General features: G+C 53.9%; 7 protein-coding genes and 3 long non-coding RNA genes across 22 annotated transcripts in view; 5 read left to right on the top strand and 5 right to left on the bottom strand.

The window, feature by feature from the left end:
* The window catches only part of MAP3K10 (mitogen-activated protein kinase kinase kinase 10), a 16,832-nt gene extending 6,993 nt beyond the window's left edge, over window positions 1-9,839 (top strand). Inside the window, exons 3-10 of the mRNA XM_058709751.1 lie at window positions 1,260-1,408; window positions 1,861-2,036; window positions 3,086-3,332; window positions 4,905-5,021; window positions 6,859-7,030; window positions 7,133-7,245; window positions 7,606-8,259; window positions 9,238-9,839. Coding sequence (XP_058565734.1) covers window positions 1,260-1,408; window positions 1,861-2,036; window positions 3,086-3,332; window positions 4,905-5,021; window positions 6,859-7,030; window positions 7,133-7,245; window positions 7,606-8,259; window positions 9,238-9,560 — 1,951 coding nt within the window. The 3' untranslated portion in view covers window positions 9,561-9,839. The remainder of the gene's footprint in view (window positions 1-1,259; window positions 1,409-1,860; window positions 2,037-3,085; window positions 3,333-4,904; window positions 5,022-6,858; window positions 7,031-7,132; window positions 7,246-7,605; window positions 8,260-9,237) is intronic.
* A 180-nt stretch (window positions 9,840-10,019) lies between these two features.
* On the bottom strand, window positions 10,020-12,332 carry TTC9B (tetratricopeptide repeat domain 9B). Its single transcript, XM_058709770.1, has 3 exons — window positions 11,866-12,332; window positions 11,135-11,317; window positions 10,020-10,243 (listed from the first exon to the last, which is right to left on the bottom strand). The coding sequence occupies exons 1-3, from the start codon at window positions 12,278-12,280 to the stop codon at window positions 10,116-10,118; spliced, it is 726 nt and encodes a 241-aa protein (XP_058565753.1). The 5' UTR covers window positions 12,281-12,332; the 3' UTR covers window positions 10,020-10,115.
* A 2,344-nt stretch (window positions 12,333-14,676) lies between these two features.
* Window positions 14,677-18,606, bottom strand: CCNP (cyclin P). The gene is made up of 7 exons (XM_058708945.1): window positions 18,550-18,606; window positions 18,228-18,425; window positions 16,920-17,009; window positions 16,687-16,842; window positions 15,998-16,156; window positions 15,770-15,921; window positions 14,677-14,881 (listed from the first exon to the last, which is right to left on the bottom strand). The coding sequence occupies exons 1-7, from the start codon at window positions 18,604-18,606 to the stop codon at window positions 14,716-14,718; spliced, it is 978 nt and encodes a 325-aa protein (XP_058564928.1). The 3' UTR covers window positions 14,677-14,715.
* Window positions 18,607-22,383: 3,777 nt separating this feature from the next.
* Window positions 22,384-74,077, bottom strand: AKT2 (AKT serine/threonine kinase 2). Of its 4 annotated transcripts, none has more exons than XM_058709765.1 (14): window positions 73,920-74,077; window positions 53,461-53,590; window positions 44,853-44,981; window positions 43,123-43,238; window positions 33,075-33,224; window positions 32,530-32,661; window positions 31,007-31,072; window positions 29,933-30,001; window positions 28,990-29,112; window positions 27,405-27,533; window positions 26,964-27,178; window positions 26,391-26,478; window positions 26,186-26,288; window positions 22,384-25,158 (listed from the first exon to the last, which is right to left on the bottom strand). In XM_058709765.1, the coding sequence occupies exons 2-14, from the start codon at window positions 53,504-53,506 to the stop codon at window positions 25,079-25,081; spliced, it is 1,446 nt and encodes a 481-aa protein (XP_058565748.1). In that variant the 5' UTR covers window positions 53,507-53,590; window positions 73,920-74,077; the 3' UTR covers window positions 22,384-25,078. The 4 variants fall into 4 exon arrangements, with proteins under 4 accessions (XP_058565748.1, XP_058565749.1, XP_058565750.1 ...); XM_058709766.1 differs by lacking the exon at window positions 73,920-74,077 and adding an exon at window positions 56,794-56,922; XM_058709767.1 differs by lacking the exon at window positions 73,920-74,077 and adding an exon at window positions 54,304-54,437.
* LOC131500482 (uncharacterized) lies at window positions 60,344-73,162 on the top strand. The gene is made up of 3 exons (XR_009256310.1): window positions 60,344-60,465; window positions 62,131-62,213; window positions 71,878-73,162. It is a non-coding gene; the product is annotated as an uncharacterized LOC131500482 (long non-coding RNA).
* LOC131500480 (uncharacterized) lies at window positions 73,394-74,733 on the top strand. Its single transcript, XR_009256308.1, has 3 exons — window positions 73,394-73,588; window positions 74,162-74,267; window positions 74,602-74,733. It is a non-coding gene; the product is annotated as an uncharacterized LOC131500480 (long non-coding RNA).
* C17H19orf47 (chromosome 17 C19orf47 homolog) lies at window positions 74,425-110,371 on the bottom strand. 6 transcript variants are annotated; one of them, XM_058709763.1, is made up of 10 exons: window positions 110,260-110,371; window positions 108,802-108,908; window positions 106,170-106,221; window positions 102,064-102,151; window positions 101,791-101,905; window positions 99,866-99,947; window positions 95,506-95,643; window positions 92,661-92,813; window positions 91,235-91,305; window positions 88,321-89,589 (listed from the first exon to the last, which is right to left on the bottom strand). In XM_058709763.1, exons 3-10 carry the CDS (start codon window positions 106,186-106,188, stop codon window positions 89,095-89,097), a joined length of 1,161 nt encoding a protein of 386 aa, XP_058565746.1. In that variant the 5' UTR covers window positions 106,189-106,221; window positions 108,802-108,908; window positions 110,260-110,371; the 3' UTR covers window positions 88,321-89,094. The 6 variants fall into 6 exon arrangements, with proteins under 6 accessions (XP_058565745.1, XP_058565746.1, XP_058565747.1 ...); XM_058709762.1 differs by lacking the exons at window positions 108,802-108,908; window positions 110,260-110,371 and adding an exon at window positions 74,425-74,638 and having other exon boundaries at window positions 89,241-89,589; window positions 106,170-106,341; XM_058709764.1 differs by lacking the exon at window positions 108,802-108,908 and having other exon boundaries at window positions 110,260-110,299.
* LOC131500479 (uncharacterized) lies at window positions 96,990-99,984 on the top strand. The gene is made up of 2 exons (XR_009256307.1): window positions 96,990-97,251; window positions 99,640-99,984. It is a non-coding gene; the product is annotated as an uncharacterized LOC131500479 (long non-coding RNA).
* A 175-nt stretch (window positions 110,372-110,546) lies between the features above and the next one.
* Window positions 110,547-129,645, top strand: PLD3 (phospholipase D family member 3). 5 transcript variants are annotated; one of them, XM_058709754.1, is made up of 12 exons: window positions 110,547-110,655; window positions 121,729-121,821; window positions 121,922-121,996; window positions 122,085-122,227; window positions 122,733-122,916; window positions 124,272-124,392; window positions 124,470-124,597; window positions 125,708-125,908; window positions 127,644-127,783; window positions 128,268-128,433; window positions 128,963-129,062; window positions 129,147-129,645. In XM_058709754.1, the coding sequence occupies exons 2-12, from the start codon at window positions 121,795-121,797 to the stop codon at window positions 129,332-129,334; spliced, it is 1,473 nt and encodes a 490-aa protein (XP_058565737.1). In that variant the 5' UTR covers window positions 110,547-110,655; window positions 121,729-121,794; the 3' UTR covers window positions 129,335-129,645. The 5 variants fall into 5 exon arrangements, with proteins under 5 accessions (XP_058565737.1, XP_058565739.1, XP_058565735.1 ...); XM_058709756.1 differs by having other exon boundaries at window positions 110,565-110,655; window positions 121,623-121,821; XM_058709752.1 differs by lacking the exon at window positions 110,547-110,655 and adding an exon at window positions 112,162-112,183.
* Window positions 129,646-130,391: 746 nt separating this feature from the next.
* HIPK4 (homeodomain interacting protein kinase 4) lies at window positions 130,392-136,930 on the bottom strand. The gene is made up of 4 exons (XM_058709757.1): window positions 136,224-136,930; window positions 133,203-133,559; window positions 131,606-132,460; window positions 130,392-130,873 (listed from the first exon to the last, which is right to left on the bottom strand). The coding sequence occupies exons 1-4, from the start codon at window positions 136,686-136,688 to the stop codon at window positions 130,694-130,696; spliced, it is 1,857 nt and encodes a 618-aa protein (XP_058565740.1). The 5' UTR covers window positions 136,689-136,930; the 3' UTR covers window positions 130,392-130,693.
* Between the last annotated feature and the right edge of the window lie 710 nt (window positions 136,931-137,640).

The raw sequence follows: 137,640 nt of genomic DNA, 5'->3' as shown, positions 1-137,640 counted from the left end.
CTTAAGGACTCTAAACTTCTAAACTTCGGGACTCCGAAGACTCTCTTTAACTTCCTGGAAGTTAGTTGCATATTACACGTCCTCCTGCACCCCACTGGCCAGAACCATCGCCATATGGGCATGCTTAGCTGCAAAGGAGGATGGGAAATGATTTCAGGCAGCAGATGCCCAGCTCACATTCACCAGTGCTGGCACTGAGAATGACAGGGAGGCCGTCAGCCGTAGGAGAGCAGAGGTGGTGTCCATCTTGGTCCAGTGCCCAGAATAGTGTCTGGCACACAGCAGACATTTGTATGTCAAATGCATGCGTGGATGTGGGGGAGCTCGGGGACTCACTGCATGCTGGACACCGCACAAAATGGTGTTCAGTTTACTGGAGAAGGTGGACCGGCAGGTGACCGTAGCACAGTGGTGCGTGCTCCAGTGTTGTGTATCCATCACGGACACCGTCATGGGCATCAAGCAGGCCTGAGCCCAAGTGTGGACTGAGACCACTCCGCTTACTAGCTGTGTGACATTTAGGCAGACAGTTTAACCTCTCTGTGCCTGCACCTGTCCCCCGGCTAAAACGGGGGTCATACCAATACCTTCTGCCTTACAGGGCTGTTGTGAGGATTACTGAGAGCGCCTAGCACAGTGCTGGCCTGGAGTAAGTGCTTTATAAATGTTAAATAGTGTTAACTTGTTTTTAGAGGTAAGTGCTGAGGGTTCTGTGGGAACATAGAGGAGGGGGGTCTCTCATCTAGCTTTGGAGGCTGTGGAATCAAGGAAGCCTCCCTGGAAGAGGGGACACCTGAGTTTTGACTGAAAGAACAGTTACACACAGGGAAGGATGTTCTTGATGAAGGAGACAGCATGTGCAAAGCCAGAGGTTAGGAAGAACAGGGCTTAGGGCTTGTTCAACTTGTTCAGCGAAGCTGGGGTTGGTATGGGGGCAAGAGGGCTTAGAGGCAAAGCTGCAGGGGACGTCAAAGGTCAGGGCTAAGAAAAGTGGCTTTGTCCAGGGGGTACAGGTGAGACACTGAAAGTTTTCAGACAGGGGTGAGGGAAGAGAGAGCAAAGGCAAGACATCAGACAGCCAACCCCACCACATCTATTTGAGATCAAGCCAGCGGAGGTCAATCATGTTCTCGTGGCCTCATCAACCAGCGCCGGATGTGGGGGTGAGGGAGGCCCACCACGGGACCGGAGGCAGGGATGGGGTGTAGGTGAGCATGGGGGTGGGCTGCGGCATCACCCTCCCTCTTCCCCACCTGCAGCTTCGGGGTGCTGCTCTGGGAGCTGCTGACGGGTGAGGTCCCCTACCGTGAAATCGACGCCTTGGCCGTGGCATATGGCGTGGCTATGAACAAGCTGACGCTGCCCATCCCCTCCACGTGCCCCGAGCCCTTTGCCCGCCTACTGGAGGGTGAGCCAGGGCCCTGTGGAGATAGGCTCAGCTTGGGTGGCAGGGGCCCTCGGGCCAGACCTCACCCCTTCACATCCATCCATACCGGTGGGCCCAGGAGTGAGGGAGAAGGGGCTGCAACCATTGGACCACAAACTGTCTCCCCTACAGTTGGCTCTGTGTCCCCCAAACTGTTGTTCCAGCCAGGCCCACAGCCCTTGAGGGCACCTGTTAGCATTCGCTGGCCCTGGGATTCTTCCCTGATCCTTGATTCTGCCACAAGTGAGGGAGCAGAAGCCAGGTTTCACTGTAATGTTGCCGGGAATTTGGCTTTGAATTCCTTCCCTCAGTTCCATGGAAGTTGTTTGTCCACAGTCCCCTGAAGTCCTGTCTTCCACAAAGCAGGGTGATGACCTAGAGCATGGCCACTGACCTCTCCACCCCCACTACTGTCCCCCCCACCCCCACCCCAGAATGCTGGGACCCAGACCCCCATGGGCGGCCAGATTTCGGCAGTATCTTGAAGCAGCTTGAAGTCATCGAGCAGTCAGCCCTATTCCAGATGCCACTGGAGTCCTTCCACTCGCTGCAGGAAGACTGGAAGCTGGAAATTCAGCACATGTTTGATGACCTCCGGACCAAAGAGAAGGTGAAGGCAGGGGGCACAGTGGGAGGGATGGAGCAAGACCCCTGCATTTCTGATGCCTTTGGTGGGGCAGAGTCCCTTCCCCTGAGCCCCAGTCTTTGGGTCCATGCAGGGCTAAAGGGGCCTTTTTTGCATATTAAGAAAGGGGCCTGTTGGCAGATTAATAAGAAAAAGGCGCCCTGCACTGATGCTCTTACAAGTGATACTGCCTGATGTCTGGGATTGGTTTAAATTTTTTTTTTAATTTTTTAAGTTTATTTATTTGAGGCAAAGAGAGCACGCAGGGGAGGGGCAGAGAGAGAGGGAGAGAGAGCATATCCCAAGCAGGTTCCACACTGTCAGGCTCTGCACTGTCTGCACGGAGCCTGACACAGGGCCTGAACCCACGAACTGTGAGATCATGGCCTAAGCCAAAATCAAGGGTCAGATGCTTAACTGACTGAGCCACCCAGGCACCCCTAAATTTTTTTTAATGTTTTATTTATTTTTGACAGAGTACAAGCAAGGGAGGGACAGAGAGAGAGGGAGACACAGAATCTGAAGCAAGCTCTGTCTGCACAGAGCCAGATGCCGGGCTCTAACTTGTGAACTGTGAGATCATGACCTGAGCCAAATTCAGACACTTAACTGACTGAGCCACCCAGGCACCCCTGAGATTGGTTTTAAAACACAACAGCAAAAATGGGAGGGAGGGAGAGAGGGAGGAGACAAGGAAGAAGATACATGAAAAAAGGTTTGCTAAGTAAAAAGAGTTGTTTAGGTGGAATGATGAGAATTGGGGGCACTATTCTGTCTCTGCTTTGTGGATGTTTGAAGTTTTCCAAATTGAAGAGTGAAAAACTTAAAGGTGAAAACTAAAACCACCCCTTTCTTTGGGCTAATACAGCCTGGAGCACCGGCGCCCAGCTTGGCTGGTGAAGAGTGAGTTGGGTTGTGCCCCCAATTTGCCCCTTAGCAGGACGTCCTTGTGCTGTGCCCCAAGCAGACCCAGTAGCCCCCAGGTCCATCCCCAAGGGGCTGACAGGTGAGCCCTCGCCCCATCTTCTTTCCAGGAACTCCGGAGCCGTGAGGAGGAGCTGCTGCGGGCGGCCCAGGAGCAGCGCTTCCAGGAGGAGCAGCTGCGGCGGCGGGAGCAGGAGCTGGCCGAGCGCGAGATGGACATCGTGGAGCGTGAGCTGCACCTGCTCATGTGCCAGCTGAGCCAGGAGAAGCCCAGGGTCCGCAAACGCAAGGGCAACTTCAAGCGCAGCCGCCTGCTCAAGCTGCGGGAAGGCGGCAGCCACATCAGCCTGCCCTCCGGTACCGCCCACACGCCTTACGCGGCCCCCAGGGGCTGCTGGGAGCATTCCTAACACGGGGTTTATCTCCTCCTCCTATTTTTTTGAAAACTTTTCTATTGCTGAATGTATCACACATGTGGAAAGGGGCCAGAAACCCGTCTAGCTTACTGAGTTAGTATAATCACCCCACCCAAGCAGAGAGAACCCACAGCCACCCCACATGCCCCGCCATGCGCTCCCTCCCAGCACAAACCCCCGGCTGCCCGCCAAGAATAACCTTTCTTTTCACTTTTAGGGCATTCACGTCCTTACTTTTTAAAAATTGTTATTTTGTCTTCTGTTTTTTTAAATCTTTTAATCAGCTTTTTTCCCCTTGCATCGTTTATTCTGCAGCACTTCCCACAGTCTGGAGGCTGCTGCTTGCGTCTCCCCAGTATGACTTACCTTGTCCTTTGTCCCCTAAATTTCCTATTAACTGGTATTAAGTTAAACTATGTGAAACTGCTGATGTCCGGCCCTTTTTGACCAAAACCAAAACAAGTTTCATGTGGATCAACCCAATAGGTTTGTCTCAAGGCATAATCAGTTTCAAGTTCGGGTTGGGTCTCTTCCCCCACCCCCAAAGATTGCTTCTTAGGTAACATGACCCCGCTCACCCATCATAAGACACATGATGTCTGCTCAACCCTCTCTTTGTAATGTTATAAGCCATCATGCAGTGACCAGCACAGCACTGGCCAACAGATATCTAATGCAAGCCACATGGCTAATTTTAAATCTAGTAGCCACCTTAAAAAAAAAAAAATGGAAAAGGGAAAAAATGGAAAAGAAACAGGTGAAATTGACTTTAACAATATATTTTATTTAGCCTGATATATCCAAAATGCTACAGTGTCACATGTATCAATACAAGAAAAATTGTTAGAGATTTTAACCTCTTTTTTTCACACCCAATCTTTGAAATCCAGCGTATATGTTATGATTACAGTGTACCTTGGTCCAGACGCTTAATTTTCCTCAAAAATACTTGACCTGTATTTGGGTTTCGTGAAATTTATAGTTGAAAAACAGTTGATTCACATCCCCAAGATTTGCATCAAACATGCTTAAATGTTTTCAATAACCGAACTGAGGATCCATCTTTAAGTTTAAATTTAGATTAATTGCGACTACACAGATAGGTTCAAACTCTCCAGCGGCTCAGATGCAGTGGCCACTTGTGGCTAATAGCTGCCACGCTGGACACTTAGGCCTAGATCCGTAGTCAATCCTTAGTTAATTAAGGACGCCATTAGGATCCTTCCTCCCCAATTCAAGCGTGCGCCCGAGGTCTCTGGAGGGCTCATCACGGTTACATGGCTGTGCTTCACCCCAGAGCTGCCGATTCAGAGGGCCTGAGAGTGAGTGCTGCCCCTGAGGTTTGCAGTTGACGTGGATGCCGCCGCTCTGGAGACCATAGTTTGCGAACCCCCGTTTAAGGAATGAAAACAGTGGCGTTCCATTCTGGCATTCCTTCTATCCCACAAAGGGATAGAACTTCTCTGGTTACCCACGGAGCATCTTGCTCAGGAAAGTCTCTTTCTTTCCACAGGCTTCGAGCATAAGATCACAGTCCAAGCCTCTCCAACCCTGGACAAGCGGAAAGGATCTGATGGGGCCAGCCCCCCTGCAAGCCCCAGCATCATCCCCCGGCTGAGGGCCATTCGCCGTGAGTATCTCCCAAGGCCCTGACCAGTCAGTAGTCCACAACGTTCTGTGAACATTTACTGGGCACCGAGCTGGAGGAACAACAGGGACAAGACAGGCGGGGTCCCCTCCCTCATTCTCATCAGGGGTCAACAGACACTAGAGTGGTACATATACTATAGTGATAAGCTCTACAAAGGAAAGCAGGGAAGGGAAATAAAAGAGGAGAGGTGCTGTTTTACATCAGGAAGGCCTGTGTAAGGAGCTGGGGTTTGAGCAGGGACCCGGGTGGTAAGAAGGAGCGAGGAGGGTCAAGATCCGAAAGAAGCGTGTCCCTGCAGGAGGGAACAGCAAGGGCCAAGGCCAGGGGTGGGAATAAGCAAGGCATGTGTATGGTCCTGGGAGGCCAGCTCGATTGGACTGGAGTGAATGGCAGGGAGAGGAGTGGGTTTGTGGTCAAGGTTGCAGGGGGCCAGATCTTGCTGGGCCTAGAGAACCGGGCTCGCTAAGGAACCTGAACTGGATTTTATTCTAAATGTGGTAGGGGCCGTGAGCCGGGCAGTAATGTGATAAAATGCACCTTGTCCCTCCGGCTGCTGTGAAGGGTGTGGATTGTGGGAGGCTGGAGCGATAGGGGAAGACAGGAGACAAGGGGAGCGGACCGGACTGGGGCTGTGGCCGGGAGACAGGGCTACGTGGCAGAGGCACAGCCAGCCCGGTTTGCTGATGGGCAGGATACAAGGCTGATCCCCTCAAATCTGTTCTGCCCCATCGGTCACCCCTGGCTTTGCCCCACATATCACCCCCTTCCCACCTCTGTTGGGACCCCTGTTTGTACCAGGCCCCAGAGGTCATTCTCATGGGGACACCAACAAAGACAATGACCATATGCTGACAGTACTAATGTCAGGGTACTTTCAAAGTGTGGAAATGAGAGCAGTAGACTCTCCAGGGAACAAACTCCTCCAGAGCTGGAGGCTTGAAGGGAAAACTGGCAACAAGGCTGGGAAAAGGACTGAAAGGAACAGAGTTCCAGGTGAAGGGAACAGCCTGTGCAAAGGCATGGAGGTGTGGAAACACCCACCTGGGAAATGATAGACATGGGGTCCCAACCAAGGCGCTCATTGCCCTCTGCCTGCATACCCAGACTCCATTTCCTCTCTCTCCTCCTTTTCTCCCTCCCTCCACACCAGCCCCACAGGCCTCCTGGCTGCTCTAAACACTCTAGGCGTGGCCAGCCACAGGGCCTTGGCATAAGCTATTCCCTCTGCCTGAAATGTTCTTCTCCCTTGTATCCACTTGACTCACCCCCTCACCTCCTTCGCATCTTTGCTCAGATTCTTCCTTGTCAAACATGACTTTTCCTACCTCTCAGACTCCTTTCCTGCTCCGTCTCCCTTACAGCACTTACCGCCTATCAACTCCCTACACAAATTACTCACTAGTATGATTCTTGTTGGTCATCTGTCTTCACCCCTAAAATGTAAACTCCCAAGAGCAGGGGGTTTTGTCAGCTTTGCCCACTACTGTCTTCTCAGCACCTCCCGTGGGGTTTGGCGTATGGCAGGTGCTCAGCAGACATGTGGGAATGAATAGATGGCTGATGGGCTTGGCTGTGAGGAGTGACAGGAGACAAGGCTGAGGGAAGGCAGGGAAGTACATGCAGAGCCTCTACTGCCAGGCTGAGGAGCTAGGACCTTGTCCTGACAGCAGTAGGGAGCTATGGAAGGATTTAGAAAAGGGAAGGGTTGAAGATCCCTTGGACTTCTGGCGGACAGTGGATGTGAGAGTGAGTGGGAGGAGCCCAGTGGGGACAGACTGTCCAACACCCAGTAACCAAGTGGCTTTTCTTGGCCCAGTGACTCCCGTGGATGGCGGTGGCAGCAGCGGTGGTGGCAGCGGTGGTGGCAGTGGGACATGGGGCCGCAGCGGGCCCCCAAAGAAGGAAGAGCTGGTTGGAGGCAAGAAGAAGGGCCGGACCTGGGGCCCCAGCTCCACCCTGCAGAAGGAGCGGGCTGGAGGGGAGGAGAGGTATAGGCACTGGGAGCCCACCCCTGGCCCTGCACGTTGCCCCCAGGCCCAGGCAGCCAGAAGGCCTGCATCAACCGCCCCTATCTCTGGCGCCCCCTGCAGGCTGAAGGCCCTGGGGGAAGGAAGCAAACAGTGGTCATCCAGTGCCCCCAACCTGGGCAAATCCCCCAAACACACACCGATCGCCCCAGGCTTCGCCAGCCTCAATGAGATGGGTAAGAGGGTGAGGGTGCCTTTAAAATGGAGAGGGAGGGGCATCCGGAGGGAAACAGAACTCAAGACAAAGAGGTGACCATCCCCCCCCCCCTCCCCCGCACTGGGAGGAGGAATCCGATTTCACTGGACCAGTGGGTAGGAAACATTCCCAAAATGGGGGAAGGGCAGCCCCAGGGTGCAGCCTCATTCCTAGAGGCTTTGGGAGGAGAATGATTTGAGAACCACGTTTAATGGGACTTGGTGGCCTCACGCCAGAAGGGTCTTTCTGGGTAGCCCCTTGCCCACCAAGTCTCCGGGGGTGGCGGGGGCTGCGGCCAGGCCAGCCCTGGAGGCGATTGACGGCCCTCTCCCACTTGCAGAGGAGTTCGCGGAGGCGGACGGAGGCAGCAGCGTGCCTCCCTCCCCCTACACCACCCCGTCCTACCTCACGGTGCCGCTGCCGGCCGAGCCCTCCCCGGGGGCGCCCGCGCCCCTCTCCCGGCCCGGGCACGGCGGCCGGCGGCGCTGCGAGCTGGCTCTGCTGGGCTGCGCCACGCTGCTGGGCGCCGTGGGCCTGGGCGCCGACGTGGCCGAGGCGCGCGCGGCCGACGGCGAGGAGCAGAGGCGCTGGCTCGACGGCCTCTTCTTCCCGCGCGCCGGCCGCTTCCCGCGGGGCCTCAGCCCGCCCGGGCGCTCGCCCGGTCGCCGCGACGACGCGGCCCCCGGCCCGGGCCTGGCGCCCTCGGCCACCCTGGTGTCGCTGTCGTCCGTGTCCGACTGCAACTCCACGCGTTCGCTGCTGCGCTCCGACAGCGACGAGGCCGCGCCGGCCGCGCCCTCCCCGCCGCCCTCCCCGCCCAGCACCAACCCCCTGGTGGACCTGGAGCTGGAGAGCTTCAAGAAAGACCCCCGCCAGTCTCTCACGCCCACCCACGTCACGGCCGCGCGCGCAGTGAGCCGCGGGCACCGGCGGACGCCGTCTGATGGGGCGCTGGGGCAGCGGGGGGCGCCTGAGCCCGCGGCTCCCCGCCCTGGTGAGTGAGGCGCCCACACCCAGGGCGCAGAAAACCGACCCTTCTCCCCTAACCCCACCAAAGTCCCAGGTCCCAGCCCAGCAGCGACGCCCTAGATGTCAGGGTGGCCTCTTGCTTAGCATGGGGGGAAGGGTCTGTGTCCCCATGGTCCTCACTGCTAAAGGCACCGTGGGCCCCTAGGTGATTGAGACCCAGGAATGCAGGAGAGGTGGCAAACTAATGCCTCCAGGGGCCAGGTGGGTGGCATTAATGGCAACAGTAACAACTATGGGTAACACTCATGTGCTAGACACTGTTCTCTCTACATTTTTTTTGTTTATTTTGAGAGAGAGAGAGAGAGAGCCTGAGCCGGGGAGGGGCAGAGACAGGGGAGAGAAAATCCCAAGCAGCCTCCATGCTGTCAGCACAAAGCCCAGTCTGGGGCTCCAGCTCACAAACTGAGATCATGACCTGAGCCGAGATTAAGAGCTAGGTGCTCAATGGACTGAGCCACCCAGGCGTCCCTCTATAATTCGTTAACAAAGACAAAGGTGATTAGGACGGGAGTTAACTACTACTACCGGGCACTGTGCTACGTGCTTTGTTGTTTTATTTAACCCTCACCTATGCAGTGAGCTGCTGTCATCACCATTCAGAAAATAGCGTCATGCCTCAGGTCTCCGTGTGCGCACACACCCAGTGCCACATGCATAAGAGGCTTCAGACGGATGAGGGCTTTCTGTATCTAGAGGGATGATGAAGAAACAGGCTCCGATAGGTTAAGGAATATGCCCAGAGTTGCACCCACTTGAGTGAGCAGTTCGGAGTCGTAGGGGCCTAGGTGAAGGTCCCACCCCTCCTGGAAAGTGGGCCCAAGAAGAGCAGCAGATACCTCAAAAGATGTCAGAGAAGAGACCCCAATTCTCATGTGACGATCCTGGCTTTTAAATGCCATCCTCTGGCCCACCCCGTTGACCTCATCTGATCCTCTCTTACCAGGCCCTCGAGATCCCCTGGACTTCCCCCGCCTGCCCGACCCCCAGACCTTGTTCCCGACCCACCGCCGGCCCCCCGAGTTCCCTGGCCGCCCTACCACCCTGACCTTCGCCCCAAGACCCCGGCCGGCTGCCAGCCGGCCCCGCCTGGACCCCTGGAAACTGGTCTCCTTTGGCTGGACACTCAGCATCTCGCCTCCCAGCAGGCCGGACACCCCAGAGAGCCCTGGACCCCCCGGCATGCAGCCCACGCTGCTTGACATGGACATGGAGGGGCAGAGCCAGGACAGCACAGTGCCGCTGTGCGGGGCCCACGGCTCCCGCTGAGGCCTGCCCCCCACCGCCCGCCTGGGCAGCCATGAATGTAGCGCCCCAGGCCCCGCCCCAGCCTGCTGCGCCACAAGGCAGGGGAGGCCCTGGGCAGGATACTCTATTTATTGGGGAAGGGGGGAGGGGGTCACTTAATTTATTCCTTTGTACCCCAGAGGGTGGGGCCCTGTGCCCACCCTGCAGTGAGGGGGGAGGGTGGGCAGGGATACTCAGGGACAGGGCACATCATAGGGATTCGGCACAAAATGCAGCATTAAAGGTAACCCCTGCCCCCTACCGCTCTTGGCTGTGTCTTTCCCCAGCCCAGGCCCTGGTCCTGGGGCACCCCACTAGGATCCCCCCCATCCCACACTTCCTCCCTGAGCCTCTGGGTTTCTGGGGTCCAGGGGGTGAAGCCCAGGTGCACATTCCCTCTCCGCCTCCCCGTCCCCACAAGACACCACACAGAGGCTACAGTCACCAGTGACAAGTGCTTTACCAGCAAACACGTGAGTCAGGGGAAGTTACATGGTGAGGTGGGAGTGGGGGTAGCGACAGTCCCCCAGGTTGGCCTTAGCCTATGACATCCCGATTCCCTGGCCCCGCCCCGGCCCCAGCCCCGGCCCCACTGTCTTCCCGCTGGAGGCTGCGACGGTTCATCTTCAGCTGGGTCAGCTGGATGTAGCGCAGGACATTGGTGTCTGCAGGGGAGGCGGCACGGCATTATCTGGGTGTCCTGGGCCAGCTCGCACCTCATGGTCCCCAGCCTTCAGTGTCCCCCACCCCCAAGCACAGCTACTGTTGCCAAAGCCTTTACCCCAAAACCCCAGCCACAACAGGCAGAACGGGGGCATTTCTTTTGCTTTTGCTGTGCCCTCTGCCAGGAATGCCTCTGCTCACAGACTTCTGTCGTACTCCCTCCCCGCCCCCGCCAGCCTCCCGTAACATCTGCAAGAAGCCTGTTCTCTCTAAACCTCTCACCAGGAAAACCAGTCTTGCCTCTGCCCCCACAGCCCTGTGTCCTGTACCTGTTGTGTGCCCTTTTCATTGGCTCTCAATAGGAGACTATTGTCTCTGCACCGCCCCCCCCCCCCCCACACAGTCACGTGCACCCTGTGATGTCCCAGAGGGCAAGCAACAAGCCTCCAACTGGGCCAAACCTGCCCCTCCCACCCCCGCCCCTGCAAACGTCTTGTCATTGCCCACCCTGGGGTCTGCCTCCCTGCGAGTGCTCAACAAGTAGCGGGTGGGTGAAGCGCCCGGGTGAAGAGGTGAGTGAGTTGGGTTCGTGAGCGAATGAATGAGTGGGGGGGGGGGGGGGGTGAGTGGATAGGGAGTGGCTGAGTAGGTGAGTGGGAGGCTGAGGATGAGTCAGTGACTGAACGGATGGGAGGTGGTTGGGTGGATGTCAGAGGAACATGGGTGAGTGAATGGGGGGTGAGCGCCTGCGTGGGTGGGTAAGGAGTAGGTGGATGGAGAGGTGAATGCTGGGGAGGAGGCACAGCACTGCCTTGAAGCAGCTCGGCTCTGATCCTCCCTTGTTCCCTTGTTTCCTCTGCTCCAGCCCCTTTCCCTGCTTTGTCCACCCTCACCTGTGGGCTCCCGGCTGCGGGCCTCCTGCAGGTAGCGCAGCGCGCGTGCATAGTCGCCCAGGTGGTAGAAGGCAATGCCAGCGCGGTAGGTGGCCTTGAAGTTGCCCTGCTGCTTCTCCAGGACCTTGAGACAGTACTCGCGCACCCGCTCGTAGTTCACCAGCTCCGACTGCAGCAGGCAGGCTGCGGGGACACCGGAACCGGTGCTCACAGAGCCTGACGGCGCCCCCAGAGCTCATCTGACTGCTAGGAGCCTGGCCTTCAGGCTGCAGGAAGCCCCAGCCCTTTCCCTTGGCTGAGCCGGGCCTGAGGGACTGCTCGGGCCACCGGGGCCGCCAATCTTCTGACCAATTGGGGTAGAATCGTTCTGCGCCGCCGCTAGAGGGCGCGAAAACAGACAAGCGCTCCCGGGCAATTAGCTGGGAAGTTTCTGCAGGGGAGAGTACTAAACACAATCTCAGGTGAGGGGTGGGGCCTTGAATCGGTAATCCAGGGTAAGATTTTCTCATCTGTGGTTCGCAGGCGACAGCCCAGAGCCCATTTCTTGCCTCCCAGCCCTTCCATCCCTGTGTTCCCCTACGTCCCCGACCCCTCTCCTTGATAAATTCTGGGGTCTCCCTTCACAGACCCCAGGTCTGTTTCATGCAAGCCTCCAGTCCCCCGCTCAAGGCTTCATGATTGCCCGTCACTCCCTACTCCTCTCCCGTATGCGTCCCCCGACGGCCCCGTACCCGTGAGAGAGTCATAACATTCCACCTCCGTGTTCTCCACCAGGCGCCGCTGCTCCTCGCTGAGGCGGGCTGGCCCCGGGCTGCTGGCGGGCCCGGGGGCGGGGGCGGGCAGACCTCCAGGGCGGGCTCCCTGCGCCGCCTTCAGCTGCAGCAGTGCCCGGTGATACTTGCCGATGGCTTCCCGGAACTTCTTCTCTCGGTAGCAGCGCTGGCCCTCCGCCTTGAACGCCACGGCGGCCCGCAGGCTGCTGTCGAGCGCCGCGCCCAGGCCTCCCGACGGCTCTGGGGCAGGGCTGGGCCGAGCCGAGCCATGGCGGGAGCCCGGGCCCGGCGGGGAGAGGGCGGGAGGCGGGCGCGGCGGAGGCTCCGGGGCAGCGCTGAGCATCAGCACCGGGGACAGCGCGCCGCGCTGCATTGTGGGAAACTCCTGCGGCCGCCGCTGCAGCTACCGCATCGCCCCCCGCGGGGCCGGTCCCCACCCTTTCTCCGCCCCCGCACCTCCGGCAGTCGACTCCGCCTGCCCCCTATGGGTCTAGAGAACCCCCTCAGGACTTTCCCATTCTATCCTCCAAATCAGCCCCAGCCCTAGTTCTTCAGCCGGCCTCTCCCTTGTTCCCACTCCCCTTACCTCCCACCCTCCTGCCTGCCCTCCTCCCCCATGCCCAAAGCTCCCAAAGCTTTCTAGAAGGAAAAGACAAGTCCTGGGGAAAGAGCAGGAAGATATCAACCTCGTTGGAAAGCTGGTTTTCAGACCCCTAGTCATTTCCTAGTCATTTGGATAAGAACACAGGTTATGGACTCAGGCTGCCCAGAGTCAATGCCCTGCTTATTTCCTCACTAGTTGTAGCACTTGGACACATCACCCAAATTACCTGGGACTCTATATCCTCGTCAGTAACATAAGACAATGATAGCAGCTTGGAAACCCATTTGTTCATCTATGCAACAAATACTCACTGATATATTTTCTGTGACCAGTTCTGGTCTGGGTGATGCCGGGAAAGAGCAGCTACTGAGAGAGCCTTGGACCCTACTCTCTCTGAGCCCCTAGTCCATGGGGAGACAGACTAGTGACCCGACAGTGACAGCCTAGAGTGGGCTCACCTGGGAAGCTCAGACAAAGTGGCCAGGGTGGGATAGGGAGACACAGGCAGGGGGTCGAGCCCTGGATGGGGGAGACACAACAGGTTGTCAGGGTCCAGAGGAGGTGCCTGCCCTAGACTGAGGCGGTGAGTGAAGGCTTCCTGGAGGAGGGGATCACTCTATGAACCAAAGAGATCTGCTTCTTGTCCTGAGTTCACTGTCTGGGGAGGAGACACAGTGGGAAAGCAGACAAGGGACAGCCCGGAGTGAGCGGCACAATAATACACAGAGAAGGAAGCATGTGAGAGGCTTTTGAGAGAAAAACAGGGTGAACAGGTGAGTGGGGTGGTTGATCTTCCACTGTCCTTAGCTGCTCACTTGGTGGTGGGACCTTGGCCAAGCTCCTTGATCCTCCTCCACCCTGCCTTCCTCCTGTGTGACCTGGGGATACTACGTGAGTGTATTTCAGAGTAGTTGTACGGACTGAATTATGTTATGTAGGTAAAGCACTTGGCGCAGGGCCTGGCACAGGAATGGGCAATTAACAACCCCTGTTTCTTATCACCCATGAGACTGTGAGGTGTATGATCTTAACAGCCTGGCCCCAGGGGCACCTGGCTGGCTCAGTCAAGAGCCTGGCCCCGAGTCAGCACCCAGGTAGAGTTGTTGAATGAATGAGTGAATGAATAATTTCGGGTACTGTATATATTCCCACCTTCCCCCACACCTGCAAGACCCTGGTTTGGGCCTCAGCTCCAAGCACCAAGCTTATATTTCCCACTCTCCCCTCACCCTGCCACAGCACATCCTCTTTCTGGAGGCCACATGGCAGGTCCCACCCTATAGGTCCAAACCTGAACTCAGCACTTAAATATTTTCTGAGCACCTGCTAAATAGCTAGGTGCCAGGGGCTCGGCGGAAACAAGGGACAAGCATACCTATCTCCTCACAGTTCTGCTAGGATGTAGTGCTAACAATTTCCATAACACCTACCGTCAGGCACTGTCCTAAAGTTCTATGTACTTATTAACTCACATTCTCATCACACCTCTATGAGGCCAGTGCTATAAATATACCCATTGACACTGTGGCATTTCAGGGGTTAAGTAAATCAGATCCTATTTATAGAACACTTGCTATCAAAGACCCATACTACCCCAGACTGATGACTCTCACAGGCCAGCATATTATATCTGATGTGTTGGGCTTGTCCAACCATTAAAAAATAGTGAATTTGTTGCTAACTTATAAACGTAGAGATACTTATGGAACCGTAGATGTTCAGCTACACTTGAACAAAATCTGAAAATCTGGCAACATCGAGGTAGCATTCCTTATGGCTGGGACAGGTGTTCTCAGCTTCCCACAGTCCCCATCCCTCCCAGTTTCTTCTCAGCTTGAGACCAAGAGCCATTCAGACTGCAGCGTCTCTGTCCATTTATCTCCAGTAGGCGGTTACGCTTGGGATGCTAGTTTTAGGTCGCGGAGCCGCGCTTGCGGAAGGCCGCCAGTGCCCCCTGGCGGAGAGGTCCAGAATTCGCCTCGTATCTCCCAGCCGCCATTAAGAGACTTGGTAAAGAACATCCAATCAGAAAGATGAGAGGCCCGGAAAGTGACCAATCAAAAGCGAGAGAGGGGTCGGAATTCGACCAACGAGGACAGAGAGCGCTCAGAATAAAAAAAAAAAAAAAAAAAAAAAAAAACCTCTTTTATTGAACTGGGAGAAGGATAAACAAGGAGAGTCTTTTTTTGATGGGGTGTCCAGACTCAGGGAGGCCCGGGCTGGGGGCGGCGGAGCAAGCGGGCGGCGGCGAGGCTGGTGCCCTGGAGCTGGGGCCGCGCGTACTTGAGGAAGGTGGCTGCGCGGCCGGGCGCGGGGCCTCGGAGCGCGGCGCGGGCCATGCACGGCTCGAGCGGGCGCAGCTCCGCGGGGCTGCGGCGGGGAGACGGAGAAACTGAGGCGGGGCAGGGGCAGCGGTGAAGACGACCTGTCCTCGGACCAATCAGGGGGTCTCGGGAGATTGGCCTGGAGGGCGGCGAGGACGAGCAGACCCCCGATTCTCCCCCGCAGGACGAGGCCAGTGGAGAGCAGGAGGGGGGCTGAAGGTGGACAGACATCCAGCTCTACCCCGGAGGGACGGGCTGGGCGAAAAGAGGCGGGGGGGGGGGGGGGGGTAGAGGGACGGGCTGGGCGAAAAGAGGACTCACCCTGGCATCCAGTTAAATGGTTAATAGGTGGGGGGGGCACCCCTCTGGACACCCCATTTGCTGCCAGAGGGGCAGCTGGGGGACTCGAGGTTGGCCAACCTCTCATTCTCAACCTTGGGACGCAGTTAGGATCTTCCGAGGCCAGGAAGATGCTCTATCTTCCACCCTGGGGCAAGGTTAAGAGTCCCCAAATCTAGACAAACACCTCATTCTCGGACACCCCCAGACTAGACAGGCACACCATTTTCTCACATCCAGAAAAATCAAGTCTGGGTGCACCCCCTCCCCTGGCTCCAAGGTCTCTCATTCTCTGAGACGGTAAAGACTGTGACCGGGAAGGGGCGCCTGGGTGCCTCGGTCGGCTGAGCGTCCGACTTCAGCTCAGGTCATGATCAGGTCAGTTTGTGAGTTTGAGCCCCGCGTCAGGGTCTGTGCTGGCAGCTTGGAGCCTGGAGCCCGGAGCCTGCTTCGGATTCTGTGCCTCCCTCTCTCTCTGACCCAACCCACTCGCATTCTGTCTCTGTCACGCTCAAAAATAAACATTTAAAAAAAAAATTTTTTTTTAAGTAAAAAAATAAAGACTGACCAGGAATGTAGGTCCCTGGAGCCATACCTGTAAAGCGCCGGCTCCAGGCCTGAGCCCGCCCCGTCGAGCAAGCGGTGCGCCAGGCTCAGCGCCGCAGCTGCGCGCCGACCCGGCTCCCATCCCGCTGCCTCGGCCTCCAGCAGAGACAGCTCCAGAAAATAGGTGGCAAAGAGCGTCACCTGCCAAAGCCCCGGGGAGATGAGGCCACGCCCCTACCCCCATACAAGCCACGCCCCTGCCCCCCTTGCCCCGCACCTGGGGGCTGCTCCCGGCCAGCGCGGCGAGGAGCCCGAGGCAGAGTAGCGGGCCCGGGTGGTGCAGCCGGAAATCCAAGCGGCTCAGGATGCGGCGCTCTGCGCGCAGGAGCTCGGCCCGCGAGAAGGAGCCAGCGCCCAGGAGGCAGAGGGAGGCACACTGCGGGGTGGGGGGGTGGGTGGGGAGAAGACGTGGGGGAGTCTTGGACCCCTGCCCTGCAGCGCTTCAGTCTCCGTTCTGGACCTCGATTTCCTAGTCTGTAAAGTGGGGCCATTGATTTGTGGTCTGGAAGCCATGGAGAGCACAGGCTTCAGAATCAGACCTGGGTTCGAGTCTTACTGTGTGACAAGGACATCACTGAAGCTCTGAGACTCCGTTTCCTCGTCTATAAAACGGAAATAGTCCTCTCTACTTCACCAGGCAGCTCTAATAAGGCACCGGCTCGAACTACTCAAGGGCCACAACGACTGTTGTTCAAGACTGACTCCAAGTCCCACCTGTTTTGGGCAAAAAGTCTTTCCCTGGGCCTCAGTCTCCTCCGGTAAAGGGACACCGTGGTAGCCCTGATCTCATACAGATATGCTGGGATCCCAAGAGTGAGTAAAGCGCTAGCTCGGCACACGCTAGGTGTTTCATCTGCGACGAGGCGAGAGAGGCTTCCACCCTCCCAAGCCCCACTCCGGAAGTACCTCGGGAAGCACGCGTTCCTCCATTTTGCAGGCCACGAACAGGCAGGCCACGCCCAGCAGCTGCAGGCGCTGGAGGCGCACTCTGCCGGCGCGCAGGTAGGAATCGAGCAGGTGCACCGCCAGGTAGAGCGTGTCCCCCGCCAGGCCCAGGTACTCCTGGGGAGGGGCGTGAGTGACCACCGGGGATCTAGGCTGCGACGCCGGCCCAGCCCTGCCCCCTCCCGGATACGTACGTGCACCTGGATCAGCCAGTCCACCACCAGCGCGCGCATCTCCGGGGTCACAGCGCGGGGCAGGGCCCTCCGGGGCAGCGCGTGGCACACCTGGGGTTGGGCAGGGACAGCCTCACTCTCCACACCTGTGCTTCGGCTTCTCGCCTGAGCTCCAGCCCTAAGTGCAGCAGCCTCCTCGCACCGACTGGAGGAAGCGTGAGTGCCCCGCCGCCCACCCCCGGAACCGGCCTCCAGTCTTCTCCAAATGTGCCTCTATTCCTTGTCCGCATTAGAGCCTTGGACTTTGTTCCGGACGCCTCCCTATCCACCTCTCCAGTCTGTAGCCCTCATGGCCACGGGTCCTCCTAAGCATCAACCCCTGGGTTTCCAGACCACTAGTGGTCACCAGCCCTCCACTCATTCTCAGATCCTCCCCCCAAGGGTCTTTCTAAAATACAAAACTGGCCAAGGAACTCCCCAGCTTAAAACCCTTTCATGGCTGCCAGGACCCTCAGGAGAAAACCCTAACTGCTTTCTGACTCTCAGGCACTGCCCCCCCCCCCCGCCTCTGGCCCCCCTCCCCCCAGTGCCAACACCACCACCTCTTCCCTTGTCTCCCCTCACAACCCACACTCCAGCTACCTCAGCCTTCTCTCGCCCTAGACTATGCCAAGCTCATTCCCACCCCAGGGCATTTGCACGATCCTTCCCCAGCTCCCTGCATTGTCGATTCCTCAGCCCTTCAAACCTCAGCTCAGCTTTCCTACACAGAATTCTCCCTACACCCATTGCACTCCCTCTCGGTATTTTCAGTCTGGAGATAACCTGGTGTTTTCTTGTGTGTTTTGTCTGTTTGCCTCCCTAGGCTGCTGGCACCACAAGGGCAGGGATTTCTCTCTGGATCACAGCTGTATCTCAGTTCCTAAAAGAGTCCCTGGCTGGGGAGAGAGAACTCACAAGATGCTTCTTGAATAAATTCATCCCTGCGGTGTTTCTCCCGACAGTGCCTATCTTGCACAGGTATCTGCGGACTTACAGAGCCTGCACTTTGGACTCGGGGGCCTTTCTGCAATGACTGCCTACATCGGCTTGGCTGTCCACAATGACAGCAGACTATGTTGTTCATGACAGCATCCCCAGGGCCGGGAATATGCTCAAAAACGTTTGGTAAGAAACCGCTAAGTGTTTGTAAGCGAATACATGTCAGAGACAAGCGGGAGGGGCTGTGCACTAGCAAAGGAGGGGCTGCAGGCAGCCGGGCGTTCCGGAAGGCTCGTGGGGTGGGCCAGCCTGAGCCTCGTCAAACCCGCACCCCTCTGCTGCGCTCACCATGACTTCGGCGAAGATGTCCCCAGCGTACTCGCGCTCTCCCGCCAGTCCCAGCGCGCTCAGCGCCTCCGCCAGCCCGGGCGGCACGCAGGGCCCCGGGGGCCGCGCCTGGCGTCCTGGAGACACGCTCGCGCCCTCGCGGATGCTGTCAGGGACCGGGACGCTCGGAGGCTCGGGGTCGAGCGAGGCAGCGGGACTCTGCAGGAGAGAGGAGGGGTCTGGAGTCAGCGCCCCGGAGACAGGCGGGGGGGGGGGGGACCCTAACTGCTGCCTCTCACCAGCATCCTCCAGGCTGGCGTCGAGATCTGAGCCCAGCGCCCACCTCTTCCCGCTGGAGCTGAGGACCTGTGGCGGGCGCTTTAAACGTGCCTGCACGCATGCGTGCCGAGCACCCGGGCAGGTGCGGAGGCAAAACCGAACGCCCCTCCAAACCTAAGGTCAGGCAGCTGGAGTCAAATCCTCTTCCTGCTACTAACTATGTGATCGGGAACAGCCCCTCCGAGCCTCCCTTTCCTCAGCTGCAAAGTAGGGATTGTTTCCAAACGTGTAAGTGGTCAGTCTGGGCTGGCGCAGCCACCTCCTCGCTGCTCCCCGGTCCCCATCCCCTGTAGTCTGTCACCCCCATTCAGCCAGAAGGGATCCGGTGCACGCCCAAGTCAGATCCCACCCTGCCCCTGTTCACAACTCCACCGAGTCTCCCATCTCAATGGGAAAGTCCATGAGGTCCTATATTATCCTCCCCACCAGCCCCACGCACCTTGGGGCTCGTCTCCCAACCTCCCCACCCCCCTCATGTCTCCTGCCACACCGGCCTCCTGGCTCCTCACCCACAAGAGGCACGCTCCTACCCCAGCACCTTCGCACTCGCTGTTCCCCTTGCCTGAAATGCGCTTCCCTCACATCTCTCATTTAAGGTGTTTACTCAGATGTTACCTCCTCTGTGAAAAACGCCATCCTGAGAATTTCCTGTCTCCGTTCTTCACACTTGTTCTCTCATGAGCACTTACCGCCTCATCTTCGTTACTCTCTCCTGACTAGGATGTGAGCCCCATGAGTGCAAGGCTTGCCTTCTGTTTTGTTTTGTTTTGATTGCTGTATTCCCAGTGCCTAGAACAGGGTTTGGCGCGTGGCAGGTCCTCAAGAAATAGTTGTTGGATAAGTGAACAGGCTGGATATAATTTACAAACAGTGGCTTGCAAGGACCTGATGAGGTGATGTTGGAGTGAAACCCGAAAGACGAGCCGGGAATGCAAAGGTGGGGTGCGTGGAGGACCGGAATATTCCAAGTGGTGGAAACAGCATGAGCAAAGGCACTGAGGCAGGAAAGGGATTGCTATTTTCAGGCACTGGAAGGGCAGAAAGCCTGGAAACATGAGCAGAGAGAGAGGATTGTGAGATGCTGAACTAACAGCTCCCTGTCAGACAATAAAACCCAAACTCCATACCTTGGCCACAAGACCCCTTCGGCCCACTGTTACCTCTCTAACCTCGTTTCCTTCCCCATCCCCCTCTATTCCCTTTGACGCACCCCCACCGCCCCCGGCCTCTTCGTGTTCCCCAAACACACCAGGCACCCGCCGGCCCCAGGGCCTTTGTGCGTGTCGTTCCCTTTGCCTGAACACTTGGACAAAATCTAGATATTTACATTTTCAGAGCATCTCTACACAAGACACTAACTACAAAGGGCATGTAGTAACTTTACAGCAGAGAGATGTGACAGACCCCACCTTCAGTCATGGGACAGAATCTCATGTGCCTCTCGAGAAGGTGCACCGAGAAGGGCACATCATTTCTGAAAATCCCTGTCAATCCCTGTCAAAATCCCTGTCTAGCTTGAATAGAACCGTGAGGAAACATCGGGCAACAAACTCTCAGTGGGGGACATTCTGTAAAGTGCCCCCGCAACTGAACGCAACATGGCAGTCGTTAGCCAGGTCATTTTTATTTTGCTGTGACCACTGGTCAAATCTGATAAAGATCTGAGAGAAGAGGGGTGTTTCAGTATGAACTTCCTGACCTTGATCATTGAATTGTGGTCATGTAAGAGAATGTTCTTGTTTTAGGGAGCACATGTAAATATGAAGGGGAAGAAGGAGGGAATAATCATAAAATGTCACAGGAACCTGCATGAAGGGTAGATGAGAATTCCTTGCACTTTTTTTTTTTTTTTTTTTTTTTTTTTTTTGAGTAGGCTTCATGTCCAGTGTGGGAGCCCAACACGGGGTCTGAACTCTCAATACTTGAGATCTAGCAAGACCTGAGCTGAGATCAAGAGTCAGACACTTGGGGGCACCTGGGTGGCTCAGTCAGTTAAGCGTCCGACTTCGGCTCAGATCATGATCTCACAGCTCGTGAGTTCGAGCCCTGCGTCGGGCTCTGTGCTGATGGCTCAGAGCCTGGAGCCTGCTTCGGATTCGGTCTCCCTCTCTCTCTGCACCTCCCCCGCCCATGCTCTCTCTCTCTCTCTCTCTCCTTCAAAAATAAAAACATTAAAAAAAAAAAAGTCAGACACTTAACCAACTGAGCCACTGACAGAGAGAGGGGGCGGGGGGGTGGTAGGGAGCATGAGCTGGGAAGAGAAAGAGGGAGACACAAAATTCCAAGCAGGCTCCAGGCTCTGAGCCATCAGCACAGAGCCTGATGCACGGCTCGAACCCACCGACTGTGAGATCATGAGCTGAGCTGAAGTCAGACGCTCAACAACTGAGACACCGAGGCACCCCATAAATAAACAAAATGTGGAAGTACATTTATGGGAAGTTGCAAAGATAGAAGAGTTCCCCTTAACAGCCCACACCTAGTTTCCCCTCAACATCTTAGCGTAGTACGTTTGTCACAACCATGAACCAATAGGGATACCATCCTCGTCTATCAAGAGCACTTCCTGCCAACATGAGATACCCTGTTGATGCTGACCTTGATCGCCTGGCTGACACGGTGTTCGTCAGGTTTCTCCACTGAGAAGTCGCTCCCCCCCTTTCTATACCATCCACTTCGGGAGGAAGTCACTTTGCAGCCCACACGTAAGGAATGGGGGGGCTATGCTCCCCCTCCTTGAAGGCACGGTACTTACAGAAATTCTACAGAAATGACCTGGAATTCTGTACACGTGTCTGTTTGCACCATTTACCATTTGTCTCCATGCCAACTTGTTTATTGGGACTCTGGGTGTAACCTAGGACCGTGCTATATTTGTTGCTCGACGTACTTTCAACTTTGCCCAGTGGGAGCACTTTCCATCCGCTCCTGTATGCCTTCACATACCCCTATCAGTAAGGCTCTGCTTTGCAGGTTTTTTAAGTTTCTTTATTTATTTGAGAGAGACAGAGATAGCGTGGGGGGGGGGGGGGAGGGGCAGAGACAGAGGGAGAGAGAATTCCAAGCAGGCTCCTCGCTGTCAGCACAGAGCCCGATTGGGGGCTCGAACTCACGAACTTTGAAGTCACGCCCTGAGCCAAAACCAAGAAAGAGACGCTTAACCGACTGAGCCACCCGGGTGCCCCTGCTTTTCTGGGGTTCGAGCAAGCCCTTACTTTGGGGCACTACGAGGTGCCCCAGGCCTAGAATCATCTTAGTACTATTTCTGAAAGTGTTCTTCTATGAGCCTGCAGTTGCTTACAAAATAAAGTTAAAAATCTGTAAATCACCGCACGTTTTCCGGAAAACTATCGGACACGTGTTAAAATACAGCCACCCGGGAACGTGGGCCACAAAAGTGCCAGAAAGATGGATCCTTAAGGTTTATTACAGCACCGTCAGTAGCAGGAAAACATCTGGAGACCGAGTAAATTGTCAACTAGGGGGGTCTGGATCAGGTGAGGCATACCTGCCTCGTGAGAGGAGCCTCATGAAGCAAGGTCCCCAAAATGCAGAGGGAGAGACTCATTTCACCAGGGACCAGCCCACCCTAGTAACGTTCATGTGTCGGCAGGAGCATTGGGAAAAGGTGGCAGGTGTAGCCCGGGGACTTGGCATTATTAACTGGGACAACACCAAAGGGAAAGAGCCTTTTTAATGGTGCCAACGAGAACGCCAGGAAGGGCATGCAGGGCCTGGGATCTGCGTGGATTTTCGATTTTCCTTCCTCGTACTTCGGTGTTGCTTGTATTCACTCTCACACACATACATGACAAAAGACAAAGTAATCCACTCAAAATTAAAATTTTCCAATTGGTAAAATTTTATTATTAAAACTCTTCCACCTGAAACTCCCTTTGGGAAAAAGTTCTACAGAAGGAAGCACCACTACATCTGGGGAATCTATGTTTGCCCGAGGGAAGTGTTCGCTAGCCTGTGGGCCCAGAGCCGGGGACCAGGGACCAGGGACTGCGAGGTGATCTATCGGACTGAGGTAGGCTCAGGATTTCCTTGGAGTGGGGCGGGGAGAGGAGGAGAGAAGGAACTGGCACCAGCTGCCTCCGGAGCCTTGACTGGAGGGAAAAGTAGAAGGCTCTTCTTTAGAAGCTTCTACTGCTGCTGGTCTTATAAGCACCAGCACATGCTTTTGTAATTAAATAAATAATAAAGTCCACGTGAAGTAAGAAACGGCCACGCCTTCCCGAGTCTAAACTGGCCCTGACTTTTCTCTGCTGCCCTCACTCAAGATCTCAAGGACTCCACGCGTGCGAAGCAGCCCTAACGCCTGGCGAAATCGGACACCAAATTCATCTGTGCCAGGGCAGCCCTGGTCCCAAGGTGCGGGAAGGGTGGTTCAAGCTCGGGAACCACAAGGTAAAGGGGACAAGCTCTCAGAGGGTCCCAGAGCTGGGGGAGGGCTGTGACCAAACCAGAGGCATCCACCTCGACTCCCATTCATACGCCAAGGATTCTGTGTTGGAATCGGGGGGCCTCGAGGCTCCCTGGTTTGGCATAAATGGGGAGAAGGGGACTGCGTGCGATGCCCGGCCCTGGGACTCCAGGGTCACGGGAAGGGCATCCACTCCCACACCTGCACTCCCAGGGCTCAGGGGCGCCTCGCATGCCCTCCCCTTTCAGAGCCAGCCAACCACCCCCCCCCCTCCCCATTTTAGTCCAGGCAGCTTCTGAAGACTGGGAATGGCCTCTGCCCGCCGGAGTCACAGCCCAGGCCCGGGCAGCTTCCCAAAGTCCTCAGCGGCTCCCACCCACAGCGGCACCCACACGGAGGGCCAGCCACCCGCCCGCGCCCTGCAGCCCGAGGGGACACAGCTCCAGATGGCCAGGCCCGGGCACGGCAGACAGGTCCTAGGGGCAGGTCAGTGGGGCCGGGCTCCGCAGGCAAGTAACGGCCCAGGGCGGTGGGCCCCGGTCTGAAACGAGTGTCTTTATTGCTTGTACCGTACAAATGGGAGGAAGGGGGAAGGCCAGTGGGGAGGACAGAGAATTGTCAGATAAAGGACATACGCACACAGAAAGGAAAAAGACCCCCCACCCACCCAAACCAACCCTCACCCCACCCTAGGATGTCTCTCTCGGAACTACCTAGTACAGGAGGTGGGGCAGGGAGATCAAAACCACAACTAAATTCCACACACCGAGAGATGTTGGGTGGTGGGGGGGGATGGGAGGGAGAGTGGGCAGCAAATGGATCCCAGGTGTGGTCCTCCTGCTGGGCCAGCACCCCTCCCTCAGGGGATGAAATGCTCAGGCCCGGGGACAGGGCCCAAGCCCACACACACCACACACTCAAGGCCGAGACACGCTTGCCCTCACGCACGCATACCCAACACATGTGCACGCACGCACACACACACACGCCCGTGTGCATCCACGTCCGGGATGCAGAGGGACATCCACAAACACACACAGTCTGAGGCACGTACCCCCGTGCCCACAGCACTGACACATGTTCACCTTAAGGCTGCAGAACGTGGGGGCCAGAGGCGGGGGGGGGGGGTAGAAAGGGGCCCTGGAGCCTCCCCTTCTCAGAGGCCCCCACCCCAGTACGTACCAGAGACCCCCCACCCCACCCCCTCTTCGACCCCAGTCCATGGGGCCCAATACTGTCTTGGTGCGAGATGTGTAACAGCCGGGGCTGGCACCCCTCCGCCCCAGGCGGAAAGAAGGGGGGTGATCCCAGCCCCCATCCTTGGAAAGAGCTGGGGCTGGGCCCGGGGTGCAGCGGGAGTTAAGGCCAGCTGGAAGGAAGCCCTGGTAAGGCACAGGACTGGGTGGCGGGGAGGCCAGTCCCCAAATGTTCCTCCTGCCTCATCCACAGGGTCAGGAGAGCAGCTTGGGAGGCTGGGGAAGGCGGGGCAAGGAGGCAGTGCCCATCCCCCAACCACACGAGGGAGCCCTGGACCCCCAATCCCGTACCTTCCAAAGGCCCCAGCCTGTCCCTAGACATTATTGCTTTTCTGCCCCTGTGGGATGAGGGGCTGGGCTACCCAAGCCAGGCCGCTCTGAGCCTAACAGCAGGGCACGGAAGGCAGCACCGGGGCACTGTCCGCGGGGCATCATGTCCCACAAGGTGTCCCCTGAGGTGTCCCACGAGAAGGCGACCTCTGACAGAGGCAGACTGCCTGCAGGCGCCTGGCCAGAAATTCAGGCAGGACCCACAGCCCCACGCTTCGCCCCTCCCTGGGGCTCGTGTTGATTAAAAACCGGAATCCCTCCAGCGGAGAGTCTCCCAAAGCCTGGTCTGAGCACAGAGGTGAGGTCAGGACAGGATCCTGGAGGCAGGGCCGCTGGGACCGCTGAGGTGAGTTTGGCAGAGGGCTGAAGAAAAAACTGGAAATGGGGGTGAGCAGGTGAGAGATGGGGATGCAAACAAAAAAGGCAAAAATAAAAAGTTTAAAAACAAGAGAAAAGCCCCCGGGCGGTGATGGCAGCCGTGCGTGTCCCGCGGCGGTGGTGGCAGCAGACGGCTCTGCTCACTCGCGGATGCTGGCTGAGTAGGAGAACTGGGGGAAGTGGGTCCGCTGGTCCAGTTCGAGGGAGCCCAGGCTGTCATCTGTGGGGGGCAGTGGGAGGTGGATCGGAGAGAACGGGCCTGCAGATGGCCCGGCACCCCGACCACACCCCCGGGAGCGGGCAAGGGGGCCGCGGGGGCCCAGCCTCAGGAAGGGGTGCAGGTGGCGGGAACCCCCAGCCGGTGGGCCATCGGTGAGACCCTCCCCTCCGGTGCCACACTCTGGTCTAGCCTAGACCCTTGGCCCCCGCCCCGCTGCCGCCCCCGCCGATCCAGCCCCCACGCACAGCCAGAGGGGCTTCGGAGGGCCCGGAGGCAACCCTGTCCCCCTCCTGCACAAAACCTCTCCGTCGCTCCCCATGAAGCAAGTTCCCACTCCTTCCAACGGCCCCCAAGATCCTCCTACTCTGGCCCCATACCCCCTCTACCCCAGCTTCTGCAACACTCCATCCTGGACTCTCATTCCCGAGTGCCATTCCTTCCGCCAGGAACTTGGCTCAGCTGCCCAGGCCTCCCCCCACCCCCCCCCCCCAACCGCACCTCCTCCAGGTAGCCCCCCGCTGACTCGCAGGCCAGATCAGGCATTTCCTCTGGGTTTCCCCAGTCCCTGGGCTTCTATACCCTCGACCTGACCACTCTGGGCTGTCACCCCACCAGGCCTGAAGCTCCCTCAAGGCAGGGCCCAGGGCCGACTCAGTCACTGCTGTCCCCAGCACAGCCCAGCACTGGGTGGGTGAGAATCAACGAACCAATCCAGCCCCAAAGACATGGGCAATTTGGAAAGACAATTAATGAATGTGCCATCCCAGCAGTGACAACTTCCTGTGTCTCCTGCCCAGACCCCTCCCCGCTGAGCTCTGGAATGTGCCGTGGCCAATGGCTCCTGGCGACCCTCACTGGGTGTAAAGGTGCACAGACCAACAGCCAAAAGCCCTTCGAGCCAACCGCTGGCAAACTGCCCAGACACGGGGAGGGGGCCTACAAGCTTCCTCCCCGGAACCGGGTCAAGGGCAGACCCCACCCCTCCATACCCAGCCGGGCCCACGGGGGGAGGGCCTCAGACACTCACAGCGGTCCGGGGGTGTGATTGTAATGGACTGGGCGGTGAACTCGTCGTCAAAGTACCTTGTGTCAACCTCAGAGGTGACCTGAGGTTTGAAGGGTGGCAGGAGCTGCGGAGGGAAGGAACCCAGACTCAGGACCCAGGGGATGGGAGGCCTTGGCCAAGATCACCCTCGAGGGGCACTGCAGGAGCAGGTGGGCGTGGGGCTCACCTTCTTCTGCACCACGTCCTGCCAGTTGACGCTGAGGAAGAACCTGTGCTCCATGACCTCCCTGGCATCGCTGGGCCCCCCGCCGAGCCTGGGCAGAGATGGCCATGAGTACCCGCCTCCCGGGCCAGCGGCTTCTGGGAGACGGGCCTTCAGCGCAGGCCCTGAGCGACCTCTAGTGATTCTGTCCTGGCCACAGACCACCATTCCACACAGGAGGAAACCATGGTTCAGGGAAGGGGCTCTCAGCCCTAGGTCACAGCCCCAGGGGATCCCGACCCAGGACTCCGAGTCCAGAACAGGAGCCGAGAGGGTGGCCTCGGCCACCCTCGGCCAGGCTCAGGGCTGCCATGACCCTCAGCATGCCCAAAGAACGAGGCAGTGCGGGCAGGGCGCTAAGGACGGCCTGGCCCCAAGCGAGTCCCCCCCCCCCTCCCCAGGGCCCAAGCTGCGGGGACTAGTGGAGGCGCCGTGGGGATGACACACAGGCGTGCGCCTGTGGACTTGGCCCCCTCCGAGCGAGGGGACAGCGCAACAGGTAGCACGGGGCCGGGCGGGACAGACTCCAGCCCTCACCTCTGCTTGGGGTCCTTCTTAAGCAGCCCAGCAAGCAGGGACTTGGCCTCAGGGCTCAGTGTGCGTGGGAAACGGATCTCCTCCATGAGGATGAGCTCGAAGAGGCGCTCGTGGTCCTGGTTGTAGAAGGGCAGGCGGCCACACATCATCTCGTACATGACCACGCCCAGCCCCCACCAGTCCACCGCGCGGCCGTAGTCGTTGTCCTCCAGCACCTGAGCAGGTGAGCGGGGAGGGGCGGTGAGGGGCCGGGCACATGCCTGCCGGGCAGCGGGGCTGAGAGGGACCCACGGAGGGACATGGCGCTGCCTGTGGCCACGGAGGGCCATCTAAGGAATCACAGCACGGCCCTCACAGGGTCTGCGCTGGGGAAACCACACGGGTCCGAGGGCCTCTCCTCCCTTGGCCTCGCACGCCCCCGGGACCTCCAGCCTCAGGCACCTCGGGTGCCAGGTACTCGGGCGTCCCACAGAAGGTTTTCATGGTAGCCCCGTCACTGATGCCCTCTTTGCACAGTCCGAAGTCAGTGATCTTGATGTGGCCATCTTTGTCCAGCATGAGGTTTTCCAGCTGTAGGAAAAGTTGACGTATCAGGGACGCGTCTTCCCAGGGTTTCCCACCACCGCTCCTGAACCCCACGCCTCCTGGCCGTTCCCGCGGAGAGCTGTGGCCCGGGGTGGTAGCTGTCGTGCCAGGGGCTCCAGGCCGGGCACCGGGAACACCCCTAGCACAAAGTCAGGCCCGTGAGGCTCAGAGGGAGGCCAGCCCCCAAGGGCAGCTGGAAAAAAGCCAGGCAGAGAGAGACGGGAGCCGGGCTCTGCCCACCGGCTCCCCACAGCGTGGGCTGCAGCGTCCCAACTCTCCGAGCAACGCCAGCTTTCTTCCTCCACTTCTTTTAAGTAGGCTCCACACCCAATGGGGGGCTTAAACCCACCACCCCAAGATCAAGAGGCACATGTTCTACCGACTGAGCCAGCCAGGCGCCCCTCTTCCTCGACTTTTAACCAAACTTAACACAAATGGGCAATTTAGTGGGCTTCTGTGTAACCCCTACCAGGCCAAGGGAGAACGTTACCAAGACCCCTAGAACCCTCTAGGGGCCCCTTGCCTGTTATTAACCGTCCCCTCAGCTGAGGAAGAACTTTACTCCTTCGCTTTTCTTTAGTTTCCCCACCTACGTATGCACTGTATGTTTAAACAACACAGATCTGGGGCGCCTGGGTGGCTCAGTCGGTTAAGCGTCTGACTTCGGCTCAGGTCATGATCTCGCGGTTTGTGAGTTCGAGCCCCGCGTCGGGCTCTGTGCTGACGGCTCGGAGCCTGGAGCCTGCTTCGGATTCTGTGTCTCCCCCTCTCTCTGCCCCACCCCTGCTCATGCTCTGTGTCTGTCTCTCGATAACAAATAAATGTTGAAAAAATGATAAAAAAATAAAAATAAATAAATAACACAGATTTGTACGGTCTGTCCTGGCTTCCCCTCAACGTGAGCCCATGAGGGGTGCAGCACAGCTGCAGGGCTGCGGTTCACTCAGTGGCTGCTGTGCAAGGCCCGGCCGCGGGGCACCACCGCAGTGCGTTCTAGCCGTTCTCCGACAGCGGACACCCGGGTGGCTTCCAGCTCGGGGCGAGCGTGAACAGCGCTGCCAGCAGTGCGCGCACATCCGTGCTCGGTTCCCACCGTGCATAAACCTGGGGCAAAACGGCTGGCTCACGGGGACGTGTCCACTCGGCTTTGGTGGATTCGGCCAAACTATCTCCTGTGGTGCTTGTACTAATATTACCTCCACCCCCCACCCCTCCCCATTCCCCGCACAGAGGGGTGTGTTCACCAGAGGCTCAGAGAGGCCTGCGGGACCTCAGTGTGGGACAGCCAGCCGGGGCCTAGGCCAGAGGGTGAGTGGACTCGGGAACACCCACAAGTCAGAGCCTCCCTGGAGGGGGAAGTGTGGGCCTGAGGGCACAGGCCCGGCCTCCCCGGTGCGAGCCCCACAGGTTGCCACAGGCCAGGAGGCAACCGCACACTCACCTTGATGTCGCGGTACACCACGTCCCGCGAATGCAAATACTCAAGGGCAGAGACGATCTCTGCACCATAGAAGCGGGCTCGCTCCTCCGTGAAGACACGTTCCCGGGACAGGTGGAAAAACAGCTGCCAGCGGAGGAAGGAGCAAAAAGTCAGATATCGGCCCAGAGGAGCAAGAAATAGGACCCTGCCTGCCCCTTGGCCCCCAACACCGAGCCCAGTGACACGGTGACACCTACTCCGTGAACCTGCAAGTGACGGCAAGAAGAACCAAGCGAGAGACAGTGAGCAGGGAAGAACTCACGTGATAAACGGAGTGAGGCATGAAGAACGAAGGACAGCCAGGAGATGCCAAGGGGAGAGTTAAGTGGGGACAGCATGAGGGGACAGGTGAGGGAGGGAGGGGGGTACAGCAAGAAAGCACAGGAACACGTCATGAGCAAGTGACAATAAGCTGCGGACCAATGGGACAGACGAAGCCAACAACGAGGAGTCGGTGAGTGACGCCACACGCAGAAAGCAGGGTGCGGGGGCTGAGGGGCAGGTGGCAGCCCAGGCCTGAGCAACCCAGTCACAACGAGTGGCAGACTCTTCCCGTCAGAACATGGGGGAAGGCGGAGCGCTGGCAGGCCCTGCCCCGCACACACTTTCTTGGCAGCCGTTAAGGACGCCCTTTGCCGTTTGGCCGCCCCCCTTCCCACAGCCTCTCCAGGCCTCTCTGGGCCTGCGTGTGCCCCCTGCCCACTGACTCACTAGCTGTGTGAACTTGGGCCCAGCCGCTTAACCTGAGCTTTAGTTTCCTCGCCTGCGAAATGGAGATGGTGATGCCTGCCTCGAGAATGAGGGGACATCCAGCCAGGCCCCCTCCGCCCCCTCTACAATTGCCCTCTGCCTCCCACGATACCTGGGAAGGAGACATGGGAACACTGATGCAGGCTATGCTCACCTCACCACCGTTGGCGTATTCCATCACGAAGCACAGGCGGTCGTGGGTCTGGAAGGCATACTTCAGTGCCTGGGGAGGGGGGTGGGGGCAGGAAGGCGGCCAGGGTGGGAGTGGGAAGAAGGCAGGCTCTCTGCGGACTCTGCAGGCACGCTCCCCACCCTGGCAGCCGGGGCTCAAACATCAGCTTCCCCTTTTGGGGTGTGTGAGCGAGCTTGTGGCTCTGAGGGCAGGGAAAGGGTTACTGGGCTGAAGGAGGCTGTCCTCAGCCTTCAGCTAAGCTTCTGAGAGGTGCGGCCAGGGAGATCTCCAGTTCTGAGCAACCAGGGCCATTTTACCCCTCTTCTCCACAGTCGTTGTAGGTCTGCTGGCCGGAAGCAGGCAGTGGCTTGGGAGCCAACCCCAAAGACAGGATGGACAAATGATGTGCCAGTAAACAGCAGTTCTCAAACTACGCTCTAAGAAGCCCAACAGAAAGTTCCTTAGAGGACCCCGAGTGACCCCCTCTGCTCATGACAAGTCTAACTATTCTCTGTCTTCTACATCGAAGTACCTTGTAAAAGTATGAACAGTGTCATGGTTTACTAGGACACTGGACAACAGCTGAGCTAAAGAAATGACCCATCCCATAAGCCATCCTATACGTGATCCATTTAACTGATGGCTGCTGGCCTTGATGGGAGCCTGTAGCCCAAAAAGGCGTCTCCTCAGACTAAGCTGACAAGCAGCACCAGAATTCATGTCCTTCTAGAATTACATTTAAAAACAGAAACAAAAAAATAACGTTCCCACTTCGACCAGCTGGGCTAAATGCCTCTAACTCATAGAGTAGCCATGCTCTCCCGGAACCATCTTGTAATGTGGTATCATCAGTTGGCTGAAGCCACGAAGCCACCATCTGTGAAGAAGGTGCCACCCCCGGGGGTTTGATTCAGGTCATTTGGGGGAGCCCAACAACACCCAGCCCTGGCCACCTGGCTGACACGAAGTCTGTGCTTCATGGCGGCAGGATTGGGCTCTTTTCCCACATGGCGCACGCAGAGGCCAGGCCCCGCCTGAGAGGGAAGTACCACTCACAGTGAGGAATGGGTGCCTGGTGTTCTGGAGGACCCGGCTCTCGGTGACCGTGTGGGCAACTTCATCCTGCAGACAGAGGCTGCGTGAGGGGCTGGGGGGCAACACCACACCTGCCCCCCCGACCCCCGGCCCAACCTAAGGGAGGGGGGAGCAATGCTTTGGTGAAATGCAGTTCTAGTCCTAAACACACACCGAATGGCATGGCGGGAGTGGAATGTTACCATCCTCCGGCCACAAGGAAACGATGGCCCCAGACAAGGCCAATCAATCAGTGGCTCAATCTCAAAGCTATGAGGTGAGAAGTCGCTGGGGACTTTATGAAGCAGGTGACAGACTGCCAATGTTAAAATTAACACCCCTAAGGAGGGACAAGCAGGCATTGTAAGACTCCTGAGGTGATGCCACAGGCAGTGGGAATCCCCAGGTATAAACGTTCTTGCTGAAAAAGGGAAGTGGATCTAATCAGGATTCCACCCGCGGCAATGTGTGGTCCCCATAGCGACTGGCAGCCTGTCGCCTAGGAACTTGGGGAAATGCAGATTCTCAGGCCCCTCCCAGACACTTGGGGGTGGGGCCCAGCACCAGCTTTACAGGCCCCCTGGGGCCACTCTAACATGGGCTCAAGTTTGGTTTCTAAACACACAGCAGTCACCCGAGCTGCTAAAAATCCTGACCTGCCTGCGGTTCCCAGACACTGGCTCTTCCCGGGGCAGGGGTTGGTGAGTCTGTCCCTAGGGGACACTTGATAATAATGTCTAAAGACATTTTTGATTGTCACAACTGGGGGGGGGGGGGTGCTACTGGCTTTAGGGGTGAAGGCCAGGGTGTGGCGACTCATCCTACAGTACACAGGACAGCCCCACAGCAGAGAATGATCTGGCCCCAAATGCCAACAGTGCTGAGGCTGTGGAAGCCTGCCTTGGACCAGGCACATAGGGGGCTGTTCGTTTTGCTGGGGTGAGATCGTTGTTCCATTACAGTCTTTATGATCTTCATCTGTTAAAGACACATACCTAAGTATCTCTGGGTGAAACCATATGACATCTAGAACATGCCTTTAAGATGCTCCAGGACAAAAAGGAGGGCAGAGCTAATAAAACAAGATGGGCCGAATGTTGACAATTGGGGAAGCTGGATGCTGGCTACATGGGAGTCCACAGTATTTATTTTTCTTTTAAAAATTTTGTGCATGTCAGGAATTTTCCATTTTAAAAACTTATTTAAAGAAGGAAAAAAAAAAGAAGAGAATTCCATTCTGGCCTAGACTCCTAGTGAGAGGCCCTGAGCCAAGCCCCGACCCTCAGGGCCTCCCCACAAGCCCTTCATGCCCCAAGAGACCTGCCTGCAGGCCCTGATGACGCCTGCGGGGTGAAGCCCTGTCACACTCCCCACCTTAGTCCTCCAGGTGCCCAGAAGGTGGGGTGGGGTGGGCCTCAGGCTCCCCGAAGGCACAGGCGAGCGTGCTGCCCAGTGCGCACTCCCCACCGCAGAGGCCAGCCAGAAGTAGCCCTGGGAGCGCCCACCTTGGCAATGATAACTTCCTTCCGCAGGATCTTCATGGCGTAGTAGCGGCCGCTGGCTTTCTCCCGCACCAGAATCACTTTGCCAAAGGTGCCCTTGCCCAGAAGTTTGAGATAGTCGAAGTCATTCATGGTCTGCCCAGGAGGGGGAGAGAGTGGGGCAGTCGGTGCTTGGCACGTGGCCCACGGGAAGACATTTTAACAAAGAGAAAGGAAACATCGAAGGACGCTGTTGCCAAAACGCTCTGGCGGGAGCAGGAAGGGAGGCTCTGGGCAGTGACTATTTGCTCTGAAGTGGCCTTCAGCCTGGCTCTCCCAGGCAGGGGGCCCCGGGAGGCTCAGATGTGGGGGCAGACAGGTCTTGACAACCTCCCATGATGCGGCTGCCCCTCACCCCAAGTGCACCCATGTAGGCCCATCCCACAGCGCAGTCAGGACACATCCCCGGCTACGCTTTTGCACACACCGTGTGGAAACCAGGGGAGGCAGGGCCAGTGTTGTGCGGGGAGGAGTACTCACAGCCTGGCCACCGGCCCCTCAGCACTTACCACCTTGGCCCGAGCCTTGCTAACTGCCACTTCCATCTCCTCGGCCGCAGAAGGGTCACTGGGGGAGCCACACTTATAGTCCATGGGGTCCTCACCTGGGCCCCGCTGCTTAAGGCTGTTGGCGACCATCTGAATGGCCCGCATCCACTCCTCCCTGTGTGGGGACACATCCAAAGAGCTGTGAATCCTGGGAGCCCGGGCAGGAAGGACTGAGCCCCTACCTCTCCAGTGGGAGCAAATAATCAAACGTCCTGGAAATTTCTTTCTTTCTTTCTTTTTTTTTTAATTTTTAACGTTTATTCATTTCTGAGAAACAAGAGAGAGAGCACGAGCAGGGAAGGGGCAGAGAGAGGGAGACACAGAATCCGAAGCAGGCTCCAGGCTCCAAACTGTCAGCACAGAGCCTGACACGGGGCTCGAACCCACGAACTGCGAGATCATGACCTGAGCTGAAGTCGATGCTCAATCGACTGAGCCACCCAGGCGCGCCAAAAGCCCTGGAAATTTCTGACGAGATCTGTCTGAGCCAAGGGAAGCCAATGGAACAGGACTGCAATTTTACAGATTTTCTGGCTGCAGAGGGTAAGAGAGGGCAAGAATGGAATAAGGACAGAGACCATCTATGTCCCAGGAGTGGCGTGGCCTGAGCACCACTTGAAGTCAGGCAGCAATTAAATGACCAAAGAAGGAGACCACCTTTCTTCACAGCTGCCTTGAAAATGAACCACCACCCTGAGCCTGGGATAAGAGAGAGACAGTGCTCCTAGGGATTCCTCCAGAACAACCTCAAGCACAATGTTTTGTAAAAGCAAACCAGGAGTTAAGAGGAAGAACTCATCGGCCAAAGAAAGCTGAAGATCTCATAAGGCAAGATCCCTGGAGGGGGTTGTCTGCCAGGAGGGCGCAGGGACAGAGGTTCCTGGTGGGGCAGGGACGCAGAACAGAAGGTTGCGGACCTGGAAGCAGGTCCCAGCAAAAGGGAGCTTGGTTTGAAAGTAACTATTTCTGTCACTCATGATTTAGAATTTGTTCGGAAATAACTTTCTTTTGATACCTACTTTCTGTCTCTAGAAAGGGGAAATATATCTAGGGAAAAAAAGTAAAAATGACCAGAGACCACAAAAAAGAAACCAGGAGGCTGAAAGATACATTTCCGTACCCCTCCCATTTCTGAACCCACCACACAATTTCAGGCAGTTCGACCCAATAGAAGTTGAACCCCCTATGGATTTTGCTTATGTCTACAAAACAGCCACATGAACAGGGAGAAAAACATAATGTTCACAAAGAATGAGAAAACTCAAAAAGCACAAAGAGGCAACCTCCCAAATTACAGCAATTTAATAAGCCTCAATGCAGGACGCCTGGGTGGCGCAGTCGTTTAAGTGTCCAACTCTTGATCTGGGCTTGGGTCATGATCTCACAGTTCGTGAGTTTGAGCCCCGCATTGGGCTCTGTCTGAGCTGATGGCGCAGAGCCTGTTCAGGGTTCTGTCTCTCCTTCTCTCTGCCCCTCTTGCTCTCTCTCAAGATAAATCAATAAACTGAAAAAAAAAATTTTTAGGGGCTGCCGGGTGGCTCAGTCGGTTAAGCGTCTGACTTTGGCTCAGGTCACGATCTCACAGTTTTTGAGTTCGAGGCCCGCGTCGGGCTCTATGCTGACAGCTCAGAACCCGGAGCCTTCTTCGGATTCTGTGTCTCGCTCTCTCTCTGCCCCTCCCCTGCTCACGCTCTGTCTCTGTCCCAAAAATAAATAAAACATTAAAAAAACATTTTTTTTAAAAAAAGAAAAAAAAATTTTAGATAAGCCTCAGTGAGATCAGCCAGTCAGCCACACATCTTCCAGAATCACCCCCAGCCCCAGGCAGCAGGTGAAACTGTTCCTGCACACCCGAGGCACCGAGGACCCTGGCCAGTGTCACGCAGAGTGCAAGTGGCCTGAGAAGTTGGAACCACCTTGCTGGGCTGCACTCAGTCTCTGCTTCCTCACATACTGACAGCCCCCAGCGACTACAGTCCACCAGTCCTGTGGCACCAATGTCCCCAGGTTCTGACGCTGCTGGAATCCGGGTGCATCTTAGTCGGGCGCATGCTCAATTTAGGTGGGCATTGCTTTTGGTTGGTATTCTATAAAGACCCAGTGTGTCTCTGGGTGACGGCACCTGGGACCGAATGGAGGGTGGCAGCAGTACTGTGCTTGCCAGCCGGCCAGCTGTTGGCAGCTGCAGAGAACACACATGAAACATCTATGCAAGGAGACCCCCTGCAGCTCCCAGGAAGGAGGAGGCAGATCCATGTGTGGGCTTGGGGTGACCGGAGATACCTTAACGGAAAAAAGAAGGCGCAGAACGGTGCGGAGGGGCGCCTGGGTGGCTCAGTCCGTTGGGTGTCTGACTCTTGACTTCGGCTCAGTCATGATCTCAAGGTTCATGAGTTCGAGCTCCTTGCTGGGCTGTGCTGACAGCGCAGAGCCTGCTTGGGATTCTGTCTCCCTCTCTCTGCCCCTTCCCCGCTTGATCTCTCTCTCTCTCTCTCAAAATAAAAATAAACTTAAAAAAAAAAAGAAAAGTGTGGAATGTGACACTACTGGAAGTAGAAAAGAGGGATTTACGCACAGACACGTGTATGCACACCGGCACGAACACCTCTGGAAGGGCGCCGACGCAGGGCCCTGGCTGCCTCCAGGGAGGGGAGCTGGGAGTCAGGGGCAAGGAAGAGTCTGATTCCACTGTCCCCCGATTACGAACACTCCCAGGCCACTCACCCTTCCTTGTGCATTACAGATAGGGAAACGGAGGCGCAGATTTAAAAAACAAAATTCAGGAAAAACACAAGTCGGTGCTCTGAGCCTGGTAGCTGGAATCACAGAGGGCCCGTGACCTTCGAGAGCCGAAGGGCAGGACTGTTCTCGCTTAGATCCACGACCTGGTCTGAACCGAGTCGTCACCAAGCCCAGAGGCACCAGTTCACACCTGGAAGCTCGGAGCCTCAACATGGCCTTGCTCACAGGAGATTATGCTTCAGAAGACAGAGGTGTGAATGTTGCCAGCGCAAACATTAAGGGCTGGCACACTGGCCCTCCCGAGGCCGAACCCGGGGGCCCCATAGCCCATGTTCGTCAGTCCCATGAAGGCAGGGATCTCGTCTGTTTGGACGTGGGTGGGTGCTCAGGTGGTATCTGGGGAATGAGTGAGCAAGGCGGCCGAAGTTCAAGTGACCCCAGACCCGGAGCACACGGAGCCCCGATGCACACGCACGCAGAGCAACACTGGCTTCTTCCCTCTCTGAGCCAATGTCTCAGGCTGCCATTTCTCAACTTGTTTTAACCCATGACCTCTCTGGAACAAATTACAGTGTAAATCCCTATCCCCACATTAATATTTCTCTTTTCCAAAGAAATGGGGCAGTGGGTGGGGGGCACATCCCACGATCTGCTTTATCAGATCATGACTGTCCTCTTATAAGTTTTTAAATGTTGACTTCTGGTGTAAGACCATGGATTGAAAAAAACAAATCACCAATCTCCTAAGAGACACACTAAATATATTAAAAAGAAAAAAATACATATATAGCTCACGTACAGAGATCTTGAGGGATTGTCACATGAGTAAAGCAAGTTAAAGGGGCACCTGGGTGGCTCAGTTGGTTGAACCACCGACTCTTGATTTCGGCTCAGGTCATGATCCCAGGGTCGTGGGGTCAAGCCCCAAGTTGGGCTGCTCGCTGAGCGTGGAGCCTACTTAAGATTCATATTCTCCCTTCTCTCTCTCTCTGTTCCCCTGTCCCTCCCCCACTCGCTCTCTTGAAAAAAACAAAACCAAAAGGCAAGGTAAAGACAAAGATGCAGAGTGTGCCATCATCTCTGTTCGTAAGCAGGGAGAACACAGTCCATCGACAGAAGCCGGGTAAAGAAATGACACATCCCCGGCAGGGAGCACCAGAGGCAGCTGGAAGGAGTCTCTCTGGGCCGCACAGCTGGTGGCGAGGAGCACGGGCCTCAGAGCAGCACGAGCGGGGCTCGAACAGCCGCTCCGCCACCAGGGCGAGCTCACCCCTCCCTCCTCGGGAGACCGGGCACGCTGAAGCGCGGGTGAGCTGCTGCGCACAGGGCACAGCACACAGGAAGTGCCGGCCCCAAGGAAGGTGTCAAGGACGCCGGGGGAGGCCTGTCCCATCCACCCTGGCTCACACCGCCCAGCCCCACAGGGAGCCAAGGAACCCCCAGAGATGTAGGAGGTTGTTCAGGGGTAACTGGGGCTCTCCCGCTACCGGACAAGCCCCCGATCCTGTTCCAACTGGGCCAAGACTGCAAGGTTGCGGCACAGAATTCCAGAGAAAAAGCAAGGGCCTCCGTCCAGGATACTCCTTAAGGGTTTGCAACATGGTGTCTGGGGCAGAGGGGAGCTGCCACCCACAGCTGGGGCCGCCGTGCTTCCACTCCTCAAAGGAGAGCCCCCAGGGGAACCGACCCCCTTTCCCCAGAGACACGATGAAAAAAATAAAAGCTCCACAGTCACCAGCTCATTCCATACTCATCAAGAACACCGGAGGGGGGTGGGCATTTCTGATGCGGAGACCGAGGCACAGAGCGGTGGAGTCACTTGTGGGGGTCACACAGCCAGGAGGGGGCCAAGCAGAGACTCGCAGCCAGGCCCCTACACCTCTTCTGGCGCCACGCTACCACTCCCTGCTGAGAGTTACAGCTTCCTTCCCAGAGGAGACCCAGGGGGTCACACGGGCGCTCTGGCCGGAAGACTCAGGGGACGAGGGACACAAAGCCGGGAGCCCAGGAGTGGAGTGAAGACAAGCCGCCCCTTGGGAGTTCTGACAGGATCAGATTTCTGTTTTAAGTCTGCAGCTGCCTTGGGCTGCGGATTGGGGGCAGGGAGAAGCAGCATCAGGGGGCTCGGGCTGTCCTCAGGACAAAGTGCCCGGTGGTGGCAGAGGGGACAGAAGAGAGAAAAGGCACCAGCAAGCGCAATTCCACGGGAGCAGCCCGGCCCAGACGCGTCCTCCTTTGTTCCTCACCACAGCCAAGGACCTGAGCTCCGCTGCAAGACGGGGCACAGCGCTGGTCAGACTCTGCAACCCGGGCCCAGCCCCACGCTACTCTGCTGAGCGGCACCAGAGACACTCCAGAGGGAAGCCCACTGAACCGCAGGTGGCAGGCCTGTCCTCAGCGCAGCTTCAGAAGAGCCGACAGCCTGGCCCACGGCAGACGGGGGGCCTCTCTCCCTCACCAGGGACCCCCTCTGATCCAGAGAGACACTGACAGCTGGAGGGCCTCTGGGGTCCCCTTCTGTTTAGACACCCTCAGATGGGCTGCCTGGCGGGGAAAATCCACGCCCTTCAGCTCTCCTCTCCTTTGTCCTCCACCTCTGTGTGTCTCAGTTTCACTACCAATATCCCTGGAAATGCTGTAAGGATAAACTGAGTTAATATACGTAAAGACCTTAGAACACGGGTGCCTGGCTGGCTCAGTCAGTTAAGTGTCTGCCTCCTGATTTCACCTCAGGTCATGATCTCACGATTTGTGGGATCGAGCCCCATGTCAGGCTCCACGCTGATACCATGGACCCTGCTTGGGATTCTCTCTCTCCCTCTTTCTCTGCTCCTCCCGCACACGTGCTCTCTGAATGAATGAATGAATGAATGAATGAATGAAGCAACTCACTCCCTTAAAAATAATACTTTAAAACCGAGTCTGGCTCAAGAGAGAATTAGTTTTAATTATTCTTTTAACTCATTCAACAAACACTTACTGAACACCTACTTGTGTTCCTGACAGAAATACATAAATAGAAAGTGTCACAGCTGGTAGACAGGTGCTACGAAGAAAAATAAAGCAGGAGAAGAACAGCAGAGTCATGGCGGGCAAGGCAGGACACTCTGAGAAGGTGGCATTTGAGCAGAGACCTCACGAAGCTAAGGAGAGAACCGTAATGATACCTGGGAGAAGAGGTTTCTAAGCAGAGGGAATAGTAAGTGCAAAGGACCTGAGGCAGAAGTGTGTATGGCATGTTTAAGGAATAGCAAAGAGACTGCTGTGGCTGAAGTGAGGGAACTAGCAGTAGGAAATGATTCTGGAGAGGAGACCAGATCATGTAGCACTTTGCAGAATATGGCATAGACTCTGGAGTTCACTCCCAGTGAGACTAAAAGCCACTCAGAGTTCTAAGCAGAGAAATTACATTTATCTTAGTGATTTACATTAAGAAGATCCTAATAACATGACGCATTATTATGTATACCTGCTAAGACCAAAGATCTGCCAACTTCTCCTATAAAGGGCCAAATAGTAAATGTTTTAGGCTTCATAGGCCACCTGGTCTCCGGTACAACTATTCAATTCTGCCAGAGTAGGGCAAAAGCAGCCATAGACAGTTTGTAAATGAATGGATGTGGCATGTTCCGATAAAACTTTCTTTGTAAAAACAGGAGGCCGGGCCGTGGTTTGCCAACCCTGATTTCCAGCATACAGAAAATATAAGCAGAGAGGAACAAAGTAAACAATGCCAAAAAGCAGTAAGATAACACATCCAGAGTGGAGACATTCTACAAGACAGTTTCCCCAGCTTGTTTAAAAAAAACAAAAAACAAAAAACAAAAAACAAGGGGGTGGGGGAGAGCAAAGACGGAAGACAAGGCTGAACGAGGTTAAAACAGGCCAAAGAGACAACAGGTACTTTGAGCGAATCCTGGTTTGAAAAACATTTTGCGGACAACTGGGGAAATTCCAGTAGACATGGATACGGACAGACTGGTAAATACTATACTATGAACAGTCACCTCGGGTGTGGTGATGGCATCATGATTCTGTAGGAGAAAGTCAGATGTCTGCTGACGGATTAAGGAGCAAAGCGTCATGAGATACGCATGGAAGTTCACAGTTTAGCATAAAACAAAGCCACAGGAGGCAAACCTGGCAAATGGCCGGACTGCTGAGTCTAGGAATTGTAGGGTCTCTGGACGTCCATTTCTTGCACTAGTCTTTCCACTTTCCTGTACATCTGATACAAGATGGCAGCGATGCAGGGGAATCTTGGGGAAGGCAGGAGAGGCTACCAGGAGCCCAGAGAGCAGGCTGCTTCAACATCTAGACAACATCAGTGGCCAGTATGGCCGTCGCTGGCCCTCCCCTGCCACCTCTCCCCAGGCTCAGGCCTACGCGGGGCAGGCTAGTGCGGACAGCCACAAATGAGCGCCCTCCTCTCACTAGCTCACACGTCCCCCAGGGTTAAGGTCAGGCCCCTGGAGTCTGGTCTCAGAGCAGCCCCAGCAGATTTCTCTCCAGCAGCAACAGTGGCAGGTGCTAAGAAAAGGAGCAAGGTGAGGGCTGTCCACCCACCCCCTCCCAGTCCTGGTAAAGGGATTCTTCCCGACGCTAAACGGCACAGAATCCCGCTGAAACGGAGAGTGGACCACCAAAATGCTTTGCCGGCTCCCCACTGCTCCTTCTCCAGGCTTGCAAACTGTGCGCCAGGTACTGCTGAATCAAGGGTTTCCTGTTTATCATCCCCCTGAATCTTTTAGCAACCTTGTGACAAACCCCAATTAATTCACGGGCTGCCAAGCCCTGGGGAGGATCTCCAACTGGAGTCCAGGACCTGGCTGAGCTCCACTTCCCCTCTTCCAAGACCCCTGACCCTGGATTCTTTAGTGACACAGAACCCACTGTGGTCCCTGTGATGACAAGCTGTCTCACCTCCCGGCCTTTGTATATACTGGTCCCCTTTCCTTGAGTCACCTTCCCCTTCTTACCCGACACCTTCCGACACCCAGGCCCTATATACCTAATGGTCTCTGTCTGCTTTTAGTGGCAGTCCACAGTTTTTGTCCCCAGCTTTCAAGGGAGTAACACCTCACGGCCCAAGATGGGAGGTAGTTCTGTTGCCTTCAGCAGAGCAGGTGTATTTTTAACTTTGGGAAGCTACGCACTGACAGTTATAATACATATTGTGGAAACACGTCTTATGATATTGTTTTGTGTGTGCTCTAGATATGCACTGTCCAAGAGGAGGGGGACCAGGGCGCCTGGGTGGCTCAGTCGGTTAAGCGTCCGACTTCAGCTCAGGTCATGATCTCACGGTTTGTGGGTTCGAGCCCTGCGTCGGGCTCTGCGCTGAGTGTGGAGACTGCTTGGGATTTTCTCTCTCCCCCTCCCCCACTTGTGCACACTCTCAGGAAATAAATAAATAAATACTTAAATATTTAAATAAATGTTCCATTTCTCGGCTGCACTAGACACATTCCATGTTTTAAAACCTCAACAGGACCTGTGACTACTGGCCACCCTCTTAGACGCCACAGGTACTGAAATCTTCTATCATGGCAGAAACTTCTCGTGGACGGCACTGTTTTAATGAGTTCACTGGAGGGTTAGCTGAAGCCACACCCGCCAGACAAGCCAAAGGAGTGTTTCTCAAAGTGAGTCCCAAAGGGACAAAGTGGGGAGAAAGAGATTTGCGATGCATTACAAAGGCCCAAGGTCCCTCATACGTGAAGAGCTTTCAGAAACAAGAAAAAGACCAACTATGCAACCGAAACATAAGCAAAGGATATGAACAGACAGTTTAGAAAGGGAAACTCACGTGGCTCCTGAACACGGGAAGAGAATGCTCAAGCTCACCCACAGAGAGAAAAAGGCCAGTGAAAACCACCTTATGGTGCCATTTCCCACTGATCGGACTGGTAAAAATCTAAACGTTTGAAAACAAAAGGCTGTGGGGACACTCTGAGATATCACGTAAGAGAAGCACTTCTCAAAATCACAAGTGCGTATTCCCGGTGACCCAGGAATCCCAAATCTAAGAATTCCTTTTACGGATTCACCCGCACACGTATCATGCGAGATAAGCACAACGTACTTCGCCGCGGCACCGCCTGTAATGAGCCAAAGCCCGGAAATATTCACCAATCACCACTCATAAAAAACTGCTAGGTGACCTTGGGGACATACGTGTGCAGCTGTTTAAAAGAGAAACTAAATGGGGAGCCTGGGTGGCTCAGTTGTCAAGCGTCCGACTCTTGATTTCACCTCAGGTCGTGATCCCTGGGTCATGGGATGGAGCCCCACAATGGGCTTGCACTGAGCGTGGAGACTGCTTAAGATTCTCTCTCTTTGCCCCTCTCCCCGACCCTGCGTGCTCTCTCTCTCTCAAACAAAAACCAAACCCAGTACAGCAGCTGCAGTGGCTCTCTATATCTCGGACCAGAAAGATTCCCTAATATATGTTAAGTAAAAAAGCAAGTTCTGAGCACAATGCTACCTTTTGTGTAAAAAGAACCAAGCAGGGGAGCCAGACCAGAGCAGGGTGCAAAAGTCTCCCTGAATGAGCTCGTCCACCCGTGAAGCTCTCCGAGGACACAGGACAAGAGCAGTTAACCCGAGAGCAGGGGTGGGGGCGGACAGGGCAGAAGTGAGAGAAACCTCCTTACACTGTTTGTGGAACTAGGTAAGTTTGTATCATCTCTTCTGATGATTACATTGATCTTTTTAACACTGGCTCTCTGGACTAGCTGCTTCAAAATCAATGGCATGCTCATTAAAAATGCAGCTCCCTTGGGGGCACCTGGGTGGCTCAGTCGGTTGAGCGTCCGACTTCGGCTCAGGTCATGATCTCACAGTTTATGGGTTCGAGCCCCGCGTCGAGCTCTATGCTGACGGCTCAGAGCCTAGAGCCTGCTTCGGATTCTGTGTCTCCCTCTCTCTCTCTGACCCTCCCCCGCTCATGCTCTGTCTCTCTGTCAAAAATAAATAAAACATTAAAAAAAAAAATTAAAAATGCAGCTCCCCAACCCTCCAGGGATCTGCAGCCAACAAGAGACCCTGAAGTAGGCCCAAAGCTCCGTACTGTTAAGCTCTGCCCATGATCCCAATGCACGCTCCAGTATAAGAACAGAGAATGAGGTCTGCAGACTAAGAACCCCTGCTCTTTCTAGCTCTCAGAAGGGCTGAGACCGGAAACTCCTAGGCAGGGGGCCCAGGGGCCCTCCTCCTCACACTAGGGCTGGCCACTCTCGAAGGGCGGCTACACGAAGGCCCACACTCGCCTCTCGTCTGGAGAGTCTACGTGGAAGGTCCTCTCGATGACAGTGGTCCACTGTAGGCAGCGTATGACGAAGGTGTTGGGCCGTGGTCTCTCAGTCTTCATCAGCTGGCACTCTGCAGGCAGAGAGAGGACAGAGGCAGGAGGGTGAGGGAACAGCCCCGCCGGCCTGCAGCCTACAATCCCCGAGCCACCTTCCTGGATGCCAGATGGTGTGGAGATACGTTACTGACTGAGTCAGCCCTGGCCTTGTCCCTACGGGGCTCCAGGTCCAGTGTGTGTCAGGGAAGACAGCTCAGTGGTCATGGGGGAAGCCCAGGAGGCAGCCGACCTAGCAGAGAACTCAGGCATATCCCAGAGGAAGGGGCATCTCTGCACCGAGCCCTCAAGGAGAAAGGAATGTAGTCAGTCGTGCAGAAGGGCGCGTCGTATACAGAAGCCCAGAGGTAAAGAGTCCAGCACAGTGAGGGAATGGTAAATTCTGCTCTAGATGTGAGGAGGGGAGAAGAGAGGGCCAGACTGCAGAGCTTGGGGGGTGTGGTGACGAACCTCGACCGTGGCTTGAGGGCAAAAGGGAGCCGTGAAAGGCATTCAATAGGGAAGGGACATGAAGAGATTTAGACAGATCCCGCTAGCTGCCTTGCAGACAGTGACAGAAGGGAGACTGGGAGCCTGGGGAAGAGGCCGGGACTATGGCAGAGTGGGGCCACTAGGATGAGGCCCAGATCTCTGGCCTGCACACTAGGAGGTAATAGGGCCCTCCCTGAGATGGAGACAGGGTAGATGGAGTTGGGGAAGGGGAGACTCGAAGGCCAGTTTGGGACACGGTGGGTGAGACGGACCTAGAGAACATCCAGGGAGAAACGCACAGGAAGCTTCTCAGGATAGGCTGGCAGTTCAGGTGAAAAACTGGTGCAGGGCATAGCCACATCAGAGTCACCAAACCGCAGGGAAAGTGACCAAGACAGGCTCTTAGCAGGACAGAGAGGGAACCAGAATTGGCTTGAGAGAGCACAGGTAGGAGCAGCCTCGAGGGGTGACGCCGGGCAAGAAGCTGGCGCAGGGAGCCGGTGGGAGAGGACAGTGGTTGGGGCTGAGGAGCTGCAGAAGAGATGGGGGTTTCTTTGAAATGTTCTTAGGAGGCGGGACGATGAGGACACGGTGACCAATTAGGTCACCAGGGAAGGAAGGAAGCAGAGGGTCAGGGGCAAGACTGTGGTTCTGCAAGGCCAGGCAAGGGATTTGGGCCGGTCAAGCTTTCCCTGGCCACGGTCCACTGAAAGGCACCACTTGGGGTACCACAGGGGGGACGGAGGACGTCAAGTCGGCCCTGTGATCAGCTGAGTGGGAAGCCACGCTGTCGTAGGTTAGAGGGACAGAGAAGTGTGCTGTTACCAGAGCGCAGGACGCAGGCACCTGACACCAGCCAGAACCATGGGGCCTGGCCAGCAGACTCAGAAGCGCAGAGGCATGCTGCCTGGGGCGAGGGGCTGGGGAAATGCCTGGCTTCTCCCTTCTTCCTCCTCCCCACTGGCTACCAGTTCAGCCCTCCCTCCTGAGGCCCAGCTGACACAAAGGTGAGGCAGAGGGGAAGGGTGGGGAAGGGACCCGAGGGCACGGAGGCCCTGCACAGGCCCGCACCCAAGAAAGGCCAACCTCCACGTGCCCCCAGGACCTGCCAGCGGTTCTCTGAGCACCTGAACTCTGGCATGGCGTGCCCTGAGACGCACCTGCGACAGAGAAGTTGTTTAGGGGGGGCAGGGTCTGGTCTGGGGCATCAGGCCGCTCCTTGTATCCGATGAAGGAGCCGTCACTCTTCAGCAGGAAGTACCGGGGCCTCCAGGTCTTGATGTATTCACCTGATCAGAGGCAGGGGGAAGGGAGAGAGGTCAGGGCAGGCTGACAGCACCTCACAAAGGGCACCTGGGTGGGAGGAGGGTTGATGAGAGGGCAGGGAGGAGAAAACCTCCGGGCAGCCCCTGCTGACGCAGACTGGGCGCTGGGCTGGGCCCCAGTGATCCAGAGGTCATGCCTGGCAGGAAGGCGCCTGCTGCAGTGCCCCAGGGCACCAGCTGCCTCAGCGTGTGGCCAGCAGCAAGCCATCCCAGCCATCCTTGCCAGCGCGTGGCACAGTCCCAGGGGAGGCCCAGGCTTCTAAACACACATGCCCTGTGGCCCTGTAAGGCCAAACCCCATGGGCTGGTATTCACCAGGACAGCCGTGCAGGTGGATCAAATGTCAAAACACTGTGCCAGGCAGGGTATAACTGTTGCTGTGCCCTCTGAGTGCCCCTTGATTGCCTCCATTTGTTCTAACCACGAATATCCAAGCACCCCGCGTACACACATCCACACTGCAAGGACCCACTCCTCAGAGGGCTGCTAAGGATTAAAGTAAGATGGGGCGCCTGGGTGGCGCAGTCGGTTAAGCGTCCGACTTCAGCCAGGTCACGATCTCGCCGTCCGTGAGTTCGAGCCCCGCGTCAGGCTCTGGGCCGATGGCTCGGAGCCTGGAGCCTGTTTCCGATTCTGTGTCTCCCTCTCTCTCTGCCCCTCCCCCGTTCATGCTCTGTCTCTCTCTGTCCCAAAAATAAATAAAAAATGTTGAAAAAAAAAAAAATAAAAAAAAAAATAAATAAAGTAAGATGGTGAGGGGCGCCTGGGTGGCTCAGTCGGCTGGGTGTCTAACTTCAGCTCAGGTCGTGATCCCGTGGTTGATGAGTTCAAGCCCTGGGTCGGGCCTTGTGCTGACAGTTCGGAGCCTGGAGCCTGCTTCGGATTCTGTATCTCCCTCTCTCTGCCCCTCCCCTGCTCTCGCTCTCTCTCTCAAAAATAATAAATATTTAAAAATTTTTTAAAAAAGTAGAAACCCATAAGTCCATCAACTAATGGATAGACAAAACGTGGCATATACATACAACAGGGTATTAGTCATAAAAATTACTAATACGTGGATGAACCGTAACTTAAGCTAAGTGAAAAGGGCTTATCACAAAGGACCACAAATTATAGGATTCCATTTATATAAAATGTCCAGAGTAGACAAATCTATAGATGAAAAGCAAATTAGTGGCTGCCTAGGACTTGGGAGCAGGGGAGGAGGTAGTCTGGAGGGAGACTGGAGGGGAATGGCCAAGGGGAAGGGCAGGTTCCTTTTCAGGGTAGTGAAAATGCTCTAAAATGGATTGCAATGATGGATACATGACTCTGAATACACTAAAAGCCACTGAACCGTATAAATGGCTGAATTGTATGGTATGCGAATTACAGCCCAAGCTGTTAAAAGAGACGGCAACCATAAAGCGTCCAGCTTAGGGCCCAACACACCACAGGGACTCAGCAGATGCTCTGTTACCATCAGTCCACTGTGCAAGCAAGCAAAGACTGCACCAGGCCCTCAACTCACACGGCGTGATCACAGGATGGGCTCCAAGCCATGTGTGCTGTGTGGCCTCCAATAAGTCACTTCACCTCTCTGAGTCTTTGTCTCCTCTCACGGGGATATTTGTTAATTGGTGACAATGATAAGGTAACATTCTATGCCAGGCCTAAGTATATTATGGGTTTTAACTTATTAAATTCCTTCCAGTGTGGATACTAAATGACTCAGTGTATATAAAGTTAAAAACAAAAAACAAAAAACAAAAACCTAGCAAAAATCCCAAATTCAACAGCACAAAGGAAGGATGATGACCAAGTGGGTTTTATCCCAGGAATGCAAAAGTGGTTCAACATATGAAAATCAATCAATGTAATCTACACTAATCAAATGAGGGGGGGAACCACATGACCATTTTGACTGCTGTAGAAAAGTATTTGACAAAACCCAATACCCTTTCATGATAAAAATACTCAGCGAGCTAGGAACAGAAGAGAATTTCCTCCACAGGATAAAGGGCATCTATAAAAAACTCACAGCTAACACCATTCAATGATGAAAGACCAAAAACTTTCTCCTTAAACATCAGGAAAAAACGAAGCGGTCTACTGCTTCCACCACTGCTGTTAAACACTGCACTGGAAGTTCTAGCCAGAGAAAAAGAAGAAAAGAAGATAAAAGGCATCAGACTTGAAAAGGAATAAGTGAAACGATCTTTATGTGCACATAACATGATTCTATGTATAAGAAATCACAAGGAAGCCACAAAGTAATGATTAGAGCTGATAACCCTCAGCAAGATCAACACAAAAACACCAGCTGTTGTTTCTACACATCACCAATGAACAATCCAAAGAGGAAACTTTTTAAAAATTCCATTTATAATAGCACAAGGAGGCAAAAGATGTACATACTAAAACCCACAAAACACTGCTGAAAGAAATTAAAGCCCTAAACAAATACAAAGACATCCTGTGTTCATGGATTGGAAGGCTTCCTATGTTGAGACGGCAATGCTCCCCAAAGCAATCTAGAGTCAACACGGCACCTATCAAAATTCCAACAACCTAGTCTGCAGAAACAGAAAAGCCCATCTTTACATTTACACAGAATTCAAATTCATAGGGCAAAGGGTCTAAAAGAGCCAAAAACAATATTGGGAGATGGGGGGAAGAACAAAGTAAAAGAACTCACGCTTCCCAATTTCAAAACTTACTACAAAGCTACAGTCATCAGTCAGCATGGCCTAAGGATAAACATATAGACCAATGGAATAGAACTGAAAGTCAAAAAATAAACCCACATATCTATGGCCAATCGATTTTCAGCCAGAGTGCTAAGACTAGTCCATGGGGAAAAAAAACAGTCTCTTCAACAAATGGTGTGGGACAACTGGAGACTCACATGCAAAAGAACAGAACTGGACCCCAGCCTCACACATTATACTATATACAAAAATTAACTCAACATGGATCTACTTAAAGATAAGAGCTAAAATGGTAACTCTCAGAAGAATACATGAAACAAGTCTTCATGACCCTGGATTTGGCAATGAATTCTTAGATATGACACCAGAAGAACTAGAAATAAAAGAAAAAAATTAAGGGGCACCTGGGTGGCACAGTCGGTTAAGCAGCTGATTCTTGATCTCGACTCAGATCATGATGTCACAGTTTGTGAGTGTGTGCCCCTCATCGGGCTCTGCATTGATGGCGTGGAGCCTACTTAGGATTCTGTCTCTCCTTTTCTCTGCCCCTCAACTACTTGTGTGTGTGTGCATGTGTGTGCGCGCTCTCTCTCTCTCTCTCTCTCTCTCTCTCTCTCTCTCTCTCTCCAAAGAAATAAACTTAAAAAAAAAACTAAGTGGATCATTAAAAATAAAAGTTCTGGGGAGCCTGGGTGGCTCAGTCAGTTGGATGTCTGACTTCGGCTCAGGTCATGATCTTGAAGTCCGTTGAGTTTGAGCCCCACGTCTGTACCGATAGCTCAGTACCAACAGCTCTGTACCAATAGCTCGGAGCCTGGAGCCTGTTTCAGGTTCTGTGTCTCCCTCTCTCTGCCCCTCCCTACTCATGCTCTGTCTCTCTCTCTCCCTCAAAAACAAATAAACATCAAAAAAAATTTTTTTTTAATAAAATAAAACTTCTGTGCAAAAGATGTTATCAAGAAAATAAAAGACAACCAACAGACTGGGCAAAAATATCTGCAACTCATAGATCTGATTAAGGGTCTAGTATCCAGAATATATAAAGAGTTCTTACAACTCAACAACAAAAAGACAATTAGCGCAATTAAATAATGGGCAAAAGACTTGAATAGCCGTTTCTCTAAAGATATAAAAACGGCCATCAAGCACATGAAAAGATGCTTAAGATCATTAGTCATTAGAAAAATGCAAATCAAAACCATGATGAGGTACCACTTCACACCTACTAGGGACAACTGTAATTTAAAACAGAGAGAAAAGAAAAGAACAAGTGCTGGTGAGGATGTGGAACAAAAGAAATCCTTGTGCGCTGCTGGTGGGAATGTAAAATGAGGTAGCCCTATAGGAAAGTTTGGTGTTTTCCTCAAAAATTTAAAAATAGAGGGGCGCCTGGGTGGCTCAGTCGGTTGAATGTCCCACTTCAGCTCGGGTCACGATCTCACGGTTCGTGAGTTTGGGCCCCGCATCAGGCTCTGTGCTGACAGCTCGGAGCCCGGAGCCTGCTTCGGATTCTGTGTCTCCCTCTCTGCCCCTCCCCCCGCTCACGCTCTGTCTCTCTCTGCCTCTCAAAAAGAAAGAAAATAAAAAATAGAATATATTATAGGTTATAAGTATGGAATACACAACCCTGATACACAAACACAAATATGTATATGATCTAACCACACAGAATACATTAAGTTATGATTATAGAACGTATGACCCAGTTTATACCACCTGTATAAATACAGGTTACAGAGAACATATGATCCAGCAATTCCACTCCTAGGTCTGTACCCAAAAGAACTAAAAACAAGTACCCAAATACTTGCAAACAAGTGTTCGTAGCAGCACTGTTCACAATAGCCAAAAGGTAGAAATAACCCAGATGTTCATCAACTGATGTATGGATAAACAAAATGTGGTATTTTCATACAACGGAATATTGTTCGGCCAGAAGCGGCAAAGAAATACTGATCTGCGCTACAACATGGATGAACCTCAAAGGTGTAATGTTAAGCGAAAGAAGCTGGGCACAAAAGGCCACCTACCGTATGATTCACTTATACGAAATGGCCATAATCAGTAAATCCTTAAAGACAGAAAACAAATTGGTGGCTGCCAGGGGCTGGGGGTGGGGGTGGGGGAATGGGGAGTGACTGCTTAGTAAGTACAGGGTTTTCTTTTAGGGTGATGAAAACGTTTTGGAACTAGACAGAGGTAGTGGTTACACAACATTGTGAATGTACTAAAAGGCTACTGAATTGTACACTTTAAAAGAGTTAATTTTGTGTTATGTAAATTTCACCTCAACTTTATTTTTTAAGTTTATTTATTTTGAGAGAGAATGCAAGTGGGGGGGAGATGGAGGGAGGGAGGGAGGGAGAGGGGGAGAGGGAGAATCCCAAGCAGGCTCCACACTGTCAGTGCAGAGCCCAATGCGGGGCTTGAACTCACCAACTGTGAGATCATGATCTGAGCCAAAGTCGGATGCTTAACTGACTATGCCACCCAGGCACCCCCTCACCTCTATTTTAAAGAGCAAAACAAAAAACCCAGAAAAACTCACCTAAGGCTACTGGAAGTTAGGAAAAAATGTTACTGCTTGGGAAGGACAGAGGACTTCTGCACATTGGTTTTGGAGTGAGTTTATGATCCAGGTACTTACCTGTGGTGTTTTACATATTGATAATAAGCTGAGGAAAGGAGGAAGGGAGGAAGGGAGGCAAGGAGGGAGGAAAAGAAAAGAAACCTAGAAGGCCAGGAAAAATATCCTCGCAACAATCCCGTTTTACAGATGAGAAAACTGAGGCCCAGAGGTTTTTATTACTTGCCTGAGGCTCGCAGTTGTCAACTGGGAGAGTTACGGTTGGACCCAGGTTTGCTCCATCCAGAGTCTACACTCTTGACCACTACACTGTCTGCCTCAAAACTGGCAGACAGGGGCTGGCCTGGTGGGGACTGGCAGAGGGTGTGCTGAGGCTGTGTCAGAAAGGGGACCAACACATGGCATGAGTGACTCCAAGAGTCGTGCTCTCACTTTGCCTGTTCCTTGAACAGACCCTGCTCAGCAAGAGGTAGCCTGTGGGCCAGGCCTGGAGATCACAGTTTCTGCAATCAGAGAGCCACCTCTCTGCCAAAACCTGGGGCAAATCAGTCTTCCTGCTGAGCCTCAGCTTCCTCGCCTGTAAGATGGTGCCCACCTCACAGGGCAGTTTGGAAATGCATCAAAATTGGGCTTGCCTAGAGCAGAGCCCATGCCTGGCACAGACAGAATGGGCACATGATAAACTAGGGCTCTATTATTTTAACCACCAGAGGCAGGGTGCGATGGCACAGGTGCCCACCTTTCCTTGCCTGCCTCTGCTCAGAATGGTGGGTGATGGGGGGCACCTTCCTTGCCCAGTTGGTAGAACATGCAACTCTTAACCACGAGGTCGTGAGTTCAAGTCCCATGTTGGGCCTAGAGCTTACGTTAGGGGCGGGGGTGGGGGGGTGGGGGGGTGGGAGAATGGCCCAGGAGCAACATGATTGGTGTGCCTGGTGTAAACCCAAGATGGCTGTGTCATCTGGGCCATCCCAACAGCTCATCTGGCCCCCTGCAGCATGAATGGAGACCCTGAAGGCCTAAGAGGGGCTGAAGCCCATTTAATGCCATGGGCAGCCCTAGACCAGAGACAAAGCCCCGCCCTGGCAACAGTTCTCTGGCCACCTCCAAAGCCCCTCACAGAGCAGCCCCGTGAGCCATTGGCCTGGAGAGACTCAGGAGCCTGAGACCCTGGCACACCCTAACGTATATACCACCTACACACAATCTCAACACATTCACTCAACAGTTACTGAGCACCCACTGCATGCCAAGAACTTTTCTAGGCACTGGGGATACCACAGGGAACAAGCCAGATAAAATCCCTGCCCTCATGGAACCGAGTATGTCAGAGGTCTGGGTTGTTAACCCATTTTACAGATGTGAAACCAAGACTCAGAGGTGACATAGCTTGCTTGCAGTCACCAAGAGGAAGTGGCAGAACCAGGGTTAGAACTTTGACATCTGCCAAGGTTCAGAAAGTTCCAATGACAGCCCCAGACTCAGGGCCCACCCTGGGCAGGTGGACCAAGGTGACTCAAATACCACCCCTGCCTTGAAACGGCAGTGGGAAACGGGTCTCCCCTGCTCAGTCTGATGGTGGAGGCCTGGCTCTGGGGACCACCTCCACCCCTCCTCACTGCTGTGTCTGCAGCCTGGGACAAGGCAGGACGGGTGAGTGTTTCTCCCAGTTCCCACAGGGCTGGCCCCATCAGCCTCCTTGCCCTCTTCAAACACGCCAGGCCCACTCCCTCTCTGGACTCACAGTTGGCCCCTCCACCTGCACTCTCCTGTCCCAGTTAGCTGTGGGGCTCGCTCTCTGGCCTCCTGCATATTTTTATCAAATGTCCCTTCTTGGTGAAGCCCTCCCTGCCCACCTTGTTTACGACAGCTCCCCCCACTGCCTCCCACACCCCCTTCTCACATTGCTCCATTTTTCTCCACGGCCCTTACCACCACTGTCCACGCTCATCCATCGGTGCCACCCACCTTTCCCCACTAAATGTGAGACCAACACAAGGAGGGGGATCTGTGCCTGTCTGGTTCATTGCTGAATTGCCAGTACCTGGAACACAGTGGCTCTGCTCAGTAAGTGTTTGTTGACTGAATGGATGTGCACAGAGAACCGCTGCCACCAAGCTTGGCCCTCTCCCTCCCAAGAAGGTCCACAGAAGCCAAGACAGTCAGCCTCCTTTACTCCGCAGCGCCTGGACAGCTGTCCCCCTAAGCCGGTAAGCACCACGCTCCTGGGGACAGGAGGCCCGGGGGTCTTACAATGTAGGATGTTAGTCTCCTCGCTGTAAATGACTTCATCTCCCTGGGCCTCAGTTGCCCACCAGTACAAGCAGAGGAGGCCATGCCCTGGCTCCTGATATGTTGGGCTCAGATCTCCTGCAGGGTTAAGGCCAAGGTCCCTCCCGTGGCCTTCAAGGCCCAGCATGGTTGGATGCCACATTCAGCTCCCCCTCGCTCCCCCTGCTCCAGCCACCCAGGCCAACTCAACCAAGCACATTCCCACCTTCATCCCTGCTGCCCCATTCCCTAGGACCCCCTTGCCCAGCTCTGTGTGTGGCTCACTCGCTCCCCTCCTCTGGGGCTCTGTTCACTGTCCCCTCCTCAGAGCGGCTTCACCTCAGAGTTCCTACTTCTCACTACAGCACTTATCACCTCCTGGCATCACAGATCTGCTTCTCTGTTCACTGTCCCCAGCCCCCACTGGAATATAAACTCCATGAGGACACCACATGTCCCAGGAGCCTGGGACCCTGGGACGGTCTGGCGCACCACACACACTCAGTGAGTGTATGCTTAAAAGAATGAACGGGGGATGTCACCCCACTGTATTACTTCAGTGAAGTGACTTCCCCTCTCTGAGCCTCAGTTTCTTCATTTATAAAATGGGGCTATGAATGAGACCACTAATATAGAGGCAGACTCAAGATCTGGCCTGGGGGCCCATGTGGGGGGCCCAGGCAGATCTGTGGCTCCCTAGGCTGCTGCTGAAGGAGATTCCATGAAACAGGCTTGTAAGGAGCTCCTGGCCTGGGGCAGGCAGGTGGGGCTCGGCACGCAGGCTCCTCGGGCTGTAAAGACCCTGTACCTCTGCCTCCCCGGGCACCAGCCGCCAGAAGGAAAGCCAAGATAGAAGGGGAGACACGCAATCCAGTGGACGAAAGCAGCCCCTTACCACGCTTGTGGAGCCAGCCTTCTTTGATGACAGACACCTCATTCATGGTGGCAGCGTAACACGCTGTCACCTAGCTTGGGACAGCTCAGGGCAGCAGGACATGCAGGAGGTGCGGTGGACAGAGCACAGTCTGCAAGACAAGAGAAGAGCCCATCAGAGTGCGAGAGGGATTCGGCCGGCCCGGCTGGGCCGCAGCCCCTACCCTCAGGGCGGCCAGGCTCTGCCCCCCACCCCCCACCCCACCAGCTGGCTGTGCTCTGTGCTCGGGGTGCTCTGCAGGGTGGAGCCACAAGGACAGCCCAGTGTGAGGGGGAAGATGTGGCCTTGTCCTCAGGGATTCCAACTGGGGATTGGGGGGAGCCTGCCCCCGCCCTCGGGACCTCACTCTGGAGGGCCCGGCGGCTCCTGGGCGGCTCCTTGGCCCACGTGCAGGCCTTGCTGAGCAGAGGCAGCCCTTCCAGCCACCTTCACCCCACACTGGGCTGGAGGAAAGGGAACCACGGCTCCACCCCATGTCGCTCCCAGGCCCCCACGCTGAGGTAACCTGGGATGAATCAGACAGCCCTGGGCATCGGAGGGATTGCTCAAAGCCACCAGCATCTGCCTGCCCCCCCCCCCCAATACACACGCACGCACACATGCACCCTCTCTCTCCCTCCGCCCCTCCCCTCCTTCCAACCTACCACCCTTGGCAAACCGAGTGCCCCAAACCCCCTGCGCCACGCCACCCCGAGTCACTCTCTCAGCCTCGGTCCCCTCTTTGCCCCCAACCAGATGACTGAGGGAAGACAAGCCTCTAACGTTCAGGATCTTGAAGGAGACGACAACCTACTGCATACGCACTTGTCTGGGGCTTAGGAGTCAGTCTGGGGGCTCAACCGAGGCCGTGGGCCCTTCCCCAAGACCCGCACTTCCGTCCTCAGGGACCAGCAGCCGACAGACTGACAGACGCCGAGGCCTCCGGCTTCGTCTCAGGTTCCCAGGGTGGAAGGGAGAAGGGCAGGAGGCAGCCGCCCGCTGGGCCCCTACCTGGAGCCACAGGCCTGGACAGGGGCCACGGAGTCCAAGGCGCCTTTCGCCTTTCCCGGCCTGGGGTTATTTGCGGACAGCAGGTCAGGAGCCACAGCGGCCCCCGGAGAAGTGGCAGCTGGCTCTAGGGACACCATGGGCATCAGCTTTCTCTCATGCCCCAGGGGAGCTGGTGGGCCGGACACACTACTGCCTGGCATGTGACGGTGGCAGGCTGCCCGGGCCCGGGCCGGGTAGGGAGGTAAGTGGGAGGAAGCGAAAGGAAAGACAAGATGGACAGTGACAGGGAAGTAAACAGCGGGGTGAGAAATCACGTTCTGGACTCCGAGCTGCAAAGGCAGGGCCAGGAGCAAGCAACGGGGGCTCCCTCCCACAGCAGGCATGACCAGCACCAAGTGGCTCACACCCCACGGACAGAACACTCAGCATTGCAGACCCTCCACCCTGAACATCCAACCAGCCCGGGCTTCCACCTCCAGGGTGACCGGTCTCTGAATCTGCCCTGCCCCGCCTCCCGCCCTCCTGGTGGCCTGGCTCACTGGTTCACGTCCAGTGCTGCTCTCTCCCTCAAGTCCCCCCACCCCAGATCCCTGCTCTGTTACTGCTCCCTTTCATCTGCCCCCCATTCAGCAGCTAGACCCCCCCAACCTGACCCTGTCCTTCCCCCACTCGAAAACCCTCCGTGGCTTCCCACTGGCCTCGGGAAAGAGCCAAGCTCCCTCACTTAGGATTCAAGGCCCTTCAGGACCCGGCCTCTGCTGACCTTCACTCCAGCTGCCTCCCGCCCCCGCTCGGCCCAGTCGTCCCCACTGTCCATCCACCCGCTTCCTGACACCCCTCCCAACTGCCCTGGCCTTCTCCCTGGGCCCTGAGCCTCTGCTCTCAACCCGTGTACTCCATCTAAATCCAGCCCCAGCCCTCCAGGTTAAAAACCCTTCCAGGGTTCCCCAGTGTGCTCAGAAAACAAAATCCTTTCCATCATGAGTCTAATGTCACCTAGAAAGCTCTCAATAACACCTGATGACCATAACAATGACTATTACAGCCAGGGCTACCCACCTCTCCAGCCCCTCCTCCCCACCTCCCTCTACCAGCCTTCTGTCCCTCAGACCCTTCCCTCTGGCCTCCATCCCCTGCACCTTCTGTGGGTTTTCCCTCCTCCAGGAAGCCTTCCTGACCTCAAGAGGCTGTCTTGGGGCTCTCTGTGCACCTCCTCGGCCAATTCTCCCAACACCTATAAAGTGCTAATTCTGCGGACCAGCACAGCATGTGGATATCTGCCGAGAACACAGTAAATGAACCAAAGTCTCCCCAAAGGCTTCCCGGCCACGGAAACATCTCCAGAGTCTATTCACACCACCAATCTTCTCCGAGCATGTCCTAAGCTCCAGACACTGCCCTGGGTACCAGAGATGAATCATCAGTAAAACACAGCCCCTGACTTCACGGAGCTCACGTTGTGGTAGGGCAGGCAGGTAACACATAGGCACATGCAGAACACTATCAGCCGGTGGCGAGGCGCTGAGAAAAGTAAAGCAGAGGGAAGGATGGCGGGGAATACGGGGTGCTACGTTAGCCGTGTGGTGTGGGGGCCTCATGAGGAGGGAGTGAGCCATGCTGACACGAAGGGAAAAGAATTTCAGGCAGGGGAAGAGCAAGTGCAAAGCCCCGGAGGCAGGAAGTACTTGTAGAGCGTGAAGAACTGCCAAGGGGCCGGTGTGGCTACAGGGTAAGGAGCCAGGAGAGGGGGGCGGGGAGAATGCTGGGGGCCTGCGTGAGGTGGTGGTGGCAAGTTAGAGAATTCCTTCCCTGATGCAGGGGCCGACACTGCGCTTTCCCTGGGACCAGCTCAGTTCGGAAGTTCCAAAGAACCGGGATGGAGAACCCAAGTCCAAAGGAAGGGAGGGTACAGAAAGACAGGACAGGGGGGCCTAGTGTCCAATCTCCGCCCTCCCCCCCCCCCCCCCCCACCAGCCCCGCGACTTTACCTCCATGATTCTGCACGTCTCGGGCGGTCGGCCACACTGAAGCACCTGCTGTGCGCAGAGGCTCAGCCTACTGCCTGGCCCCCAGTGAACGGACAACACGTAGCCACCATGATCAGAGAAAAGCAAAGGCAGCCAGGTGTGGCCAAGAGTGGTCAGGGTTACAGAGTCCGAGAGCCACTGCCAGCTGGGCGGCCTTGAACAAGCAGGGTGCCGGTGCCCTCACGGAGTCTCTCCTGAACGCTCCCAACCACCCCAGCAGGGGGGCCGTGACCGTGCCTGGGGGAGGGCAGAAGCTCAGAGAGTGTAAGCCGTTTACCTTGGGTCTCCCAGCTGAGGAGTGGTGGAAGCCCTGGCCGCTGCTCGGCACACCGGGGCCACGTTTTACGTTCTCATTTCAGCAACTAAGAAGCCCGCAGCAGCTTGAGCAAGGGCAGGGGGAGGAACTGGAAGATCCCCTACGTCCTGCCTGGATCCTGCCCCGTCCTCCCACTGAGGGTGGCGCCTCAGCTGAGGTGTCTGTGACGCAGTCCAGAGGTGATGAAACACCAGGCACCGAAGCCAAGAGGATGGCCTGCTCCCTGGGGAGCTGCCGATGGAGGACGCCCAGGCAGGAGGACAGAGGACAGCCTCTGGAAGCCAGGTGTCAGCCCGCAGGGGACTGCCCTGGCCACTGGCCCGCAGGCCACACACCCCACGGCAGGGAGTGCCTGTATGGCCCCATCTCCACTGGCTGCTTCCTTGAGTGTCCAGGCCTGAGTCCGCTGAGGGTCTGGACCACATCTGCAGCTTGTAGGCTCAAGGTGAGCCGCCCGGGAGGCAAGGCGAAAAGAGCAAGGGCACTTCACAAGAGAGGACGCTCACACAACCAAGGAACGCACACCGTCTCATTAGTTAGGGGGAAATGTGAATTAAAATCGCCTGCTAGGATGGCTGAAATTTTAAAGACTGACAATGCCAAGAGTTGGTAAGGATACAAAGGAATACCTCCCAGCGTTAAGTATGAAATGGTTCAACCACCATGGAAAACTCGCAGTAAAAATTAAAACTCAGTATATGCCTACCCCATGACCCAGCAATCCCTAACCCACAAACCCTCAACAGAAAGGAGTGTGTGTATTTATCAAAGGGCACATACAACAGCAACACTCACAGTACCCCCCCATCTGCAAACAGACCGGATGCCTACCCACAGGAGAATGGACAAGCAGTGGTAAATTCATACAGCAGAACGTTCCTCCACTTACTACGGACACATACAACAGGGACAAAGTGTAAGCAGGTCACAGTGAAATAAAAGAAACCGGACACAAAGCAACACATCAAGTGTGAGTCCATTCACAGCAAGTTCAGAACAGACAACGTCACACCACTTGTTTAGGGGTGCGCTTCTCACTCATAAAACTATGCAGATGGGGCACTTGGGTGCCTCAGTCGGTTGAGTGCCTGACTCTTGACTTCGGCTCAGGCCACGATCTCACTGTTTGTGTGAGTTCAGGCCCCGCACTGGGCTCTGCTTGGGATTCTCTCTCTCCCTCTCTCTCTCTGCCCCTCCCCACTCACCCCCCCCTTCTCAAAATAAATAAGCATTAAAAAAAAAAGTGCAGAACGTCAAGGAAACAAATCTGCAAAAGTCAGGAGAGCAGGTAGCTTTGGGAGCAATGGAGGGGGGATTTCTGGGAGCTGACCATACTCTCTTGTGGTTACGCAGGCCTCTGCTCTGCATCCATTTGTTATACTGTACCATACAAAATGGGCTTAATGTATTTTTCTGTATTTTATAACAACAACTATAAAAAAAGAAGCTGGGTGGGGGGGCGCCTGGGTGGCTCAGCTGGTTGTTTAAGCATCCAACTTTGGCTCGGGTCATAATCTCACAGCGAGTTCAAGCCCTGCATCAGGCTCTCTGCTGTCAGAACAGTCCTGCTTCAGATCCTGTCTCCTCCCTCTGCCCACCCCCCACCCCATGCTTGAGCACGCTCTCTCTCTCTCTCAAAAATACACACACACACACACACACACACACACACACACAGCGCTTAAAAAAAGAAGCTGGGTTAGACAGTCCAGAGAATGCGGGAAGCCGACATCGGGGCTCCTGGCTTCCAGGGCTCGCCCACCCCAAGGATGCTCTGCCTGGATTTCCCCCTCAAGAACACCGCGTCACCAGTTGAGTAAGAAGGAGCAATCAGGGGTCCAGAGGATCGGAATTTCAACCCCAGGCTCTGCTGGCTTCCCAGCTGTGTGGCCACAGGCAAGTGACACCCTCTGTGACTGTAGTGCTCCCATGTCTACAATGATCCCACTGGAGATGGGACATACACCCCAGGAGGGAGCAGACAGCACATCCCCAGCCCCACAGCCTGCGGGCGTGGGGGCAGGGTACCTTCAGCTCTGCACAGAAGCAAGCTGAATGGGAATGAAAACCGCTGCTCGCAGTGATCTGTTCTGAACAGTGACAGGGGAAGGCGACTGAACAGGGGTCTCCAAGGAGGCTCGGACCACTCTGGCAAGCTTTTGTTTGTTTAAATAGCCGCTGACTACAGGAGTGTCACTGACTTACTCTATCGTTATGTCTCAAACGCTCTATGATAATTTATTTTAAAACTTCTTTAAGACAGAGTCACCTGGGGTGCCTGAGTGGCTCAGTAGGTTGAGCGTCCAACTTCGGCTCAGGTCATGATCTCACGGTCTGTGAGTTAGAGCCCCGTGTCGGGCTCTGTGCTGACAGCTCAGAGCCTGGAACCTGCTTCGGATTCTGTGTCTCCCTCTCTCTCTGCCCCTCCCCTGCCCATGCTCTATCTCTCTCTCTCTGTCAAGAATAAACATTTAAAAAAAAAAAAAAAAAAAAAAAAGAGGCACCTGGGTGGCTCAGTTGGCTAGGTGACCACTCCTGGTTTTGGCTCAGGTCATGATCTCACGGTTCGTGAGTTCAAGCCCCGCATCTGGCTCTCCACTGACGGTTCAGAGCCTGCTTGGCTCTCTCTCTCCCTCCCTCCCTCACTGCCCCTCCCTGTGTCCCCCCCTCTCTCTCTCAAAATAAATAAACTTAACAAAACCATTAAAAAAACCTATTTAAGATATTTTTATTCCCATCTATTTGATTCACGGGTGTTATTTATTGCTCAGTGGTTTCCAAACTGCAGTAGCTCCTTCAGAAGCTTCATCTCACAGTGCTGGAGTCAGATCCATGAGAGGCAACTTACAAGACGATGCAGGGCCACTGAGGAGAGGCCCTAGTGGCAGCCTTGGGAAGGGACCAGGCCCCGGGAAGGGTCCTTCCAAACCTGTCTCCTCATTTGTAAGAGTAGGGCTGCTTGGCGAGGGGGTAGGGCTGTTGTAAAGCCTCGCTGAGCTCTCGTGCTTCTGTCCTCACATCTATAGTCTGGGATCCTGTGACTACCTGAGCCAGAGCCCATCCCTCCTGTGCTCAAACGCTCCCGTGTCCCCATCTTACACAGAGCAAAAGTCAGAGGCCTTACAGGAGCCTCTGAACACTATGAGGTCTGCACGGTCCTCCCTTTACTTCTCTAAACACACTCCATTTCGACGATGCCTACTCCTGTGGCTCCCCCAGCACACCAGGACACCCTCACCTCAGGGCCCTTGCACCTGCTGCCCCTCAGTTGGGATGCTCTGCTCCCTGGTATCTGCAGGGCCCCACCCCACTTTCTTCAGCTTCTGCTCAGGTCACTTTCTTTGAGAAGCCTCCTAGACAAAAGGGAGCACCCACCCTACCTCCCCTTACCCTTTATTTTTCTCTATAAGCACTTTATTGCTGGCGTGACCATATGTATTTACTTAGTTATTATAGCTTATTGTCGACCTCCCCCCACTATGATGTCGGCATGGTAAGGGCAGGGGCTCTTGCCTGTCTTGGGCCTGCTGGATCCTCTGAGCCTTGCAGGGTGCCGGGTATACAGTGGGTGCTTCGTAAGTATTTGTGGAATGAATGTGCAGAGTGAAGCCCTGTGCCCAGAACAGGCTCAGAGTAAGTTAGATTCCTTTCCTTGCCATTTATCAAGTTCTTTTTTCTCTGGCCCCCTCTCCCTGACCTGGTTTCTATGCCAGACAGCACAGATGGCACAAGGAGGCAGGAGGGGAGCCGAGGCTCTGCATCTCCTGGAGCTGGAGACAGCAAGGTGGGGCTCCTTCCCTGTGCTGCAAGCCCCAGGAGCCTGTCGCCTGCCCTCTAGTCTGCCTTCCCTACAGCTCCTGGAGGAGGACTTGCTCAGGAGATTAAATTCAAAGATAACAGGGGCACCGGGGTGGCTCAGTCGGTTAACCATCAAACTTGGGCTCATGAGTTCGAGCCCTGCATCAGGCTCTGTGTTGACAGCTCGGAGCCTTAGGATTCTGTCTTCCTCTCTCTTTGCCCCTCCCCCACTTGCACTCTCCCTCTCAAGAATAAATAAACATTGGGGCGCCTGGGTGGCGGAGTCGGTTAAGCATCCGACTTCAGCCAGGTCACGATCTCGCGGTCCGTGAGTTCGAGCCCCGCGTCGGGCTCTGGGCCGATGGCTCGGAGCCTGGAGCCTGTTTCCGATTCTGTGTCTCCCTCTCTCTCTGCCCCTCCCCCGTTCATGCTCTGTCTCTCTCTGTCCCAAAAATAAATTAAAAAAAAAAAAAAAAAAAAGAAGAAATAAACATTAAAAAAAATTATAATCCAAAGACAACAGGAACCTGTCCTTCAACAGGCGGCACCTGCTTCTGGGAATCTGGAAGGAAAGGTTCACGGGGAGAGCGGAGGGAAACAACTCCCTCATGTGCCATCCACAGCTCTGTGAACCGGTTCCGCGTTTTGGGAGGGCACTTCAACAAAACTAACGAAGTGGAAAATGTCCCTGTCGGAAATTCTCCTGCAAAAAATGCTTAGGAGGTTCGGAAAACGTACAGAGGTCGTCCTAAAGCGGGGTTTCTCAATCTCAGCAGGAGTGTTATTTGGGGCCCGAGAATTCTTGTCACGGGGGCCGCTGTGCACAAGGGAGGTTTAGCAGCATTCCTGGTCTCTACTTGCTAAAGCCCACGGCACACCCTCCCCTGAGTTGTGACCATCAAAAATGTCCTCCCCCACTACCAAATGTTCCCTGGGGGCAAAGTCACCCCCCCCCCCCACCCCCGACTGAAGGTGTAGCTGCTGAAACAGTGAGAGCCCGGAAGCAACCTAAGTGCCTGCACAGGGGTCTGGCTCCGTAGTAGCGGCTGATGTGACCACACCAAAGAGTGAATGAGCGCCTGTGTCGCACTCAGCACACAGCACACGCCAGGCGACCTGAGCGCTCGGTACCTGTGAATTCGACCCTCCCAGGCACTTTTATAATCTTTCTCCCCCCCAGTGTTTATTTTTGAGAGAGACAGAGCACAAGTGAGGTAGGGGTACACAGAGAGGGAGACACAGAATCCGAAGCAGGCTCCAGGTTCTGAGCTGTCAGCACAGAGCCCGATGCGGGGCTCGAACTCACAAACTGTGAGATCATGACCTGACCCGAAGTCGAATGCTTAAGTGACCGAGCTACCCAGGCGCCCCGCCCCCTCATCCCTTTTCTGCAACACCAACAAGTACACAGCACACGGCCTAATTCTGATTCTTTCTCACACACTGACATTCTTGAGCCAGTCGTCCTTGTCACCGTCCAAGTGTAACTGTCTTCTACAGCATCGTCTTCAGAAAAGCCGTCACCCCATCATCGACAGTGGATGTTCCAGGGAAGAGTACCTTAGGCTGGAGGCCAGGAGGAGGTAGTGTTTAAACAAAACATTGCACGCATAGGGGCGGGAGTCAAAGTTGCCTCCGGGACCAAATGCGCCTCAACTTCAGCTCTGCCACTTGCTGTGTGACCTTGGGCAAATCACTTCCCCTTTCCTTGCCTTAGTTTCCCCATCTGTAAATTAGAACAGTACACACTCCAAGGCTGCTGTGAGGCATAAATGAGTTAATCCACATAAAGTCCTTTGAACTTTGCCAATGTGGCAAATGTTCAACACCTATCAGGTGTTATTATTTCCTCTGGTGGGTGGAGACACAGGGACCCTCACTTCCCACGTCGCACATCTCTGTACTACATGAATTTTTACCTACTCTACCTCCTTGGTACAAAGACTGCATTAAAGATACTTTTTTTTCTCTTAAACACCACACACTCCCCTCAGCTGCCCCATCTGTCTGCTTGGTGCAGGTAGGACTGGAAGCAGACTGAAGAGTAGGCGGGCTGCAAAAGATACCGGGACAAGAATAAGCACAGAGCAGATTTCCTTCTCTTCCTCGCCACCCCCGCCCCACACCTTCCCCCTCACCCCGCCACCTAGGGCCTTGCAGCACCCACAGAAATCATGGCAGATATCGAAGTCAGCCTGGTCATGGGCTCCAAACACACCGACTGCACCAGGCTGCAGCTGTGAGAGACCCTCCAACCAGAGCTCTGACCCTGTCCCTCCCCTGCTTGGGGATCACATCCAAGGCTTTTGTGGAGACAAGGGCCCACCTGAAGTGGCCCCTGCCTATTCTCCTGCCTCATCGATCAGCAGCACCACCCCCACACACACTTTCCCCTTCTCCTGGTCCCTTGAACACTCCTTGCTCGCTCTCTCTCTCTCACCCCAGGGCCTCTGCACATACTAGTCCCCTACCTGGCCCTGCTCACCCATCTTTACCTGCTAAATCCTCATTTCCTCAGGGAAGCCTCCCCCGTCTGTCCTTGCCCCACAATGAGTCACAGATCCTCAGACCTTAGCCTTACCTGTCCCCTCACAGCACTTACGTCTAATGTGCTCAGTCACCTGTACAATTATCTGGGTAATGGTGCCTCCCTCACTGGACTGGGAGCTCCACAAAGCAGGGATGGGAGTGTCCTGGTCCCCACTGTGTCCCCACCACAGGCCGGGCCTAGAGCTTTCATTAACTAAGGGTAGCGGTAGCAAACACAATCCCAGCTTTTGGGGCCAGAATTGTGTCAAGTAAAGGCAAAACAAAAAAGTCCTGAATTCATTCATTCCACAAACCTGGCACTTAGGCCGTGTCAGCAGTGCTCTAGTCACCAGGAGGCAGCAGTGACCAAAACAGAACTCCCTGCCCTGGGGGAGTTTGGGGGGGAAGGGGGGGAGGGTGGGCAGGCCTCAAAATGAAGCTAAATGAATAGGCAAATTACATGCTGTAACAGAAGTTGACAAATGTCACGGATAAAAGCAGCACACCGAGGACTAGGTCTGTGGGAAGGGGTAAGGGTTTCCAGTTTTATCCAGGGTGGTCAGAAAACGCCCCCCTGAGATGGTGAAATGGGAGCAGAAACCTGAGAGATGAGGTAGCCACGGGGCCAGGGGAGAGGGGAAGAGCACTCCAGGCTGAAGGAGGGTGGCACCAAGGCCAGGGGTGGCCTGCACGAGAGCCAGTCAGGAGGGTGGAGGGGAAAGGGGCACGTGTGACTGCGGAAGCCGAGGTGCCTGGCTGGGCAGGGCCTGGGAGTTCACCGTAAGGGCTGTGGCTGTTTCTTAGGGACAGATGGGGAACTGTCTGGCTGGAGGTGAGGCGGGATGCGGAGCTCCTGGCCCCACTGAGGCGGGGGTTGTATCACAGCCGCCTTCTCCAGCTGTCCCCGGAAGAAGCCCTATGCACTGGCCCGACACCCTCACCTTCTGGCTCACTTGGGGACCACAAGGACCCACATTTTACCAAAGAGGAAACTGAGGACAGAACGACTGAGTACCCAATGCTGGGCAGCCAGGACGCAGGCGAGGAAACTGGATCACGTCCGTCCCAGCCCTGTGCCTCTTCCACCTCCCTCTGCCCACACTCAAGAGGCCGAGTCTCCTCCCACCTCCCACATCCCCTCCCACATCCCCAACGCCCTGCAACCCGGGCGCTGGCCACCCCCCCCCCACCGCCTTGTACACAAACACAGGCGCGCACAAGTACACCAGGCCCCCCTCCGGTCTGGCTGAGGGGTTCCGGCCTCATAGGCTTTGCTCCATATCATCATCTGCCTGTTTCCCTGGCCAGCAGCTTTGAGGCAGGGTCTGGTGGCGTGAGTCCCCTCCTCATCCCTAGGGCACCTAGGAGCAAACAGGCAGTCTGACCCATGGCTAACATTTACTGAGTGCTCACAACGTGCCGGGTCTGGATTCCTATCAATTCTCCTAGCAACCCTGGGAGGCAGATGCTATTACTATCCCCATTCTTCAGAAGAGGAAACTGAGACCCAGGGAGAATACATCACATGCCCAAGATCACGCAGTGGGTGAGTGCAGGAGATGGCTGATCTGGCCAACAGAACTTTCTGTAATAATGGAAATGTAGCTATAGCGGCTAGTGCAACTAAAAAACTGAATTTTTACTTGTATTTACACTTAATTCGCTAAAACGTAACCAGCCACACACGGCTAGTGGCTGGCCTCCTGGAGGTATAGCTGTCCGGGACCTCTCTGATGAAGCAGTGGGAGGCTGAAGGGGCCCAAGGGGCTGGATGACCCCAGCCTGCCGAAGAGAAGCTCCCATGTGGCTCCATCACTGCCAGCCCGGACCCACTCAGCCCAGAGAGCTGAGACAGGGCTCAGAGGCCCAAATCCACCCCCAGAGGGCTGGTCAAGTCAAATCCCGACTACTACCTCCAGGCCACACAGGTCGCTTCTCTGAACTTCAGGGTCCTCATCTCTAAAACAGGACGTTACTACGAACCTGAGCATGTGCTTATGTTATCTCAAAAGATGTCTTTTTGGGGGGGGGGGGGCAATCCAGGGTCATCATGGGGACCCAACGATACCTGCTTCAAACGCAGCTGGGGATGGAGCCAGCACTTTGGAAAAGAGGTGGTAATGACACAAAGGCCAACTCCAAAGTCAAGGGCCAGCGTGAGCCTTAGTTCATCAGAGCTATGGAAGAGCAGCTATGTTAATACTGTCACTAGTTGGTTAAAAGGAATCATCCAGATGATTCACGACATGCCCATATTAACTTGTTGAAAACAGCTAAAAAAAGTAGACAAGTCGCAGACACTACCACAAAAACACATGCTTAACACCCGCCACTACCCCCCACCCCCTCCAGGTCTTTGGACACCAGTCTGAGAAGCACAGACTTGCCTGCCAGAGCTGAGCCCTGCCACCCTCCTCTCCCGCCACCCCACTCTCCCAGCTCCAGTGGCAAGTATTCAAGCGTCACCACACTGAGGCATATCCCACCTCAGGACCTTTACCTATGCTGCACCCCTGCCTGGCCCGTTCCTTTGGGTTTTCATGTCAAGGCCTGAATGCCTCACCTTGGGAGCCTTCCCCAAGTTCCCCTCCCACCAAGTCCAGCCAGATCTCTGTTCCCCTTCCTCGGCGGCACCAAGCACTTGTACAACAAACACTACTTCTCTGCCTCCTCCAGCAGACTGGATGCCACTCCCTGGCACCTAAAACTATACACGGCACATAGTATGTACTCGATAAATTATCTGGTGAAAGAATGGGATACACAAATGATCAAAAATAGCCACGGGCTGGCTCCAGAGGCCTTTCAGGAATCAGACCCCAAGGCAGGGGTAGGGGAGTACCTCCCAACCTTCACCCCCACCCTTGGCTCAGGGAAAGGAAGAGGCTGGCCAAGGCCGGGGCTCTCTGGGCATTAGGGGGTGGAGAGAGGCAGCTGTACCCCATCTCCAAAGCAGGGATCCAACAGAGCTAATCCAGTCATTTCCAGAACAACTGAGGCCTACTTAGTGCTGGCTTTGTCTAGGAGAAAAGAAAACAAAAAAGATCATTTGGAACAACAGTAATGAGAGGTGTCTGGCTGGCTCAGTCAGTGGAGCGTACGACTCTTGATCTCAGGGTTGTGGGTTCGAGTCCCACATTGAGTGTAGAGATTATTTAAAAATAAAATCTTTAGGGGAGGCTGGGTGGCTCATCATTTAAATGTCTGACTTTGGGGGCGCCTGGGTGGCGCAGTCGGTTAAGCGTCCGACCTCAGCCAGGTCACGATCTCGCGGTCCGTGAGTTCGAGCCCCGCGTCGGGCTCTGGGCTGATGGCTCGGAGCCCGGAGCCTGTTTCCGATTCTGTGTCTCCCTCTCTCTCTGCCCCTGCCCCGTTCATGCTTTGTCTCTCTCTGTCCCAAAAATAAATAAAAAACGTTGAAAAAAAAAAAAAAATAAAAAAATAAATGTCTGACTTTGGATCAGGTCACGATCTCAAGACTTGTGGGTTCAAGCCCTATATCAGGCTCTGTACTGACAATGCGGAGCTGGAGCCTGCTTCAGATTCTGTGTCTCCCTCTCTCTCTCTCTGCCTCTCCCCGGCTCACGCCTTATCTCTCAAAGAAAAAAAAAAAAAAATTTAAAAATTTTAATAAAAAATAAAATATTTTTTAAAATTTTTTAAAATCTTTATTCATTTTTGAGAGAGAGGGACAGAAGGTGAGCAGGGGAGGAACAGAGAGAGGAGACACAGAATCCGAAGCAGGCTCCAGGCTCTGAGCTGTCAGCACAGAGCCTGACGCAGGGCTCGAACCCACGAACTGTGAGATCATAAGCTGAGCCAAGCTCAGTTGGATGCTTAACCAACTGAGCCACCCAGGCGCCCCCCAAAATAAAGTATTTTTAAAAACACCACCACCACAACTAATGACCTCAGAAACAGTGGCCATGGCATTGATCAGAGGCAGAAGAGTCAGTCTTAAAGAAGCAAACTTAACCCCAGATAGAGCTGGGTTCAAATTTCATGTCTGTTACCAACTAACACTGTGACTTTGGGCAAATCTAATAACCTGCATGGGCCTTCATTTGCTCATCTATAAAACGGGAGGAAAGTTACACTGAGCTCCCAGGTCATGGTGAGGACAGGTGAGAGCAGGCGCTTCAGGCCTTAGGTCCCAGAGCAGGGCCCAGCACAAAAAGGCCACCCTGCTAGCTCTCGGCAACACAGCATTCTATGAGGCTTTCTGTGCCTCGGTTTCCTAACTACCAATGGCAGTGACTCTTACCCACTCATAGGCTGCTGTGCCGGAGCTCAACACATGCGCAGGCTGCTCAGCATCATGTCTGGCTTGAGGGGGGCCAGGGGGCCTTGGTGACGGGTGTGATGAATATTCCTCCCTAGCCCTCCCCGGCAGGAACCTCACTCAGCTAATCGGCCTGCCACCTCCTCCCACCGGTCCACCAACAAGCCCAGGCTGGTTGCATCCAGAGCCCCTTGGCTGCTCTCAGATGCCCAACCTGACCCCGGCTGACCATCTCCAGCGGCAGCACGGATCCACTGGAGCACCGTCCCAGGAGGCCCCACGTCAAGCACTTTCTGACAAATGAGATCCCTGAATCCACCCTACAGTCCCGCTTGGAGGGGATGTTCCCATTTCCACTGAGCAAAATGCACCTCAAAGAGTTGACACAAGGACACCAGGGTTCCAGAGCAACCAAGGGAGAGGCCAGGAGCAGGGTGCAAACCCAGGTCAGCCCGGACCACGACGCAACAACCCACCTTATGATGAAGACCTTGAAATCAGGCCAGGGAGGGCTAGGGAGAGAGGCGACAGAGCGGCAGCTGCCCCAGTCCCTTCGGAAAGGGCTCACGAGGTGGCAAACCAAGGCAGGCTTGGATTTCTGGCCTCACCCTTAGAAACAACATCTGCGGACGAGCTTCCTGGGCAGAACGGCTGGGCTCGAGGAACTTCCTGCATGGACCTCTACATGTAGGTCTTCCCTTAGCCAACCCCGGAGCGTCTTGCTGTCCCCTGCTTCACGCACCCAGTGCAGCCAGGCTCTGCTGCGGGTGCTGAGTTGGCGGTGGGTCCTGCCCCCAAGGGGGGCCAGGCCCAAGCTCCCACCCCCCCCCGCCCCTTCCACCCCCCCAGCCCCCCCCACCCCCCCACCCCCGCTCCCTCGCTCCCTCCCTCCTGGTCCTGCTCCCAGGGCTGTCTCCCCTAGCTGGGCCTCTTGCTGCTTGGCTGGTTGTCCAGAAGAGCCTGCCACGGAACCACCCCACCGTGCAGCCCAGAGGCCTGGTGGTTGAGAGCCTTCCACTGAGAGCTCTTGGGAAGCTGAAGAGAGGCCCAGGGAGGGGTGTCCCTAGTCCTCCAGAGGCCTGGAGATCAACTGCAAAAGACACTCCTTTCCATCCCTTCCCACCCTAAAGGCTTTCTCCCCAGGAGAAAGACCCCAGGAGGTTTGCTCTGAGGGTCTCCACTCCTTCCAGGAAGACAGTTCAGAGACAGCCTGGCCCCTCTTACTGCACTAAGTATGAGGCTCAGGTGCAGGATTAGAAGCCACTTTCACCCACAATTACCAAGCACCTTGCTGGTTTGGGAAGACTCTGGAGCCACATTGCCCAAATTCAGAGCCCATCCCCAACACTGCCAGGCCCGGCACAGGTTACCAAGGTTCTCCAGGCTTCTGCGAGGTGGGAATCAGAGCCGATTCCTCCTCAATCTAAGGGACCTTCACTCAAGTCTTCCCATGCTCCTTTTACAGCACTCTAATCCCTACCTACATGTCACCTCCTCCAGGAGGCCCTCCCTGATCACCCCAGCTAAAACACAGTAATATCCCCACACTCTCTTTCCCCTGATCCCTATTCAGTTTGCCTTCGTAACACTTATTACAAACTGATATCCCGCCACAGATTTGTTTGCTGGACACCTGTCGCCACTAGAAGGTAGGCCCCTAAGGTCCGGTCTTCCAAGTTCTAGAGCCACACCAGGAATGTGGCAAGCCCTCTGGCATACAAGCTGAGTGGAAGGTAGAATCAGTCGAGCCTTCATCAGGTATCGCCGTTGTTCTGCACGGTTATTTAATATTAAGCCCAGCTGTTTGCATTGGGGAGGGGTAGGCACAAATCACCTCACCAAGCCTCCCCCCATCTGTCCCTAAACGGAACAGCCATGGGCCCTGGGGAATGCGGTGTGAAAACCACAGAGGAGGGAGGCCACCATCACTCTTGGCCGTTTCTAAGGCAGTGATTCTACTCAAGGGGGAAGTGGGAGGCATGTGAAACTCCCTGACCGGCTCTAAAATCCACCCCCCACCCCAGGCAAAAGTCTGAGTGAGAACCTCTTATGGCAAAAGGCACCCTCTAAATCTGACCACGCTGCTCCTCAGAGCAGTCTGCAAGGCTCTGACCCCTGCCCGCTCGCAGCCCCTGGCCTCCCCTCCCACACCCGCCCCCTCACTGAGGCCTCTGTGCCACAGGTCCCTGGCCTCGCCAAGCATTCAACTCTAGCACTGTGGTTCCCCTCCACCATGCCCCAAGGCTGTTCCTTCTCCTCACTCACCCGGTCGATCTGGGATCAGCTGGGATCAGCTCCGAGGCCTTCCTGACAGCTCAACTAAGGAAGCTCCCAGTCACACCTCATTTTAACCCATTGCCCGGCACCTCCCTTTAACCTGTCATTTCTTCACCAGTTTTAGGGCTTGTCTCCCTCAGCTCCATGGAGGTGGCGCCTCTGTTGAGTGTACCACCATGACCCTGGCACCTGCACACAGCAGGTGCTCGATAAATGATAGCGGATCACCGAAAAGCTTCTTCAGCTCTGCAATGCCTTAGGGGTCAAATGCACACTTCTCCCCCCCCCCCCCGCCCCCCCACGTGGCTCTGCACAGGTGACTCCCTCCAGCACTTCTGCTACTCACCCTGCTCACACCCAACCTTCTGCCTCAGCCTTCAAAAGGGCTGTTCTCACCTGGGTCAAGGCCCTTCCTGCTACTCCTGGTGGGCTGTGGCGGAGATTCAATAAAAGCACATACAGGAAGGAGGGTTAGAAAGAGCCTGCCGTCTGAAAAGGAGCTAGGTAGAGTCTGACCTCGGAGGAGCTCTGGGCAGCAACTGTGTGGGAGGAGGAGGCAGCCTGGGTACTGCATTCGCCACTCTTTATTTGATTATACATCCCCACCCCCGCCCCAACCCTCCAAAACCTGTTTCCTCCTTGGGAAAATGGAGATGCTAATTTCAGCCAGGCCCTCCTCCCGGTGTTCCCTGACAAGGGATCTGTAACCGGGGAAGGGCCTTCAGAATCCTAGCAGAAATAATGAAGAATTACAATTGCTAAGATAATCTGAGGGCTCATCGTGTGTCAGGCACTCTTCTGAAATAGTGAGAACAGGAAACGTTTGCTGGAGACTGTTAGGCCAGCAGGGCTATAAACGCTTTCCACAAATCAACCCATTTACCCTTCACAACAACCTACCAAGGGGAATTCTCATCCCAAGACACAGACAATGAAAGCTCAGAAAGGTTGAGGAACCTGCTCAAGGTCACAGAGCCAGGGAGTGGTAGGGCCGGGTCGGAACCCCATGCTCAGATAATCACTTCAGTGCAGCTCTTTACAGGGGTTAGAAACCAGGACACGGATTCCTGGATTCTGGCTGGGCCAGGCTAGGGAGCTGGACACCCGGACCCCTGAGAGGACTGAGGGTAGGGTGGGGGGAAGGACACCCTGAGGATGCCCTCAGGACTGCCGACTGAGCACCTGCGCAGTGCCACGCACCATTCTAGAAGCTTCTCGTGGCTTGACTCATGAAATCCGCACAGCAGCCTCAGTGGGGGCCGTTCAGAGCCCACTGCACAAGGGGTGAACACTGTGGCCCAAGGTCACACCGCCAGAATGTGACGGCACCAGAACCTGCACACAGGCCCACCACACCATCTTGTGCAGGGACATCTAACACCAGGGCCCCTGGTAGCTAGGTCATCCCCTGCATGTCTCCCCTGCTGTTCTCTCCTGGCTCCCAGCACACACTATGCACCAGCTTCAAAGACGCTCTGGCTCAACTCTGAGTGGGGGGACCAAGTTTCACCAGCAAGTCCAGAACCGCTGGACTGGCTGCCCCAGAGTCCTGGGCTCCCAGGCTAAACGGAAGGGCAGGCCCAAGGGTGCAGCTGGCAGGGTCCAGGGCAGGGCTTTGGAGGTGACAGAGACCCACTCCAGCTTGGCACCTGGTGAACAAAGAACGCATGACACCAGGGGCAAGCTGACCTGGGTTCAAAGCCCAGCCTGCCGCCTAGGGTCTGACAGAGGGCAAAGCGATTCTTCCTCTGAGCCCCAGTGTCTCATTCCTCAAAATGGAGAGAGACACCATATCCACCCCCGGGGTGGGGGGGCAACTAACCCACCGCTCTAGTTATGTTGTCAACAAGAGGTTCACTGAGGCCAACCAGGCCCATGGGTTCCCGTCACGGTTCTACTACTTCTGGCTGTGACACAGCAGGAAAATCATTTCACTTCAGTGTCTCAGTTTCCATATCTGTAAAATGGGCATCACACGCCTACCTAGCTCTTAGGACTCTAAAAAACAGGCATTTTCATACTTACCCCATAAGTGTGTTTTGAGATTTAAATGAGGTCATGGGTCTAAAAGGGTTGCCGCATGCCTGACATAACAGTGGATGTGTGTTCACTGGCTCTGGAAAAGATTTGCCTGTCTGTCGTTTCCCCTTCTAAAACAGAGATCGTGACAACAGTACGTGTGGCTCTAGGATGTGAGTGTTCAGCACGCTAATCCATGTGAAGCATTCTGAATAGTGTGTGGCACACAGAATCCACTCGATAAACATCAGCCATCAATCTCACGATTATTGTTTTTATTGCTGCTGTCAACCCCATCCAGCAAACCCTCTAAAAGTTGGCAGGAAACCAGAGAAACAAACCCCAGGTGGAGAAAAATTCTACAGAGCCACCACGGTCTCGAAGAGACTCCAGGGCCATTCTCTAGGAACCACAACCACAGAAGCCAGGCAGCTTGGAAGCCGATGATGTAGACCAGAAGCAACCATCTGCCCCCTTTGACCGTATCACCAGCCCACGTTAGCCAGGTCAATCAGGGACTACAGCCAGCCCTCCCGGGAACTCCAGACCCAGGGCAAAGGTTACCAGGAAAGCCAAGGTCACAAGTTGGCCTAGGGAGCAGGGGCAGTGGCTCCAAGCACCCACCCAGTGACCACAGTGAGAAACGAGATCTGTGGGGGATTTGGCTACCCGAAGTCCTTCAGAGAAATCTGAAGGGTCAGGCTGGGCCAGGGTCCCCCCACCCAAATCCCCTTGGCCTCTGCAGAGAGGAACAGCTGGGAAAACAGCACTCAGCCTCACGGCCGCCTAATGGTGAAGCCAACTGTTATCGCCTGGTGGGGAGCGTAAACATGGCACGCGACAGAAGGCTGTACAGCTACCCTAGGGGAGACACAAACAGCCTCGTGGCCAGGATGGAGGAGCCCACCATGATCTGCATTGGCCTGATGGGCACCTGGCTCATCTGCACCCCCCACCCCCACCCCCACCACAAGGTCTGGCCAGGACTGAACTCCCAGTGCTTCTCTGTGAGGAGAAAAGTGAACAAGGTTGAAAGGCAGACCACAGAGGACCCACCTGATTACTCTAGCAGAGGCCTCTTGCTGAGCCCAAGCGGCCACTAAATGAGAGGATGCAGGTCTGCAGAATCCCAAGGACCAAGATGTCCCCAGCCACCTTGCCTTGTCAGAAAAGGTGTTCTTCTAAACACTCCTTCCTCCTAAGGCTTACCAAGCAGATCCAGCGGACATGGCTCCTCAAATCTAAGCTCAGTACCTCCTCCCCTCCCTAATACGGAGCAGAAAGCCCAGGAACCTTCAGACAGTGGCTTCCAAGACATCTCCTGCCCACAGAATCAAAGGATTTGCTCCAGGGGTACCCCACACACCTTAAAATAAAGCTTAATAACATGAAAAGGTTCTGCGGTAGACAACAGTCCCAGTGACCAAACAACAATCCCAGTGACCATACAATTTCCCCCCAAAGTCATCAACAAGTTCAACAGCGATCCTCCGTGCTCTAGCTCAGGGTAAACCCCCAAGCCCCACCCACCAAACTCGGGAGGCAGAAGCCCTTCCTCAACACCCCGCGTTACAGCCCTCCCAAGATACTCCACAGAACACCCACTGGGGGCTGTCCCCCACCCCCGCCCGTCCTCTCAAAGATTATAAACAGCACAACCCTCCTCCTTTGATACAGAGCTCCTCCACGCTCTCGGGATGCCCCCCCGTCAGCACTTCAGTGGTATAACCCACAAGGCGCTACCCCGGCCGCACTTGGTACGGCTCCCTCCCCAGCAGTTCCCCCACCTCCCCCAAACACGTTCAAGGAACTGCTCCCACAGCCCCGAATAGGTACGGCCCCCTACACTCGGTAAGGCACGCACACCGGTCGGGCTCTCCCTTCCCATCGCACTGCCTCAGCCCCCAGGTCTTCAGTGGTTCGGTCAACGCACTTTGGTGTGCCCCCCCCCCCCTGCGCCGCCTCAGTGGTACGGCCGGCCGCCCCCGCCCCCGGCCCCTCAGGGCTAGTCTGACCGCCCCCGGCGCGTCCGCCCCCAACTCAGTTCCGGAAGGGGGGCCTCCGAGGACCGCGGTCCCCGCCCGGCGGGCACTGGTGGTACGGCCCAGTGCCGCACTGCGGGGGGTCCGGACGCGACCATCGTGGGGGGGAGGCACTCGGGGACACGCGCTGGCGCACTCACCTGTCACCGGCGGCCGCCCAGCCTTTCCGGCGGGGCCCTACTCCCGCCCATCGCCACGCTGCGCTTGGTCCCGCTCCTTGTGTTTCCTGGCGGCGGCAACTGCAGCGGCAGCGGCAACGCCTTCTCCGAGCCAGGCCCAACGGCTCGCGCGGCGCGGCCCCCCCGCCCCCTCCCCCCGGCCCCCGCTTACCGCCCCCTCCCACCCTCTGGCCGGAAATACCGCCCTCTCCCGCCACAAACAGGAACTGACGTCAAAGAGCGAGAGATGAACTCGGAGAGCGCTAGAGCGCAAGCGCAAGAAAGGGCAAGAGGCTGACTCAGAGCAGGACGCATGCGTACAGTAGGCAAGTTTGGGTCGATGTGGGTTACCGAGGTGCCACGCGCAAGCGCCCGACGGAAAGAAGAGACAGGATGGCGCAGGCGCAGTAGGACTCTGACACCCGCTTTCCCTAATGTCTCGCCGCAGTGATACTTCCCGGCAGCCCCTGGTCTTTATTTACATACGCTTTGATCTCGCTTTACTGTGATCTCGCCTTTCCTCCCAGTTCCGAGGCTCTTAAAGAGCCCCGGAGCGGGGGTTTTGAGAGTTGTCTTTTCAGTGTGTCCCCTCATGAGGAGTATAGGCTCTGAAGCCTCACAAACCCAGCTTTGCATTCATTCCCTTGCTGGTGATTGTAGGCAGAAGACTTGACCGGTTTTCTGTGCCTCTGAATCCACATCTGCAAAATGGAAACAGAGCTGTGTCACCAAGCTATTGGACTTTTTAATGTTAAACAGAACACTTTATATCAATTAAACATTCTGTGACTCCAAATACTAACCCTACCTGCTCATCATATACAGTATGTGCAATTAAGTAGGGATTGGACTTTTATGGGGTAATTTGGGCCTGCAAAGGCCTTAGAATCGCCCTGTAAGAAAAGAGCTTTGCACAGATCCTGGCCCACTTGCTAGCTAATGTACTAGGCCCTATGAGACATCTGTCTCCCAGAACTTTCTCATAGGTTGGGTAGGGCCTGCTGTCCTCAATTTGGGTTCCAGTGTGCCACGGAGCTTGGCAAGTACCACGTTGGTTAGTGCATACTTCTAGGAGGCCTAGCTGGGAAGTGAAAAATCTTAGGTCCACCTAAGTCTGTGAGAGTGATGCAGAAGCAAGTACGGCTCCTAATACTGGAAGTCGACCTCAGCTAACGGGTTTTCAGCTTGGAACTTGCTGTTCTGTATTCCTTCTTCATGGGCTTCCCCCATCACAGCCCTGACCATTTTAGTGTCTTACTGTCTGGTGATAGGTCTGTCTCCTCCACTGCACAGAGCGCCCCACCAGGGAAAAGACCGGGACCGTCCCAGTCATCACTGTGTAGCTAACACTGCCCAGCCAAAGTTCTGGCACAGAGTATGCTCTTGCGGATTTTTTGTTTCAATAATTAACCCTTCCGCTCTCATCTAGATTCAAGATTACTGTGGCCTACCCTCTTTGCCCCTTTCCATGCCCAACAGTTCATGGTCCATTCCCCTATTTCTGAGTCTTCCTTGAGCTAACTGGAACCCCTGTCCCTCCTGGGATGGTTTACAACACATGGAGGATCTCACTGAAGCCTTGTGTACAAACTCCTTGGGGTATCAGTAGTCAAGAGTAATGACCTAGTACACACATAGGTATACTTACCTGTAGATAGATAGATAGATAGATAGATAGATAGATAGATAGATACCTGTATGAAATGTAAGTGCCATCAAATACTATTTACTCATAGGCACCATACACTCGGATTTTTTTTTTTTTCAGTGCTTTTTGAGGCCCTGCTGAACTGATTTTCTGACCCTCTACAGGGTCTTGCCTTTCAGTTTGAAAAACACTGGTTTGGGGGTGAACAACACTCAACGGCTTTGGAGATAGGCCCTAGTTCTAATCCTGCTCTTCCTGCATCCTTTCCTGTCAAAATAATTTCACTTCTCTGAGCCTGCCTTTCTTCACTGCAAAACAGTATCAATAGAATTTATTTAGGGGCGCCTGGGTGACTCAGTCGGTTGTCTGACTTCAACTCAGGTCATGATCTCACAGTTCGCGAGTTTGAGCCCGGCGTCAGGCTTTGTGCTGACAGCGCAGAGCCTGGAGCCTGCTTTGGATTCTGTGTCTCCCTCTCTCTCTGCCCCCTCCCCCCGCTTGAGCTCACGCGTGCCCGCGTTCTGTCAAAAATGAATAAACATTAAAAAAAAATTTATTTAGCAATTGTAACAGGCCAGTTTCTGTTCTTGACACAGTCCCACCAATGCTGTCCTATTGCTGTCAACACAATCTTGGAGGTTAGGTGCAAATTAAAGGGCTTGCTCAGGATCCCAGGACACTTTAGGGGTAAGGCAGGATTTGAACCCAAGCAGTCTGATACAAGAGTCTGTGCTTTGAATTCATATCATGCTATAAAATGGGAAGTGATAGCCCTGTTTCTGCCCCATCTTGCTTCTTAATTATCTTAATTTGGGGGCTTCAGTCTCTCAATTTCCAAATCAAGGGTGATTGAGGAAAAAATTCCGTAAAACCCCAAATCATTCTATACCCTTTCATCTATTCAGCAAATTCCCCGCCTATAACTGTAAATATGGGCGGCACAAGCACTTCTGGGGAGAGGGGCCAGTAGCTTCTCATCTGAAGGCTGCCCAAAGGCCTCTTGAATCTGAAAACAGTGATTAAGGATCCTTCCTTGAGTAGCTCCGTAGGCTCTGGTTCGTGAGTTTGAGTCCCAACGAGTCCCATATCAGGCTTTCTGCTGTCAGCACAGAGCCCACTTGGGATCCTTTCTCCCCCTCTCTCTGCCCCTTCCTCTCTCTCTCTCAAAAATAAACAAACATTAAAAAACAAAAACAAAAAGCCAAACCCTTCCCTGAGGGAAGGAGAGGGTATCTCCTCCAAATCCCCTTTTGTCCCCAGAGAGCAGAAATCAGGCCCTAGAGTTCATTTCAACCCTTATCAGAGATTGGGCTGCCAGGGCATGGGCCAGCCAGAAAGAACCTCTTTAGTAGCCCCAAATGGGGAGCTTCCACTCCTTCCCCATGCGGGGGGGCGGGGAGTCTATGGCAGTGGTGGATCTGGCCACAAGGGGGAGCCCTCCCTGTCACACGGGGAATCTAGAGAGGATTCCAAGAGGACTCAGATGTACCCCCTTCTTCATCCTAAGCAGAGCATTTTCAGGGGAGAAAGTCCATAGCACTGATCAGATTCTCAAAGAAGTCTGGAACTGTTTAAAAAAAAAAGGGGGGGGGGGGGAGGCTTCTGGGTGGCTCAGTCGGTTAAGCGTCCGACTTCAACTCAGGTCACGATCTCACGGTCTGTGAGTTCGAGCCCCGCGTCGGGCTCCGGGCTGATGGCTCAGAGCCTGGAGCCTGCTTCGGATTCTGTGTCTCCCTCTCTCTCTGCCCCTCCCCCGTTCATGCTCTGTCTCTCTCTGTCTCAAAACTAAATAAACGTTAAAAAAAATATATTTTTTAAATAAAAAAAAAATAAAAGATAAAAAAAGGTTTTCTTTAAAAGAGTTTCCCACGTTATACAGAAATGTTGAAATATCTTTGACTCCTCAGCCAGAATACTAAGCCCAGCGATGCTACTGTTTGGGAAGATCTTATTAGAGTGATTTTAAGTGGTTGGCAGAAGTACAGATAAGCCTCAGGGATTCTGTAAATGTTGGTTCCGGTTTCCTCTTTGTAAAATATGTTTCTGTTTCAAAAATTGTAATGGAAGTCACCATGCATCGTGCCCATTCGACTTTTTAACACATCAGAGATTCCCAAAACGTTTAAGTGGTCATGCGAAGCTAATGCACTTATACGCAGACCATGGGACGAAGCTTTTTCTACTCTTAGAAAGATCGAACACTTTTTCCACCTGATCTGAACACACAAATGGCTTCCCATCCCACGTGGAATAAAAGCTGAAGGCTTCATCACGGCCCTATGCGAGCTACCCCTGCCTACCTTGCCCTTGACCACCATGTCCTAGACACGGTAACCTCTGCCCCTCCAAAAAAAAACAAGCTTGTTCCCACCTCAGGGCTGTTTCACTTGCTGTTCTTTGGCCTGGACTGTTCACTCCCCGGATCCTCATGTTTGCATGACTGGCTCTTTCTTGTCTTTCAGAACTCGGTTCAAATCTCACCTCACCTAGAGAGGCTTTCCCTGGCCAACCCAAATCCAAAAGAGCCACACCATTACTATTTCTGTAGCACATTTGAATTCCCTACCTAGCACTTAACACTCAACACTATTCTTGTTGCTCGTGTAGCTGTCTTTCCTCAAAACCAGAATAGAAATTTGCCCCCGAAGGTGACTACCTTGGCTTGGGTGGCACCACGGTATCCCTACCTCCTAGAACAATGCCTGGCACATAGTTAGGACTTGGGGATCAGTAAAATACTTGTTGACTGAATGTGGTTTTGATTAAGAAGGTTATAGCAAATGGGGTGAATTTGACTTCAGGTCTAAACTTGTCCACTAACAAAAGCTTGAATAATAATCATCTCTTAACCTTTATGAATGAATTCCCACCTATCAGGCACATTGCTAAGAACTATACCCATGACCTTGTTAAATGTTCCCACAGGTGGAAGTCTCTGTAAGGCTTATTTTGCAGAAATAAACACAGGCGCAAGGAGGAGAAGTCTCTTACCAAATACCACACCGCTGGAATGTTGTGGCGGCCAGATCCGTTCCCACAGGTGTCTCAGGCCAAGCCCCTACTTTTAGACAGAGCGCTGTGCTTCACCCGTCTGGGTCCAGATTTGAGAAACAAAGTCTCATTTTATGCGGAAGTATATGGATTTGAAACAGCGAAATGCTTAAAACATAGTGTCCTACATGATTAATAAAAATTGGGATGATACGAATATCACCTAATGTTTTAGGGCACCAAGGAGGGAATCATTTCACAGCTGCCCAACGCAGTGGTTTATAAACTATTCCCGCTGTTGCCACAAGATGGCGCCACATGAACTGGCCATTCCTGCTTGCAGGCATCGAGCCTTCCAGGAGCAAGAGGGGGGCCTTCCTTGGTGCCGTTACTTAAACATTCTCTGTTTACAAGAAAACTGTGACAGCTAAATGCAACACATGATCCAGAATTGGATTGTGAGCCAGTGGGGAGAATGGCCATAAGGAGTATTGGGACAGCTGATAAAATTGAAGTATGATTGAAGTTAGATGAGTCTTGTATGTTAAATGTCTTGGTTTGGATAGTTATACTGTGCTTATGGAAGAGAATGTTCTTGTTTTGGGGGAATACACACCGGGGAATTAGGAGGTTAAGGGCCATGACGTTCTCCAACTTAACTTTCAAACGCTTCAAAACACAACATCCATATATGTATGTATGTGTGCATATGCGTGTGTGTGTGTGTGCATGTGTGTGTATGCCTGTGGAGAGGGGGGACATGGAAGAGGGAACGATAAGACAAATGGAGCAAACAACTGGCAAGTCCAGATAAAGCATATTCAGAAATCCCTTAGACCATTCTTGCTACTTTCCTAGAGGTTTACAATTACATTAAATAGTTACTCAAAAAGCTCTCTTTGTAGCCAGTGAGAACGTCTGAAAGAGTTCTTTAAGTAGTGGTGCTGAAAGTCACCAATGTCAGAGATGAAATTAGATGGCAACCAGTGCCAAGGCTCTGTGAAGCCCTTCCCAGTTATTCTGTGAGGCAGATGCTACTATTACTCCCATCTCAGTGGAGAAGAAGTAAGCACAGAGAGGCTGAGTAACTTGCCCAAGATCACACAGCCACACAGCTCATGCTTTTAACCTTCACAGGCCATCAAGAAGGCCAAATGATAGCCACGATATGCTACAATGACCATTTAGGAGCAAGCACTGCACTAAATATGAGGGACCAGAGAAGGAAGATTTAGGGGAAACGTTGGAAAAAATGAATGTAGGTTTATGTGCTCTGAACACCTGCCTCAACTTGATGTCACATCTATGCCAACGTCGGTCCCGTAGTATGCAAGGTTTAACCAAAATAAAACTGGGAAATCCAGTGGCTGCTGGTTCTAAGGTGACTGCACCTGCTGGCCATTAACACTGGAGGAAAAATTGGAATGTTCCTCACACGAATCTGATCGTTCTCGATACGTACTTGTAATTACACGAATAGCATAAATTCAAACTTATAAAACATAGGTACATTCCCTTTGCCCCTGCAATTTAAGTCTTAGGTATTGGCCCAATGGATATGTCCGCACGTAAGCAAAATTCAGTGCAAACTAGAGGCACTGACTGTGATAGAAGAAGACCTGGAAAGCCCTAAGTGTCCACAGTAAGGGACTGGTTAAGTACATCAAGGTACATCCACACAAGGGAGTATCGTGCAGCTACTTTAAAAGGAAGCTTTGGAAAACAGCCCAGCAGTTCAAGTGGTTAAAATACAATTAACACACTGCCCAGCAATTCAACTCCTAGGTATATACCCAAGAGCAAACATGTCCACTCACACACTCATACACGAGTGTTCAGAGCCTTAGTATTCATAACAGCCCCAAAGCGGAAACCACCTCAATGTCTGTCATCTTGGTAAACGAAATGTGGGAACTCATACACTGCAACATCACTCATCAATTGTTTCAAAATGGAGTATAATGGAAGATCTATGGTGTAACATGGATGAATGTCAGAAACATGCTAAGTGAAAGAAGCCAGACGGGGCGGCCGCGTACTGTATGGTTCTGTTTACATGAAATGTTTAGTAAAGGTAAATCTACAGACAGATTAGTGGTGGCCACGGGCCTGGAGCCGGGGGGCAGAGTGTGGGAGGACTTGGAGAATCATGGTTAAGGGGTGTGGGCTTTCTCTCCGGAGTAATGAAAACATCCTGGAATTCTAGTGATGGATGCACAACTCTGTGAGTAACTAAAAGCCATCGAATTGTGCGCTTTATTTTTTTTCAATGTTTATTTATTTTTTTTGAGAGATAGAGACATAGCATGAGTAGAGAAGGGGCAGAGAGAGAGGGAGACACAGAATTCAAAGCAGGCTCTGGGCTCTGAGCTGTCAGCACAGAGCCCGACGTGGGGCTCAAACCCACGAACCGTGAGATCATGACCTAGGCCAAAGTCAGACGCCCAACCGACTGAGCCACCTAGGCGCCGCTAATTGTGTGCTTTAAATGAGTGAATGGATGTGCGTTATATCTCAATAAAGTATGCGTGTGTGTTTTAATGTGAGAGAGAGAGAGCGGGGTGGGGGGGGAGGGGCAGAGGAGACAGAGAGAGCGACAATTCCGAGCAGGTTCCACACTCAGCACAGAGTCCGACACGGGGCTCAATCCCACAACCCAAAGATCAAGACCGAGGCCGAAATCGAGTCGGACGCTCAACCAACTGAGCCACCCAGGCACCCCAGTGTGTGTGTGTGTGTGTGTGTGTGTGTGTGTGTGTGTGTGTGTGTGTGTTTAAAGAAGCTTGTCATGTATTGATATGAAATGATCTCCAGGATATATTAGTGAAAAGAGCAAAGCGCAAAACTGCCATATATGCGACCATCTGAGTGGGAAAACAGAGTTATATTTGCAAATGAAATACTTCTGGAAGGACACATAACCCCAGTAACACCCACTGCCTCTGGAGAGTGGAACTGATGACCCAGAGTAGGAGAGAGAATTGTTTTTTAATTCTTAAGAGATACCAAAAACATATAAAGAATAACACAACAAACACCTGTGTGCCCACCACCCAGCTTTAAAAACCATTCCTATACTGTTTTCTTTTTTTAAGATTTTATTTTTAAGTAATTTCTATACCCCAACTTGGGGCTTGAACTCACGACCCCGAGATCAAGAGTCGCATGCTCCCCCAACTGAGCCAGCCAGGCACCCCAACCGTTCCTAGGCTGTTGCATATGTGAGGTCCAATCACATCCCATCCTACCCCTGGAGGGAACCATGCTCCCACATCTGGAGTGCGTCAATCCTATGCATTTCATACATTTGCTACATTTTAAAGAGCAAACTGATTGAATTGTTAAGTGAATAAATATTTAAGTAGTAAATATTTTGCATATTGCAGAACTACACATATTCTTCTGCAATTTTTTTCAGTCAGTGTTTTGCTTTATTCTTATTGATATGTGCAACGTTCGTTCATTTCCATTGATATATAATATTCCACACCCAATACATCAGACAGTACATCCTATATTGATGTATGATTTGCCCAGATGGCCACAAAACAATCGCTCATCCCCCACGCTCTTCTTACTATGAGACAGTGACATTCCTGTCATTGAGAGGTAGGGTCTATGGTCCCTCCCCTTGAATCTGGGCGGAAGTGAATCAATGTGACTTGCAATACTAGGTTAGAAAAGGCAATACGGTTTTTCCTGGCTCTCTTCAGCAGCACGCTGTTGGAACCCAGCCACCATGTTGTAAGGAAGCCCAGGCCACACGGCGAAGCCGTATGTAGGCATTCTGGCTGATAGCCCAACCTGAGGTCTGAGCTAAGTGCCAATACTGGTTAACCACCAAACAACCGAGGAAGCTTTCAGGAGGACACTAGCCCCAACCAACATCTGACTGCAACCATGAGAGCCCCCAAGTGACACGGTCTGAGTCCAGTCAACCCCCAGAACCATACGAGATCATAATTATTGATTTGAGCCGGTAAGTTTTGAGGTGATTCATTGTGCATTAGATAACTGAAACAACTATGCCACAATCTGCCCATTCTCCAGTTAATGGATATTTGGGTTGCTTCCAAGTTAATGCGATTACAGTGATCTCATGACCATTCTTATTCATGTCTCTGTATGTATAAGTGTCTCCAGAATGGTAATTGCTGGGTTGGGGAGTATAACATCTTCATTTATATTACAACCTACCAAATTATTTTCCAAAATGGTTGATCCCAACTTACATCCCAAAAGCAGCGTACCATATTCCCAATACTCCAAATCTTCCCCAACACTGGAGACTTTAAATTTTTTGCCAATCTACTGGGCACAAAACAGTCTTCTGGTACGTATCTTTTGGTGCCTTTGACTTTGTTACTGTTTGCATGAATGGATCCCAAATAAATATTTATCATTTTCCTATTTTAAACATGCTTTATATACTGGCGTTTCATATTAAAATTACATTTTCTAAAAAGGAGGTGCTCCCCCAGTGGCAAGGAGCACATCTCAAGCCTCGGCCTTGGTTTCAATTCCCAGTTACCATTCTAGGTAAAATATTCTGGGGCTCCTTGGAGAAATGGCGGACTCTAGGACCAATAGTGGAAGTATGTCAAAGGACACAGGAGCCAAGTGAAAGAGTCCCCAAATGCCAAAGCTAGAATAATGTGAACACAAAATAATTCAAGTAGTATTGGATTATATAACCCAAAGTATAAAATAAATATACCCAGGAGTCCAGACTGATGAAAATAAATGATTGAATAAGTTAATAGAAAAAAGAGACACATCTTCCTTGCAGAAGAATTCCCAGCTTTTTTTTTTTTTTTTTAGAGAGAGAGCGCAAGCAGGGCAGGGGCAGAGAGAGAGGGGGACAGAGGATATGAAGCAGGCTCTGTGCTGACAGCTCAGAGCCCGATGTGGGGCTTGAACTCACGAACTGTGAGATCATGACCTGAGCCGAAGTTGGACGCTCGACAGACCGAGCCACCCAGGCGTCCTCCCAGGTTTATTTCTAATTTGTGTCAGCACTTTGCCCTCAAGGCAGTGAAGCCTAAGCCCTGTACTCCTTAGGTGTGGGCTGTGCAGAGTGACTTCCCTTCAAAGAGTTCAATACAGAAAGGGAGAGAGCAAACTGACAGTGCAGAAATCCGGCAAACAGTAGGTAATGAAGCCAGGTGACCAAGGTTAACATAGACCGTGGTAAATCACATGGACAGCATGCACCCTACGGACGATGTGATAAAATGGCACTCTACCTCGGAGCTCTTCCTCTGAAAAACACATAACCCTGGTCTAATAAGGAGAAAGACAAATCCCAACTGAGGGACAATCTCTAATAGACCTGCCCACTATTCTTCAAAACTGTCAAGGTCATCAAAAACTGCCACAACCAGAAGGGGCCTGAGGAAGCACGACAATTCCCTATTTGTCAACGCAAGTGTTCGACAACATAAACGTAATATGCTATCCTGGAACAGAAAAAGATATTAAAACTAAGGAAAAAGCTAAGGAAATGTGAAGAACTATGGACTTTATTTAATACCTATGTGTCAATATTGGTTCACTCACTGTAACACATGAAATCATGCTAATGTAAGATGTTAACAATAGGGGAAATTGGAGGAGGGGTATACAGGAAGTCTGCCGGCAGAAGTGCACTTCTCAATTTTTCTGCAAATCTAAAGTGTTCTAAAAAATAAAGTCTGTTGGGGCGCCTGGGTGGCAGTCGGTTGAGCATCCAACTCTTGATGTCAGCTCAGGTCGTGATCTCACAGTTCACGGGATTGAGTGCACTTCGGGCTCTGCACTCACAACATGGAGCCTGCATGGGATTCTCTCCCTCCCTCTTTCTCTGCTCCTCCCCTGCTTGTGCATGCTCCCTCCCTCTCTCTCTCTCTCTCAAAATAAATAAATAAACTAAAAAAATGTTTTTAATTAAAAAAACAAATAAATAATAAAGTCTGTTCTAAAAACTAAAGTCTTAAAAAAAAAACAACTTAAAAAGGCAAGGCTCCTGGCCAGCTTCCTGACAGCAGACCTAGTCTTCCCACTTGCCAGCTGGGTCAGGCTTCGCCTGTTTGATGAAGTGTGCAGAGGCCTGGAGTTCGCAAAGCAGGTGAAGTTTTGTGTAGGTAAACATCAGGCCTTCAAAGACAGGTATATAGAAGTCGCGTTCACCAGTCTAAGTCAGCTCAGATCCTCAAAGGAGGGAAAGGAGGAAACAAGGCCGCCGCAGCCTGATACCTGGCCCACCTGGGTGGCACCAGGCTCCGACTCTGGAGGAAGGGGCGGTGGGGCTGCCTGGACGCTGGCTGGCCCCCACAGGTGCTATAAGTTCCCATCCCGCCTCTTCCGTCTACTGGTGTGAGCTAAGGAGGTCACCTCATCCCAAGACCACCATCCAAACAGAATCCTTCACCGGGAATGGCTCAGATCTGGCTCTATGATTTAGCATGAGCCCTAGGTTCCCTGTCCCTCCATATGACATCTGTTTATGGGAGGAGAATAGGAAGTCCCTGACCTCCATGCTGCTGCCCTTTCCCTAAGGATTTGGGAAGTCTGTCAACTTACCAAAGCCCTTATTTAGTATTTCCTGGCACAGAGGTGTGGTTGGTGCTAGTTCTCAGCATTCCCTGACCTGCTTCCTCCAGTGGTCTCCAACCAGAAGAGTCCAACGGCTCTCCATTCCTTTCTGGAATGGGGTGATGAGTGTACGAATAAGTCGTGTGAAGAATGCCAATAATCTTGGGGCAGGGGGTGGGGAGCCTGGTTCAGATTTCCTACTGACCCAATTATCAGTAGTCGCACTGAAGTATTGATATAACTGGAATTCTTCATATTCACCCCTGACCTGACTTCACATGGGACAAGCTTACCCACTGCAGCACAGCTTACACTAGTAAGAGACCGGAAGCAACCGGAATTCCCTTTCAAAAAGGGTTGGTGAAGTGAATTAGGCCATAAATATGCGTGTGTGCCTGTATATGTGTACTGTATGTTCCTCTGCCTGTATGTATATATATATATATATATATATATATATATATATATATGAGTGTGTGTGTGTAAACTTTTCACCATAAAGCCTTTGGAATCTTGAACCATATGAAAGTATTCTGCTCAAAAAAAAACTTAATAGAGGGGCACCTGGGTGGCTCAGTCAGCTGGGCTTCCGACTTCAGCTCAGGTCGTGATCTCACAGCTTGTGGGTTCAGGCCCCACGTTGGGCTCTGTGCTGAAGCTCAGAACCTGGAGCCTGCTTCGGATTCTGTGTCTCCCTCTCTCTCTACCCCTCCCCCACCATTCATGCTCTGTCTCTCTCTCTCTCAAAAATAAATAAACATTAAAAAAAAAAAATACTTAACAGAACCAGAGGAAAAATAACACACTTCTGTGGGTCCCAGATGCTGGGGTTGGTTCGGGGGAATCACCAAGTCAAACAGTGAGGACACACACTGTGTCTCTGGAGCAGCTAGGAGGCATAGGAGGTGTCTGGTCTGGCCCACCCAGCACACGGTGGCAGGAGGGGGCATGACTCTCATGGGCCACAGCATCCGAAAGCTGCAAATGCTTTTCACAACAAGTCGATTGGGTGGGGGGGGGGGACATGTACATGTAAATAACTCGAGAAAATCCAAAACTACTATCCTAGGACCCCACCCTCCCCTTTCCAAAAAGGTCCTTGTTTCAAACCCACAATCAGCACAAGGTAGGGTTCCTGGTCGGCTCCCTGACCTGCCACTTGCCAGCTGGGTGAGATGCGGGGCAGCTTACTCCCCTCTGGGCCTCCATAAAGAGCCACAGTGACGTGACTATCCTCACGCAGGTGAGCCTTTCGTGGGTAAGTGAGCGACACGTGTTTTTTACATCATTGCACATCAAGAAATTATCCAGTGCTCTTAAATTTAGTAACCGGAACTTTTCCTCTGAACCCTGGCAGTTGCTAGAATTGTCCATGAGGTGGAACCAGAGGAAATGACTGGGGAAAAAAACCCAAGAGTTGAAGAGCAGCAGGGAAAGCATACGGCGTGTGAGCCCCTCCCTGTGGCGCCACCAGGAGGGTGCAGCCTCCGGAATCACCGCTGCCAACAGCTGCTGTCCTTCTGAGGTACGACCTCCTACAGTCCCCCCAAAAGGTCTAGCCTCAGCCCTCCCTACCGTGTCCTTCACACTGAAGCCCCACCCTTCACACCCAGGCCCTGTGCTTGGCTCGCTGCCCAACACACAGTAGCCCCCAACACGACACAACCAAAACACTACAAATAGACAATCAGCTCAGGAAGACGACACAGATGTGGGGACGATGGTGATGATGGTTATATGACGGTGTGAATATACTTAATGCCACTGGACAGGATGCTCACTTTAAGATGGTTAAGATCGTCAAGTTTACGTTAGGTTTATTTTATCACAATAAAAAAAAAAAAAAATGGGTGACGTCTAATCTCATGCTCACCTGCTCTTAGGCCTCCCAACCCCCAGACCACTCCCGCTAATCCTATCAGTCCTGGTCTCTAAATGGGAAAAGGGCCCCCAATTCCCATCTGGGCCCTCTCCTGTCTCTATGCTCCCTTCAGACTGGTGTCACTCCTCGAAGCTCCCCGGGTGGCCCCCTCAAGCCCCAGCGGCCACGTGCCCTCCCACCCCCGCTCCTCTACCCCCAGCCTCCTGGTTTCCACAAACGGCACCTCTGGCTAGATGCTCCGGTGTCGAGGTGACCCCTGCTCCCCGCACCCCAGCTTCCCATCCATCCGCGTTCCCCGCTGCTCCACCGAAGCCCACTCACCTTCCTCCTCCCCACGCGTCACCCCACACCACCTTCCTTTCTTGCCCCAGCTCCTGTATGGCTGCCTCCCAACAATTTATCCTCCTCACAGGGGCCAAAGCCATCTTCACAAAAGGCAATTCAGACCATCACTCGCCGGCTTTACCCTCCCCAACTTCTCAGAGCGTAGGGAAGATGTCCAATTCCTCACCATGAATCACAAAGCCCTAAGTCACCTGGTCCCCGCCCACCTGCCCCCACCTGTGCTACATGGCAGGCCCCTCGTTCAGCCCCTGGTTCCCCTGACACCTGACGGCCCCCTGGCCTCTCCCTGCTCCTCGCTCAACCTCTGCCCTGGCCTTGTCTTCGGCCGAACACTCTCCTCCTGCACTTCACGCAGCCGCTTCTGATCGTTCCCGGCTCAGCCCTTGCCTCACCTCCTCTTAAAAGGCCTTCTTACCCCCAACTTCTGAAGAGGCCTTGGTCGCCTCTGCTCCTCACTCCCATTCTTCCGACAGCATGATCACTTTACCGCCATCTCCCTGGCCAGAGAGGTCAGCCGTGCTGGCAGGAGCTTGTCTGCCTTGCTCCCGACGGATCCCTAGCTCCTCAAACAGGCCTGGCACAGGGTAGGGGGCTGTGCAGCAGTGAATGGGTGTGTGATCAAATCGGCAGGAGCTGCCTCACCAGGAAGCCAGCAATCTGGAAAGCTGCCAACAGGCAGAATGGCAGGCACAGGTGAAATATACGGTGGGGGGACAGACACAGAGACAGGACCACCGCAGTTGGTTGATGGGGAGAGGAAGCCCAACTGAACAGGGACCGTGACCATTACTCCCTTCCACTGGGGGCCTGCAGCAAAGACATGGCCCCCGTGGAGCCTTGACCTTCAGAGACAGAGCCCAACCCCTCACTGGCACCCCCACCCACATTGTGCTTTGTGTGAAAAACAACCCTGTGACTCACCCTGAAGGAGGGGAGGGAAACAGTTTGAAAGCCACAAAAATATATTAAAACAGCTGTTTTCTTCTCTCTCGGCACCGGCCTCCCTTCCCGGTGACCCTTGCTCGCCACCCGCCACAGGCTTTCAGAGAAAAAGACGCCCAGGGCCGGAAAACAGAGGGGCCCTGCTGCAGCCCAGGGTCTGGGAGCGAGGGCGGCTAACAGTCTCTACAGGCTCGACGCCACCGTCGACGGGGCCGCTGGGAGGCCGGAGGCGCAGGAGGGTCAGGCAGGACGCAGCGCACAGTCGGGCCTTGCCACAGGGACAGAAAACAGAAGAGAAATGAACAGCATGAAGAGAGGAAGAGACTGAGAAGTTAAAGTAGCAGGGGGACGGGGCAGAGGGCCGAGGGGAAGTCGGGAAGTCGGCCCCTCCAGGTGACACCTGCTCTGGGGGACTGGAAGGCTGAGGAGCTGGGGCTGAGGCAGCAGATGCTGCTGAGAGGCAGGAAGGAGAATGGGGGAGGGAAAAGGGCACTTGGCTCTGGGAGAGGTAGAGGAGTGTGCCCTGCCAAGGCCACAGTCAGAGAGGAGAGAACAGAGGACGTGAGAGAAAGGAAAGACCGGAGCGGCAAGGCCAGGTCACAATGACCATCTCAGACTCAGAAAACTGGGGTGAGTCCCCAGAAAGCTCGGGCCGGCTCCAATGCCGAGGGAGACAAGCAGTGTCATCCGGAAGCCGGCAGAGGGTTGGGTGCGCCCTCACTGGAGCCTCTGCCGGAGCCAGGAGCCTGGAGAGGGGACTGCGCCCCACCCAGAGGCTAGAAGGTCCTGCGGCCCAGTCTTTTGAACACGCTCACTGTGCCCGCATGGTCCATCTGGGCACCCAGGCCCTCGCTGGAGCTGTTCCCCCGGGGCCCCACCAGAGTCCTCTTAATGGTGACCTTGACCTCGGCTGAGGACTTACTCTTGGTGCTCGTGACCTGGCTGTCCTGGGCCTCAGGCACAAGGGCAGCCTTGCCCAGTCTCTGGATGATGCTGCCTTTGGACAGGGACTCTGGCTTCCTCTCGAGTCCAGGACGTGAGGAAAGGGCCAGGCGCCGCAGTGTTGGGGTGGCAGCCGTTGTGGCCGAACTTGTGGCCTTAGCTTTCACAGTCAGTGCTGGCTGGGGACTGGACTTGGCTGGGCCTCGGCCCAGCTTCTTCAGGACCCCGGCATACTGCAGGACAGAGCTGCTGCTGTCATTGTCGCTGTCCCAAGCCAGATCCTCGTCCATCTCTGGGGTGGCCCCCAGGCGGCTGAAGACTCCTGTGGGCTGCAGGGGTCAGAGACGGGACAAGTGAGCCATGTAGTCACTCAACATGCATGCAGGGAGAGCTGCCCCATCTGTGCCTGGCCTCATTGGGAGAAATCCCCAACAGTGACACGCTACACAGTGGTGAGAGCCACGACAGGGGAGATTCAGGGACCTGGTGGGGCCCAGAGAAGACTCCTGACCTTGGCTGAAGTTCAGGAGAGACTCCCTGGACAAGAGACCTCAGAGATGAGATCTGAAAGTAACGGCAGGTGGGTCTAATAAAGAAGGGTGGGGGGGAGAGAAGACGGAGAGACCATTTGCAGAGATCTGCAGGAGAACAGGAGAGAAGAAAAATTTGCTCATTCACTCAACAGACATTTCCTGAGTCCCGACTGTCCCTGGCCCCGTGCTGGGTGGTGCTGGGGAAACAGTGGTGACTAAGCACAGCCTTGGCCCTGCCCTCAGGGGGCTCCCAGTCCAGTGGGGAAGACAGACCTGGCATGGTAAATGACACCCAACGATTCCCTAATTACGACAGTGCTGCGTTCTCTGGAAGAGATGGGAGCACAGGTGGACAGGAGACAGGGAGGCCTCGACCCCTCTCGACTTCAGGGATGCTTTCTCCGAGGTACTGATGTTTGAGCCAGGCCCTCAAGGATGAATCAGCAGAGAAAAGAGCAAGGGCTAAGTCCCCAAGGCAGGAATAGGAATCATACTGATGGAGCACTCGCTCTGTGCCAAGCTCTTTACACGGCTACATCTTCAAGCCACACGATCCTGAGTGTTATTATCCTGCTCGTGATAAGACTCCAAGAAGCGAGGAAACGGTTGGGTAAGCCCTGGCAAGTGAGGGCTGGAGAGGCAGGAAACGCAGCTGGGGAGCTCCGGAGCAGTTAGTCAAAGGTGACACTTAAAGAGTGCCTGCTGCGCACCAGACACCCCCAGCACTGTGCCGGTGTGTGTCGCTTAATCCTCACAAGCACCCCATGAGGTGTGCACTACACGGATAAGAAAGCTGAGGTACCAGGAGCTTAAGTGACGTGGCCAGAGCCATGCAGCCAGGTGGTGACAGAGCTGGATTCATGCCGGGCAGGGCTCAGGCTGCGTGCTCCTAACACACACTGTCCCTGGGGCCCGCAGGACTGCAGGCCAAGGCGAGGAGGGTGGCGTTCATCCTGACCACGGTGAAAGCATCTGGTGGGGGGGGGGGGGTGGCCTGTCCTGTGGGTGGCACACACTGCTGCTATGGGGGGGAGGGCCAGAAGGGGGTTCACAGGAGCTGCAGACCAGGTAGGAGGCCACCGCCCTATCCAGACAGGGAAAAGTGGCAGAGAAGGGAAGACAGATGGAGCCATCACTAGAGCCTGCCCGGAATGGGGCACTGGGGTGTCCCTGAGACGGGGCCCGGGAGGGGAGTTACTCTGGGGGAAGATGCCGAGGCCAGTCTGGGACATCTGGTGGGAGGACCCAAGGGCAGCATCCAGGAGTTGGCCAGACCCCGGGGACTGGAAATCAGGAGAGACGTTGAGGTGCAAAGAATGGAACGGAGACTGTTAAGACAGGGGAGGCGGCCCAGGGAGTACGAGGGGCTGGATGTGGGATCAACACCCGCAGGAAGACAAGAATCAGAGAACCCCAACTGGCTTCCCCGTTTCCAACTCACTTTATTCCCTGTTGTTGTGTCTGCCTTGGTCTCGGCGCCGAGGCGGTCGAACACGGACGTCCTGTGGAGACCTGGGAGGGAAGTGAGCCCTCAGCCAGCACCCACTGAGCCACGCGCGGAGCTTGGGCCCGGCCGAGCATCATGCATCGTGCAGACAAGGGAGGGGAGATGCGGCCCAGGCCCAGGCAGCTCCAGCCCAGGCAGGCACGGACTCTGTGTCTGAGCGCTGGCTGACACAGACCTGACCCACGTGTTTCTGGCTAGTGCCAAATGTGGGAAAGATCCACTAAAATTGACCCTTGGGCTCCTGGAAACTTTGCACGAGTTCGTGAACGTGTGCGGGAAGAGTTCTAAATCCCTACTTGTTCCCTTCAGTCTTGTTCTGGGTCATGGGCCTCTGAGAGTCTGCTGAACGGATAAGCCCTCTCCCTAAATAACACCCTAAATAGCCATCAATGGGAGAATGTTTACTAAATCGTGATATACGAACACGATGCAAATATTAAATTTAAATGACCGTTAAAAAGAACAAAGCAGAGGAGCACCTGGATGGCTCAGTCAGTTAAGCGTCCAACTTCGGCTCAGGTCATGATCTCACGGTTCGTGGGTTCAAGCCCCATGCTGGGCCCTGTGCTAACAGCTCAGAGCCTGGAGCCTGCTTGGGATTCTGTGTCTCCCTCTCTCTCTGCCCCTCCCCCACTTGCACTCTTTTTTTCTCACTCTCAAAAGTAAACATTTAAAATAAAAAAAGAATGAAGCAGATCCACGAGTATTCATGTGAAAAGATCTCAATAAAAGAATTCTACAATAATACCTACAGGCTGCTGCTATTTGTGTTGAAATAGAAACAAACACCTCTCTATGTTTTTATATAGAGATACACGCGTGCAAGTCCACAGGTGCCGGTCTGGAAAGGTTAATGACGGCGTGGGACACGGGAGTGAGGGAAAGAATGAGTTGACATCGGCTACTCTTCCGCACCGTATGAATGCTTTCCCCGTGGGAATGCGTACAACATTCTAAAAGGAACACTGTGAGGAAGACCATCTCTGCACTACCAGATGCAAACCCCAGCTACGGACTGAACCTCAACCAGACTCCTCTGGCTCATGATGACGGTTCCCACCATTTTGGGCACCTGCCCTCAGCCAGACACGGACACCACTTTACAGTCAGACCCCTGCCCTTGGGGCAGAGGTGCCAGGTGAAGCACCTGCTACACTAACTGCAGGATGCGAGGGTGGAGGTGGTGATGTGCTCTCCTCCTCTATGGCCACCCGCACGGTCCCCTTGGTCCAAGGCCCCCTGGATCTCGTTAGAGCGCACTTCTCGGCCAATGCCCATAGGGCATGACCAACCCCGCACAAAGCAGCAAAAGGGAAAGGCAGTCTCCACACCAAAGCGTGTGCCCCCGCCAGCACAGTACCTTTTGCCGCCTGCTGCTGCTCCAGGATCTTACGGGTCCGGGGGGTGGTGCCTTTGGGCATGTTGATGATGTATTTCCCCTCCATCTCGGCAGTGACCCGGCGCCGCTTGGTGGGAACGGCCAGGCTCTCCTCTTCGCGGCGGGCCAGGGCTGCTGGGGAGGAGAGGGGTGGTGAGTACCTTCTGGGGTGGAATGTTCTCCTGGGGTGGGGGCTAAATGCCCAACGAAGGGCACGAATGTGCCCTTTATCTCCATACGTTCAAATGACTGCAATCCCCTATCTTCCCAACCACCCCATCACCACTGACTCTGAACCACTAAGAAATTCAGAGGTCTGGCCACGACGGGGTTGCCGACGGTGCTCAGAATCTCCACGCTGTGGCGGGCCTCCCAGGCTCTTTCTGCCTCTGTCCCTGCCCCGAGCAGGCTGACTTCCCAGCCCAGTCAGGATCCCCTCAGAAGGAGAAACTGCTGGCTGATGGAAAAGTTCAAGAGCTCCAGCTAAGCAATGGTTTCACAGGTGTAATAATTTTTTCTAAATGAATCAAGCCGTATACTAGCAATTTGTATATCATGCCTAAGTAAATTATATCTCAATTAGAAAAACAAAATCCCCTCGACACATTTGCTAGTCACTCCCAGGCTCATCACTTTTTCAATACTTTGGAAATCAATTTAAACTTTCTTACTCATGACATCAATCAAAAGGCCAGAAGGGCACCTGGGTGGCTCAGTCGGCTAAGCATTGGACTTCAGCTCAGGTCATGATCTCATGGATCGTGAGTTCGAGACTTGCGTCAGGCTCTGTGCTAACAGCGCGGAGCCTACTTGGGATCCTCTACCCCCCTCTCGCTGCCCCTCCCCCCGCCCCAAGAAGTAAAGGGTCATCCCCAAGAAGGGGACAAGGCACTTCTAAACACACACGGCAAAAAGGGAGCATGTGCAATGGAGGTGGACAGAGCATGAAGGGGCTGGGCATCAGAATAACAAAGCCCCCTCCCTGGGCCTCAGTTTCCACTTGTGCCAAGATCTTTGCTGTGGGGGTGGGTCCGACAAAGGCAGGACAGTGGGGCAGACAGAAGGACGGCTTGGAAGCCCAAAGGCCAGGGTCCTATTCCCAGATTTCAAGCTGAGACCTGGAAGAGGAACAGAGGCCAAGCATAAAAGGTCTGTGAAGGAAGAATGTGCTGGGAGAAGGGAACATCGGGGCAGAAATACCACGACAGGAAGGAGCCTAGAAGGGACCTGGGGAAGGGAGCCAGGGAGAGACACAGGAGATGGGCTCACATTATGCACGGCCTATAGGCCACGTGGGAAGATGACTTTGTTACTGGGACAATGGGAAGCCCTGGAGAGTTCTAGCTGAGTGTGAAAGGGTCAGGTTGAAGGTTTGAAAGGATCCTTCTGGCTGCTGAGAGGAAATGGTAGTTTCTTGACCTCTGACCCCTGCATCAAGCACAGGGCCCGGCACCAGTGCAGGCCTCAGTGAACATCTGTTAAAAAGGACTGAGACACTAACATTAACCACTCTGGCAACAACAGATGTTGGCGAGGATGCAGAGAAAGAGGATCTCTTTTGCACTGCTGGTGGAAATGCAAACTGGTGCAGCCACTCTGGAAAGCAGTGTGGAGGTTCCTCAAAAAAGTAAAAATAGAACTACCCTATGACACAGCAACTGCACTAGTAGGTGTTTACTCAAGGGATACAGGTATGTCGTTTCAAAGGGGCACACACACCCCAATGTTTCTAGCAGCACTATCAACAATAGCCAAAGTATGGAAAGAGCCCAAATGTCCATCGATGGATGAATGGACAAAGAAGACAGGGTAACTATATATATATATACAATGGAGTATTACTCAGCAATCAAAAAGAATGAAATCTTGCCATTTGCAACTACATGGATGGGACTAGAGGGTATTATGCTAAGCGAAATTAGAGGAAAACAAATATCATATGACTTCACTCATATGAGGAATTTAAGATACAAAACAGATGAACACAAGGGAAGGGAAGCAAAAATAATACAAAAACGGGGAAGGGGACAAAACATAAGAGACTTATATAGAGAGAACAAACAGAGGGTTACTGGAGGGGTTGTGGGGAGGGGGGTGGGCTAAATGGGGGAGGGGCATCAAGGAATCTACTCCCGAAATCATTGTTGCACTAGATGCTAACTTGGATGTAAATTTAAAAAATAAATAAATGATTAAAAAAAAAAAAAAAAGAATATATTTACCAAAAAGAAAAAAGACTGAGCCACCTATAGTCCACAGAGCTGTACTGTACACTTAAGACTTAATTAAGGGGGTGACGTCAGGGGCGCCCGGGTGGCTCAGCAGGTTAAGCATCTGACTCAGTTTCGGCTCAGGTCAGGATCTGACAATTTGTGAGATCGAGCCTGCATCGGGCTCTGTGCTGAGAACACAGGGCTTGCTGGAGATTCTTTCTCTCCCTCTCTTTCTGCCTCCTCCCTCTTGTTCTCTCTCTCTCTCAAAACAAATAAATAAACATTTAAAAAAAAAAGAGGGTGACACCATATTAAGCATTCTTTCCGTAATAATATAAAATAAAAAATTTAAAAAGACTGAACAGACCCCTGAGTGAGAACCGCTGTGCCCCTGTGCTGTTAAGTACACCACGTCCACAGCTTCCCACTGTCCCCATTCTATAGACTTGGAAAGCAAGGCACACAGAGGTACAGGGGCTGGACCAAATCCAAACGCTTTGGACACCCTGAGGCCTTCAAAGCACCATGAGATATTTGGAACGTGACCCCCAAATACCATCTGCCAACCCACACTCACCCCCAGCTCCTCCCGCCATCTGCCCAAACCCCCTCACCGGCAGCCTTGGCAGTCTTCGCTGCCATCTTGTTGGACACGGTGACTGAGATCTTGGAGGTGCTGGTGTCCGGCCGCCTCGGTGGAGTGCCGGGTGGGGAGTCACGGTTCAGACTGTTAGCAATCATTCGAGAGGCAGCTGCGGGGAGGAAAGGCGAGAGTCCCATCGTCCCTGGGATGGAGGCCAGGACACAGAAGACAAGCCTTGGGACTACATGGGGAAGGGGCAGCTGGGGTCCCCCTATAGCTGCACTGCCATGATGGGGATGCTTGGGCATCAGCCAGTCTAAACAGGAGCTAGCCCGCTCCTCACTGCCTGGGGGGTCCTTCCTGAGGGCCTAGACCAGACTGGTTCCTGTCACTCTTCACCCAACAGTTACCCAGCCCTGTTCTGAGCTCCTCTCCCAGCTCCACTTCAGCCCAGCTGGTCTGGAGATCTTCTTCCCCCAGAAGTGTGCACCTTCTCAAAGCACATGCTGTTCCCTCTGCCTGGTATGCAGTTCCCTGAGTACCAACGGGCCTTCTCTGGCTCTTTACTCAGGTCTCCTCTCAGACAGCACCTCCTTAGAAAAAGCTTACTGGACCTCTCCATCACCTCTACCACCCTGACCTTATGCAAGGCTCTCTTTTTCTTCGTAGCCCTAATTGCTGCTTGACATCAAATTACACGTTTTTGTTTGCTGGTGGAATCTCCCACGAGCATGCAAGCCCCATGAGAAGACAATGCCCATTCATTTCTGTATCCCCAGTGCCTATCACAGTTTCTGGTGCTTTAGAGGTCCTCACGGAACATCTACTGGCAAAGATGAACACTATCACTGAAAATCCCAACATCCCTACCAGACAGATCTACTGCAAGCCAATTTTACAGACGAGGAAATGGTGACTCCAGGAGGGGGTCACTCAGCCAGGTCCCTAAGCAGTGGTGGGTCCGGCTCCAGTTGGGCTGAGGGGAGATAAGCGGTAACCCCCTTCTGGGGATGGAGGATGGGGGTGAGGGCAGGCTCTGGCACCCCTGTCTTCTGTGGAGCAAAAGGAGGGATTTCAGGGTGCAAGGTGGGAGCTACAGCATGCTCTAGAGGGTCAACCCCAGCATGGGAAGGACACGGGTCTTGTCTTCAGAACAGCTGGGTTTAGGGCACAGGTTTCAAAAGCTCTTGGGGAAGCCCTGCAGGGGAGGGAGGGGGTCTCCATGCTGTCCCTGCTTGTACCACAGTCCCAGTAATCCCCAGACCCTCCACCAAGGGCTTTCAGATTTGGGTATTCCACCCTACCTACTCCCCAAAAGTCTTTTCTTTTTCTGCTCTGTGCTCTCTCTCAAAACCTGCTCAAGTTCCCCATAATGACCCTCAATACGTTATCACAATTATATGTTACTTGGTTGATTTTTTAAATTATAACTATAGCATACAGAAAAATACACCAAACCCACAGAGACCACTGAACAAAAAGTGAACTCCCACATACCCACCACCCAGGTCAAGAACTGGAGCCTTACTGTCACCCGGAAGTCTGGGGATTGGCCCTTCCCAATCAGACCTCTTCCCTGCCCCTCACCAGAAAGAAACGGTCAGTTTTCAGCCCTGCTCACTCCCCTGGTAACGATCGGTATACACCCCTCCACAATTTCCCCAGGACATTTCTTCAGACAGCTCTGAAGCCGGATAGGGTGGCTTTCTGACCAGCTGTAAACCACGTGGCTGCACAGAATCTGTCCTGGGATGATCGGGACGTTCTGCTATGAAAGGTAAGCAGCTGAGAGGCCCTGCCTCTTGCAGTGTACCCAGAGGGAGATGTCTTGCTTAAAAGGGATAAGGCATATGATGTTTTGTCACGACAGGTAAGCGCCATTTGGGTGCAAGAAAAGCAACTATCTTCGCCCTAACGAATTTGAACTGTAGTCAGGTGTCAGACACATAGATACAGACATGCGTATTCAAAGGTGTATATCATAAAGTGTATAGAAGTGAGTGTACCAGGAATGCTTTTCTGGAACATTCTTCCCCACCCCTTTCCTTCTTTGCCTGCTTCCTCTATTCCTAACTGCCTATTTTCTCCACGAGCATTTTTGTTAGTTTTAATTTTTTTTAACTTGTTTGACACTAAGACATTCAAAAAGGTATAAAAATAACATACTATCTGATTTTATTTACGTACATTTGAAAGACGAGCAAAAAGACTAAAAAACTAGATCATCAATGCTGTTAGAAATCAGGGTCAATAAGGGGCACCTGGGTGGCTCAGTGGGTTAAGCGTCCGGCTCTTGTTTTGGCTCAGCTCACAATCTCACAGTTTCGTGGGTTCAGGGCCCATGTCAGACTCTGCGCTCCTAGTGCGTAGCCTGCTTGGGATTCTCTCTCTCTGCCCCTCCCCCACTCACACTGTCTGTCTCTCTCAAAATAAATAAATAAACTTAAAAAAAAAAAAAAAAAAGACATCAAGGTAATGGGTACCCTGGAGAGGAGGGGCGGGTAGTGATGCTGGTCATGTTTCAGTTTCTGGATTTGGATGCTGCTGGCTACACGAGTGTTGCACTTGTGAAAAGTTACTCGGCTGTACCTTTATGATTGGAACCCTTTCCTGTGTGTAAGTTGAGGAAGACTGCTGCAGGAAAGAACACCAATTTTTTCAGCCTCCCTCTGTCCATCCCTTTGGGTAGGCACTGCCCACACTGATGCTGGGCTTAGCCACGTGACTGGCTTTGGCCAATGAGGCAAGAGCAAGCGTTACACAGGCAGAAGCTTAAGAGGTGCCTTGCACACTGGGGTCTGCCCTCTTATGCTGTTCTGGGGAGCCCTGCAATCAGCACTGCGTGGACAAGCCCGGGCTAGCCTGCTGCAAAATGAGAGACATGTGGCCAAGTCACCTCTGTTGGCCCAGATGACATCAAGCCAACCACCAGACGTGTGAGTGAGGCCATCCTAGATCACCCAGCCTCAACCAAACTGCCAGGTGACCACTGAGATCAGCTGAGCTGACCCAGAGCAGAAGTGACCAGCCATGTCATAAAATTACAAGAGATACGGGGCACCTGGGCGGCTCAGTCGGTTGAGTGTCCAGCTCTGGCTCAGGTCATGATCTCACAGTCTGTGAGTTCAAGCCCCACGTCGGGCTCTGTGCCGACAGCTCAGAGCCTGGAGCCTGTTTCGGATTCTGTGTCTCCCTCTCTCTCTGCTCCTCCCCCACTCGTGCTCTGTCTCTCTCTCTCAAAAATAAATAAAACATTAAAAAAAAAATCACAAGAGATAAAAGCTTGTATTTTAAACCAGTTTGGGGCTTGTTAAGCTAATATGCATATTAAATTTCTAAAGTTTATTTTTCTTAAAAAAGGTACCACACTGCTAAAAAACCAAATGTATAAATACCATTCTCACCATCCACGGATTCCATATTTGCAAATTCGCCTATTCACTATAATTGATTTCTAACCCCAAAACCAGTATTTGTGGTGCTTTTGCTGCCATTCACAGCCATGCGCTGAACAGTGAAACACTCGAGTCACCCAACACACACTCCCAACTGAAGTCAAACAAGGGGACTCTCTGCCTTCAGCTCTCACGGTAAACAAGTATCCTTTTCACGGTCTATTTTGCATCCCCTTTTTACATTTTTGTGCTTTTGGATAGTGATTTTGCTGTTTAAAATGGCGCCCAAGCATAGTGACAACGTGCTTTCTCATATTCCCAGGTGATGTGCCTTATGGAGAAAATACATGTTAGATTAGCTTCGTCCAGGCAGGAGTCACAGTGCTGTTGGCTGTGAGCTTGATGTTAATGTATCAACAATGTATTACAAGTAAAAGGTCTCTAAACAGAAATACACATAAAATAAGATCTGTGTCGGGGCGCCTGGGTGGCTCAGTCGGTTGAGCGTCCGGCTTCGGCTCAGGTCATGATCTCACGGCTCGTGAGTTTGAGCCCCGCATCGCGCTCTGTGCTGACAGCTCAGAGCCTAGAGCCTGCTTCTGCTTCTGTGTCTCCCTCTCTCTCTGCCCCTAACCCACTCGCATTCTGTCTCTGTCTCTCTCAAAAATAAATAAACAGTAAAAGAAAATAATAGTAAGATCTGTGTTAATCAACTGACAAAAATGTTGTGACTAGAGGCTTACAGGAACCTAACTTTGTACTTCTTCTAGGAGCAGTGACTCAATATTCACTAATTCAGTAGTCACAGTGACGTTATGGAGCAGAACTACCACCAATGAAAATCGACGGGACATATTGCCACCTCACTACCCAGACTATTTTTTTCCTAAGAGAACCTCAGATGGCTTTGTTTCACCTCTGCAGATTTCAGGTGTATCCCCTCTACAGCTGAAGCGCATGACTGAAGGAAAGGAACCCTGGGTAGGTGGAACTCACCGCTAGAGGTGCCTCGGCGAATCTCGCCTGGGAGGGGGCTGGGGCTGCAGGGCACGGACTCAGTGGCAGCTTTGCACATGTCCTGTAAAAATATAAATAAATAAAATAATGGGACACCAGGGTGGCACAGTCGGTTATGCCTCAGACTTCGGCTCAGGTCATGATCTCACGGTTCGTGAGTTCGAGCCCCACATCGGGCTCTGTGCTGACAGCCCGGAGTCCGGAGCCTGCTTCGGATTCTGTTGTCTCCCTCTCTCCCTCTCTCCCTCTCTCTCTGCCCCACCCCATTTGTGCTCTGTCTCTGTCTCTCAAAAGTAAATAAACACTTAAAAAAAAAAAGGTGCCTGGGATACCACGCGGATAATCTGAGAAATCTGAGCAACATAGGGGGATCAGAGTCTGAGCTGCTACAGAAGAGAGTTCAAAACATTTCACTCCTAACCATGAGAAAGCATCAGACAAACCCAAACGGAGAGACATTCTACAAAACAACTGACCAGTACTCTTCAAAACTGTCAAGGTCATCGAACATTATCTGGGAAGACTATGAAACTGGTATAAATCAACGGGGACTTAAGAGACAGAAAGAGACATAAATAAATGCAATGTGGTATATGAAACAGAGAGAGGACTTTATACAAGAACTGGAAAGATCCAAGTAGTCTGTATTTTAGTTAATAGTAGTGTCCTGATGTTTATTTCTTAGTTTTGACAAATGGACCGTGGCTACTATGAATGTTAACATTAAGGGAAGCTGGGTGAAGGAGACACAGAAACTTTCTGTACTGCTGTCGGAACTTTTCTGTCAATCTAAAATCATTCCCAAATTTAAAAGTTTCAAGGAAAAAAAAAAAAAAAAGTGTTGCTCAGTGACCTTCTCTGTGCTAACTCAAGTCCCTGACGTGAGAAAGCCATCACTGCGGGGACCCGGCTGGCTGGACAGGTGAAGGCCCGTCCCTGGGTGGGGGAAGCAGCTACCATTTGGTAAAGTGGGGAGTCTGAGAGCACCGCTCCAGAGCCAGTTTCCTTCTCAGTCAAGTGGAGTGAGCAGGAAATGAGTTAAAATGGATGAAGGATGGAGACAGCACCTGGCAGGCTATGGTAAGCGCTCGGTAAATGTCAGCTATCAAAGCTCAACAAGCTCTTCATTCCCAGTGTGGAGCTCGGTACCACATACTATCTGGTAGGTGGCCACAGCAGGAGTGGTGTGGGAGAAGCCTGTTTCAGAAGATTCAGGGAAGTGAAGATCACTAGTCTAGGGTCACCATAAGTGGAGGGGCTGAGAATGGAACAGCCATGTTGTTGGCCAAGTCAGCACCTGGGTCCTAAGCGGGAGCTCCTGTCCTGGGGACAGACAAGAATCCTGCTAATGATGTTATTATCACGGGGAAGATGAGAACTAGTAATGGTAATAGAGAGCCTTTACTGAGGCCCTACTGTTCACACCGTACTGGGGCTTTATTTAATGTAATACAACAACTTTGCAAGATAGGTCTGCCTATCTGCATTCTACAAATGGAGAGAGAGGGACGCCTGGGTGGCTCAGTCGGTTAAGCATCCGACTTAGGATCAGGTCATGATCTCACAGTTCATGAGTTCAAGCCCCGCATTGGGCTCTCCACTGTCAGCACAGAGCCCACTTCGAATCCTCTGTCCCTCTTTCTCACTGCCCTTCACCCTGTGTGTGCACTGTCTCTCTTTCTCTCTCTCTCTCAAAAATAAACATTTTTTTTTTTAATGTTACAAATGGAGAAAGAAAGGCTCAGAGAGGTTAGGCAACACGCCCAGCGTCACACAACAAATGGTGCAGCCAGCCTTGGAGCTCAGGTCTGCCTGTCTTTGCCTCCAAGCCTCCTGCTGGCTCTGCTACCGCTGCTCCACCGCGCCCTAAACCCGGGGACCGAGGGGTGGGGTGGGACACCCACCTGGCGGTGCACCACCTTGGCATGCTTGAGGATGGCGATGATGTCGCCCACCACAGTCACGCCCAGCTCATTCATGATCTCTTTGTTGAGATCCAGCAGCATGCTCTTCTGGATCCTACAGGGGAGGGTGAGTGGTGAGGCCACCAGTGCGCCAGGATGGAAGGGCCGGCCAGCTCCCATCTCCCCCCGCCCCCCCCCCCAGGCTCCCCCCACTTCTCCCCGCCTCTCTCCGCCTCTCTCCAGGTTCAGCTCTGTCCCCTCGGGCCCCCTTACCTATTATCCACAAACATCACGGCGTAATTGACAGCAGGCCCGGGAGGAATGCCGGCTTCCTTAAAGAACTGGATCCACTCGGAAGTGGCTGAGGGGTGGACAGGGTTCATTATTCCCATTGTTCTCTCTAGAGAAGAGCAGCCGAAAAGCCACAACAGCAGCCACAACAGCAGCAGCTCCCACAAATTAAATGCTCACTGCATGCCAAACCCTGGCTGAGCGCTTCACGCAGACAGTGGAACTAGGCCCGCGACAGCCCTGTGAGCTCAGCAGCATTAGGACTCCCACACTTGGCCAATGAGGACACTGAGGCAGGGAGAGGTTGGGCAGCTGGCCTCAGGCCACATCGCTAACAGGAAGCAGAGTCCCCAACCCATGTGCTGCTGTACCGCCCTTCTTATAAGCTCTGCCCTGCCCTGGGATGTGACCTGCAGCGGTCGTCCCCATGCTTGGCCAGTGCCAGGTTTCAGGGAGCTGGGACTCTGCGTTCTCCGCCCTGGTCCCCATTGACAGGCCCAGCTCCAGAGAGTGACGGGATCCACAGGTAAATGGGAAGAAGGGACACAGAGCTGGCCTGTGAGCGTCAGTAAGGCCCTCTCCTCACTGTAGGAGCAGCAAGTATAGGCTTTGGAGCTTGGGTTGAAATTCCGGCTCTGCCACTTCCGGGCCAAGAGACAATGGGAGGTTAACGTCTGGTGTGTCAGTTCCCTCATCTGTGAATTTACGATAATACACTCAGTAAGTATTTATTGAGGACTGGCACGGGCCAGGTCCCATTCGAGCCACCGGGGATACCGCAAGGCACAAGACAACATCCCTTCCTTCATTGAGTTCGAATTCTAGTGATAACACTAACATCCTCAGATCACTGTGCAGACTCAATGAGAAAGTCCACATAAAGGGCCTTGAATGACACCTGGCCAGGGGACAACATCAACTCATAGCAGCTGCCATCATCATCATCATCATCATCATCATCATCATCATCATCATTATTCTATTATTCTACCACCATTACCCAGGCCAAGGTCAAGACCAAGGAGGCACCCACCCATGAAAGTTTATTGTCTGGAAACTTCTTTGTTGGCCTCTTGGGTGTGACTTTCAAACTAGGTGTGGCCAATGTGTGTTAGATAAGATCACTAATTCCAAAAGATTTTTTTTTCACATTTTAACACCTCTGAAACTAAGATCCACCTCAGAATCAATGGTGTGCCATGGTTTTAACTGGTGAAACTTTTTCTCAAGGTATATAGCATGGCACCCAACAATCCATGCTATGTTAGATGAGAAGAAGTCTGCTACTGCTAGGCCCATTTTGCTTATCAGACAACTGAGCCTCGGAGTGGGGAAAGAGATTCTGGTCTTGGTGGCCATCCAGAACTCAGGCCAAGCCCAGGGACCACTCTTCTCCCAGGGAGGCCCCTGCCCACCTGGCCACAAGCTCATCTCCCCAGGACTGAGGCAGGTGAGGAGCTCATGCCCTCAGGATTCCCCCACCAGCCCAGGGAAGGGGGGCTTTTGCTGCCTTGCACAGGCACCATCCACCTTCCCAGGCATGGGGCCCTAGGTTCTGTTAGCCAAAAGCAGGCAACTTTGTCTAAATATCAAAAGGCACCACAAAATGATTCCATTTATATGAAATGGCTGGAACAGGTAAACATCTACAGAGAACTACAGAGACAGAAAGTAGATTAGTAGGGGCGCCTGGGTGGCTCAGTTGGTTAAGCGTCCGACTTCGGCTCAGGTCATGATCTCACGGTCTGTGAGTTCGAGCCCCGCATCAGGCTCTGTGCTGACAGCTGAGAGCCTGGAGCCCGTTTCAGATTCTGTGTCTCCCTCTCTCTCTGCCCCTCCCCTGTTCATGCTCTGTCTCTCTGTCTCAAAAATAAATAAACATTAAAAAAAAAAAAAAAGAAAGAAAGTAGATTAGTAGTTTTGAGAGGCCGATGAAGAAAAGAGAGTAACTTGACTATCAGTTAATGGGTATGGGCATTTGGGAGGAGTGAGGAAAAGGTTTTGAAATTGATTGTGATGATGGTTGTATAGCTCTGTGGATAAAAACCACAGAGTGGGGGTGCCTGACTGGTTCAGTCGGTTAAATATCCGACTCTTGATCTCAGTGTTGGGAGTTCAAGCCCCATGTTAGACTCCATAATAGGTGTGGAGCTTACTTAAAAACACAAAACCATTGAAGTGTATACTTTAAATAGGTGAACTGTATAAAATGTGAATTGTATCTTAATTAAACTATTATTAAGGTTAGGGGGAGAGCCTGGGTGGCTCAGTCAGTTAAGTGTCTGACTCTTGAATTCGGCTCAGGTCATAATCCCAGTGTTGTGGGATCAAGCTTCGCATCAGGCTCCACGCTGAGTGTGGAGCCTGCTTAAGATTTTCTCTTTCTCTCTCTCTCTGTCCCTCTCCCCTGCTTTCACTCTCTCTAAAATTATTTTTTTTATTTTTTTAATGTTTATTCATTTTTGAGAGACAGACAGAGAGACAGAGTGTTAGTGGGGAAGGGGCAGTGAACTAGGGAGACACAGAATCTGAAGCAGGCTCCAGGCTCCCAGCTCTCAGCACAGAGCCGAAGGCAGGGCTCGAACTCATGAACCATGAGATCACGACCTGAGCCAAAGTTGGACCCTTAACCAACTGAGCACCCAGGAGCCCCTCTCTCTAAAACTAATTTTTAAAAAATCTTATTAAGGAGGAAAAAGGTGCCACATCATTTGGGGGTAGCTAGCTGCCTGAAGCAGAAAGTCAAGGAACTGCCAACATCCCCACATCAGGCCCCCACCATCATTTTATGTCCTACTGAAGAGGAAAATATACTGCCAAAAAAATGGTCATAAGCACCCCCATTTCCGAAATATTAAAGATGGGCAACAGCGTGGGTCATGGACTCAGTGAGGTATGGCTTGCTATACACACCAGGAGACATTCACTAGAATATTCAGAGCAGTCTGTCTGTAACAGCCCCAACCCAGAAACAATGCAGTGGCCACGGACAGAGGCAGGTAAACAAAGGGCGGCCACTCACACAGTAAATACCACACAGCAGTGCAGAGGAGAGAACCACAGCTACACACGGCAACAGAGGGGATGCTCAGATGTTGTGTGGTACAGAAGAAGCCACACACGAGAGAACACAAGGCACGATTTCGTTCCCTCAAGTTCAAAACCAAAGTGTAAAGAATAGGAATATTCTCATTGGTGGTACGACTATAAAAGGCAAGGAGAAATGATCACAAAGATGAGATAATGGTTGATTCCATCTGGAGGAGTGAGGGGGTTGTGACTGGGGTGGGCTCTGGGGAGGCTGGCAACATTGTATTTCTTGGCCTGGATGGTTCCTTTTTAAAACCTTTGTATTGAACTAGAACATACCCACATACAAGAGTACACATAGGTTGATAATTTTCATAAACCAGCACACACCAGCACCCAGATCCAGAAATAAAACATTTCCAACATCCCAGAAGCCACGCCCACCCCCCCACCCCCCCCCACCAACTCCCTATGTAGTGGCGTCTCGAGGGCAACCACCACCTTCTAACGGTAAGATTGGTTTGGGCTGTTTCTGTGCTTTACGTAAATGGAATCGGGAATGTTCGCTTAATTGCTCTTCCGACGTTTTATGTACTTTTCTAGATGTACAAATCTCAAAAAATTGCAAAGCTGCCAGCTGACCTCAGTGCTTGGGCAATCCCAAAATACGGGCTTAAAGAGAATACAGAGACACGGCTCATGAGAATAATAACGGCTAACATTTGTCAAGAACCATGCCCGAGATCTGATGTGCAACAAGCTCTCTACTCCTTACAACATCCTAGGATGTAAGGAACTGTTAGTATCTCCATTTTATAGGTGAGAAAACCCAGGCGCCGCTGGACTTCATGACACAAGTTCTTTAAGGCTAGACCATGCTGTCCGGAGGCCAACACACAGAGCGGAGAGGCCCTGGCCCCGCCTCCACGTTCCTCAGGGTACAGCTGTTCCTGCCAGTGACCTGGCCCTCCCTCCCCCACCTCGTCTCCCCTCACCAAGGTCATACCTCAAAAAGGACAGTGGGGAGAGGGAGCCCAGAGAGAAGACCACAGACTCACCCATAGTCACTGAGACCATTGTCTCCCTGGCCCTGGTGCTGCTCCCGGGAGCCTGGAAGACAGAACGAGGGGAGAAGGGCCCATGAGTCGCCACAGGCTGTGAGTGTACGTACGTCCCTCCCTTGCTGCCTGTCGGTCTGCCTGCCAGAGAAGCGTTCCTGGGCTGGGGGCTCACAGCCCAGGAATAGCCTGGAACAGCTGGCAGGAAGTCAGCCTGGGACAGAGCTGCCACCACAACTATCACTGCTGCCTGGGACAAGGCCCAGGGACGGCAAATGTCCGCAGCTCTGTTCCCACACACCTCAAAAGTTTCTGGCTGGAATGAGCAAGGAAAAGAAAGAAAAAGAAAACAAAAGACACCCCCGCTCAAGACTCTAACCATAAATGCCCACTAGTCAGCCATTCCCAAACTGCTTCCTGACAACCTACTCTGCGTGCGGCACTATTCTAGGAGCTAAGGATACGGAGGGGAACAAAAACACAGAGTGTGGCATCTAGGTGGAGACTGGGGAGAGGGGAAGACAGAGAAGTAAACAGGCAGAACAGATAAGGATACGGTGAGTCAGAAAGCCTTCGGTGTCATGGAGAAAACCTGGAGGACCAGGAAAGGAGGGGCTGCAACTCTAAACAGGGTGAACAGGGGAGACCGTTCTACAGTGACATTCAGAGACCCGAAGAAGGTGGAGGAGCGAGCCATGTGGTTTTGTAGAGGAAGAGTGTTCCGGGAAAAGGGACAGCAAGTCCAGTGCCCTGAGGCAGGAGCCCATCTGGCATGTGAGGGGGACCGCACGCACGGAGCCGTTGTTGAGACTGCGCTGCAGTGAGTGAGCGGAGGGGAGGAGAGGAGGGGGAGCTGAGCGCAGACAGGTGGCCCACCGCCTCACGAGGGGCCTCGGAGGAGAAATGGGAAACCAGTGTCCACTTAGGTAAGACTGCAGGTGCCCGGAAGCTGTTAAAGACATACCAGCACCAACGGAGGAGACCTTCCCCTGAACATTAAGAGCAGGGCTGAAAGGAAACTAAAGGGAAAAACTTCCTTGCCTCATGGGTCCACATTATCGGTCTCCAGGACCACTCGTCCCACGCTGCCCGGGCCCAAACCTCCCACTCAGCCCTCCTGTCCTTCTCCAGCCCTGCCCTCTCCTCCAGCCCCTCTGCCCTCTTCTACCCACCTCAGCCCCCGATTCTGATCCTTCTCCCTCACCCCTTCTCGGCGTCCTCCACAATCTGCCCCTCCCTGTCCCCATTTTGACGGTACAGGAGAGACAGTAGAAGAGTAAGGGCCCTGGAACCAGACTGCAGGGTTCAAATCTGGCTCGACCACATGCTAGCTGTGTGGTCTTAGCAGGTTACTTCACTAGTCAACCTGGCATCTTCATCTGTAAATAGGGACAGGGACAGGGACGGTCCAGATGGTACTACCCTCGAAGGGCTGCTGTAAGGCCAGGCGAGTTTCTATGCACGGGGCACCTGAGGCAGTGCCTGTGCATTCCAACTCGTCTAGAAGCAGTGGCTGTTCTTATCTCCCAGGGATCCCGCCTTAGCCTGTCCTCTAACACCCAAGGGCTTTGCCTGCCCCCCTGGTTTTCCCACAGCAGGTCACCTGGGCCCAGAATGCTTTCTTATCCTGTCCTCCTGGCAAGCTCTCCTTCACTCTGCTGGCCTGGCCACCTGCTTTGTGAAGCTCTCCTGAAGTCACCAGATGTGAGATTCTCTCCTCTACCTCCAGCGAGGGTTCATCCTGACCACCTCTGGCTTTGGTTGCATGTCTTATTGATGAACGTGACCACAGACATCACTCTGCCCCGTACTTGACTCCTAAGATCTACTTTCCCCTCTGGATTTTGCCACTGGCCAAAGACCGCACAACCAGCATCTCTCAAAGAGCGGGGCATGGCGAGGGTTCGATATGTCAGACAGGAAAACAAATCTCACGTACTGAGCACTGACTATGCACCAGGACCGGAGCCAGGCATCATGTCGACACCTCACAACCTCCTCATGACTGAGCACTATTATTAGCCCCATCTTAATCGATGAAAAAAAACCGACTCGTCGAGGTATAGTCATTTACCAAATGCCACATCTAGCAAGTGACTTTACTGGGATTTGAAAACAAGTTCTCCCGGATTCCAGGGCCTATTCAGTAGCTCTTGTTGAATGTTTCCTCGGCAGGCACTGAATATACACAGCTCAATGTCTCCCCACAACCACCTGGGGAACAAAGTTAAAATGATCCCCATGTTTGTTTGTTTGAACGTTTTTTTATTTTTGAGAGAGAGAGAGCACGCGCGCAAGCAATGGAGGGGCAGAGAGGGGGGAGAGAGAATCCCAAGCAGGCTCCATACCATCAGCACAGAGCCCGATGCAGGGCTCGAACCCATGAACCATGAGATCATGACCTGAGCTGAAATCTGGAATCGGACGCTTACCCCACTGAACCACCCAGGCGCCCCTAAAACGATCCCTACGTTACAAACGAGAGTGGCAGGTCCAGGATCACACAGCAAGTTAACTATAAGCCAGGACTTGAACCCAAGTCAGTCCAATGACTATGATTTAACACTGGTTGAGCGATTACTACAAGCCAGGCACTGTGCTCAGTCTTGGCAAGGTTCCAGTTAATGCTTACCAGAAGCCTTTGAGTACTGGTATCCTCTCCCTACAGCTGCAGAGGTCACCCTGCTGGACTCAATTGCTTCTCTCCTTCATTAAAAGCCCATCTCCAGCGCTGACTTTCTGAACAGTGAAAATTGGAACGTTAATAATAATAGAAAATGACAAGTCCCCAAACTCAAGAAATTACCATGTATCAGACTCCCTTGCTAAGCCCTTTTTTAAAAGGCTTGGACCTAAATCCTTTTGCCACTTCTGAACCCTGACCCTGGGGCAAGTGGCTGAACCTTTCTGGATCTCACTTCCCCTCAACTCTAAAACAAGAAGGATAGGAGTATCTATTCTTACAGTGGTTAGAAGGATGAAGCAAGTTCATAAACACCAAGTGCTTACAACAATGCTTGGCAGGAGATAAGTGCTATGTACATACACATTAAATAAATGCACCTTCGGTGAGCTAGAGAAAGGGTAGGACAGTCACTGACTTTTGTCAGTCCCGTGCCAAATGCAAGTGAAGAACAGAGTATAACTTGATAGGGTCCGTGGCATTGTGGAATCGCAAAGCACAGGTTATTTCAATCTCTTTCAGCTTCTGTCTACAATTTAATAGACTATTCTACTTCCGTTGCATTTTAGGTTAAGTTTTCCTTCTTTTCACAGCCAGCAATGCTGGTTTTCCATCAGTACAGCAATGCAAAATGTCCATCTCAAGTGAACTGACTGGAGGAAAATGCATTAGTGGTTTTAAAAAAAAAAGAAAAACTTAAATCTAGGAGATCCGGCAAAATTGGTCAAATAGGAAGTGGCAGGACGTCGATTTGCCCAATTCCAGATTCCAGTTTTTCCTACTGCCGTCTCTGGGCTTCCTCCAACCCTTTACTCCCTTGCAAGTCCCAGCTACACCGGTAACTCTCAGAATCATTATTATCATAGTCCCAATACATGGAACTCTTACTCAATACTGTACGAAGCCCTGTGTTAAGGGATTCACATGCACATTTCATTAGCATCCTCACAACGACTCTATGATATTGGTACTATTAGCCCTCATTCTGCAGATAAGGAAAATGAGGTTCAGACAGGTTAAGGCACAGGCTCACTGCCACAAAGCTGAGCTGGGACTTGACCCGAAATCTGCCGGCCTCCAATTTCATGCCCCCACACCCAGATCTTCCATGCCAAGCGCAAACATTTTCATCAGTACATTACTAACAAAAGTATAGTACGAAGTGTGCAGTGTGCTAAGCGCTGAACTAGGGTCTCCAACATGCACGAGCTGAGCTCTCACTCCAACCCAGAGGGAGGATGCTATGCCAGATTCTGGCCCCCATTCTACAGAGGAGGAAACTGAGGTTCAGAGAAAGAAGTCGTTTGTCCGGGCCGCACAGCGACGCCGAGAATGACTCCAGAACCAGAACGCCATCCATCCCTTCCGCATCCGGCCCAGTCCCACCACCCATGGCCCGCGCCTCACCTGACCCTCCTTGCCCGCGCCCACTCGCGCCGCCCGCCCTCCCTCCCCGGCGGCGCCAACTGTCAGACCCTCCTCCCTCGGCCCGGCTGCCCGCCCCGGAAGCACCGCCCCCATCGCCGGAAGCCGGACCGCCCGCCCGCGGCCGCTCTAGCCCACCGGGCCGCCACCAGCGAGAGTGTGGCCGCAACCGTCACGTGACCTCCCACGGTCTCCCAGGCGCTTCGCTCCGCCCCGCTCTAGCGAGGAGCGCAGCCAATGAGAAACGCACATGCCTAGCCCCCGCTAGCCCGCAGTCTTGCCGGAGTGCGCCTGTGCGAGGCGGGGGTGGCCGGGCGGGGCTCCAGCCGGCAAGGTGCGTGCGGGGCTGGGTCCCGGAGTGGGAGACGCGGAGTGCAGGTACTGTGCGATCTGGGGGCGCGGCGCCTCTGTTATCCTTTTCATGTTGTCCTTCCCGCCGTAATTCATTTCTTCCCTTTTGTCATCCAGTGCCCCTTTATGTAGCCATTCCTCCCCTTTGTGTCGCGCCCCGGTTAAATCGTCACCACCCCGCTTCTGTCGGCGTCACCCTCCTTATGTCGCTGTCAGCCGCCTTAATTCGCTTTCGTTCTAAGTCCCTATTGCCACCCTACGTTGCAGTCTTCCACCTTTAAGTCACCATTGCCTTCCGTCACCTGCTCTATTCTTTTATTGCTATTTTTCTTTTATGAAGTCCTCACTGAAATCGTCATCATACCCCCATGTCACCTTCACACGCCTCCTGTCACCATCTCCTTAAATCGCAGTCACCCTTCCCTTGTGTCATTTTCACTCCATTCCTCCCATGTCACCTTTGCTTCCTAACAGTCACCGTCCATGCCTCATGCTTCTAGTTTTCCCGATAAGGAGCCACTCTGCCTTCCAGTTGTTTCTCTTGCCTCCGTGTTGCCGTCATTTCTCCGTGTCACCTCTCACATACTCACCACCGTATGGGCTAGAGTCCCATCCTGGTGTGTGCCAGAATCCCAGCTCCACCGCTAAACCCTGGGTAACCTTGACCACCTGATCACACCTTTGCAGTCTCAGCTTCCTCATCTGTAAAACGCACACAAGGACACCTACGTCAAGGACGATTATGAGGATTCTGCAAATTTATTCTTGTGATATGCTCATCGTGATGTGGAGATTTGGACTAATAACGTTATTAACCATGTCACCCTCACCCTCATGCGGTCCCCTTCATCACCTCTTCATTGTCACCTCCCCCCCTCCCCTCAGGTGCCCTCATCATTCCCATGGTGTCGGTACACTCCCTATGTCATGCATGATACCCTCTGCCATGGCAACCACCCACGCCACCCCACCTCACAGTCTCCATGTTCTCATCTCTGCCACGTCACCACACCTGAGGGGGTGGCCCATCGGCCATCACAAACCTTGCTTGGGTAAATACTTAATCCCTATTTCTACCTTGTTGGATTGAGTGATCTGCCACCCCCAAAACGAGAGCATTGAGCCGACGCTGTAGTGGGAATCCAGGAGTAGTATGAGGTGGGGGGAGACTAGCTAGCTTAGGCCCAGGTTCCCTTGACTTTTTTTTTTTTTTTTTTTTTTTAATTTTTTTTTTTTTTTTAATTTTTTTTTTTCAACGTTTTTTATTTATTTTTGGGACAGAGAGAGACAGAGCATGAACGGGGGAGGGGCAGAGAGAGAGGGAGACACAGAATCGGAAACAGGCTCCAGGCTCGGAGCCATCAGCCCAGAGCCTGACGCGGGGCTCGAACTCACAGACCGCGAGATCGTGACCTGGCTGAAGTCGGACGCTTAACCGACTGCGCCACCCAGGCGCCCCTTCCCTTGACTTTTAGAATCGGGGATACAGAGAGATGAGGCAGGTCCCAGCACACCTCAGTCCAACCTCAGCAACCCTGAATGCCTAGGTAGAGAGGTAAGTATCTTATTCACTCGACTTGCCTTGGGGAGGCAGTGTGAGACAGTGGTTAGCAATGTGTGCCTGGGGGCTGGAACCCTGGTTCCAGTCTTGGTTCTGGCACTTAGTACTTAAAAAGTTGCATGGCTTTGAGCAGGTGGCTTAACATCCCTGTGCCTCAGTTGCTGCATCTGCAATATGGGGATAAAAACACAAGGTATTCATTCAACAAATATTTTTCAAGCATGTTCTACATGCCCAATACTGTGCTAGGCATGGTGGGACACATCAGTGAACAAAACAGACAAGAGATCCCTGCACCCATGAAGTTTCTATTCTAGCAAAGGTCAAAGACAAGCAGACAGGTAAGTGGATTCTATGATGTGTTAGAAGGAGGGGGAAGAAAAAAGAAGAGGGATGGGAACGCATGGTAAGGGTTATACTTTCAAATAAGGTGGTCAGGAAAGGTCTTCTGAGATGGTATATTTGAACAAAGACATGAAGGAGGGGAGAGAGTGACGAGGCTCTACGGAGAAGAGCGTTGTAGGCAGAGAGAACAGCACATGCAAAGGGCCTGAGGTGGGGACACACATAGAATACTTACGGAATAGCAAACAGGCCAGTGAGGGAGGAGAGGGGTGGGGATGAAGCCAGAGGAGTGAGGCGGCAGATCATCTGGATGTCATGGGCCGTGGACAAGACTTTGGCTTTACTCTGAGTGAGACGGGAGCCATGGGAGGATTTGGAGAAGAGAGACTCAATCTGACGTGACACGATGTGACATGAAACAGCAGCAGCAGCAGCTCCAGAACTTCGACCAAGGATGGATCGGCCAGAGCAGCCTGGCCAGAAGGAGCACCAGAGCTGTCTGCTTAAAGCTGCACTCACATATCCTTTATATTTGGAGAAAGCTTCCGACGTCCCCCTCAAAGACGGGGAGGGAGAGGAGATGTTGCTAGAGTGTCTGCGAAGCCAGTGCCACCTCTTGGTTCACGTGCTGCTGGGGGTGGTGGGGAGGGGTGGCGGACAGCCACGGATCTACAGATGATGAACAACAGGAGAGGCAGCTGTCTACACCTGGGGCCCCAAGGCAGCTCAGGGTCAAATCCTGGCTCCACTGTTTCTTGGCTGTGTCCTTTTGTGCCAATGACTTAACCTCTCTGGGTCTTTAGTTTCCTCATCTGTCACATGGGGCTGAGGAAAGGGCTAATTTGGTGAGAAACTGAATACGTAAAGTGCTTCCAGCAGCGCTCGGTTCAGTAACAAGGGGCCCTGCCCTCTCACCCCACTTCCTGCCCTCCCTCCGGGTGGCAAGGAAAAGACATTCTGCCTGTATGTTACATTCATGAATCGGTTTCCGACATCGTGGTATCCTGGAACAGAACTGAGCCCCGGGTTCGAACTCCATACCAACAGACTTGACATTGTACAACCTGAGCAGAGTTTTCCCTGAACCCTACTGCCTCATCCGAAATGGGGAGAACAGTGCCTTGCCCCCAGATGTGCGGTGGTGTTATTTTTGAACTGAGACATCAACCACTTTCTCTCTCTCTCTCTCTCTCTCTCTCTCTTTTTTTTTTAATATTTATTTTGAGAGAGAGAACGAGCAGGGGAGGGGCAGAGAGAGAATCCCAAGCAGGCTCCAAGCCACCAGCGCACAGCCCAATGTGGGGCTCGATCTCACGAACAGTGAGCCGAAATCAAGAGTTGGACACTTAACCAACTGAATCACCCAGGCGCCCCTAACACTTAGTGGTTTTTTTCTTTTTAAGTAAGCGCTCCGCCCAACGCGGGGCTTGAACTCATGACCCTGAGATCAAGGGTCGAATGCTCTACCGAATGAGCCAGGCGCCCCCATCCACCATTTTCAATTGTGAGGCTATTATGTCCCTCCCCTACTTGTTTTTCTCCAAGGCACATGCTATATGCTTCATGCGTCTATCTATTGTCTCACTCCCCAAAAAGAATGTCATCTTTACTAGGATTTTTTTTTTTTCTGTGTTGTGCTATCTTTCCAGTTTCTACACAGGCCTTATCAGTGAGTAGTCACTGAATACTAGTTGAATGACTAGATGAATGAACTGATACCTACTGTCCCTGTGCTGGGTGGTAATGGGCACACTGCAGCGACTGAGACAGCCCAGCGCTGCCCTCATGGGTTTCATAGTCCAGTGGGAGAAACAAACCCATCACCAGGCCGTGACAGCACAGAGCGGTCAGGGCTGGGGCTGGGGAAACAGAGAGGTCATGTGGGATGGAGAAGCCCAGGGACTATTGGAACCCAAAGTGGGGGGTGGTTCTGGACCAGCCCGGGAGTCAGGGAGGACTTCCTAGGGGAGGTGGCACACGAGCTGATAGGAGAGAAAGGTGTGCTGGGCAGGAGGAGCAGCTGTGGGAGTGTTTGGTGGTAAAAGTGCGGTTTCAGTTCAGGGAACTGAACGATATTAAATATGGATGGGACATAAATGAGACAGTAAACCAAAGAGGTTATTAAGGGGAGATCATTCAGGGCTCTGGGAAGCACAGTGAGGAGCTGAGACTTTGTCCTAAGGATACCAAGGGGTGGTGGGGGGCATAGGTCTTTGAGCGGGAAAGGAACAATTTTCCATTCAGATGGAGGGGGACTAAAAGGGTTGGATAGAGATTGGGAACCAAGGGAGGTGGCGGGAGTGGGGATCCCAGTGGGAGTGGGATCCCTCAATCCCAGAGGGCAGGTCGAGGCTGTGGAGGGGAGAAAAAGGGTGTGTGCGGGAGAGACCTTCAGGATGCCATGTGGACAAGCTGTGGAGGGTCCAGGACGATGCCCAGGACTCCAGGGGAGTCAGGGCGGTGGGGGGGAGGGGTGCTTTCTGAAAGAAGTGACACGTAGGCTGAGACCCGTAGGATGAATAGGATAGCTGTCCTTGAAATGGGGACCCAGAAGAGCAGCAGGTTTGGGAGAGATGCTAAGGACAGTTGAGGACATGGTGGGCGTGAGGGGCTTGGGGACCCCTGGAGAGAAACATCTAGGAGGCCAGGGAGCTTCCAAAGCTGAAATTCAGGGAAGAAGTGAGAGCTGGAGACAGCTTTGGGCCCTAGAGGACATGGTAAGAAGTTTGCCCTTGGCCCTGAGGGCAGTGGGGAGCCACAGAACGGTTTTGAGCAGGGATGAGACAGCTTAGATTTTTGAGTTCCAACTCAGAAATATTCACCAATCATGATGTATTTTGTTGTTTTTTACCCATTTGTTTTTCAGACCAAGCATCTTCTCTCCCTAGGAAGGGCACCTTCTAAAGGTCCTTTGAAATAAAGGTTCTACTGCTCAAAACAAAACAAAACAAAGTTTACAAAACCAGTGCTCTGTTCCGTTTTCTGTAGACTTGACCTCAGGCGATTGTTCAGTCCGAAGGGGTCTGCACAATCAAGTGAAAATCAGCTCCTTCAAACACAAGAACGTTTCTGTTTTGAACCATATGGAAGGCCCATAGGTTTGTAAATGTTTCCTGTGGTGTAGTCTGGTGCTTCAGCAGCCAACTGGCCCTGCACCCTCCTTTGCCCTCTCAGGTGGTTTGAATCAAACTTAAACTGACCTTGAATTTTACTCTCAGGCTGAAAGGCTGTAATCTGCACCCACCCATCTGCTCTGGGCTTAGAGCACAAGCTGGTTATCATTGTGTATTAAAAAAAAATGTCACTGGGTCTAGAGAGACCCCTGTGAACGTCTTTTTTCAAAGGTTTCCATTCTACCCCATTTCTTCTGTTCCCAACAAACATTTATTGAGTGGTTGTGATGTGCTGGGCACAGACTTAGCTTTTTAAGGGACACACAAGTCTATCTGTGCTAAAAGTGTGTACAGAGTAGTAGGGGATACACGGATGTCACCAAGAAGCTTGTTTGGGGGATTTGCTGTGCTGCCTGTCTCCCATGGATGGGTGCATTGACAAATGTGAGGTTGGTATATTTGTTTCCCCATTGGTCTGAGGAGGAAAGTAAAGCTCCGAGAAGGGAGCCTTGGTTCCCAGGAATACATGGCTAAGCTCTGAACCCAGGGCGGTAGGACTCTGAGACCCACCCCTTAAACCATTCAGAGTTCGCCAAGCCTCCACCCCCTAGATGAGTATGAGATGATCCCCCACCCTTTTTTTTTTTTTTTTTTTTTTAAGTTTACTTATTTATTTTGAGAGAGAGTGCATGCACACATGCGTGCAAGCTGGGGAGGGGCAGAGAGGGGACAGAGGATCCAAAGCAGACTCTGCATTGACAGCACAGAGCCCGATGCAGAGCTCAGACTCACAAACCATGAGATCGTGACCTGAGCCGAAGTCAGACGTTCGACCGACTGAGCCACCCATGAGTTGTGCCCCATGAGACGATCCCCATTCTATAGATGGGCCAGCAAGGCTCAGAGAGGTAAAGCCCCATGCCCAAGGTCACTCAGTAAGAGTGACAAGTGGGATTTGAACCCTAGACTCTGCAACATAAAGCACTGGTATGGAGGAGGGATCAAATCTCCTGCCCCCACCCAAGGGAGGGGTGTTCAGGGAGCTGTGACCTAGCACGTGTCTCCGAAACCCAGTGGGTTTTGCTTCCTCCTTTTCTGTGGACTGTAGTGTCACACTCCAAGGCAGGCAGGGCACAAGCCAAGGGACCAGGGATATCCTCTGGGCTGGGAGGGGCACCCTTGCAGACAGAGGTACATCCCATGACCAAGGAAGCAGAGCATAAGGATCAACTTGGGCACTGCCCAGGGACCCTGTAGGGGTTCTAGGTTACTGGCCACAGGAACTGAGCCAAGGTGAGGAAAATGCCCAGCACCTGCCAGCCTAGCTCTGTCAGTCTAGCTGTCTGCTCCCACCTTTGATCTCACCCTGCCCTGTGCCCCCCTCCTCCCAGGGATCAGGATAGGGATGCTGGATACTTAATCCAGCTAAAGCTTTTTTTTTTTTTTTTTTTTTTTGAGACTGTGATATGGAGGAAAGGGCACCCCAGCTAGGAGCTTGAGCCTCATAATTTAATTTCCACACAAGTCCTATGCATTTAAAAAATTAAATGGTCACTAAAGCCCTACAATGAAAAGCATCTTGTCTTGGGGGTGGCAGGGGGAAAATGGTGCCTTTTTTCTTTCTCTTTTCTTTCTTTTTTTTTTTTTTGGTCAGGAGCCTTGACACAATCACATTTATTGAGAACCTCTCACGTGTCCATTGTATACACTTGAGAGGTATTAATCCCTTTAGTTCAAAGGAGTCCCTTCTCAAATTGTGTATGTTCAGAACACACACACGCAGTGTATGTATTCATTCGTTCGTTCGTTCATTTCATTTCTTTCTGGCCTTTTCCCAAGTTGACCTTCCCCAGATCAGCTATTGGGGCACTATCCGTGGCAGTTGTTTGGGCCCAAACCCCTGGCTGTACCACATACACACACACACACACACACACACACACACACAGGTCTGTTCCCCACACAGCCAGAGGGAGCCTGCAAACACATGAATGAGTTTCCTGTGGCTGCTATCACACATTACCACAAATTGAGTGGCTTAAGACAACCAAAATGTATTCTCACCATTCTGGAGGCCAGACATCCAAACTCAAGGTGTTGACGGGGCCAACAGCCCCCTTGAAGCTCTAGGGGAGATTCTCGTGACTCCAGGCATACCTGGGTTTGTGGGCATATCTCAGCAATCTCGGCATCCCTGGTCACGTGGTCTTCTCTGTCTCTTCTCTTCCTGTCTCTTAAAGACACTAGTCATTGGATTTAGGGCCCACCCATATAATCCAGGATGATGTCATCTCCACATCCTTAATGACCTCTGCAAAGACCCTTTTTCCAACTAAGGTCACATTCACAAGTCCTAGAGATTATGGCCATATTGGACATATCTTTTGAGGCCAGCAGTCAACCAACTACAACACCCTAGGCAGATCATGTCTGTTGTCTGCTCAGAGCCTACCCATGGCCCCGACCTCACCACAGTCCAGGCAGCCCTGCACAATCTGGCCCTGTCACCCCTCTGACTGTTCTCTCCTCCCACAGCCCACCTCACTACAGACACACTGGCCTTCTTGTTCTTCCCAGTACACATCAAGCACACTCCTGCCTCTGGGCCTTTGCACTGGCTATTCCCTCTGCTTGACACACTCTCTAAGAAGTCCATGTAGCTCCTTCCCTCCCCTCCTTGAAGTTTTTTCCAGGTATCCCCTTCTCAGTGAGGCTTTTCCTGACAATCCCAACTCCTCCCCCCCAACCCCGTCCCACTTCCCTGATTCTCTGTGGCATGTATTACCTTCTAACATAATTTACTTATTTTTGTATCTGTCTTCCCTGGTGTCTGTTTTGTTCACAGTGGTATTTCCAGTGCCTCAAACAATAGCTGGTACATAGATACTCAGTAAGTATGTGTAAAATTAACGAACAGTCTTATGAAAAGTAGGTACTATTGTCACCATGCCCATCTTACAGATGGGAAAACTAAGGCACAGATTCATTGTCACTTCTCAAGGTCAAACAGTCACATGAGCACTGAGGATCATATTCAAGTCAGGCATCTGGCTCTGGAATCCACAGTATTAACTGCCTTACAGTCTAATACAGTCTAACCTACCTCTCCATTTATTTATTTATTAATTTATTCATTCATTCATTCATTCATTCATTCATTCATTTATAGAGAGCGAGCAAGCACAAATGTGAGCGGGGGAGGAGCAGAGGCAGAGGGAGCAGAGCCCAACTCGGGACTCTATCTCACAACGCTGAGATCATGACGAACCAAAATCAAGAATCAGACTCTAAATCAACCGACCCAGCCACCTGAGCACCCTACTAGTTTTTTGGTTGCTTTTTTTTTTTTAAACACCTTAAGTGCATTTTTTAAGTTTATTTTGAGACAGAGAGGGAGACAGAATCCCAAGCAGGCTCCACCTCATGAATGCAGCACTCAATCTCATGAACCATGAGATCATGACCTGAGCCACAATCGAGAATTGGCCACTTAACCAACAGAGCCACCCAGTTGCTCCTTAGGTCTTAAGTGTATTTTGACACTTAAGTGAGAAAGGTTTTATTGAAGAACATGGGGTTCTTCTTATTGAAGAACATGGGCCACTTAACCAACAGAGCCACCCAGTTGCTCCTTAGGTCTTAGGTGTATTTTGATAAAAATATAGCAGAAATTAAAAGTAAACCCTTTGTTTCAGACCTGTAATCACCATACAAGTTGAAAGCCAAAATGTCACTAATAATCTGAATGAAGTGCATGCTAGTTTCTACCTACTTTTGGTGTATTAATGGCCATTCCAATTCTCGGCCTCATTGTGCCCAATCCCATGCCTCGCACCTCCGTGCCCAACCTCTCCCCCAGTTTTGTTTTTGTTCACTTTATTTTCCCTAGTTTTACATTGCTTGCGGTTCCAACCCCATATTTTGTTGTTGTCGTTTTAGAGTTATCGACATCCAAAGTGGGGCTCAAACCCACAATCCCGAGACTAAGAGTCACAGGCTCTACTGGCTGAGCCAGCCAGGCGCGCCTCAACCCCATGTTCTTCAATAAAACCTTTCTCACCAAGGGTTTTGCAAATAAATAAAAGGCAAGTGTTTCCTGCCCCAAGCCTCCCCTCGCCCACCTGGCAACCCTGCGGTCAGCCACCTCTAAGATTGTCTTCTGCTGCTTCTGGTGACCTCTGAAGTTCCAAATAACCTTGGTCTGTTACCATTTCTTGCTGGATCCATTTGGCCCATCCCCATTTGTCTCCCTGCAATGAGAGGAGGGGATCTAGCTGTGCTCAGCCCTTGCCAATCTGGGATCTGACGTTGTGGGTGAAGGGGTTTCCAAATTATCCTTTCACGTGTAGGCTGGATCATCCGGTAACGCGGAAGTGGGGGGGGGGGGGACCTAGCTCCCTTTTGCAATTTTCTTCTTTCCTTCTTTTTTAAAATCTCAGTAATGCGTGCCGTGGGACGCAACACCTGTGTTGGCTTTACAATTATTAATCTGCACAGAGATTTTTTTCCTCTACTTTTCTGTAAGTCGCTTATATTGCACAATTTTTAAAAAGAAAATAGGCGTACAATAAAAAGCAATCCTCACCCACCCCAGATGCCACTCGAGGCAACCCCTTCTGACGTTGTCGCATCTCTCAGTGATCATCCTTTTCTGCATTCATCTGTTGATTTCTTGCGAGGACGGAGGGGAGGGCGTCCTACCTACCCCTGTTGTATTGGGAAAGGTGGGCGGGGAGGGGTTCTTCAATTCTTTTCGTCAGCGGTGGTCTTAAATCCTGCTTGGGAAAAAGGAGATGGGAAATGGGAAATCTTGCTTAATCTTCCAGCCGGAGCCTGGATTTCCGAAACAAAATTTTAAAAATCCCTATCAAAATATCAGTTGGCTTTTTTAAAAGAAATTAAATAGTTATCCAAACAGACGCCAACAGAAAACCCACAGTCTATTTCCACCACCCCGCTCATCCCCCCCCTTCCCAACACCATAGCTTGAGTTGTGTCTTCTGAATTTATTCGCTACCTCTGGAAATCATATTATTCAACCTTGGTCGCTCCACTTTATTTTATAAGGCTTTTAAATTTTTTTGAGTATAGTTGACATTTTATACGGGTTTTTTTTTTTTTTAACAATTTTATTTATTTTTGACTAGGTAATACATGCCCATGGTACAAAAAATCACAAGGTTTGTAGACAAGATGCGGGGTTTCTTTTTCTCTTTACCTGTACCCTCCCTACCCCACCCCGGGGCTCTGGGGGAGATGGGTGGCAAAGCCCATCCCCCAGCCGTGTACTCCGCACCCCGGCCAGGTTGGCGGGACCGTATCTGGGGGACCGGAGCCCCCCTTCTCCCTGCGGTGAGCCGGGGCGGCCTGCGCACTGCGCAGACTCCCCGCTGCAGTGGGCGGAGCCCCGTCTGGCCCCGCCCCCCTTCCTCCCGCCCCTGCTTAGCCTGTTGGGGCAGAAGCTGGGGCCCCGCGGAGGTAGCAGCTGCCGCCTGCGGAGTGAGACCGAGTCCCCTCCGGGGTAAGGTGGCGGAGGATGGCTCGGGGGATGGGCTGGGGGCTGGCGGTGAGGCCCCGATGGTTCCGGGCTCCCGGCTTGAGCTGTCTGGTGGGTACCTGATGGTGATGGCAGAGGAGCCACCTGGAAAATGCTCCCTGGGTGGTCTTCGGGCTGCGAGAAGCCAGGCAAAGATTTGGGGCTTCACTGACCCCATCCGGAGTGGTCTTCTTGGGAATGTCTATATTAGAGCTCAGAGAAGGGAAGATGCTAATAGGGAGCGTAATAATGAGGAGCAGGATGGGCGCTAAGGGGGAGGGGGCAGGGTGGGCGCTAAGGGGGACAGTGTAGGCACCACGGAATGATGGGAAGAAAGCAAGGCGTTAGACTTTGAGGGATTTCGAAAACCCTGCTGACCAGCGGTCAGCTTCCTCCTTTTGGGGTGGCGGGCCCCATGCCAGTGATCCCGTGCTTACAGACAAGGAGACCCAATGGATCCCGTGAGCCCGACACTACTCTGCTTTCCGTGATGTTCCCCCAAAGCCCGGAAACCCCACCACAGTGCCAGCTTTTGTTCCCCACAGTTTGGAGACCCTGACACACCCACTTGCCCTGCCTGGGCTCCACATATCCCCTGGCTGCCTGGCAAGATGAAGCCTAAACTGATGTACCAGGAGGTAGGTGGATCTGGGGCCCCGTGGGTTGGGGCTGGGTGCAGTGGAGGGCAGAGACCCTGCCAAGCTGCCCTGTCACCCCCCTACCATACCCATTCCCCAGCTAAAGGTGCCTGCTGAGGAGCCCGCCAATGAGCTGCCCATGAATGAGATTGAGGCTTGGAAGGCTGCGGAGAAGGTAGGAGCCCGCCACCACCCTCACCCTGTCTCAGGTGTGGGCTGGGCTGGTAGCCTTGGGCTGGCTGATGGCCTCCTCTTCCCCACAGAAAGCTCGTTGGGTCCTGCTGGTCCTCATCCTGGCGGTCGTGGGCTTCGGAGCCCTGATGACTCAGCTGTTTCTATGGGAATACGGCGACTTGCATCTCTTCGGGCCCAACCAGCGCCCAGCCCCCTGCTACGACCCCTGCGAGTAAGTTGAGGCGGGGGAGGGGTCTCGGGCAGTCGGGGGGGAAAGAGCCCTGCCAGGACCGGGACGCTTACACATTGAGCAGGGACTGCCCTGAGCCACAGCGGGTGCCTGGGACAGGGGGAGGTGATCTGATCGCAGATTCCCAAATGCACCGTCACAGGGCCTTCCCTCCATCCCCAACCCCTCCCCCCCAACACTGTTCCCATGACAGCCACAGCATCATTTTCTGTCCGTGTTTGTGAGCAAACCAGCACACACACACACACACACACACACACACACACACACACACGCGGCATCTTCCGACACATGTGTGGACAGACACACACACAAATAGCCGCCTGCACAGCCTGCCTTCCACTCGTCTAGACGAACAAATGGACAGACGCACAGAATCGTGAGTACAGGCACACACAAATATCCTCCGTGGACGGACAGGGGAGCACTCATGTTCCAGCCAGTTGTCTCTGGCCCCCTGTGGCTGATACCACCCCCCACCCCCCAGAGCAGTGCTGGTGGAGAGCATTCCAGAGGGCTTGGACTTCCCCAATGCCTCCACGAGCAACCCGTCCACCAGCCAGGCCTGGCTGGGCCTGCTCGCCGGTGCCCACAGCAGTCTGGACATCGCCTCTTTCTACTGGACTCTCACCAACAATGACACCCACACTCAGGAGCCCTCTGCCCAGCAGGTACCTGGCAACATGGGCCCTGGCTGGCACCAGGGGTGGTGGGAGCCATTGGGGGGAGGTGGGGAGAGTGAAGGGGGTTCCCCTGCAGCCCAGGAGACAGATGGGCACGTCTCACACAGTGGGTTGGACACAGGTGATTGAAAGCAACTGTCTTCACATGGTGCTCTGGACTGGGGGCGTTTGTCACGGTCATCTGGAGGCCTCTGAAGGTCAGGGTGTGGGTCTGATTACCAGGGATTAGGCTGACAGATGTTGCTCGCCCAGACCCTGTCACACAATGAAATGGAAGAGTAGGTAACAGCCCAGCCTCAAGCCAGCCTGCCGCCTCCCAGCCACGTGACCTTGGGCAGGTCACCGCCGCTCTCAGGCCTCAGCTTCCACATCTATAGAATGGGGCCAATAGCTAGCACTTGCCGGTTACAAAAATAAATCCATGCAGATTCCAGCACGGTCTCTGACAACCATCGGCCCCCCCCATCAGCGTTTGCTTTATATCCTTGTCAAGGTCTACAGACACACTTAAAAAACATAAAACCTCAGGATGTGAAAAGGACCACCCTAGGCGGGTAACCCCTTCCTTGAAAGACACACTGACTTGGTCCCTTCTTGTTTTCCTCCCCCTGCTGCCTCTTTTTGTCAGAAGCGGGCTTAACATTTATTAAAATTGCGGGGCTCCTCAAGCACTGCCTGAAAACATAATCACAGAAGTTAAAAATGATTGGAGTGCTCCCTCCCCGCCGGCTCCCCCTGGAGTGGTTCAAAGCACAGACATAGGAGGCAGGTGACCTGGGTTCAGATCCCACTTCACCACTGAGTTCTCCGATGCCAGCTTTCTCCTCCGCACCTCCGGGATTTTACTCAGACCTGCCTCATCAGTGAGAGCAGTGAGGAGTCTGTGAGTTCAGATGTGAAGGGGCTTAGGGTGGGGCCCGGCTCACTGTAGGAACCAGGGAATCCTTGGCTGTCGTTCTTACAGTTATTGGCACCATCGGGCCTCACCCTATACCTTCCTGGATCCCCAGCCCGTGCCTTGCCCCCAACATCTGAGAGGGTGCATGGAGGCCCCTGTGGTGCCAAGCTTTGATGCTTCCAAGGCAAGATCTTGGGGAAGTCCCTGGAAGGACAGGACTGGCAGGGAGGCCCTGGTGTGGCCCAGAGCACCAGTAATTAACCAGATGAAAGGTTTTCATAGCTTAGCCTGTAAAGCCATCTCTCCGTGTCCCAGCTAATGGAAAGCCTGTTCAGTCCTGATCACAAATTGAAATGCAAAATCAAGACGGCCTTTTTTGAGGGGTGCCGCATGGGGTGGGAGAGCTGGCGGGCCCAGCCTCTCAGAGGCTCTCCCCTCCCTACAGGGTGAGGAGGTCCTCCGGCAGCTACAGGCCCTGGCGCCTCAAGGCGTGAAGGTCCGCATCGCCGTGAGCAAGCCCAACGGGCCCCAGCCGCAGGCCGACCTGCAGACCCTGCTGCAAAGTGGTGAGCCAAGGGGCAGCCGTGGGGGGTGCCGGGCCGGGGGCCGTCCGAGCAGGCTCCTGACAGCCTGTCTGTCCCAGGTGCCCAGGTCCGCATGGTGGATATGCAGAAGCTGACCCATGGCGTCCTGCACACCAAGTTCTGGGTGGTGGACCAGACCCACTTCTACATCGGCAGCGCCAACATGGACTGGCGCTCCCTGACCCAGGTCTGCCTGCACTGCCCGCCCACCCTTCCTGGCCCCTCCCCGCCCCCACAAGGCGCCCAGCCTCCACCCACACCCCTCTTCCATCCCAGCATCTTCTGTGTCCAGTCTCTGCAATGGCTTCCTTCCTACCTCCTACCAGGCCTCCCTAAACATCCCCAAATCCAGCCCAGCCCTCACTGCCTTCCCCCCCACCCGCGGAAGCCTGGGGTTTCCTCTGATCCCCGATGACAGCTGCCAGCCCTTCTGCATTCAAGGCCCTGTCCACCGATTTGCCCTTCATTATTCATTCCCTGAGTGCCTGCTCTAAGCCCAGGCCTGTCCCGGGAGATACTGGGAACATGGTGGTAAGCGATGGACCTCTGGGAACTGTCAGTCCAGTGCAGAGGCAGGCTGGTCACCAGGCAGTGCGGCAGCCCAGAGGGTCAGGGCCAGGATGGGGGACCCAGTCCGGAGTATCAGCGAAAGTCTTCCAAAGGAGGTGACAGCTAATATGATAGCTGAAAGATCTGTAAGAATTAGCGCGAGACGGGAAAGAAGGTACGGCTTAGGCAATGATCCTTTATTTCCTCAGCAAATAACTCCCAAGCCCCTAACAGCACCAGCTCTGGGGGAGATGCTGAAGATACAGCCGTGGCTGAGACATCCCTGGTGGCTGTCTTCCCAGTCCAGCGTCACTAGAGAGAGAAATGAGGGAAATCCAAGGGACCGTGAAAGCCCAGAGGAATGCCCGACACAGTCTGGGCAATCAAGAGAGGGTTCCTGGAGGAGGAGGCTGTCAGCCGAGCCCTAAGAATGAGTAGGAGCTGGTTCTGTGGAGGGTAGAAACAAAACCATGGGCAAAAGTTTGGGAAACCTGGCACTTCAGAATAACCAAAGGATTTTTGCCAGAACTTGACGAGTTCTTAGGCTCGAGTCAAATCCACGCCCATCTTAGGACTTTAGTCCTGGTGGTGGCGGCGGGGCTGGGGACGGAGGGGCAGAAAGATGGGGAGGTTGAGAGGCAAGGGGCAGGAAGGAAGGCTGAGGGGGGTGGAAGAGGGGGCCGTGGGTGTTCGTGCCATCCGTGGGTGCCAGGCTACCACCCCCAGGCTCAGCACTGCCCTCCCACAGGTCAAGGAGCTAGGCGTGGTCATGTACAACTGCAGCTGCCTGGCTCGGGACCTGACCAAGATCTTTGAGGCCTACTGGTACCTGGGCCAGGCGGGCAGCTCCATCCCGTCAACCTGGCCCCGGCCCTATGACACGCGCTACAATCAAGAGACACCGATGGAGATCTGTCTCAACGGAACCCCTGCTCTGGCCTACCTGGCAGTGAGTCTTTGGGAAGAGGGGCCCTGTCTCAGTCTCTGTCTGACCCTGCCCAGTGATGGGGAGGGGGCGTCCTGGCCACTCACTCTGGCTCACTCTGCCTGGTCTGGGGCCGGGGCCGTGTCCCAACCTCCCTAGGCCTCGGTTTTCTCTCCTGCCACCTCTAGGGAGGTACAGCTGTGTTCATGCAAGCCCCCGGTGCCTCTGTGCTGTCCCAGATGGCGAGCGGCTCTTTGCGTTTAAATCGGCTAAGATTAAACATGGCCAAGAACTCAGTTCCTTGGTTGCCTTAGCCACATTTCAAGTGCTCAGTAGGCACATGCGGCAGACGGCGACCACACCGAACGGTGCAGATACATATAGAACGTTTCCATCGCTGTGGAAGGTTCTCTTGGACAGCATCCGCGGTCGCCTGTGGCAGACGCTGAGCACTGTAGACGAGGCGCTGCTGTTTTCAGCTGCTGAGACTTTCACCAGTTGGGGCGGCCAGTCTGGGTGCCTTTTGGTCCCCCTGAGCAAGTGACCTGGCCAAGCCCAGAGTTCTGGTGGAGGGCCACACAAAGGCACGGATGCAGGGACCCATGATTTACCGGGGTCCTTTGCTCCGGTGGCCTCGCCAGGAAGGTTAAGCGTTCCCCTGTTACCACTTCCCCTTCAGAGCTTGAGTTTGCTCATCTGTCACGAGGATGGAGGGAAATAGGTAAAGGGCATGGTGTGGTACGGTACACAGGCAAGGTCAGCAATGAGCAAGTCGGGGACAAGAGTGATTAGAGGTCCTTAAACCTGAGCATGCATCAGAAGCATGGTGCTGGGGCAGGGGGCAGGCGGGGAGGGTGGCTGTTAAAACCCAGACTCCTGGGCCCCATCCCAGCACCCTGGCTCAGTATGCCGGGGGCAGTGAAGCCCAAGAATCTGCAATTCTTTTTTCTTTTCTCTTAATTTTTTTAATGTTTATTTGTTTTTGAGAGAGAGACAGACAGACAGAGCATGAGCAGGCAAGGAGCAGAGAGAGAGGGAGACGCCGAATGTGAAGCAGGCTCCAGGCTCTCAGCACAGAGCCGGACACAGGGATCAAACCCACGAACCCGTGTGGTCATGACCTGAGGCAAAGTCAGACACTCAGCTGACTGAGCCACCAGGTGCCACGACCCCCCCGCCCCCCACCAGCCAAGAATTTGCAATTCTAACAAGTTCCAGGTGATGTTGTCTGTGCTGGACCAGGACCCTTATGTCAGGAACCCCTGTGTTAGAGCGTAAATTCTCTTTTTTCTTAATGTTTATTTATTTCTTTTGAGAGAAAGCTTGCACAAGCAGGGGAGGGGCAAAGAGAGAGGGAGAGAGAGCGAGAATCCCAAGCAGGCTGTGCTATCAGTGCAGAGCCTCATGTGGGGCTTGAACTCATGAGCCGTGAGATCATGCCCTGAGCCGAAATCAAGAGTCCAATGCTTAACCGACTGAGCCACCCAGGTGCCCCTCGCATGAATTCTGGAACCAGACAGCCTAGGTTCAAATCCTGGCTCCATTTGTCAGCTGTGTGACCTTAGGCAAATCACTTACCCTCTCTGAGCCTCAGTTTCCTCACCTATAAAATGGACGTGGTAATTATCCCAACCCTTCCCGGAGGCTGAGAATTCAGTGCAATCCACAGGACCTGGCTTGGGACAATTTGTCTGTGCCTGGGGTCCACTACGATGGCACCCTTGGCAAGGCACGTGTCTTGACTGCCCCCTCCCTGCAGAGTGCGCCCCCACCACTGTGTCCCAGTGGCCGCACCCCAGATCTGAAGGCCCTGCTCAATGTGGTGGACAGCGCCCGGAGTTTCATCTACGTTGCGGTCATGAACTACCTGCCCACCATGGAGTTCTCCCACCCACGCAGGTGCCACTGCTGCATGGATGGGGCTTGAGGCAGGCAACCACCATGAATGGAAGAGGCAGTGGGAGACAGAGTGATGAGGCCACAAAGCAGGCAGGGGACCCAGGCAAAGGGAAACCACAGGGAGAGGCAGAGGAGACAGGGATGGGGGATTTGGATACTCAAGACGGGGTGGGGCGGGGGGGACAGAGGAAAGGATGACAGTACTGGGGGTTGGGGACACGGCGGCGGACCTGAGGCCTGGGGCAGGGGTTGTGCGGTGTAGGATTTCTCAAGTTAGGGAGCAGGGAGTATGGGCTGGAAACAGGATGAGGAGCTTGGGGGGCAGGAGTGGGAGCCAGAAACGGGATGGGGCACGTGGGATTTAAGGAGGCGGGAACAGAACTGGGAGCCAGAGACAGGGCGGTCTTGGGATTTGAGGGCGCTCGGAAGCTGGAGCAGGCCTCAGGGTGAGGCCGTAGGTAAAGCTGTCCTCTGAATCCCCCAGGTTCTGGCCCGCCATTGACGACGGGCTCCGGCGGGCTGCCTATGAGCGGGGCGTCAAGGTGCGCCTGCTGGTCAGCTGCTGGGGACACTCTGAGCCATCCATGCGGGCCTTCCTGCACTCCCTGGCCGCGCTGCGTGACAACCACACCCACTCCGACATCCAGGTGGTAAGTGCCCCCCCCCCGCCCGGACCTACCCCTCGGACCTGAAGACAGCCCTCAAGGAGCTCACCTGTCACCTGACAGGGACGACCCAGACGGACAGGGCTGTGCCATGAGGGGGAGACGGCGGGTCCAGCCAGGAGGACAGGGCACAGGGAGAGGGGGCAGGGCCCAGACGGAGGAGACATGGACGGAGGCATCATGGCCAGCATAGGGGGGGTCCTCCCGGGAGGCATCTGCCCCAGTGGGGGGGGGTGTCAAGGAGGACTTTTTGGAAAAGGGTGAGGTCTCATCTGTGGTGAGACCTAAGGGACGAACAGGAGCTGTTCTAGAAGGAATGGCAAACAAGGCAGCTGGTTCCTCCCTGGTAGCAGACACCCACTCCGGTGGGCCCCGTTCTGGCTCTCACGGTTCTGTGGGAAACAGCTGAGTCCCTAGTCCTGCAAACCTGCTTCCACTCCCCACCCCAGACCCTGGCTTGTCCCCAACCCCACCCTGCATCTCACGCTCCTTCCCGTTCTCCCCTCGCCCTCAGAAACTCTTTGTGGTCCCTGCGGACGAGGCCCAGACCCGGATCCCATATGCCCGCGTCAACCACAATAAGTACATGGTGACCGAACGCGCCACCTACATCGGTGAGTGTCCTGAGCTCCGCCAGGGGGATGCAAAGGGAGTCCGGTCACAGCCGTGGGCTCTGACTTTCTGACCCCACCCGGCAGGAACCTCCAACTGGTCTGGCAGCTACTTCACGGAGACGGCGGGCACCTCGCTGCTGGTGACACAGAATGGGCGTGGTGGCCTGAGGAGCCAGCTGGAGGCCGTTTTCCTAAGGGACTGGGACTCCCCTTACAGCCATGACCTTGACACCTCAGCTGACAGCGTGGGCAATGCCTGTCGCCTGCTGTGAGGCCGCGGTCCCGCAGACAGGCCGAGGCCTGCGAGGCCCCCACGGACCCAGATATCCCGGGTCCCGGCCCCTGTCCCCGTGCCCCCGCTTCTGTGTGTCCCGTTGTGGCTCCAATGGCTCTCCCCTGCTCTCCCACCTCTACCTCCGCCCCTGCCAGCCTGACGCTGTGGCCCCAGGACCCGGCCCAGCTGGGGGAGGGATCAGCCCCCGAAGAAATGGGGGTGCATGCTGGGCCCGGCCCCCTGGCCCACCCCCCTTTCCAGGGCAAAGAGGGCTCAAGGTTATAAGAAGAAGTAAATAACTTGTCTGTACAGCCTGTGCCTGGCTCAGTGATGTGAAGTGAGGTGTCGGGGTCAGGGACGGCTGGCATGGGCCTCTCCTGGAGACGTAGTGCTTGCTGAGCCCTCGGCATGTCAGCGGTGTGGCTTGGCAAATCCTGAACCCACAGCACGTGCTGTGCCTTTAGCATGTATTTGGCACGTGCCGGGCTCTCGGCGTGCAATGCACATGAACCAGTACGTGCTGAGCATGTAGCGTGTGACCATGTGGACTGGCACAAGCTGACCCCCACGTGGCCAGCCCCACGCTGCTGCACACTCGGCGTGGCGTTCCCAGCCTCCCGGCCAGACGGGCACACACTGACCCGTCACCGTGTCCCCCAGGGTGGGCTCGCATGTCTGAACACTGGAGCGTGCACCGAGCGTGAATTTCTGCCTGCCAAGTGAATTGACACTTAGCGTGACCCAAGCATGGGTGAGTGCATGCCAAGCCTGTGCACGTGGCAAGGGCAGGTCAACAGATGAGACCTGGGCATTTGGCGAGCTTGGGTTGGCAGCTGCTGGACACCAGGAATGATCTGAGGGTGGATTCTCCCGTGCCAAGCACGTAGCATATTTAGGGGGTGGGTCAGCGAGCGAGCGCAGCCCGTCCCTTCCCAGTGCGACGGCAGCCCAGCCTCCAGCCTGAGCCGGTGGCCAACTGGGCGCAGATTGGAGAGCAGGGCCCTGGCCACCGGCCTGAACCCCACCCTGGCACCAGGCCAGGCTTCACGCAGGGCTGCTGAACAGTTCTTTATTGAAATAGGCAGAGGCGGCGGGGCCAAGGGCACACGCGGGGCCAGCGGGGTACAGCCCCCTTCCTGTGTCCCTTTGGCCCAGGGGGCCACGGGCCAGACCCCAAGGCCCTCCTTTGTTCGACGTGTGTGTGCTGGCATGCATGCACCATGGGCGAGGGTAATGGGGAATTTCTGGATAACTATTTTTCTGTAAGAATAATCTGTGGGTTCAGGAAATGGCTCTAAGGAGGGGATCCCAGCCCAGCTAGCGCAGCCCCCGGTGATGGGCAGGGGTGGGGTCACCATCAATGGTGCCCACCGACGTGCTGCAGGAAGCTGGTGGTCCGGGGTGCACCATGCGGGTGAATGTGGCGGGGTGGGAGCCCCTGAGCCAGGGGCCCCCTGACACCCTCCAGGGTCCAGTCTGGCTCACTCAGCCATTCCCCAGGGCAGCTGCTGGGGTCGAAGAGCTCAGGGCCCGGCCTCTGTGGGGGAGAAGAAAGGACCATCAGCCAAGAAGCCCCCCACCCCTGGGAACCACCAGCCTGCCCCTCACGGACTCTCTCCAGTCCTGAATGAACCCTTCTCACTTCCTGAGGGCGATTTTGTTGGACCCACGTTGTAACTTTGGGGCCTGAAATAGCGTATGTGGAGACCTTAAGGGATTCTGAAGGAACTTCTTTCCGAGGGGGGGTGAGCACCTACTAAGGCCTTGTTCCGAGTGTTGGGCCTTTATCACTTCCTGTAGATGGATTACTACTACGTTCTTAGTTTTCACACAGCCTGAAAGTGCATTAGTATGTGCTGAGCCTTGTCACATCATGAGAGCAGGTTAATGTGTGCCGAACTTTACATCCTGAGTATGAGTTAGTGTGTGCTGAGCCTCTTAACCTGAAGTTATTAGCGTGTCCTGAACCTCATCGCCTTGTAAGGGTGGGCTAGGGTGTGCTGAATGTTACATCCTGAACACAGGCTGTATCAAATCCTAATCGTATCCTGAACATGGGTTCGTGTTTGCTGAACCTTATCACATCCTGAGAGTGGACTAGTATGCATTGAGCCCTGGGCCAGCCGCAGGCAATGCAGACGTGCGGGGGGGGGAGGGGGGGGGCGGGGTGGTGGGCAAGGCCTGGTTCACGGACACCCCCATCTTGGAGCTCGGGGAGGCCCTGATCCCAGAGCCACCTGCACCCCGCCGGCCCACCTGGCTCACTCACGTCAGCATCCATGGTCATATCCTCGATGTCTGGTCCATCCCCATCCCGCTGCGGGATGGCAGGCGGCTCGGCAGAGGCCCCGCGGCGCTCTCCTTCGGCCCAGCCGCTGCCTTGGCATGGCCCATCGTCGTCAGGCGAAGCCCGGCTCAGCCGGATGAGGTTACTGAAGTTAGAGTCCGATTTGGAGCCTGCGGGGGGCTTGCGGGTCTTGTGGCGGCCTGCCAGGCGGCTGCCGTAGAAGGCCAGGATGGGCTCAGGGCCCGAGTCGGGCGCCCGGCGGCCAGCGGCGGCTGCCTTCAGCGGGGCCAGCATGTCGGGAACCGCATCGGCTCGGGTCTCCCCCCACAGCCCACGCCCCACCTCCTGCAGACTCAGGTCATCCAGCTGGTCGATGGCCCTTTGCATGCCCGGCGCCTTCTCCTCGCAGAAGAAGGGCCCGCTGCCCACCACGCTGCCCAGGCCCACGGCCTCCTCCTCCTCCTCCTCGGCCAGACGGTAGTAGGGAGGCCCGTCTTCCGCAGCGGCCACCACCGGCGCGGGCGTCTTGCCCTCCGCCTGCAGGGAGAGGCGGCGGCCGCGCAGCGAGAGCTGGTAGTAGCGGGTGGCCTCGTGGGCGCTGCGCAGCTGCTGCATGGACACGAAGGGGTGGCGCAGGGCTGCGCTGGGGCTGATGCGTTCGTGCGACTCCCACGTCAGCATGCGCTTGATCAGCTCCACCATGCTCTTGAGGTCAGCACGCTCCGCCAGCGCCTCGCGGTCCGGGAACGTCAGCCGGGCGGCCGCCCCACCGCCATTCACCGTCTCGATCTGGTCCAGCGATTTGAGCATGTACTTGCGGCGCTCCAGGGGGCGCACCTGGTGGGACCCGGGTGGGGGGGGGGGGGGCGGGGCACAAGGCTGACGTTGAATCCAGGCCTGGGGCCTTGGGTGCTCCCGAAGTGGGGCCCACACATGACCCACCCTCCTCCTCCACCCCCAGCTCCCAGTGTGCCCTGGAGGCTGGTCCAGGGCGCTCATGTTGCTACAAAGTCCACACGCCTGAAGCTAGGCTTCCGGTTCTGCCCGTGATCTGACTCGGAGCTCTCTGGCTGCTGGAGGGCCACACCTACTCCCCAATACCAGACCCCCCCCACCCCCACCCCGGTCTGACCCAGAGCCCTCCTACTGCTGCAGGAAAGGTACCTGTGTTCTGTGGTCCTCCTGTCATCTAACCCAGAGTCTCACTGAGCCAAGTTTCACTCCCCCCACAGACCTGTAGTCCTCCCCAGATCCGTGGGTCCGGCCCCTACCAGCTGCTAGCAGAGGGGCTGTTCGAAACCTCTGGTCCTCCACCCCCGGGCCCGGTCCTCCAGGGCTCCCAGTGGTCGAACCTCCCTGCCACACTAGCGTGCTGCCCCCGGCCACGAAACTCCGAGGAGCCACCATCCACCTGCAGTGCCGCCTTCGGTCTCACCCACGTCTCTCATGCTGTGACCACTCCCGCAGCTGACCCTCGAACTTCCGGTCCTCTCCGAGGTCTAACCTAGATTTCTTTTTTTCTCGATGCGGCAGCCCCCGTTCCCCGCCACCGCTGCCCTCGCCCCGCCTGCGCCCCTACCTTGGTCTCAGCCAGGTAGTCGGCCGAGGACTTGAGCTGCCAGGGGTTGCTGGCATCGGGGTGGGGGTTGCGCTTGAAGAAGTGGTGGGCCTTGCGGGCGGCGTGCAGCAGGTGGGGCTTGGGCAAGCCCTGGGTCTCACAGATGTAGCGCACCTGGTCGTACTCGTTGTTGCCCGGGTAGAGGGGCCAGCCCAGGTGCAGCTCGGCCATGACACAGCCCAGGGACCACACGTCCACCTTCTCACAGAAGGGCAGCCCCAGCAGAATCTCGGGGGCCCGGTAGAAGCGCGACTGGATGTACGGCTCTTTTACGTAGCGCACCTCGCTGAAAATGCTGGCTGAGCCGAAGTCAATCACCTGTGCCGGGGGAGGGAGGCAGGTGGGCAGGGCGAGGGACAGGGACAGCCGATCGAGGCCTCCCCGGTGTCTCTCACCAGTGTCTTTCTGCATCTGCCACCTGGCCATCGCCGTGTCTGGGAGTCTTTATCTCTCATTTATGTCCCTGTCTTTGCCAGTCTGTGTCTCTGGTTTGCATGTTGGTCTCTCCGTCTGTTTCTTTCCACTAGAACCTATGTCTGTGAGGGTTAGGATCCCTCTCTTTGCCCATCAGCAAATCTTGTTGGCTCCATCTTCTGAACAGATCCAGAATCTGCCCGCTCTATATCCCAGCCTCATCGCCCCCCACTGCCCCGTCCTGTCCTCCATCGTCTCCCACTGAGGCCAATGTAAGAGCCTCTTCTCTGGTCTCCCTGCTCCTCCTTCGGTGCCCCAATCTCTGCATCAGATGCACCCTGAGAGATCCTATGAAGACCTGACTCAGATCACGTCCTTCCCCTACTCAGAACCCCCCTGTGGCTTTATCACATCCTGTGATGAAAGCCAGTGTCCTCAGTGTGGCCCCCAAAGCTTGAGCAATCTGCCCCATCACCTCTCTGCTCTCAGCTCCTCCCCCTTCCCCCCTCGCATGAGCCTCCCACTGTCCCTTAAATAAGCCAGGTGCATTCCCAGCTCGGAGACTTTGCACTGGCTGATCCCTCTGCCTGGAATGCTCTTCCCCCAGATGTCCACACGGTTCCCTCCTCTCAGGTCTCAAATGTTACCTTCTCAATGAGACTCCCCTGCCCATCCTATGAAAAACAGCCTCCCCCACCGTTCCTATCCCCCTTCCCAGCACTCTGCTTTTCTCCAGAGCTCTGAACACCACCTCACACACCATACATTTTACCTTTCAGTTGAGTTCATTGTCTCTCTACCCAGCTAGGATGTCAGTCCCAACAGGGCAGGGATTTTGTCTGTTTCACTGCTGCCTCCCTAGAAACTTAGAACAGTACCCAGCACACAGCTAGGGCTCCGTCAAGACTGAGTGAATGAATGAATGAATGAATGAATCAGCTTTATGTCCCTGCCATTCTTTCTGCCTCTTGTTTGTAACTCTCTTGTTCTTTTTTTTTTTTTTTGCCTTTTCATTGTTTGCCTGTTCATCGTGCCTCTCAGCATCTCTCTCTGTCTCCATCTCTGTGTCACTGCTAGGAAGACACCTCCCTGAAGTCCCGACCCTCTTCTGTCTTTATCATCAGACACTGTTCACATCCCTCACAGGCCCTCGGAACATGACAGGGGCTCGACGAGCACCTGCTGAACCAGCACTGGGAATGTGGCTGAAAGTCTGTCTCTCTCAGGGCCATGGGCCATTTTCACTCTGAATGTCCAAGACTCTATCTTGGTCCCTGCCTCAGTTTCCCTCCCCGAGTTTCCCTGCTTTTCATTCAGCTACCCCTCACTTTGTAGGTGCAGGAGGTGGTATGATGAAATGGCTCTTAATCCGGACTCTAAATACAGACTGCTGAGGCCTGAATCTCAGAGCTTGAGGGACCCTGGGCACTCAGTGTTCATGGGATCCATCCATCCATCCATCCATTCCACAAACACGGGAGGGGTGCCAACACTGGCCAGGTGTTGTGAATCTGTCCTGTTTCCTGCTGTGTTCGTGGGAGTCTCTCTTTCTTTGGGTCTCTGTCCTTCCATCTCTTAGGGCAAAATGATCTGCCTTTTCATGTCTCTATATCTTCCTGTGACTCTGACATTCATTTAGCATTGTCTCCGCCACAGGGCTGTGCTGGCAGATGCCGACAGATCTGACGTGGCTGCCTTCACGGAGCTTCTAGTTCAGACCCATCCCCAGACAGTAGCAAACCCAGAAGTGGACCAAGGGGCCAGGGCTGGGATTGGGGGGCACAGACAGGGGGGCCAGGGCAGAGGGATTGGGGCTGGGATGGGAGGGGACACAGGCAGGCAGAGGGGCCGGGAATGAGATGGAGGGGACCAGGGGCTTATGGCCTGCAAGGCCCTGTGTGACCAGGCCCCGTCACCTCCCTGATCCCCTTTCCTTCCTCTTCTCACCCTGCTTCAGCCACCCTGGGCTCTGGGGTGCTTCTCAAACACATAGACTCAGATCACTCCTACCTCAGGGCCTTTGCACTAGTTTTTCCTTCCACCCAGATGCTTTTCCCCAGATGTCTACATGGCTACCTCCCTCCTTTGGGACTTTTCTCAAATGTCACCTTCCCAGTGAGGCCTCCCTGACCTCCTTGTCGACAGTTTCACTCAGCACCATCAGTCAACACCCCACATCCTCCTCCCTACTTTATCTTTTCTCCTTCTCACTCATATACCATATTTGACTCATTTGTCTTGGTGACTCCGTTTCCCCCACCAGAATGTCAGCCCCGCAGAGACAGGACTGGGCCTCAAGGAGGTGAACTAGGAACTGGACAAGGACAAGAGGCCTCAGGTCTGAGAGAGAGAGAGGATGTCAGAATCGGGACGGGGAGATGAGGATTTTAGGACTAGGAGGTGGGGACAGGCATCAAGGGCAGGGTAGGGCAGGGGAGACTTCAGCGGCGTGGGGGTGGGGTAGGCGGGACAAGGGAGCCCATGGTGACAGGAGGGCGTCTAGGGCTGGGGGAAGCCAGGAGAAGACCGGAACGAGGGACACCGTCACCCCAGGGCCACCCCACTCACCTTGACCCTAAAGGGGCAGCGGGTCTGGTCCACCAGCATGATGTTCTCGGGCTTGAGATCGGCATGGATAATCGCCAGCTCCTTGAGCCGGGCCAGGGCTCTGAGCACCTGCAGGGTGACCGTGCGGATGTGGCGGGCAGGGAGGGGTGCGAAGTTGTTCTCCTTCTGGAATTCGAAGAGGTTTTGCTCCAGCAGCTCGAAGACCAGGTAGAATTTGAGGGCATCATGGAAGAACTCGAGGAAGCGGATGACGTGGGCCTCCTCTGGGTCCAGGCCTCTCATGCAGCGCAGAAGCTTAAGCTCATTCTTGATGATTCGGTTGCGGTAGGCATCGTTCTTGAGGATCTTGATGGCCACCATCTCCCCCGTGCTTCGCCGCCAGCCCTTGGCCACCTCCCCGAAGGTGCCCTTGCCTAGCACCTCAATGATGTCATAGCAGTCGGTCTCGGACTGGATGGTGGCCATGGTGCCCCTGCCACCGGGCACTGCCCTGCTGTCGCCCTCACCCCACAGGCTTTGCCTTTGAAGCCTTTGGCCCCGCCACCGCCTCCGAGGCCCCCCCAGTGGGGGAAAGAGAACCGCACTTGTATCTCCCGCTGCGAGGTTCGCCCCTACCTCCCTGGCACCCCCCAGCCCCCTGGGCCTCACTGCCAGTCTGCCAGGGGCCACACCCCTCCCCCGAAGCCCTCCTGGCTTGGGACGAGGGGCCCCAGGCGCCCCCGAATGGGTTCCGGCGTTGCTGAGTGGCTCTGGTTCTGTTGTCGGAGACCTGAGCCCCAGGCTGGAATGGGGGGTGGAGTGGCAGGTAGAGCCCCCTCCCCCACCCAGTGGCGGAACCCTGGAGGGGCTGGACAGGTGAAGGGTTGACTGAGAAGGAAGTCTGATCCTGGACCTCTAGGCCGGAGGGCAGGGACATTCCTCAACAGAGGTGAAGGGCTGGGGGGATTTGTGTGTGTGTGTGTGTGTGTGTGTGTGTGTGTGTCTGTGTTCAGCAAACACCCACCCCTGCCGGTGGCTGCAGTAGGAGAGGTGTGACTGAAGCAGGGCCAGGTGGTAAAAGGTCTTCACTGACAGGCTAAGGAGTTTGGAGTCATTTAGGGTCCTGGGGTACTGGGTACAGGGTACTGGGGAGCCACAGAAGGGCTGTGAGCAAGGCAGGACAGCATCAGATTGAAGTATCAGAAAGCTACTGTGTGAATAAGAGTGGAGGGGACGAAACTGGAGACCCTGAGCCTGGAGCGGGGCCCAGGTGAGAGAGGGTGGGGTGTCGGGGAGGAGGCTGGTGTATGAGACAGGAGGCCAAGCTGTGGGACTGACAGGTTGGGGAAGGGGGGGGAAGAGGGAACCATCCAGAACAAGGCCCAGGGCTCAGGGATGGTCCCTCAGACAGGGACACGGTCCCTCAGATAAGGAGCAC

The sequence above is a fragment of the Neofelis nebulosa genome, chromosome 17, assembly GCF_028018385.1.
Source record: "Neofelis nebulosa isolate mNeoNeb1 chromosome 17, mNeoNeb1.pri, whole genome shotgun sequence".
NCBI lineage: Eukaryota > Metazoa > Chordata > Mammalia > Carnivora > Felidae > Neofelis > Neofelis nebulosa.
The sequence above is the reverse complement of the archived record's forward strand: the minus strand, read 5'-3'. Positions and strand labels throughout refer to the sequence as shown.

Excerpts from the sequence above, each read along its gene's own strand:
- AKT2 (XM_058709765.1), bottom strand. The coding sequence starts at position 53,506 with ATGAATGAGGTGTCTGTCATCAAAGAAGGCTGGCTCCACAAGCGTG. Across the intron at positions 32,662-33,074 it reads GCAAGGCTCGGGCCAAGGTG|ACCATGAATGACTTCGACTA; the intron begins GTAAGTGCTGAG and ends CCTCCTGGGCAG. Across the intron at positions 26,479-26,963 it reads AAGAAGGACCCCAAGCAGAG|GCTCGGCGGGGGGCCCAGCG; the intron begins GTGAGGGCTGGA and ends ATCTCTGCCCAG.
- PLD3 (XM_058709754.1), top strand. The coding sequence starts at position 121,795 with ATGAAGCCTAAACTGATGTACCAGGAG. Across the intron at positions 121,822-121,921 it reads CTAAACTGATGTACCAGGAG|CTAAAGGTGCCTGCTGAGGA; the intron begins GTAGGTGGATCT and ends CCCATTCCCCAG. Across the intron at positions 127,784-128,267 it reads GAGTTCTCCCACCCACGCAG|GTTCTGGCCCGCCATTGACG; the intron begins GTGCCACTGCTG and ends TGAATCCCCCAG.
- C17H19orf47 (XM_058709763.1), bottom strand. Across the intron at positions 92,814-95,505 it reads GAAGACTGCCAAGGCTGCCG|CAGCCCTGGCCCGCCGCGAA; the intron begins GTGAGGGGGTTT and ends TCTCCTCCCCAG. Across the intron at positions 89,590-91,234 it reads ACACAACAACAGGGAATAAA|CCCACAGGAGTCTTCAGCCG; the intron begins GTGAGTTGGAAA and ends TGACCCCTGCAG.
- CCNP (XM_058708945.1), bottom strand. The coding sequence starts at position 18,606 with ATGCGTGCAGGCACGTTTAAAGCGCCCGCCACAGGTCCTCAGCTCCAG. Across the intron at positions 16,843-16,919 it reads ACTGGCTGATCCAGGTGCAC|GAGTACCTGGGCCTGGCGGG; the intron begins GTACGTATCCGG and ends GCCCCTCCCCAG. Across the intron at positions 14,882-15,769 it reads CTGGAGCCGGCGCTTTACAG|CCCCGCGGAGCTGCGCCCGC; the intron begins GTATGGCTCCAG and ends TCCCCGCCGCAG.
- HIPK4 (XM_058709757.1), bottom strand. The coding sequence starts at position 136,688 with ATGGCCACCATCCAGTCCGAGACCGACTGCTATGACATCATTGAGGTG. Across the intron at positions 133,560-136,223 it reads GCTGCCCCTTTAGGGTCAAG|GTGATTGACTTCGGCTCAGC; the intron begins GTGAGTGGGGTG and ends CCCCCGGCACAG. Across the intron at positions 130,874-131,605 it reads ATATGACCATGGATGCTGAC|AGGCCGGGCCCTGAGCTCTT; the intron begins GTGAGTGAGCCA and ends TCTCCCCCACAG.
- TTC9B (XM_058709770.1), bottom strand. The coding sequence starts at position 12,280 with ATGCAGCGCGGCGCGCTGTCCCCGGTGCTGATGCTCAGCGCTGCCCCG. Across the intron at positions 11,318-11,865 it reads ATGTTATGACTCTCTCACGG|CCTGCCTGCTGCAGTCGGAG; the intron begins GTACGGGGCCGT and ends GTGTCCCCGCAG. Across the intron at positions 10,244-11,134 it reads CCGCAGCCGGGAGCCCACAG|ACACCAATGTCCTGCGCTAC; the intron begins GTGAGGGTGGAC and ends CCTCCCCTGCAG.